Source organism: Rissa tridactyla, chromosome 3 (assembly GCF_028500815.1).
Source record: "Rissa tridactyla isolate bRisTri1 chromosome 3, bRisTri1.patW.cur.20221130, whole genome shotgun sequence".
Lineage (NCBI taxonomy): Eukaryota > Metazoa > Chordata > Aves > Charadriiformes > Laridae > Rissa > Rissa tridactyla.
This window is the reverse complement of record NC_071468.1, coordinates 68,805,536-68,932,758: the sequence shown is the minus strand read 5'-3', so window position 1 is coordinate 68,932,758 and position 127,223 is coordinate 68,805,536. Positions and strand designations below refer to the sequence as shown.

The 127,223-nt window shown below is 42.1% G+C and overlaps 2 protein-coding genes and 1 non-coding gene across 20 annotated transcripts; 2 read left to right on the top strand and 1 right to left on the bottom strand.

Annotated features, from left to right (window-relative positions):
• Positions 1-15,427: 15,427 nt before the first annotated feature.
• On the bottom strand, positions 15,428-15,499 carry TRNAE-CUC (transfer RNA glutamic acid (anticodon CUC)). The gene has a single exon. It is a non-coding gene; the product is annotated as a tRNA-Glu (tRNA).
• A 2,512-nt stretch (positions 15,500-18,011) lies between these two features.
• NCOA7 (nuclear receptor coactivator 7) lies at positions 18,012-116,236 on the top strand. Of its 17 annotated transcripts, XM_054195776.1 has the most exons (18): positions 22,933-23,294; positions 41,587-41,718; positions 53,679-53,805; positions 56,280-56,375; positions 66,555-66,808; positions 88,256-88,335; positions 89,189-89,296; positions 90,689-90,790; positions 91,833-91,958; positions 94,146-94,330; positions 95,719-96,785; positions 98,191-98,359; positions 106,072-106,219; positions 110,634-110,759; positions 111,240-111,392; positions 111,937-112,032; positions 112,578-112,651; positions 113,928-116,236. In XM_054195776.1, exons 3-18 carry the CDS (start codon positions 53,762-53,764, stop codon positions 114,061-114,063), a joined length of 2,964 nt encoding a protein of 987 aa, XP_054051751.1. In that variant the 5' UTR covers positions 22,933-23,294; positions 41,587-41,718; positions 53,679-53,761; the 3' UTR covers positions 114,064-116,236. The 17 variants fall into 17 exon arrangements, with proteins under 17 accessions (XP_054051753.1, XP_054051746.1, XP_054051756.1 ...); XM_054195778.1 differs by lacking the exons at positions 22,933-23,294; positions 53,679-53,805 and adding an exon at positions 18,012-18,202 and having other exon boundaries at positions 95,752-96,785; XM_054195771.1 differs by lacking the exons at positions 22,933-23,294; positions 53,679-53,805 and adding an exon at positions 18,012-18,202.
• Positions 116,237-119,251: 3,015 nt separating this feature from the next.
• On the top strand, positions 119,252-126,370 carry HINT3 (histidine triad nucleotide binding protein 3). Of its 2 annotated transcripts, XM_054195797.1 has the most exons (6): positions 119,252-119,435; positions 120,211-120,328; positions 121,642-121,711; positions 122,536-122,662; positions 124,614-124,690; positions 125,734-126,370. In XM_054195797.1, exons 1-5 carry the CDS (start codon positions 119,301-119,303, stop codon positions 124,659-124,661), a joined length of 498 nt encoding a protein of 165 aa, XP_054051772.1. In that variant the 5' UTR covers positions 119,252-119,300; the 3' UTR covers positions 124,662-124,690; positions 125,734-126,370. The 2 variants fall into 2 exon arrangements, with proteins under 2 accessions (XP_054051772.1, XP_054051771.1); XM_054195796.1 differs by having other exon boundaries at positions 119,253-119,435; positions 124,614-126,370.
• Positions 126,371-127,223: the final 853 nt, after the last annotated feature.

Genomic DNA, 127,223 nt, shown 5'->3' with positions numbered 1-127,223 from the left:
GGGAGAGATTTTTTTAGCCAAAAGATTGCCGAGGAAGAATGTTCAATTTGACAGCCTAGTTCTCACTTCCTTAGTTCACTTTCTTTGTACAGACTTGCCAAATTGTGACATCTAGCATAGCATTGGTAAAAGCAATTATCTTAACAGTGCTGGGATTAATGAACGTTTCAGCCCTGCCTGTGAGCCTTGAGGCACCCTGTTTTTATGGCTTAAGTATGGTGCTAGCTTGTATCTGCACAAACAGTGAATTTGTCATGCACCCAGAAGCAACCACCTATTTAAGGTGTGCTGCACACTTGGATACGGCTGATTCATGCCAATACAAGAGACTCGGTGTTGTGAGAGTTCAAATTAATTTATTTAGCTGTATTTGGACATTTACTTTTATCCGATTCTGTGCAAGATCCCTCTTCTTTTCACTATCAACTACAGGGAGAACGATCACTCTGGGTATGAATGAAGTTACGGTAGGAACAATTTTTAAATTGGCTATTAACACGCCAACATTGTAATGTGGGTTTGATTCCAAACCAAAATGAATGTATTAAAGGGTATGTCAGTAAATTATTTTGTCAATACCCAGACAACTAGTGCTGCATAAAATGGTTTGCTTTCATTTTTTTTATTACAGTGACTTAAAATAACCTAAGTATTTTAATACATCCAGTCAAGAACTAGAGATTTTATGTAAAAAAAAAATAAAAAATAAAAATAAAACACAGCATGTATTATTATGCACTTGATTTCTCTGCTGTGTGGAGAAAGCAATAAGCATTGAGAATGTTAAACATTATGCAAAATATACTTTAAAATATTTGTTTTAAAAATACTGTACCTAGTTGGTCTTTTATGCATTACTTTGTTAACCTTTTTTCTATGCAAAAGTCTTTACATATCACTAATTAAACGAAGTCCTTTTTGACTGCGTTTTATGGATGATTTGTACAGTTTTTCTTCGCTCTCGAGGAATAACTCGTGATTGCAAAGTTAGTTTCTGACACTAGTAAGGACTGCTTTGTCCTCTTCTGCTCCCCTTGCTCAGCCAGGGGGCCCGTCTCATATGGCGTGCTCTGAAATAGGCAGAAAAAAGCAGTCAGTAAAGCAGTATTTGTTTTCAGGCTTGTAAACTGATTCTGCGTTGATGGTACCTTAATGATACAAACCCATCTGTCCACCCTGGAGAGCCCCAAAAGTCCTTGGGATTTCTACGTTCAGTTTTCCTTCAGATCCTGTGTTCAGAAGGGGAAAATTTTAACCCAATGACATCATTAAATATCTGTATTGAGAGATGGTAGTTTTTACCTCCAGTGCTGGCTGCCTAATTTAGCAGTTCTCACAGAGGCAAGGGTTTGTTATGGTTTCAGCTGAGACCGGCAAAGCCCGTCTGTAGAAGGCGGGTAAAGCTCTGTCCGTAACGACAAGCACAAAGTCTTCCATGTCCGAAAGACACCAGAAGGTTATTATGCCCAAGTAACAGCTGACAAGACTGGGGCATGGAAACGGGGTGACCACCCTTCAACCAGGCAGAGACTTCATCCATTGCCGAAATGCAGCTTCAGCTCAGTGGCTTGCTCTCCGTCATCCCTTTCTCCCAAATGTTACACATGTAACCCACCCCCGCCTGCCTCGGCCCATCTCCAGCCCCTCCCCAGCAAGGAGGGATTGTGGTTTGCGTGAACAGTGTGCTGTCCCATGGAGAAAATGGACAAAAGCAGGGGAAGAAGGCTCTCTACCCCTGTGCTGTAAATCATGCTCGATCTTCTTTCAAGTTTTGTTGTTTGGAGGGGGCGGAATTAGACATTTTTTGTTTCAAGACCTAAATGCTGCACTGCTGTACTGGCATGTTTAGCAGCACCCGGTTCAGGTACCGTTCACTTTCCCTATGAGCAGTTTCAAGAATAAAGATGACATTAGTGAACTGGCAAGTAGATAAAAAGTGGACTTTATTTACATGAAAAAGAGCAGGTTGTAACCCTACTTGACTTAAAGCTGTTAACTATTAACCTGCCCTCTAAGAGCCTAGTAGGAGGTCTCCCATACATCTTATCATGTTAAAAATGGGCAGCCACTAACTTGGTTCCACCTAAGGGCTTCAATGTAATTGATGTGCCCCAAAACATTACCATTTGTTGCCCCAAATGCAACATTTTGCCTCATTCTAAAAAAACAGGGAGTTTGAAAAAATATTTCTAAAAGACTGATTAGATGAACGGAAGTTATTTTAGCATCCTGAAACACGGCACCATGGATGGATTTGTGCAGCCTGTGTGTTTGGGTTTATGCAATTTTCACTCTCGCCAAACAGGCCAAATTCACGGGTGCTGAGTTGCTGATGTCTCCTCCCCTTTCTTGTTTTTTGCTTTATTTTGTTGTGTTGTGTTTTGTTTTGTTTTTTAATCTGGATCACCTGAAGGGACCAGCACTTGAGGCAGGAGCTAAACCTTCATGCCTGTTTAATCCTGAGCTTCTGTTGGGAACGTTACCTCTGTGATAGTGGATGAAGATTTCCCAAGTGAGAAAGTAATGGAGAAGAAGCATATTTCACATGCGCTGTTGGAAAGACATCAGAGGGTAATAGCTTCTGATGGCTTTGGTTGTATCTGTGCTAACAGGTCAGAGCTGAAGAAGGCTATGCAATTTCTAAAACAGAGCAAGGGAAAGCTCTTTCCTTGGCATAACTGCAATCCAAAAGGTAGGACTCATGCACACAACCTTACTTCAGCCCTCTTCTGTCTTTATCTGAATTCAATGATGAATGGACCTGGAGGAAGACAAAAGTTTGTAATTGATAGAATTTAGGACTAGTGCATAGTCCTAAGAAAGTGCAAGAAAGCAAATTGGGCTGTTTGCTCAACAGTAAGGAGTTGGCTTTGACTAACTTTTCAATGGGTGGGTTTGCAACCTTAAATTACAGTTATCAAGAGGATCAAAGGAGGTTATGCAATTTCCTAGCATGTTTTTCTTAAGAGGAAAAAGCTAAAAACCAATTCTGTCAGTCAGCATTAGCAGGCTCGAAACCTTAGCCCTCAGCAGTGCAAATAAAAAACACTTAGGCTGCGGGACTAACTGTGCCACGCAGCACCAAGAGAAGATTATTACCCTCGAGAGGAGACAGGCAACTGAGAGGCGGCACTGCCGGTCCTCCCTTTGCTCTGATTGCAAGTGGACGAAATCCAGCATGAGGTATTGTCCCAGAAGAAAAACCGGCTACTGTGGCTGAGGGCTGAATGCATATATTCGAAACAGAATAAACGTATGCTGTGACCACATCTGCCTGAACAGCTGCCAGGAGGTGCCAGTTCATGCTGCTGCCTCCTCAGTGTGAGCCTTCAAAGTGTTTGTTTGCAGCTATTCTGAAAGATGATACTTCAATCAGGATGTCATAAGTAAAGGGCATTTACCCAAGCCTGGGATGTGGATGTTGGCAAATTCTTAGGGCTATTGTAAATGAGAAACAACTTCTCCATAGTAGAAAAGGTCACAAGCGTCTTTTCATCACAAGATACTACATGAGAAAATACTACTGAAGTGTGGACTGTTACCAGCTCTGTAGCCACCAAGCTCATTAGTCATCTGCTTCTATAGGCACAGATAGCCTGAGGGCACAAAATGAGGTCCAACCTCGAGAAAAAATGAAGAAATTGGTATAGCTTTTTTTGCAAGCTTCACATGCCCAGCCTCATTTACTGCCTGAACCTCAGTGTAATTTTACTTGATGCTGAAATTTTTACTTGTGCTCTGTTCATCTGCTTCACCGTTTTACACAGCCAAGACTTGTGCATTGGAAGATAACTCGTAAAGGTGTCGAAAGGGATGACCACAGCAACACATCTGACCATGCTCAGAAATGATAAGCAGGGGAGCACAAGGCAGGTGCTAGAAATGCTGGGATCTCAACTTGAGGGTAAACCCAAGCTTTCCTGATTTACAAATGCAACAAAATTTTGACAGATAATTACCTGAAAAGAGGTGTTTTGTTTGGGGATTTGTTTGTTGCAGGTTTTTTTTGCCTCTAGTAATTGCTATTGGAAGTTGTAATGTGTTATTAATGTGTAAATACGATCACTTAGTCGGCATTCAGTTGCCTAAATATTTGCCTTGTTCTAAGATGAGGTCCAGCTATCACTCTGGAAGGTGCAGGTCTCCCCTGTGTCCTGTGTCACCTCTGCCAGCCCTGTGCAAACACCTGGGAGACCCAAGGTTACTTAAGTGGCACTAAATGCGTACGGCCAGGCAACGGAATTTCTCCTCTATCTTGCATCATCTGTGGAGAGACAGGATTTGAAGCTCAAGAATCTTTTCACATGTGATTTAATTTTTTCAAAGAATCAGCCTCTGTCTCACCTGAAGAAACCACAGACTGTTATCAGAATCATTTGATGATAATGTGTTATCATCCATTGATCTTGTAAAGCTAAGGCCAGTCAACAGCTCATTCAATACTAAGTTCAGAATTTCTCTTAATGGTCTGGCTGCAGCAGTGATCGTGATTATAAAATGACATCAATATAATTTCTTTTTAGGGATTTTTTTCTGTATTCAAGGTTGGAGTGCAAAGCTGGGACACATGAATTAGTGTTGTACCCTAGAAATTCAAAAATCAGAAGCAAAAGGAAATTAATATTGGAAATAAAAGGAAATGTGTCTCTCAATTACTTTCATGGTCTGGAGAGGCAGACTACTCTTTTTACAGCTACAGCTGCTGATACTGCATTCAGGCAAAGCTAAATGTTTTAGATGATGCTTATCTGAACGCTGCTATTACTTATTTTACAGGAAAGTCCTTCTAAGGTGTTGACTTAATTTTGCTTTCTACATAGTCCATATTCAGCATTTTTCTCTTCTACAATGGAAAGTCTTCAGGATGAAAAAATACCTTGATGCAACAATGAAATTGTGATTGCAATCTCCTAACAGCTGGGAAATTTTTAACTCTGCCCATGTCTTCATATATGTTAGACTGTAAGACCTCCTCCTATGGAATCAGCACACTGCTCCTGCAAATAGTATATTACTGGAAGACGTAAACAAAAGTGTTTTACCTGTAAAGAATACCCAAAAAGAGTATTCTGTATTACTGTGTGGTAGGTAACAATCTAATAAATTACTACAAGGTAATCCATAAACCTAACGAGACAAAATTATGATTACTTAAAGGCCTACGCTATTTTTCACCCTTAGTTTTGATTTAACTCCGAGTGCTGTATTGTTTTTTCATGTACCAGAGAGCCAAGTAACCTTATTTTTCTTTAGGACAAGGCAAGGACTCTCCTTTGGGGAGTTTAAAACAAAGTGTTATGCATTTAAGGTACACTTTTGCAACTAGATTAAGAAGATGAGGTCTGTTGTGTGTGGATCGCTCAAATAATTTTTAATGACGCTTCCCAGCACAACACTTGGGTTTAATATACAAGCCTTAAAATAAAATAACATTGTTTCTCTCCCCATCCCCTCTCCCTCTGCTGCTTTCTAGATGTGTTTTGGTGGAGAAGGGAGTTTATTTTGTTTGGGTTTTCCAGGGTTTGTTTTTCTGAAGAGGCACCGGGGTGGCAAGGGGGAGCAGTGCGGGGGGGCACACTGGCTCCTTGGGGGCGAGGAGCATCTCCTTTCCTCTGGACAGGCGAAGACGCTTCCTCGCCTTTTCCCTCCCCTGCCCTCTTTTTGGGCAGCCGTCCCACCAGGCAGCCCCCTCCCCGCTTTCCCGACAGAAAGGAAAGGGAAACGGGTTGCAACCACAGCAAGACTGTGGTTTCACCAGGCTCTCCCTGTCTCTTCCTCCGTGTTCTTTTCTTTTTGTCAATCACAAAGGCCAAAGTGTGTGGTTTTTGATAATTACCTCAGGTCTTCTGTTGTGATCTGCCATCCCATCAGCGGTGTCTGTCTGCTTCCTTCCCTCCCTCCCCTGTTATCACAGGTCTGAACGCCTGCCCAGCTATGACTTTGTCCTTCCAATTTATTATTGCAGTTAGTGGATAAAAATGCTGCAAACAGGAATCTCAAAACAAAACAAATAAAAACGTTTCTCGATACTGCTGAAAACTGACCTTCATGTGCCGCCCCGTCCTCCTTCAAGGCCTGCTAAACCCACAAGAAAGATTCCCATTAGTAAATCACTATTGGATCATTAAACCTTTTTAAGGCAGTATGTGCCTTACCAAGAGAATGAGGATTACGACACAGCAGTGGCTGCTGCCCACTGACAATCATGGGAACCGACCTCAGTAATAAATCCATGAATTATCTTGCTCACTTTGACCGGTTCTCACGCCAGAGCAGCTCCTTTGATGTGACCGTCAAAACCCAAGGATTCCCTATAGCAGTAGCCACCAACAAAACAATAGAGAAGTAATAATTCAATATAAATATGTAAAACCTGCTTGCCTGTATGCCCAGCTTTTGCAGTGGGGTATTTCTGGGCCTGTGGCTGAAATTGGAGGCAAAAAAGAGAAATAAAGACTTTTTTTTTTCCTGTGCATTACCCTTTAAGGGAAGAAATGCTGCACATGTTAGAGAGATATTTTTTGGCTACCATTGATGTGCATGACTTTTTCAGCTATGGGAGGGCTCCCTGTTGCTTTTCAAAAGCAGTCTGATAGTTCAGGAACAATATGCGCTTAAGGACTGCCCTGCAGAGGGACTAAGGATGTCAGGCATAGTCAGAGGAACTATTTCACGTCAGTGGGACTATTCATAAAAATGAAGTTATTCGTGCTTTCAAGCCCCTGCAGGACCAAAACTTCAGAGGATGCATTCTTATCTGCCTGATTCGTAAAAATATTAAGTATCAAGCTCCTTTTGAACATCAGAAACACAACTGTTCACTACTGTGCTTCTTGGCTGCCCACCTGTAAAGTGGGAATAGGGTTATTTAGCTTCTTGATCTTGATCTTGTCTAATTAGACCTCAAATTCCAGTGTAAAGATTGTCTCCAAACTCGTGTTCATCTTGTGAGCATCCCTAACTAGAGATCCCTAACCACAAGTCTCCAATTAACAGAAGATCGTAGTTGTCCTGGAGCCCAGATGCTAGTGAGGGAGGCAAATTTCTGATGGCATAAGGGGTGGCATAAGAAAAACCCCCTTCAAGTTGTATGACCAGAGGAGAAGCAGAATTTATTAAATTACTTTTAACCATTCATTTTTTTTACTCTTAAAGCAAGATCAGCAAACTGATAGACAGTAGGTCCAAAAAATTTAAGATAATACCTGATTTTCAAAAGGGCTGGAGTACCTGTAAGTAGACCAACATGATGGGAATGAATAAGCAGAGGACGCTACTTCTGGATTTTGCTGTGCTGAGCTGTCACAGGGGAACCGCTGCTGTGCTTGGGGTGAGGTGACTCTTGCTCGTGTGTTTCACACTCAGCTTCAGCCTGTTTGCTTAAGGGGAGATGAGTGCGGTATGGCTGGAGGGATGAAAGCCACCCAGCAGGCTACAGCAAGATGCTCCATGTCAATTGCCCCAAGGCCATAGTCCAAACAAATCTGACGCTGAGACTTTCTACCCAGCTTAGGGTAGAGAACGAACAAACTGAAGAGTATACGCCACAAAACTTCATCCTGATAGAATTATACAGGTGGTCTCTTATCTGAAGAGAGGGGAAGACCATTCCTGTTTCTTTCATTTATTTTCTTGCATCTCTTGAGCCGAACTGCGTGTACACAATACCAATTATGCCATTTATGGAATACAGAGTTGTCATTTATGTCAAAATAATGCCTTGCAAAGGATGCGGGGCCAGTTTGAGCGTGTAGCCGCTCGGCAGCAGAGCTGCAGAAGGCTCCCTGCCGTGGCCACGCTCCACCAGCCGCCTTGGTCTCGCCTGGGTCACTGCTATTCCCTGTTACACGCAGCGGGCAGCACCACCAGCCCGAGCATGTGTTGTAATATCAATTTATAGCCTGTTATTATTTTCCTGCTTTTGGGGGAAACTGGCACCTCCCAGCTCCATTTTCCTGCCAGCAAGATTAGGCACAGCATAATAACGTTGTCAATATAGTTTACTAAAATGTGATTAATCAAAAGAGTACATGGGAAACAAAGCATGGAAAAGCAGAAGGTAATGATTGACTGTAGCCACAAGGCAGTAATAAAAGGGGTCTAGAAAACAGATTTTCAGCGTGTAAGTGAAAAAGTTCAGGCATTTAATAGGATCAGAGCTTTCATAATTTCATGATCAGAGCACTCCTTAATAAGACATGGCAATTGCTGCTGTAAAAGGACTCTTTAGAAAATGGTCCTTGGATAGTTTTATCTAGATCTGTGTGTGGTAATTAAATCTGCATTGGACTTTCATTATCATCACCTTAAATAAAATGTCTTGGTTTGGATAAAACAATTTCTCTTTAAACATGATTCAGAGTAAATTTTCCAACTGTAGTTCTGAAGGCACAGTCCTAGCAGGATTTGAAATGAGGCTGTTACGTTTTTTTAGTTTATCTTACTGTCCAGGAGGTGTTCCATATCGAATCTGTACCTAGGAAAAAGATCTACAGTTATCTTTTAAGACAGCAGTGCTTTACAGAAAGGACCTCGGGGAGAGATAATAGGAGGGGGAGGGGAAAGTCTGGAGATGGATTGTGTGCCTGAAAGCATCTTTTTTTTTTTCCTTCCATCTCCAGCAGTTTAATAAACACTTTGCCTTGTTTGTGTCCTTTGACTGCCATGGTGACAACAGCACTAATGTCACAGCACAGACTGCTCCCATGCTCCACCAGCATTGTGAATAAGTGCAGAAAGGAACAAAACCAGACCCTTCCTGTCTCCCCAGCCAGCTGATCATGGTGCCCTGGGATCCTGACCCGGGATGGAGAAATTCCAGTTCCCTCCTTTGCCTTGGCACAGACTTTCTGCTTGATCTTCAGTTCAAAATCTACAGGTGAAAAGCAGAGATGCCGCTGCTCCCCAACAAAGCGTCGGTGAGGATGAACACGCCCAGGGCCACGTGGTTCTTCGTCACTCTGGTAATGGCATGTATCGTCAGTGTATAAATGCCACAGATAGACCGAGGTGTTAAAGAATCCGAGTCATACTCCTGATTATCCTGTGCAACTTCTCTTCCTAAATGCTACATTAAGGCTGTTTCAAAGACAGCTTGTAAAATTTCCATGTGCAGCCTTAGACTCAAAGAAACACGTTGCATATGATTTGGCTTAATAACAGCTTCACCTGTACATGAAGTTGGCTTTATCAGCAAATACAAAGCCTTCATTGCTCTATAGCTCATTGGAATTAAACGGGCACAATGTTAACCCATGGAATTAAACCTGAAACCCTCTAAGCAGGGACCATACTGGCAGGCTTGGGTGTGTGGTGGCAGACACGGGACCGGGCTGCCACCTTGTGGCATGTTCAAATGATGTTTTTATCAGTAAGCAGAGGCTCGTTGCCCTGATAGCATGAAGTCATACCTGTTTATGTCCACAATAAAAAAAAAAAAAAAAAAAAGTGTAAGTGGCCACCAGAACGTCCTGATAACAGAATGAGTCCAATGACAGCATGACTGCATGTCCTTCAGATAGAAGTGAAATATGAGGGCAAGTAGAAAATATGCTTTTAGAAAAAAACTTAACATCTTTGTCAGTGACATGGACAGTGGCATAGAGTGCACCCTCAGCAAGTTTGCCGATGACACCAAGCTATGTGGGGTGGCTGACATGCTGGAGGGAAGGGATGCCATCCAGAGGGACCTTGACAGGCTGGAGAGGTGGGCCCATGCCAACCTCATGAAGTTCAACAAGACCAAGTGTAAGGTCCTCCATCTGGGTCGGGGCAATCCCAAGCACCGATATAGGCTGGGCAGTGACTGGCTTGAGAGCAGCCCTGAAGAAAAGGACTTGGGGGTGCTGGTGGACGAGAGGCTCAACATGAGCCGTCAGTGTGCACTAGCGGCCCAGAAAGCCAATCGTATCCTGGGCTGCATCAGGAGAAGCGTGGCCAGCAGGTCGAGGGAGGTGATTCTCCCCCTCTACTCCACTCTCGTGAGACCCCGCCTGGAGTACTGCGTCTGATTCTGGAACCCCTACTACAAGAAAGATATGGACATGCTGGAACGTGTCCAGAGAAGGGCCACGAGGATGATCAGAGGGCTGGAGCACCTCTCTTATGAAGACAGGCTGAGAGAGTTGGGGTTGTTCAGTCTGGAGAAAAGAAGGCTCTGAGGAGACCTTATAGTGGCCTACCAGTATCTTAAGGGGGCCTACAAGAAAGCTGGTGAGGGACTTTTTAGGATGTCGGGTAATGGTAGGACTAGAGGAATGGTTTAAAACTAGAGATGGGTCGATTCAGACTGGATGTTAGGAAGAAGTTCTTCACCATGAGGGTGGTGAGGCACTGGAACAGGTTGCCCAGAGAGGTGGCGGATGCCCCATCCCTGGAAGTGTTCAAGGCCAGGCTGGATGGGGCTCTGAGCAACCTGATCTAGTGGGAGATGTCCCTGCCCATGGCAGTGGGGGTTGGAACTAGATGATCTTTAAGGTCCCTTCCAATCCTAACAATTCTATGATTCTATGATAAGATTGGAAAAAACTTAAAAAGTGGAATTAATGTAGGGCTGTAACTTATAGGAAGTAGCCAGAAAGAAAAGTTAATGCCAGAGATAAAAGATCAAGTTTGGATGTGAAAGCTCCTGTTCCCAAATTTTCCAATAAAGTATAAAAAGTAAGAGTTAACATTCTTATGCAGAAACTCAGCTGCTGGTTTAAATGGATCTATAGTTAAGCTGTTGTCTTCCTCACTGTCCTTATTTCTACTGCAGTGCACTCCCATCAACCTTTGCTGTGAGATGGAAGCCAATTGGTCAAGCTGTTGAGGAAGAACAGAAATGAAAGTAAAAATACTTGCGATCCAGTATCTCAGAATATATCACATTTAGAAGCAAATTCAGCTATGCAAATAATACAAACAGTAATAATAACAACAATCATCACCATCACCACTATCATCTTGATCTTATATTTGTTTGAAATACATCTGTTCTAGCCTACACAGCCAAGTGTCGGAAGGCTTTTGTAATGATTTTCATTGTACTGCCAGTCCTCTGCAAAATAGCTCACCTTTCTGGGGCTTCAGCACGCCAGTGTCATGAGTTACCTATTATTTAAAGCAAAAATATCAACAAAGATTCTAGGAAAGATGCTTCTTCCACCTGTTATAAACAAGTAACCTGTTCCTTTCCTCCATCATGTTAATATAAGGCCCAGGAAACAGGGAGCCAGAAACTGCTGTAACTCTTCTACCCACGCTGAAGATGAACACTTATCCTGGAGTCTTTTCACCCCAAACCAGGACACCTTTAATCACAGTGGGACCTGAAGTGATAGGACACCAGCAAGAGGACGGGTTCCCACTCCTTGCCAGGTGGGTGTTTTTCCTCTGCATGAGGGCAAGTTTCAGGCCTGGCATTGGACTGAGAAGGGATTGGGAAGGCCATTAGGTAGCCTCTTCAGAGACCATGCTTCCATTCCTAGCAAAATACTGGAAAGTACTCTTTCTTTGTGTGCAAGAGCTATTACAGTGACTTTTTCCAGGTTTCTAAAATCTAACATATGTTTATCCTTTCTCAGATGACTCTAGAGCTGGACTCATGGTGCTAAGAACGTACATACTACTACAAAATGAATTAAAAACAAAGGAAACGCTTCTTTTGTTCCTGTTCTGTAAAACCATACCTATTCCTTTTCTGGGAAACTAGTCAACACCTGAAATTCATTTTATCTGCTTCTAAAATGACCCGTCATTTCCTGATGTGGAAAACAACAACTTTTTCCACCACCGTGGTAAGGCATTTCCCTGAGACCAAAGAGAGAGGGGGGAATTTGAGAACCCTACATGGCCATCCCAGTGCAACTCATGTAAACTGGTAATTACAGGGAAAGTCCAAGACAAATTAATAAAATTAGGATTTCGAGGACCTTAGGAGACCCACTGAGCTACTCCCTTGGTGCAGTGTGGGACTCTTGATGAGATGCTTGCCCAGCTTGCTCTTAACAACCCCCAGCCACAGGAATTAAATAATTTCTTAGGTTACATCCTTTGGTCTTTGTATTTAACTATTATTGGGCACCTTTTCTTAACATCTAAAGGGTGACGACAGCCCTTTTAACAGTTTGGTTTCTGCCCTAAAGCAAAGGTGATCCCATCCCTTTGCACCCGCTTGCACCTTCTTTGTCATAAAAAATATAGTGGATGGACCTTGGGATTTCTCATGAGACATTGCTATCTGCGTTGGCGGGCAGCCCAGACTGCAGTACGCCTCCGGCACACCCTGGGAAAAGCAGCCAAACCCATTATTTCCAGCGGTGCTTTCACATCAGGGCAAAGTACTCCTGATAAAGCATGGCCTGCCAATATTAAGGAGATACACGGGTGATGCAAGGGCTGTGGCTTGCTCCCGGCAGCAAGGAGGATCCCTGCTAAAGCGTAACCCACCAGGTATACTAGCCTCTGTTTTGCAGTCTGTCTAAGCTAAGTGTTATAGTTATTTATTATCAGTATTTCTTGTTTAACCTGCAGCAGTGTACTGGGTCTGGCTGGGATGGAGTTAAGTGTCCCCGCAGCAGCCCTCATAGTGCTGTGCTTTGTACTTGTAGCTAGAAGGGTGTTGATAACACACCAGTGTTTTGGCTACTGCTGAGCAGTGCTCCCACAGCATCAAGGCTCTCTCCCCGATACTCCCCTCTCCCAAGGCCAGTAGGCTTGGGGCAGGGCGGGGGTGTGTGCGCGGAGGGGAGAGTTTGGGAGGGGACCCATCCAGGAGAGCAGACCCAAACTGACCAAAGGGGATATTCCCTATGATATTCTCTATGACATGCTGTGCTCAGCAATAAAAGCTAAGAGAAGGGTGGGGGGAGGGATTAATTTTTAGGGCATTTGTCTTCCAAAGCAACTGCTACCTGTACTGGGGCTCTGTTTCCCAGAAAGTCAATGGGCATCACCTGCTGATGCAAAGTAGAGAATAAATCTTTTTTTTTTGCTTTGCTTCCACATGGGGCCTTTGCTTTCTTTCATTAAACTGCCTTGGGTTAAACCCATGAGTTTTTCATCTTATTTCCTCCCCCTGTCCTGCTGAGGCAGAGTGGTGAGAGAACGACTGGGGAGGCAACTGGTGGCCAGCCAAAGTCATCCCACTACATGCAGGCACTGCTGCAACACAAAAGAGGTCCTCCCACTGCCCTCTCTCTGACCCCACAAATCATGGGCAGGGGTGGGAGGTGGGAGAGCTACAGGCAAAGAAGAGCAGCTCTTGATGGAGGCCCGCATGCGGGTTTGGATGCGCAGCTGATGTGCTCTGCTACAGGACAGAGCTGGGAGGGTCTGGGAGAGCAGGCACCCTGCTGCCACAGGACTGGAAGAGACTTCACCCCATTGTCCTCACCTCTCTCCTCCCCTCCTGCCAGGGCACATGCACCATTTTCAGGAGCTGAGAAGGTGTGGTGAGGGCTTCATTGCAGGAGGGAGCAAGACAGATGCTAATGACAGGGAGGTATTAAAAATCCCTTTGACCTCTCCATTTATTTCTTTCCACCTCCTGAAGAATATCTGGTCTCTCTCTTGCCCCACTAACCATATACCCAAGAACCCTACATAGAATCACAGAATGGTTCGGGTTGGAAGGGACCTTAAAGATCATCTAGTTCCAACCTCCCTGCCATGGGCAGGGACACCTCCCACTAGACCAGGCTGCTCAAAGCCCCATCCAGCCTGGCCTTGAACACTTCCAGGGATGGGGCATCCACAACTTCTCTGGGCAACCTCTTCCAGTGCCTCACCACCTTCAGAGTGAAAAATTTCTTCCTGATATCTAATCTAAATCTCCCCTCTTCCAGTTTAAAACCGTTACCCCTCGTCCTTGTATGGTGCTGCACCTGGGGAGGAATAACCCCATGCACCAGTACAGGTTGGGGGCTGACCTGCTGGAGAGCAGCTCGGTGGAAAGAGACCTGGGAGTCCTGGTGGACAACAGGATGACCATGAGCCAGCAATGTGCCCTTGTGGCCAAGAAGGCCAATGGCATCCTGGGGTGTATCAAGAAGAGTGTGGCCAGCAGGTCGAGGGAGGTCATCCTCCCCCTCTACTCTGCCCTGGTGAGGCCACACCTGGAGCACTGTGTCCAGTTCTGGGCTCCCCGGTTCAAGAAGGACAGGGAACTGCTGGAGAGGGTGCAGCAAAGGGCTACCAAGATGATTAGGGGACTGGAACACCTCTCTTATGAAGAAAGACTGAGGGATTTCAGTCTCTTCAGTCTGGAAAAAAGACGGCTGAGGGGGGAATCTTATCAACACTTATAAATACTTAAAGGGTGGGTGTCAGGAGGATGGGGCCAGGCTCTTTTCAGTGGTGCCCTATGACAGGACAAGAGGTAATGGGCACAAACTTGAGCATAGGAAGTTCCACCTAAACATGAGGAGGAACTTCTTTACCCTGAGGGTGGCAGAGCACTGGAACAGGCTGCCCAGAGAGGTGGTGGAGTCTCCGTCCCTGGAGACATTCAAAACCCGCCTGGACACATTCCTGTGCAACCTGCTCTAGGTGACCCTGCTCTGGCAGGGGGGTTGGACTAGATGATCTCCAGAGGTCCCTTCCAACCCTATGATTGTATGATTCTATCGCTACACTCCCTGATAAAGCGTCCCTCCCTGTCTTTCCTGTAGGCCCCCTTTAGGTACTGGAAGGCTGCTATAAGGTCCCCTTCTCTTCTCCAGGGTGAACAGCCCCAACTCTCTCAGCCTGTCTTCTCAGCATGGTGGGGCCTGTGCAAATACACTGTAAAGAGACAGTCTGTTTGTTCCTTAGGTGAGCAAACACCATGGAGAATTGCAGTCCCCCGCATCCCTTCCTGCCAGGACAAGGGCGCAGGGGACAAACCCTTCCCACCTTCTCTGGGGGGAAACCACACTTGGGCAGAGAGGCACACGGACACCAGTGACAGCTGAGGGGGTCCCCACAATGGCACCAAACCTCCCACCAGTGGAGGGAGATGTGTGGGAACACCCTTTTCTGTCAGAACAGCCAAAAAAAAAAGGAATATATGGCATTTCTAAGGGCTGGCCAACAGCCCTGCCTGTGGCCCTCTAGGCAGACATTGCTCAGCTGTCTCCTAGAAACCCTATGGGTTGGTATGGGGTGCCCATAGGCAGTTTTCTGAAGGCAAGGCTTCTAGACAGGTTCTACACCTGGGCAGGCTTCCCCTGCCTGCCTGCACCTGTACAGGGCGCTGAGACTTTGCACGCTCCCTTCATGGATGACTCCACGCTGCCAAACGCGCCATAAAACTCGCTGCTGGGCAGCAACGCCGACGCCTCGGGCTCGCACAGCAGCTGGCCGGATGCTCCCTGAATTGAAAGAGCAGCAGAAGGCAAGCCAGACAGCATCTAACAGGCAAAAGGGGAAGAAGCGTAAAAAGAAAGGGGGGAAAAGAAAAAATAACTTCCCTGACCGGGAATCGAACCCGGGCCGCGGCGGTGAGAGCGCCGAATCCTAACCACTAGACCACCAGGGATCTCTGTAACCGTACTGTAAGTCCTTCCTGAAGAGCTAAATCGCACAACCACATCCCCTAACCTTAACAGTCTTTCCCCCATCTGGCCACTGCCAAGTCCCGGAGGCAGCTGTGTGTAGGGAGGGACGTTCCATTCCACCCCACGCAACGGGGGGGAGTCGCCGGCGGCGGGGCAGAGAGGAGGGGGCGCCCCTCAGGAGAGGAGAGGGGGGCGCCTCCTGGGCGGGAGGCGGGATGGCGGTGGGAGGCCGGGCGGACAGAGCCTCGGGCCCTGCCCTCAGCCCGGAGGTGCAGGAGCGGGAGCAGCTGCGCCCCACACACCGCGACAGGCAAGAGCTGCGCGGCCGCGACAGAGGGCGGGTCGTTAGGAGGACGGCGACAGAGCGCGGGGTGGGTTGAGCTTCGCCCCTCCCGCCGCCCCCGGCCGCTGGGCGGGTGGCGGCCGCCAGCGGGAGAGGGGTTATTTTTCCTTGTTTCGTGCGGGCCGTTCGCTCTGTGTCGTACAGGACAGTCTTTCCGCGGGGTGTTGCTGTGGGGGCTCCGGGCAGGGCCTCCTCAGCCGAGCGCCCTGCGCCGTGCCTCCCGGCCGGCGGCTCCCGGCAGGAGCCTCTGCCGCGTCTCCATCGCGCTTCGGGCGAGCTGTGGAGAGAAAAACACCGCAGCTTCTCCGGTTTTCGGTATTTGGCCTGCAGGGGAGAGCCGATCCGAGGGCCTACCTCAAGTGGAAGCCCGTGGCTCCACAGAGGGAAGCCAGATTGGCGGTTCGCTTGCCTTGTGCTGCCATGGCCTGCTAACACGATGCGTGTGAGTCCGTGACTTTGCTTTTTTCGGTGAGGTTTCTATGAGAGGAGTGAAAACTCTGCCATCGATGTGGATTACATCTGCATAAGCACTTTTTCCTCTGATGTGTCGATTTCATGAGCCAAGTAGATCTGTGAGCTGTGCTAGCTAAAGTGATTTTCTCTTGTTTAAGCAGCGTAATATAAGAGGGTTTGTTCTACGCAAGCAAACTTCTCTAGTTCTCAAACTCTCTGCCTCTAGAAATGCATCATATAAGAAACCTTTGCCACGTTAAGATAGATAAGCTTCAGACTATATGCTTGCAGGCTTTGCAAATATACACGAGCTTATCTTTAAAAGTTTTAGAGTCTGAAAACAAACTTACAGACACCACTTTCGTCAGGGACATACTCAGGAGGTTGGGGGCTTTGGTTTCTGTCTCACTGGAGTTGCTATTCAGCCAATGGTTTGTTTCATCCCAAACCCTTCACAGTAGCAGGTTTCAACAAAATGCGTGTCTTGGTTGACATGGAACTTTCTTTTGTCCAAACTGAGCCATTTTACTGTGCAGTGAGGTAGATAACATAAAATGTGAGGTTACAATCAGGCCCTATTAGATACAGTCTGATGTCTTATATACTGCAAGAACTGCATTTCACGTGTATATCAATAGCAGCTTCTTTGGCAAGACCAAGGCATTTCAGGCCTTGAGGAGACAAAGCTGTGGAGCACTGGAGGCAGAGCACAGCTCACACTGAGGCACCACCACGGCCTGAGGCCACCTCAAAGAAGGGGATGTGGTTAGGTGAGAGAGGTCACTTCGTCCCAGAAGATAATCTGTGCCCCTTGTTGAAGAGGAAAGCAAAGTGGGGCCTGGTCTCCTGCAACTTAGAACCTGCAAGAAACACCGAGCAAATATTAAGGTGGTTTTATACTGCAGAAACTGAGCTAGCTTTAAATGAATGTGTGTGCTTCACCAGGTTCACAGTTGTGGATAAAAGCGTAGGCTTTCCCACCGTGGGTGCTTCTCAGGTGGGTTTTGGAGGTGTACTTTTTTCTGTGCTTCCATGGCTGTGGTGGTAGCAGCACTTGAGACGCCTAGGTTAAAACTAGGGTAGGTCCACATCAGCTGCATTTGCAGTGTCGAAGACGTGTTACAGAAGGGTTGTTGCCACTGTTTGTTCTTAGAGTGCCTCTGTTGTGCAACATCTCAGAGGAAGGCAGGGGTGAGCCCCCTGATTTTTAAGCTGCCTGAGTGATAGAGACAAAATATTCCCCACGACAATCTCAGAAAAGTAGCTGAACCTATGAAAGATGGGTTCTCATGGATGATGGTAGAGCAGGCAAACGTGTTTTGTCCGTGCTTTAGGAAACTGTTAGATGTAGAAACAAATAATTCTTGCTGTTACACTTGATAATTAGCAAGTTATTTTCAATATGTGTATTATATCATACTAAATTCTGTTGAGCAGTGAAAGGTTTGTTGATTACAGCTGTAACAGTAGTGAAAACTCTAATGTATGCACTAGAGAAATTTTACTGAAATACAAAATCTTTTCCTGGATGCGGACCCAGGCTGTGGGGGGCAGGGGGCTGACCACCAGACCACCAGGAAAGTAGCATTGACAGTCATATGCTGGCTAGTTATTTTTAGAAGTAGCTTTCTTTTCTGTACAAGTCATGTGCACTGACAAAAGATTACGCCTCTTTTCTGGCTTCCTATATCCGATAGAGAAACGCATCAGTGAAACTGTCAGCGATTCAGCCTCCTGCCAGCGCAGAAGCAGCCAGTGCCTGTGCCTGCATCCCTGCGATGCTAGCTGGAGAAGAATGATCTTCCCAAAAGCGCCAGGGAAGGAATGTCGGAGGCCGATGTTTCTTTTCACTTAGCACAACGGAACAGCGCTGTGTCAGTAAAACCAAGTGAGTAGCGTTCAATGTTAGAGGTACTGTACCCCAACTTTTAGAGTTTGGTATGCAAAGCTGAATTTTGGAACCTGAAAAATCAGAGCAATTACTTTAAATGCAAGCTGTAAAGCATCATGCAATTAACTTGTCTGTTCCGTATGAATACATTACATATTATTATTACTTTAATTTGCCATGTTAATTGATGTGGGGCAGCAGGCTTACTATGTAAAAATGAGTAAGAATAACATCAAAGTAATGTGCTAATTCACTGAAAGTATATTATTTGGGTATGTTTACACTATATAATGGTAAGTACAAATTGTCTTTGTGCCTGGAGTACACGCTTCAGTAGTAGTGAAAATGCTTGATTTGCATGGAAGCTGTAAATGATATTTATAACTATATGTGCATTTATCACTCCTCTCTTTCCTCAACCGTGTATTTGATCTGGGAAGTATTGACATCAGCTTTTCTTCTTTAAGGTAGTAGTCTGATTTAAAATGTACATCATCCCAGTTTCAGGGAGGTGGAGAGGAAGGGGAGGGAAAAAAAGATGATGAACAGTCTTTTGCTATTTTATGTTTAATTTCCGTGTACGGTCGGAATGGTTGCTGAACTGTAAGATTATAATGATTTTCTGGGGGAAAAAATACTGTTGTAGTTTATATTTCTTATATTTATCTTCACCATAATAGTGTTTTTATGGAAATAATCTAAGGAAAATCTCAAAAGGCGTTGCCCAAATGTTACAGCAGTTCTGATACTCTTAGCTCCAAGATCATCTTCCAAGCTGTACAGTGACTTGCTCTATCTTCTTGTAGTTTAATTTAAATAGAGCTAGGGGGCAGTCTGTGAGAATTTGCAGTGTCATGTCTTAATTCTGTGCAGACTAGTCATTTATTATTTACACAAAATATTTTAAAGATCCTGAAGAAAAATGGAGGAGTAACTCGGTATTTTTATAAATACCTTTTAAAGTTCTTGTATTGGTTTAATTGGTCTTCTGTTCTTCCCCTGACACCATATTTGATCCAGGAAAACCTGTGTCAGCTTTTTTTCTCTTAGCCTGTGTTAAAATGCACGTGATTATGGTGTTCAGGATAAGATGTGGTGGCAGGGTGCTTCATCCAGTGTCCAGTGAGCTCAAAAAAATAGCTTAGTTGAAACAAATATAACTTTTCCCATCATCTCCTCATGTATCTCAGCTAATTCCTTTTTTTTTTATATAGTCTTTCTTCTGCAAAGCACTTTGGAAGCAACTTCTGGTTTGCTGTACTAGACAGTAGAAATGGGTGCACAGAATCAGTTGTTAGGGGAGAACTTCTTATAGAAGTTTCAAGCTCTGGTTTCTTTCTCATTTTTGTGAAACTTATAGAAATTTTCAATACCTCTGTCAAATTGAGTTACATGCAGACAATCAGTTCAAAGTTACAGGGTTAGTTGGGGACACTCAAAAAATTCATCATTACATAAACCGAAGAAACCAGGCTAAAAATAGCAATGTATTGTTACAGAAGTCAACCCCCAGTGCATGGCAGGATCAAGCAGAGCCTCAATTATGCATAAAAGTCTGCCTGTATGAAACCTATTTTGCGACTACTTCATGGTGAATAATTGTAAGAGTAATTGGGGAAAAGAGGATGACTGAAAATGGAAAAAGAAAAGATTGGTGTCACCTTTATTTTTATACCTTTTAAAAACTGGACTCTTAGGGTGTCCAAGCTCATGAGTGTAATTCCTTATAGCAGGTTATCTGTCTTAAATGAGCTGTAAGCTAACAGTTTCGGATGTTAAAAAAAAATTACATGAACCACACATGAGCAATATGGTATTTTTTTCTAACATCAGCGTAAGCTGATCTGAGTGCAGGCCATAAACATACTGTACCTGTGACAATTTCTTTTGTCTATAATGTAGTGAGCAGCTCTATTAACATACACTGAAGTGTGTATTGTGGAAGATCAAAACCCATCCAAACATTGTACTTTATCCCATGTCTGTTCTGCCTTCCGTGTGTTATTATGCATGGGAGTTTGTTTGAGAAATCTTTTTCTCGAGTGAAAATTCACAATTTGGAAGTGATCAAAATAGCAAATTTGCATTTTACCTCCATCAAAATAGTGCAATTGGTGATAAAACAAATTTGCCCAATTCTGAAATGAATGAGCGACATGAATTTTAAGATTTTCTCAGTAAAGATATTCTAACCATTGATATCACAAAAGCAATGAGTTGAACTATGTTAGATCATTTGTATTTAAATGAATTGCCATGTGAAGGAGCAAACCATTCAGACTGTCTTCTATCCTCTATGCTGTAGAGAGGCCGAAACTAAATTTTATTTCAAAGGTTTTATTTCAAAGGTGATGTGTGTGTGTGCGTCTGTCCGTCTGTCTATTCATCTGTCTCATGTTCATCACTGTAACAGATGGTCAGGCATTACCTCTTAGTTCCAGGCTCAGTAAAATAAAATGGTATATTACATCCCACTCATGCAGTTTCTGACAACGGCATAAACTCTGTGGGCTGAGCTCCAGGCGATAACCCACAGTGCCGTAACCAGAACTTGTATGATGCTCCTGTTCCAAGTCCTAGCCTGCTTACTCTGCTGCTCTGACAGGAGTTTGAGTGATTTCTTCCCTATGCCAGTAGGCTAGAATATGTATTTGAAATGTTTGGGGCAATGTAAGTACTGTAGAAACATGTAGTTTCTTTGCTGCATGGAATCTATGCATTGTCCTCATAGAGCTTTCTACACGATACAATAGAGGTGATCATTCTTGGAATGATGATAGACAGTGAACTGGTACCTTAGGACAGGGATAACTTTTCCTGGAGCTAAATAAAGTGTTAGTCAGTGTCATTCTTGCGCAAGTTCAGCTAAGACATAAGTAGGGTTTACATCGCTTTGATGGACAGGGCTGCATATCTTATGCAATTAGGCAAAAGAAATCAAGTAAATGGTACTATTTGAGGTCTGCAGTTTTCTTTCTCTTTTTCCCCCAATTTTATTATCTAAGCAGTGCCAGAGGAGTAACTGAGAGCAGAGGCCCGTTCTTCTGTGCCATGCTAGAGAACCCTTGTGCCGGTGAGGTCTTTGAGATTTTAACCAATGTAACTTTGGGTTTGCCCAACTTGTACCTGGGTAATAATATAGATACAAGATGTAGTAACTGCAGTATGCTATCAAAACATATTAAAGCAGGAGACTTGTGTCTTGTGAAATAAACTGTTTGGGAAAAAATAAATCAGATGCAGACTTCAGTTTTAGCTGGAAATACAGCAGCAAATTTAGTGAAGGAGTCAGGAAAGTCATTGTCCTGGTACTGACACTGAGTGGTAGAAAGCAAATGCCACGAGCAGGGTGAGGGTAGTGGTGGGAGCTGCGTGTCCACATTGGAGTTGCATTCGGTCCTGAAATCGACACATATGATTTGGAAATGGATCTTTAAGCAGCTGTTAGGTTAAAAAATAGGCCTCTGACAAGTACCTCTCTTACTTGAAATTAAAACTTGTTGGATTTGTTGTATTATGAATATTAAAAAATAATTATTTTTATCTTGGGACATCTGTGCACCACTTGCTATTTTATTTCGCACAGTCTCTTAGAATGTGTACATATATGTGCATGTATACACTTTGTGTTACTTTTAAGTTTTTATTTATGTGGGTATCTGTCTATCTTCAGGCTTTTGCCTTGCAGAATTTGGGATTTAAGGATGTTACAATACCGTAGTCTGTCAGAGCTGGAAACTGACTGAAGGAGGGAATAGGAAGCCAGATCTCGCTTAGACTAGCCACAAACGGCTGGAACGGTTACCTGGAGTTATCTCCGGTAAGGCAATGGCCTTTCTGGTAACTGTAGTGGGTTTAGGGGCATTGGGTGAAGAAGCCGGCAATGTGGAAACGGCAGATAAAGTTTGCAGGCTGATCGGTTTCCCATGGATCTAAAGGCTTTGGTTAACCTCAGTTTGCAAAACTGGTTGGTTTTGTACAGCCTGGTGAAATCTCCTCTCCAGATGCACAGCCCGGCGCTTGGGTTTTATGAAGAAATACGCCATACCTGGCTTCTTTTTGCCCCTCCAGACAGACAGACCGACCGACCCCTTTCCCCAGGACGGGGCTCGCCGGCACCGCGGCGGGGGGTGCCGGGCCCCGTGAAGCGGCTGAGGCGAAGCACGCCCTGCGCTCCCCTCCCTACCCAGCGCTCCGCTACGGGCTCATCCCGGAGCCGTGAAGCCCACCGCAGCCCCCAGGGCCGGGCGGGGCAGAGCGGGGAGGCGGGATCGCCGGGGCGGGGAGGCGGGATCGCCGGGGCGGAGCGGCGAGCTGGGCTGGGCTGGGCTGGGCCGGGCCCGGCCCGGGGGAGGGGGGAGAAGCGGCGGGGCTGGGGCTGCTCCAGCCGAGCGGGGAGCGCTGCAGCAGGCGCTCCCGCAGCCACTGCCCGGCCGCGGGGCCGCCATGCCGCCCTCTCGCCCGCCCTGCAGGTGCGCGCCGTCGGGAAGGGGTGGGGGGACCGGGTCGTTTTCCTGTTTACGCTCTGCCGAGGGGCGGTGGGTGAGCAGGCCGGCCCGGGCGGGGGGCGGCGGGGCCGGGCCGGGCCGGGAGCTGAGCCCCGGCGGTGTGGGGTTGCCGGAGGAGCCGTTTGCCTGCCCGCTTGTTGTCAGAGCCAGCCGGGAGGTGAGGGGCGGCCCCGTCGCTGTCGCGATGTGTCTCTCCCTGTCGCCGGGAGGCGCGGGGCGGCCGCCGGGACCTGGCCGCCGGCGGCTCGGCTGGGCGCGGGGCGGGCCCGGTGCCTGCTAGCCCCAGCTTTTGCCTCCGCGGTGGCGTTTAACCAGCCGTTACAGCCGAACGGGTTGCTTTGTTGGCTTTCACGGCTTCAAGCCTCATTTATTTCCTCCCTCCCCAGATCTTGGGTGATTTACTGGAACGTTCCAGGCGCTCTATATATTAATTTACAGTCTCAGGTTATTATGATTGAGAAGTGCTGCCGAGTGCCAAATGTGCGTTAGTAACTAATTTTTGTCTCTTCATCTGTGCAATGGACTTTCCTCTCTGTACCTCATCGTACACTACTTCAAAGTTGTTTTTTTGGCTGGAGGCGGTAAGCTGTGTGTTGACGATGCGTTTGCAATATTATGGTGCTAAAGGATGCAGTAACTGTTTGTCCTCTAGGTGATGAAATAAGATGATGAACGCTTAGACTCAATAACAGGCTTTTACCGTGTGTTTACTTTACACACCACAATTATTGTTCTCCCATTAAGTAGTGGTACATTTCTTGTATTAACACATAACGATGGACTTCTGAGATGGGTAGGTGCCCATTAATCGATTATGGATTGCCTCGAATGTTATCACCCAGACTAAGGGCCTGTGTTTGGATGATACTTAAAATGCATATTGATGAACCCTGCCAGCATATTGTATCAGCATGTATTTACATAGCGTGGAAATCGTATTTTGCTAATATAGTTTTTGAATGTGAATGTAAACACATGCAGACTTCACAAGATTAACAGAGAAGGCATTAGAAAATACCAAGAAAAGTATGTGTGCACATATACTTTCTGAATGAAAATTACTTTATCAGGAATATATGTCTTTAAGTCATGATTAAGAATATATAAGTCCTTGTGCATTTTACACTGCTTTCTCTTTCTCTCTTTCATCTTTTTACCTGGTAAATGTTCATAAATATACACTAAATATTTTAAGGGTCTAAACAAGCAAGTAATGTTGGTCCTGTGAAGAGTTTATTGAAGCTGATGGGACTGTTTGTGGACAAAATGCTATGTGATGCAAACCCCCCCCCTTTTTTTTTTTTTTTTTTAAATAATGGATCAGAATCTTGGGCTTCGAAGGGAATTCTGTACTTCAGTTAAATTCCTTACCTTTTTATCTTGTTGTGTATTATGTTATGAAAAAGGAATACTTTTAGAAAAACTGATTTGTCTAAGTCAGTTGTGAGGCACAATGTCTGACTCTCACTCCTTGCCTTTGCCCAGTGTCCTGTTTTCACTGCACCAGTGGCCACACTTCTCTGGATTTGGTAGGTCTACTGCCAAAATGATAAGTGATTCCACATGGAGTTGAAGTGACTTAGAATTGATTGGAACAGTCCTTGTCTTGTTTGTATAGGAATACACCTTTGTTGCTTTCTGTATCCAGGATTTTCAAAGAGAAGAGTAAAATTGGTTGGGATTGTTTGTAGTAAATATTTGGCTAGCTTATGGTCCTGACTTCAGTGGACAGCTTGCAAATCCCTTACAGTATTAGGGAGTAAGTCCCTCTATTCAAATAGAGATGAATTCATTAGAGAGTGATTTGGGTTGGAGAAACATTTCTTCAAAAAGGTTATTAACAAAATTGTGAGAATCCCATAGATGGGTACTGCAGCCAGAGAGGCTCCCTGCAGTCACCCATCTGGGCAAGTGTTTCAAAGGTGGGATCTTAGTGTGAGCTTCTGCAGCATGATGTGACACAAGAAATTGCTGATCCAGGCAGCTGGAGATGTTCACAAACTATAATTATGACGGAAACGAGGGACGAAGGGACTCAATTTCCCTTTGCTTTCCAGTATGCAGTGAAGGAAAGCTGGAACATAACCCATGTTGAGAAAAGTGGTAAAACTCCCTGTCTGGCCCATGGCTTGTGCCCTCTTGTATCTCAGCAGGTGCCTGATGCAGCAGCAGGTGGTCGTGGTCCTCACCTCTGCTGGTGAGGTGAATCTAGCGTCATCGCCCAAGAAGCAGCAGACTGACAAATCTCTTCCTCCTCGTGATCAATAAGCGAAAAAAGTCTATAAGGCTTTACGGGCACAGCTCTTGTTTTAGTGAGGTATCCACTCAACTGGTATAGCTATTGGCGGTGGGGATGGCTGCCTGCCATGGAGTTGGTGGTTTCTCGCTCCCTGCTGCAAGGGAGCTGGACCTCGGGATCTGCGCCCTCGTGGAGGAAAATGCACGAGTCATGCTGCTGCAGCTGCTGTGGGTTTGTCCTGTGGGTTAAGATTGCTTTCCCAAAAAGAGGAAACTTAACGCTACAGTTGAGGCGTGAAGTCAGCACTAAGAGCACTCAATTAGGCGGCATCCTTTGACTAGGAAGAAAAGCAGGGTAGGGGAAACAAATTTTCAGATCTCTCTCTCTTGTGTGTGTTTGTTTGTTTTAAATCTGACTGGTTTCCTTATTCCCATGTCATTTGTCCCTGGCCTGATTTGTGAAACAGTGAGGCAGTGACAAAATTCACAGCAAGCTAGAGGATTTATATTCCACATCACCCCCCCTCCCCCCAACATAATGTTTCATATTGATACATTAAACACATACACGGGGGAATCCTTTTTTTTCCCCTTTTCCTTGCAAACCCTTCTGATTGAAGGCGGAAAGCTATACTTGATCAAAATGTCAGGCGGGCATGAGTGGCTATGCTGCTGCTGGAAGGTGTCTGTTATGAACTGTTTCTTCGGTTTTGGGGTGGGCAGCACACTGCCGGGGGCTGTGGTTGTGTCTGTCCTCTGTTTGCCTGCAAGGACAGGGTGCAGGCAGGCTTCATGGGGTCTCTGGGTACTTCCCGATGGGTTGCAATGCAGAAGGTAATAGTAAGTGCTAAGAAGGATGAGGTACTCCAGGTGCGATGCTTTGTTCTTACACCTGTGCTGCTCCCAGTCTCTGGCCAAGCTTGAAGAAACAGTACCAGTATTTCAGCTCGGTACTGTATAGCACCGTAATGACATGCCTGCACTTACTTAGGCTTAATGACTTGTCATGGAACCACAGCTTATGCTTTAGGAAGACTTCTGGCTTATATTTGGAGCTTTCAATATATACAGTACTCGTCATAATCCTAATAAGCCTTCTGATTGTTATTTATCTTGTTTTTAAGGTGCGAGCTGTGCTTTCAGTTGCATGCCTCAAATTCCATGTGTTGTGCGGTCCTATGGCCTTGACAGCTAGATGAAACTGTTCCCTGCTCTCAGTTATTCTGTTCCCTGTAATTCTCACGTGTTGTAGTTAATCATTAGGCCCCCTCTTTGGTATTCTACATGTAGATCCCACTGAGGTGCCACTGTTTTTCTTCTGTTGCCTTTGTTATGACTAGTATGTATGTTTTACAGGTTGGGTTTTGTTTTTTTCAACATCCTTTTTGAAATGCAGACTCTATGACTACCCATCATATCGAAGTAATGACAATATCAACCTCGTTTACAAGAACAGAAAACAGTCAAGCCGATCAGGGAAGTTATACTTGTTTATACAGGCAAGATTTGCATTTACCTTTTGGTTACAGTGTCAGATTAGGATTGTTTATGTTTCATTCTGTGTTCACTTAGTAGGATTTAAAAGTCTATTAACAGCTACCAATTTCTAGAAAGGAAATTTTCTTAGAGTAGTCTCACCCGTTAGTGACTGATTTTGGGATCTTCCCATAGTGTTTCTGTAGATATCTGAGAGTCGTTTTCCCCAAAATCCAAGATTCCGTCCAGACAAATAGCTGTCCCAGTACACCAGTTAGAGGAAATCACAGATTTGTTTTACAGAAGTTCACAGTCAGAGCTACTGCTTCCTTGAACTCAGCCTTATCTTAAGAAAAGGTAATTTATTCACTGACTCATTTTTCAAGTAAATTTAACCTTTTCTAGCAGTGCTCTCTCTATCTGCTGCTACTCCTGTCTGTTTTTTTTTTTTGCTTTCTGTCCCACATGCCATCTGTCTTATTTTCTGGTTTGTTTTCTTTTTAAATACTCCTAGCTAAGGCAGCAGATAGAAAAGAAGTATGAATATTTATTAACCATCACTGCCACCTTCGTTTTGAGGGGAAGAGGTGTGTATGGCTTCCTGCCAGGTCAGGTGATGCTGCGATTGCAGAAACTAACTGGCATCTGCCTAGGTTGTTATCTGGGGGGGATGCTACAAGGAACAACTTGATACTGTCAGTGGCTCAGCAGTGCTTGCATGCAGCATCAGTAGTCACTGTGCACAAATAACATAGTAGGTAGTGCTAGTCTGTTGTTAACTGTCTTGTGGTCAAGTAATGCCCCAGTGTGGTGGCAACGGCATTATTTTACTGTCAACTTGCACAGCATTTCTATAATGCTTTTTAAGTAGTTATACGTAACCCAAAAACCTGGACATTTTTGATAAAACTGGATATAATATTGTATGCAGGTTTTGGTAGCTGTTACAAGCTTGGCAAAGCTTTGTAGGCCAGAGAGTGGCTTGAGTTCTTCCTTCATACTTTCTCACAAAGGTTTAGGTAATTCAGAGAAGCATTGAAGAGTATAAAAAAAGTAATTTTACCCATTAATATTATTTGTATGATATTTAAAATAGATATTAAGAAGAAATTCTTCACTTGTAATACATAAGTAATGTTAGACTTTCTGTACTCCCTTTTTTTTCATACTGGTTGCCGATCAAACCTTTTGCAGTGAAGCTGCTGAAGACTGATGGCAAAAGGTGGCAGCTGTGATAACTCATGACATAAAACCCAGGCAGTGCCATCTGTCCCAGCTCTGAAAGCTTCTAAAATGCAGTTGTTGTCTGGTAGATGCGTGGTGTGAGTGGTGACATCCTGGTGACAATGAGTGGAGAATCAAGGAGATAAAACTTTGATTCTTACTTTGCTACGGAACAGACTGCTGAAATGTGTCCAGGTGTGTGGTGAAAGATTGAATTTGCCTGCTGTAAGCCAGTCACTTGTGTAGATATGGGCCAAATGATTGACAGCTATGCATCAGCTGATGAACATGAAAGCCCCCTTGCCACCCAGATGTGCCGGGTCAAGTGGCAAGCAGTCTGAGTAGTCATCAGAGCAGTTAGGAGATGAATTGAGAACCACAAAGGAATGACAAGGGTGGCTTTCTGCCAACGCGGTGAGTTGTTCTCCAGCCCTTATGCTTAGCTGGAGAAATTTAATTTAATAAAACAATTTGGGGTTTTCTGGTTTTTGGGGTTGTTTGTTTGTTTTCCTTTCTGTGTATGATGCTGAGCTGTGTTGGTTAGATACGCCTTCTTATTAGGGGTGAGTAGATGGTGGGAGGTGGCTGGCATCATCACATCACTGTACAGAGGCTAGGCAGGAACTTGTGGTGACATCTACATTTGTGTCCTGCTACAGTCATTCTTAGAGGATGAAAAGTAAAATCTCCTGTGTTGAGCTAGTGCCCATGTAATTACTCACTGGGACGCATTTGTCTCCTTATGTACGGGAATTCTGCATTTCTTAAAATTGAGCCCTGCGGCTAACTGATTGCTCACTGGATAAATTTTCAAGTGTGTTATTTGTTTTGAAAATTGGATTTCCTGTTGTAATGTGTGATTTATGTTGGTACAAGTAACACATTGGTTGTCATCAAAAGAGATTAAGGAGCTGGAAATTAGTTTTCTTTTCTCCTGTTCTGTTGACACTGTGCACTTGATGCTATTGTGTGAGTAGTAAGTTTCAGTGTTTTGTCAACTAGTTGTGTCCTTTCCTGAGCCCTGCTCTGGTAGTTTCCAGTCCCAGGCTGAGCCTGGCAGGTAACAGGCAGGTTTTATGGGAAGGGGACAAGAGACTGATCTTGAGACCAAAATTATACAGCAAGTACAATAAATCCAGAATCTTCTACAGGCAGGGTGGGAAGAGCAAGTAACATGAACCCCAGGAAAAAAACAGACCTTATGCAGTTGCGCGTGTTGGTGACTTCTGGGCTCCACGAACGTCAAGATGTGGAAAAAATGCTGCCACCCAGGAAAGTGGTTCCTAGCCTTTCTGCTCAGTTCTGCTCACGCTTTGGATTAAGGTGGTGAGAAGAGCAAGGAAGGTGCGTTCCCTTCCTTGTTTTCCTCCTGGGAAGGAAATGGGCACACTGCTTCTCTCAGAAATGGGGCCCTGCTCCACTATGAGCAAGCCACGATTGCAGAATGCCGTGGGCAGTCTGCGCAAATGCCAGTGGAAAACCGAGGAGGTTTGCAAAAGGAAAGCTGACTGAGCTGAAGGGGCCACCTGTAGCACCAAACCCAATTTTAAGGTGCTTCTGAGGAAACGTGTATTTCTTTGTATTTGGTAACTGTAATGTCTTTACTTTGTCATGTGGGCAAAATTATTGTCATCCCTCAGTAAATGGTAACAAGCTTTTAAAAGCCTCTCTTCTGGTTGTGTTTTTTCATTTTGGTTGTGTTTTGTTTTTTTTTTTTTTTCCAAGTATCTGGTAACTTTGTAAACAATCAAACTTCCCATGGATGTCACTGAAATCATGACTTTATGGCAGTTCTGAGTACAGTTTTCAACTCTTAATTGCTTTGCAGTCAGCATTACATTGCATTTAAAATAAAAGTTTTACTTGGTACTGTGTTTTGTAATTGTTGTTTAAGTTTTGACTTCTTCATGCCACGTAGTATTTGTTGTGAATTCTGTGATGAAAGAGCTGTGGATGTTTAATTTCTCGCTGAAAGGCTCCAGGATGACAGCGTACTGTGTTATAAATCGGAATTTACTTTATCTGGTTGTATCTTTCTTTCTGCTTCTCTTCACTTTTTTTTTTTTTAACTTCACCGAGTCCAGCAAGCAGATAGTACAGAAAACCAATTTTGACCTGTGGAAGCTAGTGCCAGGTATTACCTGTTCATTAGGTTAGCTCAGCCATGTGTTACAGGTTGGAAGTGTGCATTTTAATCCTAGGTCTTGTAATAGTTATTGATAAGAACATGAACCTAGCTCTAGTAATATACTTCCTACAGGTAATGCATCAGTCCTACAAATCACTGATGTACCCAGATGGGGTAGATGTAAGCTGCTTTTCCTATTCTTTTCAAAGATGTAGGTCTCTACCTAGTTTGGACGGCTTTTCAGAGCAACTGTGAAAAGGTCTGAATTATTGCCTGCCAAATTTTAACACCAAAAGTGGAAGCACTACGGCCCCTCAAAAAAAGAGGCTTTAACATGGACCTAAAAAACCCTTGAAACTCTTTAATATATTAACTATTCTGTCTGGCTTTAACTTGAGGAAGGGCAAGCAATTACTTCGATGTAGCTGTAAACAAGTGAAGACAAGGTGTTGTTTGAAACATGTTGGGCAGTCTGAAACACTCTCCACTACCAGCTATGTCAGGCAGAACTTGTGGGAAAGTTAGCAGATTTCATCTTAGGGCCCCAATTCTGCAAATGTGTGCTTAGGTATTACAAGCATAACTCATGTAAGCGAGTGGTCCCTCTCAATGCACTTGGTAGGTGAGTAGAGAGCTCAGCAACGTCGCGGTGCCTGGTGATGGGGCTGAGATGGCTTCTATGAAAATGCAGCAGTGGAGGAATTGAAGCTATTTGTAAAATTAGGTCAAATTTTGTGAAGTGGTTCTTCCCCCTCTCCCCCCAGCCCCGCCCCAGCAAAAAGAAATACCTATCTTCAGAAATGCTGAGTTTCTTTGTCGATACTGTCAGTGTAAGATGTTTGAATTTTAATTTCAAAATCAGCCTGTTTTGTTCAACAAGAGCACCTCAGTTCAATAATAATATTTAAAACACTTGAGTAATCTGAAAGTAAAATACTTACTGCTATTGTTTTACCAGAAAATGTCTACACTTCTGGTTTTTTATGCAACAGTACTCAAACTTAATTCAAGCATATTTTTAACTTTTTGTTGGTTTTGGGTTTTTGTTTTGTTGTGTGTTTTTTTTTTTTTTTTTTTTTTTTAACTAAGCCCTGAACCATCTCAGACTGAACCTATCCAGAGTTAAGCAAATAAAGTCCAGATTAGGTACGGTGAAAAAAAGAATAGCGTATAGCTGTTTTGTATGGACCATTCTGTTCTGTCTTTTCTGTGCACATAGAAATAGGCTGCTAGCTTGATTTACCAGAATAATTTCGAGCAGGCACTTAGCCACGCACAAATGGTTAGAACACAGAAAAGTAGAGAAAACTTATTTTTCTGTTTCTGGAAAGAAGCAAGCAACTACTCAGAGAGACTCTCTAATTAGGTAGGTAAATGTAACTGCGCTATGACATATAGCAAGGGGAATTCAGTTTGAGAGGGGAGTTTTTGCTTTGTATATAGCGCAAGGTGACTCTCAGTACAAGACCAGAAACTGTGTGTAATGTTGTACAGGAATCTGGAGATAGAGGAAGGAAAAATGGTAATAAAGGTTTTAAGGATGTTTCAGAAGAGCAAGAAAACTAAATCATTCTCACTTCCACAATACCTAACGGAATTTTGCAAAGAGAGCAGAAATAATTAGAAACATTGCTGCTTTTAAAACAGCTTTCAGGCTATGCACTGGGTAGAGGGTACGATTTACTGTTGATCACTGTAATTTTAAGGCACCTAATGCTGCCAGTATCTGAACACCTGCAAAGCTGGTGTAATATAAGGTCACACTCAACAGACTGTAACACAATAAATGTTGCAGATTAAGGAATTGAAAAATAAACAATAAAGGTTTCCAGTGTTAATTTTGTACATTACAAATGTACAGGATTTTCTGTTACAATTAAACTGTTCAATATGTTACTTAATGTAGAGCGTATGCAGTGTGACACAGTTAAGGTTGCTATGGAAACCTGGCATTTTGGTTCTGTTAACGGTGTTTCAGATAGGAAAACATTTGCATTGCATTACTGTGAGACTCCTTTCTACCCCCACTCCTAAGCTCCTTTGCTTTTCAGTTGGGAGGTAGGTGACAGAAAAAACCATGGCCTGGAATTTGCATGAGTCAGGGTCGATTGAAAAAAGGGATGTTGAGCTGAAATTTGAAATTACCTTCAAGTAGCTCTTGTGTCTTGAGTTGCTTTTTGAAGTGAGGAAGTGTTCAAATGTCAGTCTTTCACAGCGTAGTGTCAGTGGGCTGTTAATTTGAGGGTCTTTTTCTAAAAACTTGAAGATGATGGGTACTTTTCTAAAGAAAAGTTTCCAGTAATTTTCATAGTGTGATTATGGATATTGTTGGAAAGGTACTTGACCTAAAAAGCAGTGACCATCTCTCATACTTCCTGTTAAATTGATGGGTTTATTCATATTTTAACACTTTCTTGTTGCGTGGCCTTATTCTGTAAAGCATTGAGAACATGTTAACCAAGTTTCTTTGAGTACAAAGGTAATATTTACAAATATAAACCTAACTTTATGCTTAAGCATTTTGGGACCTAAACTAATTGTAAGTAGAAGGCGATTTGTGGTACCTGGGATTTATGGTACGGGTGTTTGTGCCAAGCATCAAGCCACATCGTTGAGTTTTAAGTGACTCTTCAGACACCTGTCTCTTTCTGCTCTGTCTCTACTTTATTTACCGTTGGTATAAATGCCTTTATTGGGTTCGTGAGAAAAGAGCTGAGAAGCAAGAGAGCAAGTTTGCCATGAAGCTGAGAACGTGCATTTGTCTTCTGTAGTCTGTTTCTCATCTCATGAATGCTGGCCTTAGGTCTCAGCGGTACTCATCCTTCAAAGCATGCGGTTGCTGAGACCCACGGAATGAGGTGGCTGCTCAAGGAGTTAGGTCCGTGGTTTTCTGCCTTCTGTGGCAGTAGTAAGGATGTGCTTGCAGTTCAGCTGTGTGCAGCAAAGCCTGCTGGAAGTGGGTGTGAGCCAGCATGGGAACTGCAGGTATGGAGCTGCTTCTGCTGATTGCCGCAGGTAATTTATGCGATAATTTTGGGTGGAGGAGTGGTAGCAAACAGCTGAAGTAGGTAAATGGGAGGAAGGCGAAGGGCAGTAATACTTCAGACTGGCAGCTGCTTGCTGCCTGCATGTATTTTAACAGCCTGAGAGGCATGCGTGAAAGCCCAGTTTCTTTCACTTGGCACTTTGGCTGGCCAAGGTCCCCTTGACCACCAAAGGACGTTTGCTGCGCATCTCTCTGTAGTGATGCTGCTGTTTCGGCAGTGCAAATCTCCCTCAAGCCCTGTGTAAGCTAATTCGTAGAAGCAACTCTGATGTATGGCCAAGCCTATGATACGTGACGCTGTGGATCCAGTGGCCCTTAACAGCGTTCTGTGTATGGAACATAGAACAGTTATTCTGGTTGCTCACCTGGCATGAAGGTGGCACCAGACAGTCGGCTGATTACGTTTGCTACCTGACTTGCTCTCGTAACACACTGCTGCATAGAAGTGGTGAGGATGGAGTGACTTTCTGTTTGCTGCTTCTGTCCCTTTGCTTGGTTCAGAGAGGGGAATCTAAGAAGTACTTGGTCATGTCCCGTAAAAACCTAGTAAGAGATCCATAACTCATTGGCTCTGGGAGTGATGTGGTTATCTGTATGCATATGTTTTGACTTTGTCAAAACAGATGTACAGGCTTTCTTTGAAATGTTTCTAAACAGGTCATGAAACTAGCACTTATTATGAGTGAGGAAACTGCTGCTGTCAGCTGCCAAAACAGCAAGGTGGTGCGAAGGGGATTGCTTAAATGCTAGTTGATGTGTTGAATGTTCATCAATTTTTATTTTTTAAAAATTGCAAGTACTTGGTGTTTTAGTTGAATGCTGCTGAGCGTATACATAGAAGTCTTTTGTGTGTATGCCTACGTGCTCCAGGGAGAGGTAAGGAAACAGTGACATCTGTCTTATTCTCTCTGGATATGGTAAACTGCATCCTCCTTGTGTTCTGTAGTAGTGGTGCTCTGATGGTGTACATCAGTTTAGGATCTGACTCAGAAACGCAACATAAGCTGTGACAGAAATGCCTTAGTATGTGGTGTAAGCACAGACTTTATTTAATTCAGCAGGTGTCCCAGGAAAGAAAGGCACAGGGGTAAGCCATTTGCTTGCAGTTACAAGATCTGTGGTTTTGTAGTAACTTTCCAGAGTGACCACAAGGTCCTTCTGGATCTCAGTCTCTCACCTGTAAAATGAAAGCAATATTCTTGACGAGGAATGTTTGAAAGGCTTAGCTTTTTAAATAAAAGTAGCTAAAATTAACTGTAATCTCAATTAACTGGAACCAGCACCCTGCAAATTCTTGGGTGTTTCTGTTGTTTACATGTATGAGGTTTTCTGTATTTCAGTGGCTACAGAATTCATTCTGTTTATCCAAATGCTGATGTTTTTCTGCTGCCTTGTACCTTTTGTTACAGTATTTGGTAGGCAGTGACCACTGTTTTTTGTCAACAGTCCATGAAGATGCAGGATTTGGCATTTAAACTCTGCATACTGTGTATACCTGTACAATGTGAGCGTGAAAGGCTGTGGGGTTCAGAAGGCTTCAGCTTGATGCTTACTTGATCCAGGGTGGGTTGAAACAGGGGATACAAGAAAATGAAGGTGTTAATTATTTTTAAACTCCTGCGGCAGTGTTCTTGTTCACTTAAAAATGAAAATCTTCCCAAGTGGCCTGGTTTCAAACAGCATTGCACTTCTATATTTGGTATGGCGTAACGCTCTACCTGTTAATAGTTTACACTGTGTTTTGTAACCAGTTTCTGTCTAGCAACTGCAGCCGATTTACACAGTAAAATACATTGTTCCTTATAGAAAACACATCTGGTATGTTCATCTGCCAATGAGGGAAGATTAAATCTGGATGTTTTTCTTTCTTGACAACCCTTACTGGTGATGTGGAATTTCTGATAGCTCTTTTGCTTCCCCTTCCGTGTGAAACATGACAGCCTGGGTTAGTGGGTAAAAGCCTCCTCCCAAGCCAGGTAGGAATAATTCGCCTGGGGAATCCATTGGAATTGAATCGCGTTTTGTTGTTATTGTTTGGTTTCTGAATCAGAAATGTTTCGATTACATTGATTCTCATTTATTTTATTTGAACTTTGTTCATGTGGACAGGCTGTTGGAGATCCAGTTGGTGAGTTGAAGGTGATCTAAGCTTAGCCTGTTCTTACTGTATTAGTAGGAAATGGAAAATACTTGGACTGTTAGCTTAATATACCTCTGTAGTGGGGATAGCAATCTCCTAAACATTGCACCCAGTTCCTGTGGGTTTGTTCCCTTTGCCTGTCTTATCTCCCGATCTTATTTTCTCTGTCCTTGACATTCCATAGGGTACAGTAGCCGCATTGAATCTCTCTCTCCATTTGGAGATAGAGAACTTGTGATACGTGTCTGTGTTTAATCTGAACAAGAAGTCCAGAAATCACTTCTGCATACCAATTTATTTTCAGTCTCTTAATTTTTGCATTTCAATTATTTGGGGATTTTAAGAGTGCACCCTTGTTACAAGAAACATGACAGACTTAATACTTTAAAGGTCAGTGGAGTTGTGTGCATAAATAAAGGGTTATTCACCTAAGTAAGAGTTGAGTCATTAGCCCCAGCTTCACTGAGGTGGAGAACCTCTCTTAGGTTAGTTTAGCACGCTTCAGTTATGTATAATGGACTTCTTTATAGAGCTTATTAATATTTTAGAAATAACATTACACTTTACATGGTAATTATAATGTGACTGTATAATTATATTAAGGTAATTCCATATATATCTTAAGATAGCTCTAGAATAAACAATTTTTTGTCCATTCTACTTAATATAACTTACTGTAATTAGTCTGTGCTGTGTTTTCTTGGCTTGTGCTAGTGCTTTCTTCAAAGCTTCTAATCTCACTTTTAGCTAGGTCATTCTGCCTGAAGAAAAGACTAAAAAAGTTGTAGCTTACTCTCCTCTTTGCTGGCTGTGCATTTCTGTTGCCTTTCATCTTGAGATGCTGTAGTGTTTATTCTGAAACTTTTATCTTTACTATTACATCGAATGAAATTCACTAGCAGAATATAAAAGCAGTAAAACTCAACCCAGTTAGTCCAGTCATTGAGGCACTAATGAAATACTACGAAGTTCAGCATTTCTCAGTAGAAAACTTTAACATCTCCTGTTCTGTTGCCTTATGCTTTAAGGTGTTGTGCGTGACCCTATCCTGCAACCTTGTTGGTGTGTGTTTGTGTCTATTTGCATTTGCACAACGCCCTGGAAACTGCTTTGGGCTCTCCAGAGGCACAGATATCAGACCCTTGGGAGTTGCTACACTGAAAATGCTTCCCTTCTGTCTGTGATTTGTTCTATAATTTCTTATTCTGCTAGCTTGATAGACGTTTTTAATATTGCTCTTGAAGTACCACGTACATATCTTTCGTTTTTTTGGTCTTAATATTGACTGGTTGGTGTAATCCTTGTCATCTCTCATGGTGCGGTTTTTTTAGTGGTCAGAATTGGCCGCTAAAGTGTACCCAGAACACTTCTTGTTCGTAAGAAGACACTCTGCTGCAGATCTAAGCAGAATCGTTAGTAATGTTTCATGTCTGAAAATGACTGGTGGTAACATTTGAATGTTCGTATTACAGCAGATGAGAGTAAGGAAGCATGCAGTGGTGTGAGCAGACGTGTGCAGTGTTTGTCTGTAGTCTCAGGGGCAGAGTTAAAATAGAGAAGCAAAAATAAAAAACTAATGTTGTAACCACACGAGAGAGCAGGTGAGAACTACATGGTGTGTCTGGGCAGCATCCTGTTCCCTCGGCACCGTGGGGTCTCCCTGTGACATCCTTGGCATGACCATGTCCGCTTGGCTGTCTCACTGGGAGTCTTCTGCCTTAATCTGTTCCGTTGCTTAGACCTCTCACCTTCCCTGCTTGTTTTTCACAGTATGATTGCTGCCACTGTTGCTTGCCTTGTGGGGACCCTGCTAAGGTACAGGATACTACCCTTGACTTGATTTCCTTAAAGCTTTTTTACATATTTCCTGAAGGAGCCGACAGCGCCATTTAAACCTAGATCCTCAGAGGAGTTAGGCTTCTTATTTCCTTTTGTGGATCTCAACTTCAATTTCTATGCATGTTCCCGCAAAGCCAAATAAAGGTAAGACTGTGCTATCGGTCTCCAAAGTTTGTCAGTTTAAATTTTACACAGAAAATAATGACTGGCTCCTTGTCAAGGTAGTCTCCTTCCTTGTTCTCATTGTTGCTGGTTATTGAGGCTGGTTAGATTAAAGCTAGTGGGGCGATACTTGCACACATTGCTCTTCTCTCGTTTGAGCGTGTGGAGGTACTTCATGTAGTTCAGTTTCCCATTTGCAAAAAGTAGGGAATTACAGCATTTTCCTACCTCGTGAAAGGTTGAGAGATACTGACTCTACAGAGTCATGAAAATATATCTAGCGAATTGTGTTATTTTGAACATTTATTTTTTATCTGTATGTCTTTCCAGGACTTGCAGTGGGCACAGATGGCCAGAGACAAGCTATCGAGTCCATTGAATGTTCTAAAAATAATCAGACATTTCATTGGCTTCTTCATTGCTAGTGCTGTTGGATATGCTGTTGTTCCATGTGCACAGTTTTGGAAAGTAATGCTCACAATTGGAGGACTGATCGTTGATGCTTTAGAGCCAGTGAACAGGATTTCTGGGTGCTTACCCCTGAGTGCAGCAAGCAGGTCCTTTTGTTGTCTCATGAAAATGTTAACTACTTAAACTGCAAGTAGAAAGGTTTATTATTATTCATGCCTGAGAAGGGAGGGAAAAGAGAGGAAAAATAATTGAATTTGATAAATGTATAAAAGTCTTTAGAGGAATTAGGATGCTCTGTTCACATATTATTTTTTTTTAAATTTTCCTCTCAAAAATACCGTTCCTCCCCCCTTTGCTTATTCTCACACTCAGAGCATGTTCCTCTTCTGCTGCTTTTAATGTACCGTGACAGGAGGCTGCTGTCCTGCAGTGCCAGGTAGCAGAGCGGGAAGCAGGAGCTGGAAGCAGCATTTCTGGCCATCTTGGGAGAGTGGTGGAAGTTGCAGAGGTGTGGGTATCCAGAATCAGGAGTTCAGTCTGTTCCTGTGGTTCTTTTTTTTTTTAAACTTTTTTTTTTTGTAGCCTTGCTGGAGCATTCCCGCCCTCATTACAAACTCCCAGTGGCATCCCCAAAGCTCCCTGGCAGCAAGCCTAAACAGACAAAGCAATTATGCAAAAATATGCTAATATAAATGAAAAAAATCAAGAGCAGTAGCACTAACAGCAAAAAGTCCTGTATATTTTAATGTATTTTGTTCTTTTTCTCACATAATTATTAGGTGCTGGCGTTGGCTGAATTTGGAGAGTGGCAAATTTTTAACAGGATCGTTACTTAAATGCATTTTTTGTCCATCAGGAATAACTTTCCTCTTGAAATTACCCAATAAAAGAATTAACATTGTTGTAGACACGTAATATAAGCTTTTCACTGTCTATTTCTGTTTCAGTGTAGAAAGGATTAAACTGAGCCTGAAACTTCTGTAAAATCAGTTTTGTCGTCATTTGAGTTTAGACTGTACTCATGACATGCCAGATGTCTGTCTCTCAGCGTATAAAAATCCCCCAAATATGTACATTTTTAATAGTCTGCCTGATTCAGTCTTTGTCTCTAGCAGGAAACCAAGATTCATTTTAATTATATATCCTTACTAATATTTTAAGCAGTTAATAAAGAATATCTGGGATTTCTTTCTTGGGAGATATCGAAGGACAGGTTGAGGGGAAGTGCGGAGTAGGCTTGGTTTTTTTGATGTAACTTTAAAATGGCAATGACAATTTATTAAGTAAACATGGCTTGTGTACTGTTACTGCTTAAAGAACTAAAAATTGAAAAGGACCTTTCAGAAATACTAGCTTTCAGTAGCAGTTACTGCAGGTTACACTGTGATCATCCTAGCTTTCAGGCCTTTTTTTTCCTTTCCCTTAGAGCCAACTCTTACATGAAAAATCCCCAACAAAAAAATAAACTCAGAGGTGGTGACATCAGACTTCTAATCAGTTTGCTTTTCCTAGTACTAGATTTTCAAAGTATAATTTTCAGCCTTAAATATTCCTTCCAAGAACATCACCTTTATTTCTTCTAAGAAGGTAAGCTAAATTAGTTTTAAGTCGTCAGAGTGAGACCTGATGTTAAATAATCTGGTTGTGAAATTTTTCATTAATTGGTGACTGGATATGAGATCCCTGCATATTTTTATTAGCAAAAGAAAAAAAAAATCACCCAAATGTCTTTGTTACTTTTGGTCTATGGATAACATTCCAATTTTCTGAGTGCCCATCTGTTCTAAATAATTTTTTAATTGTTTTTTTTTAAGTTCTTTATTTATTCGCCCTCACCGTTTGAAAGGACTTGGAGTTGTATTTAGTTGATGTGGGAAGAAGAGGCTCCATACCTGCATTGTCATTGCTAACTTTGTTTAGAGTTGATGAAAGCAAACAGCAAACCTTACACTTGGAGAGCTCAGCAATGCCACACTGGTCCGGTGCTGGCACCTCCTGTGGCATCTGTGGCTAGGTCTAGGCTTAAGTACTACTTCTTCTCCCTTTGTGCCCCTCTTTGCCAAAGCAGGGGATGGCTGCTCCAGCACTGGGACAGACAGGGCTGTGGGCAGGCGGGGTTTTCTCCTCCTAGCCCCCTGGGAAGTGGTGTTCCCTTCATCTGCCTGCAGGGTGCTGGGTGGGGTTGGTAGATCATGGGAGAGGAAGACAATGAATGGAAGGAGCGTGCCACCAACTCTTGAACAAGGTGAGGCCCTGAGGACAGCTCTCACTTCCCTCCATTCGTCCCAGCTGATTATGTTTCAGTGAGGTAAGAGGGGCTCTCTCCACTTCCCTCTTCTCATTCCCATGGGTCCCACTGTCCTCGTGAGTTTACTATTATCTTGGTGCTCCATGGTTATTTGGTAGTTCTTGGTGTCAAGGTTAAATGCAGCTCTGGCCCATCAGTGCCCTTGCACATGCATCTCAGTGTAGTGAAGGGAAAGCAGGCAAAGGGGAAAGAGTGGTTCCTCTTTCTTTGAACTCTTTGTAGTTTGCTGTAGAGGTTGTAGTTGTATGCTTTGAAAGGTTTACTGTAACTCTAAATGCAGTGCTAACAAAGCCATGGGTTTTGATCTTCTGAAGATCTGAGGACTTGGCCCAACAGGGAAGATAAAGATGCATTGAAATTCTCAGAAAGTGTGTGTTACAGACTGGACATCAGAGCAGGACAATTTGTTTTGATGCTACTGTTATGCTACTATCATGTAGGTTTCTGTGTCAGGCTGAAGACTGTGACACGCACTAATTTGCGGAGATAAAATAGTGTTCTCTTTATAAAGCCAAAGATGTCATAGTCAAATTTGCCATTTAAAGAGTGACCATTACTGTAAGACTCTACCTGATACATGAAGAACAGAGAGACTAGATTCTTTTTGATGCACTGGATGTATTCAAAATTAATGAGTAAGAAAAAGTGTATTTTGATGGAATGGACTTTAATTGCTGTGGACTGATGCTCCATAAATATGGAGAGAAAATTATGGCAAGTGTTTCTGATAGAATCTAGTGTGATATGTTCTTGGACTTTTCAAGTAGCTTAGTCTATTTTTGCTACACTATCTCTTGTGTTGACATTTGGCAGTTTGTAGCTTAAGATCCTTTAATGCAGGGGAAAATAGTAGGAACCAATTAGGTCTTCTTTTGCTACAAAACATAATTCATGCGTCTTCCTTTTGTTTGTTATACAGCCCATTAGACTAAAATGTTTAGTAGTAACTTCTGGTTTGAACTTTAATCTGGAATACTGATAAAGGACTCTTAAGAAGTTTACTTATTTTGTACATGTGCACAAGCCATTGAGGTAGATGGTGTGTGTTGGGGAGGGGAAGAGGATGAAACATCTTGGTGGGATTCTTGGAAAGCAATTGTTGTGGCATATTGTTAATTGCAGTAATTGCCAAGCAGTTCTGAAACTGCCAACTTCTGGCTTTCGGGGGCCTCAGTATAGCATTCTGCAAAGAGGTGATGCATTCCATGTCATAAGCCGGTGTTACTGGTCTTCCTTTTTTTTTTGTTTTTTTTTTGTTTTTTTTGTTTGTTTTTTAACTTTTTAGGAAACCTTCCGTAGTCCTGTCTATCTCAAGGTGACTGCAATTCATCTGGCGAGCAGTAGATGCATCGTGTTTCACCCTGTATACTTGTTCGAACTTGTGTGTTGTTCACAACAGTCAAACCTGTGTAAAGAATGTAGATCGCTCTTTTTTTTTCTTTACATTATTTTAAAACTTTCTTATTTCTCACTATTTTATAGAACTTCTATAAAGTGAAAATTATGGCTCTTTCTGGTTATGCTCTTTGTACTGGGTGTTTCCAAAGCTTCTCTTGGTCTTCCTGTCTATAAAACACATGAAACCGGGAAGATGTTTCGGTATAAACTATTTAACAGCTTGCAAAAGATTTTAATCCTCCCAGGGTTTTAAAACTTGCTGCTGCTCTTTGCATTACTTGCTTTGCAGTATCTCTCTTCTCCTGCTGGAGAAACTGGCCTGAGTGCGTTTATTGGTTTGTCTCATTGTATACTAAATGCATATCACGTGGCAAGCGTTGACTGGTTAAAATTTTACTTTGCTTTGTCACCGGGTCAGTTGCATTTCCACAACTCTGTTGGTTTTTATAGGTGTTGTTGACATGTTGATTTATGAACATCCTGTTTTTAAATGTTATATACAGGAGACTCTGCCTGGATATGAGGTACTGAGGCAAAAAAGAGCATCACGCTTGGCCACTCACCTTGTCCATTTGACTGTACATAATGGAGACCAAGGAAGATAAAAAGGAACGAAGACAAGGCTATTTTGCTCGGTAAGGTTACAGGGTTTATTTCAATATTGATTAAAATGTAGAACTCCTCATTCTGCCTTTTTCACAAGGCTTTAAAATTTTTCAAGTACATATATAAACAAAACGCATGCTGCATTATATATCCAGAAAGTGTTTTCCTTGCTGTGTCTGTGATGTTGGGGTGGTGATTTTTTTTCTTTTGGATAGTGGAGATAAACTTAAATCAATAATTGTTGTTTGTAACATAAAGCTGTTCTTGGGTACTCAATTGCAAATTGCACTGCATTTGAGCTTCCGCTATCCAGTTCCTGAGGAGTCTTTATAAAAACAAGCACATCTAAGACATAAACATGTCTAAACGTAAAGTTTATCTCATTTCAAATAAAGCACAGACTAAGTTGTGTTATCTCGTAGGATAAGGTCAGCTAAGAAGGGGTAAGCTGCCTAGACTTTATCGTCTTTATAAATAAAAGCAATGGTTTTTTGTTCAATCATTTTTATAGTTTGTAATTCATGATTGGTGAGTTTTAAGAAATAAGTGACGTTGATTTCCTAATAACTTGTCTTTGTTAATTTAGCAAGTCTGTAATCCTCTCTGAGCTCTGATGTACAAAAAGAACCAAACCTCACTTACTCTTGAGGGCATAGGAGGGGGAGGAAATCAGTATGAAAAACATCTTTGACTCAAAGGTACTTTCTGCACCATTGAAGAGGAAAAGTGTATACTCTTTCTACTCTGTACTAAATAACTGTTATTGAAACTGGGCTAAAACACTAGCCTTAGTGCATTATAGCCATCTAGAGACATGCCTGTCGTGCCACTTAGAAGTAGTAGTGTGAGGAAAAGTTGCAGCACTTCTTTATTGCTGTTCAGGCGGTATGTAGTGGTGGCTAAAGACTTTAGGAAGTTTTGTGGTGAAGGACATCTCTTAGGAAAGCAAGTTTCTTGGCACTTTTGGAGAAATGCAATTATGTTGATGTTGACATGAAGGAATGTTGCAGTTTTAGATTTGAGAAGGGGAAATAAACAATGGGAACCTATAGCAGAGGAGGTAGCTAAAGAGATTGGACGAAGGCATAAGTAATTTCTTGTTATGGAAGGCTCAGGCTTTGAGAGATGTCTGAGTTAGATGCTTTAGAATTGAAGAGAATGTCTTGAGTCCTTTCTGAATGCTGTCTGCTAAACAAAATGGAAAATCCACAAGAGGCTTTCAGCAAAGTCCTTGATGTTTTATTTAATCTGGTTTGCAGCTTTCCTGTGTTATCTGTGGCTATTCCCTTTTAAAAATTCACGGGGGCAGTGTGTCTTGTATGGGCACAAGGCATTAGGTGGGGGTCAAAAAGTCCTGAAATCAATTCCCAGTTCTAGCACTTAACTTGCTGTGTAACTCTGGGGACATCATATGTGTCTTTCCCTCCTGGATTGCATCTTTTTTACTTATGTAGGTTGCAGGCCCTTAAATTAAGTTCCCATTCTAAGCAAATCCATGCATGATTTCTACAAGAATGTTCTTGCAGATCCTTAAGTCATGTTTTAATAGAAGCTAAAGTAGGTCAGAAGGTGATATGCCCAACTTACCTTCACGTACATTGTCTGTGTGCAGTCAGGGACAGAAGCAGAACTGAATTTACATGTCCTTGATTTTAGTCTAGCATCTTAAGTCTAGCGTGCTTCCTCTAGTAGACAGGTGTCCCAGCATCTTGCAAGTGAATGCTTTGAATACTTTACATGATGACCCATGTAAATGTCATCCGAGTACCTGAAAATAATAGGCAGTTTATATTCCCTTTGGTACAAAGGCAGTTCTAACAATGCCCCTACCTGTTTTTTTTAAACTTTTTAAAATTTGGCTTTTGACTTGATGTGGACAGAAGTTCCCAGCTTAGGTGCCTGATATTGGGACACTGAGATAATTTAATCAGGTGCATGGTTTGATATCGCTGTCATTTTTGGTTGTTTTGTATCTTAGGATCTGTGGATACGTGTTCTGGCCTCAAATTTAAGCACCCAAGTTTAATAGTGTTTTGGCTCTCATACTATTTTGTGTGCTTATTCAAACACCCTGCTTTTCCTGCCAGCTTGGGCTTCTATTTATTAAGCCGAGAGCAACCTCAGCTGATCCCCTAACACATGCACCCCTCTGCTTCCATTACTGTTCGTTTTGGTTTTTTCCCCTTACCTCTTACTACTGTTATGTTTTGTGAGTCTGAGATAATAATAGTATTTATAAAATCTAAATTTGTGTATAGTAAACATTCTTATGAAACAAGGACTCTTGCCCCTACCTTTACATGAGTCTTGTTACTTTTGCCTATGGTCAGATGTTCATGGGAGAAGACTCTACTGCTTACCAAGGAAGAGAATGGGGAAACAGCTTAGACTTTTTGCCAGCAAGAGGGAAAGCTGTGCTCTGTGTCAGGAGGGTGGAGAAAAGGGCTCTGCTCCACCCAGGGCTGAGAAGAATTATTCTGCTTATATCCTGGTTAGAAAGGAGAAAACGTATATATTCAATGCTGATGAAATAAAATGTTTTTTTAACTACCTTGCAGACTATATTAATGAAAACACACAGATTTTAATAGAAAACCTCACTCTTTAATGTGAGGGGAAAGGTTATTTTGGTATTAACAAGGACAAAGGCATTAACTGAAAAATGGGACGTGATATCTCTTTCTCTTAAGTTCCTGCTAACAGAAACCCAAGTTCTCTGTTGGCAGAGTAAGGCAGTGTGTGGATACGAGCAGCGGCCACGCTGCCCTGCCAGCATCCCAAAGTGTGTGACTTCCCATCAGAAGGTGGCTTTTAGCCTTCGGGCTAATGTAGTCTTGGCTCTCCTGGGTAGCTTTTGGTAGGGGTGGCGCTCAGTGTCTGACTGGTTACACTAGCAATCGTTGGAAAGGTTAGCTTGAGAACTTCAAAATATTTGAAGTGGTTAGCATGGTGATAGTTATGTGCTGCCAAACCAGCTCCTGAACTGCTACAGAGTAAGCAAGATTAACATGAAATAACTGTCTGCATCTCTGTCCCCCAAATTTAGTGTTGTAAATAAGTTGTTTTAAACATTTGTCCTTTAAAATATTTGAAATTTCTCTATAGAAGAGAGCAACCCAGCCCAGCCATCACATCTTTCCACTACAGGTCTTCATGGTCCGAGTGCCTCAGTTTTCTGGGGTCTCTTCCCCTCCCTATGGCAAGCGAAGCTGAAATAAAACCCTCACCATCCATTTTTGCTTCTTAACAAATGCTCCTTTACTCGCTGCATTTTTTGGTAAAGGGCTTATTTTTTGACTTGGTTGGCAAGAAATGAAATAATTAACTTTTCAAACAGAATTGAAATCTCTACAAAACTTTTTAAAGACCAATTTAGATTCCTTATGCAGATAAGATGTTACAGCTCGTGGGAGTGTAACAGGCAAGAGGTAAAAGTGAGAGAGTAACATGCAGGCATAAATTTATCTTATGCAATAGGTCCTTATTTAAGACTGCTACTCCTACTTAAAGACTATTCTGTGTAGTTAAGTTTTCTTGCCTAATTTTTCAAACCTTGTTTTTAGGCTCTTGACTTCTGTGTCATTAGTTCCCAAATGGACCAATATTACTCCAGCTGTTGCAGAGAACTGTCTCCTCTTGCTGTGAAGTCTGTCCTGATATCCAGCAAGTCAAAAAATAAATGGTACAGTGTAATATAGATGTACAATGGCACATCTATGTGTATTGGGTCCTTCATGCTACTGTGACGTTTGGTGTTTTTTATTGTGATTATGTGCCCTTGAACCCTGGTACAACTTCCCATTTCCCTCTGTCTGTTCTTCCTTTATCTTCCCTCTCTCCTCTTGGTTTTCCCCTGCCTATTGCGTAGTGTCAAGTTCAGAGGTATTTCACTCATGAAATGAATAGCTATTAAAATTTTATTTTGGTAATTTATTTTTAAATTAAGTGACGTGTCACATGGAAAGAATTGCCTTGGCTATAAATTGGTTGTCTGGAATGGTGAATGTACAGCTTGAAACTGGAATTACTTTGCACGTGCTATTGGGTGATATTGGATACATTTGGACAAGAAGTTCTAGGAGATGAGAAATCATAAGGAAAGAGTTTGAGTAATTTACTGAAAGAATAACAGAAGGGTCTCTCTTAGTTTCAAGTTTTCTGTGTCTTTTAACCTTCCTCACTTGGCATTTTCCATGCTTTGTATGATCTATCTATGATCTATGTCAAGTAGCTCCCTGCTACTTTCTTAGCTGAGAACAGCAAATAAGTAGTGTGTTATTGGAAAAAATACTACTTTTCAACAAGTCGCCTGAGATGCTTACATTAATTTTATTAATAGTTATGTCTCCAATTTGTGGTGACCTTAATCTGAAGAATGCTGCGTAGAGATGAACTGTAAAACTGATACTTACATTGAATAATTTTTTTAATAGTTTCCCGGGGAATTCCAAATTTTAGTTCTCAGTCTCTTTTTTTGGTCACCACTGAGAGCCAGATTTCTGAGGTCAAAGGTGAAGTGCTGTATTAGGGGAAAATATTCTCACTGGGATTTGGTGCTTTTGTGTTTATTGAATTTACATTGGTCTTGTCACCATCGTTCTTCTGACAAAACTACATAAATGTCTGGGACATGCTCCAAAGCCCATCTGAGTAGGCAGAGACTCTCTTTAGCTCCAGATTGCTAATACTCTGTCAGAAACTGAAGCCAGTTGTACAAGCTGATGTTCACCTTATGTTGCCTTATGATAGGAATATTTAAGGGAAATAAAGGAGTTCACAGCATATTTTAATTTAATTTAGATTCTTGTCTCAGATACCTAAATTTACATTCACACAGATTAAGATTTGTACATTAAACCCAAGATTTACAAACATACATAAGTGTTTAGTACACTTATCATTTACTAGTTACAAGGCTGTAATTTACAGCTTTTTTTCTTCTCCTAATTATTTTTTAATACCTAAAAATAAATTAAACTGTACAACAAATGGTATACAGCATTCCGATTGCATTAGTTGTTTACAACCTAGCCTTAGATTTCCTTGTAAACATTCACAACCCATTACAGTAGGAATCATTAATATATAGTTGCGGAGCTGTAAACAGCTAGAGTCCGGAAAGCTTAGCTGGAGAAGGAGTCGTGTATATACTTGTCGTATTGTTATGGTCTTTCCCTGGTCCTTGCTCATGGCTGCTGTTGGAGGCGGGTTGTTGGCTTGCATGGACCCTTGGTCTGATGCACTATGGTCACTCTTTTGGTCAGTCTTTTGCATATTACAAACTAACAGGTTTATAAGCATCTCATTTGGAATTTTTCTGGTTTTACTCTGTTTTACTGCCATATTCAGTATTTATACGCTTCATATTTTTTTATTTCTGTGGCTATTAAGACATAGGAAGATGATGAAATGAGAAAAATGCAGTGAGCACAGGGGGAATGTGTGGAAAGAGAGGAAGTCAGTGGTGGCTAGGAAGGTGGGAAACCCAGATAAGGAATATGTGTGCAAATGTACTTTCTTGAGGGCATCTCCCATACGTGAGACTTTGTCATAGGTTTTTGTGTTAAGTGCTTTTCTTGTTGGCCAGACTCCTTGTATCCTGGCAACAGGCTTCAACTGTTGGGTGCTCCTCAGATCATTACTTCTCCAGCAGTCGTCTCCTTGCTATTGTTCTTGCTCTGCTGAGCCAAAGTGTTGATGTTTATTCAGGTTTCCTGTAGCGCTCATAATTTATTTTTTGCTTTTAGAAGGAAAAGTTTCCACACATTCTTTTTAAAACAAACCATTGCTGAGGTTTATCTTGGGTGTGAAGAATAGTCAAGCCAAGATCCTGGAGATGCTTATATTTTTTTTAAATGACTCTAGGAAATAATACATCATTTCAGCTCATCTGTATAATGGAAGTTTCTAAGTCTGCTTCCAGACATATAAACATTACCTCATAATCCTGTTACTGAAAGTAAAAAACAGTATTGCATTTTACTCACATTGTTTCTACCAGTAACACGTATTGCCTGAGGCATTTTATTTTCTAAGAAAAAGCTGAAGATATCCTTCTGATTTATGGGGTGCAATGGATATTATTTGCTCTGTTATTTAGGGGTGTATGTGCAGGATAGTTGATTTGCTATGTTAGGTGCTGAGAGAAGCCATAAAATATTTTCTGAAACATACAGTATTGAGATTTGCCTTCCAGTTACTTAAAATGGAGAGGTTTCAATGTTTTTAGCAGAGTTTCTGCCCGCTGCTGTGTAGGTTAGTATTTCAGCTGTCCTTTGCAACCGTTGTAGTTTTCAGACATTGAAGAATGTCTAGAATTTTGCAGACAGCAGCATGAAAAGCTTTTGAGTAGAGCTTTAGGAGGGTGGTCGGGTCCTTCAGATGCTTGAGAGACACTTGCTGTTCATTGCTCATAAACTTACTGTTGTATATATAAAAAATATGAAAGTTTTCTTTTATCATAGATGCAAACCTGGAGAATGAGAGTTGGAGGAAAAATGGAACCTGCTTTTTCTGAAGTGTTGCAGTGCAGGGGAAAAGTACGTTGAACAGCTGCTTATCTTGGGCACTGTCTCCTCATCTCACGCTGCTGTTACTTTCTGACTATGAGGTTTTTATATTAGCTGTCTTGTAATTCTGTGATGCAGGATGAGAGTCAGCAGAAGAGCGTGAACTGCTGTCCTCTACTTAGCCTGTGAATAACAGAATTATTCCCAACATGAATTCCTGCCTCTGGAAAGCATAAACAAGGCAGTGGTTTCAGCAGCCTTGGTTCTTTCCAGTGCTTTCATCCTCAAGAGTAGTGAAATCATTTAGGATTGAAGAAGAATTTTGTTATTGGATAACAGACTTAGTGAAAGTAACTAGTGGGGCCCTGAGACTTTCTTTGGAGTTTTTCAAAATTTTCCAGTACCAGAAATGCTGTTTATGGAGTTAGAGAGCTTGCATAAGACGGGAAGCATGGTTAATCCTCTCACCCGTTCACTTCCCTCTGCATGTGAAGTGAGACTGGGTAAGAGTGTGGGTTCTGTATAAAGAGGCTTTTTTTAGGAAAGAGAAGAAAGGCAGAGTTTCATGATGTTCTTGATTTCTTTGAGGGCTGTATCACAGAACACACAGAGAAAAGAGTTTCTGTTTATTTAATCTTCAAACATGCTGTCTCACACCAGCAATTTCAGAATTTTCACTAATCACCTTGCAAGATACGTATAAGCCTGGCTTGTTAGGCAGTAAACATACAATGACCTTATATTTGCTTTTCCCAAAGGGACCTTTGGGTGTCTCTTATCAGCCTTTAAAAAGAAACTGCAAAAAAAAAAAAAAAAGAAACTGACTTAGCCTCCTTTTTAGAACGTAAATAGTTACACCATAGGCCTTTTCATGTAGGAGTCTGTGCAGTTTTGATAAGAGTTGCCATTAACACAGTTGTAATGTATTTTGTCTTCCTCTCCTTCCCTTCCCCCATGGCATATGCCGAGCACGAGGGGTGTGCTGGAGGCTGCTGGTGGGCCATGCTATTTAGCTTTTCGCTCTTGGAGGGATTTAAAAATATTGTATCTTAAAGCTATAAAACTTAGAGGCTTCAAAAGATGGCTTTCTGGATAGACGAGTTACAGACCTTTTACTGTTGTCTGTAGGAAACTGATATAATCACCTTTTTAAATTACGCTGTGTTTTGGTAGTGTCTGCAGGTATGGTCTTGTCCCTTCAGCCTTCAGCCAGACGTATCCTCTCTTCTGCTCTTAGGACCTACTGCATAAAATTCTGCCCAATCCCAGTGAACAGTTTTAAAATTAAGCCAAGCTTGAATGCTGGTGGAAATTTAGCGTTAATACTTGGCAGACGTGTGGTTCCATGGTCAATTTAAAAGCAATGCTGTGTAACGTGCTAGTGAATGAGGTGGTCTCACTCAGCCTTCTGGTTTTGCCACATCTCTTACAGATGGCAGAGCTGCCATCAAAGAGCTGCTATGGCATGAAGGCCCCTTCCAGAAGGAGCCACAGGTTTGTTTAAGTGACATAGAGGCACACACCTAAAGAGATGCCTAATTGTACTGACTCTTTGATGGTGCTGTTAATCATCTCTTGCTCATTCTCTGAAAAATCCCAGCTGTTCTACCACCTTGCGGCAGCAGTCCTGGTCAGATCTCTACTACCATGCAGCTTTGTACTGCATGATAGTAGAGAGTGGGATGTACAGTATTTTGAAAAGAAGGGGAGTCAAATATGTTAGTGTGCGCTGAACTGAAGAGAACCTGGGTTGATAAGAAGCTAGACATACCCCTTCAGGGAAGGTTGCTGTTGTTTCTGTCCCACAGATGAAGTTGTCTGCCTTCTATCTGCTGCTGTGACTCAAGACTTTTGCCTGCTTGTTTCTGGCATGTGCTGTGCTACATTGGATTGTTGGTTTGGCTGGTGGGATGGTCTATTTCTGGTAATGGTGCTGCACGTTTAAAGGGAAAGATAGGAATGATACCTGCAGGAATGTGCTCTTGGAGAGAGGTAGTTTTTTCCCCTGTGTTGGGGGATTGGAAAGCATTATATAGGTAATGAAGGGAATTCTGTCAGTAAAGAAGAAATGCTGTGGATCCTACATGTGGATGCTGGATGACTGTCTGTTTGCCCTGTATTTGAACTATTAGTTGTATGTTGTGCCGTTTCTGCTGTGTGCCTGTGAGCATTGGGCTCCCCACTCTTGCCTCCCCAAGGAAATGAAGCTTTTTCCGTCTTCCCTGGGGCTGTGTGGATATTCCTGATGGCATTAGGTTCCCCGTGGTGCCAGGCTGGTAAACTCTCATACCCTCAGCGTTAATCCAGCTTCCAGCCTGGGTTTGGAAGGGATTTCTCCCCACCCCGTCCTATTCCTGACAATCTGATTATGGGGAGGTGGGTTGTAAGTGTCGGTTTGTGGTGTTTTTTTTTTTTTTTTTTTTGTCCTACTCTGTAGGCTGGGTAGGGAGCATTTCCTAGGATCATCTGAAATTTAAGCATGTATGTTAGCTATGCTCCAAGGCTCTCCTGCTATTCCACTGAAGTCTGTGGGATTCGTCCTGTTGATTTGTGTGAGAAGAAATCCCAAGGAGAGCGGCAGAACTAGTTAGGAATTTGGGGAGGAGGGGGAGAATGGTCCTTATGCTGGAAAACCTTTGTAGTGTAAATGAGCCATAAATCAGTTCTCTGGGTTTCTTAATGCACTGAGTATTTTCCTGTCAGGCAGCAGTCTCTGGCACAGAGAACTTGTCATGTATAGCACTTAATATATTGATAATAACTCCAGGTTTCTACCACTGTTTTTCTGGAGTGGCTGTTTTTATTTCAGTAGGCGTAAACTTAACATCTAGCCAATCGCAGGTAGACTTAGTTCAAATTATATTTTATGGTTTTGACATAACAGTGCGTTTCCGTCGGCTGCTGGATTTTTGCTTTCAGTAATGCTTCTATAAATACATGGCTTCAAGGTGTTAATCACATGCTTCAATCAGTCTTTAAAAATCAAATCTCCTTAAGCAGAAAATTTAGCTGTATGTTCAGAATCTGTGTTAAAAAGATGATGTTCTTCTTTCCACCTGGACAACAGCAGGTGCTGCATGTAGCAGTTCTGCTTGCCTGAGAAGGGTTTTTTGTTATTATAGAAGTGTTTTGTGTTACCAATGCTGTCAAAACCCCCTTAGTTTGTTTTTGGGTTGTTTTTTTTTTCTTTTTGTGTGCAATCCCACAGCATATGACTCTGGTCTCGTGAACATGATGAATTATACTGTTTGGGCTTAACAGAATGGTGAAAGTTGCTTGTAGGAACGTAGCTGTAGGGAGGGTGGTGGGAGCAGGTCTAGGGCACTGCTGCTGCAGGGTGAAATGCCAGGGCAGCAGAGAGGAGGGGAGGGCAGCAGCTCCCCAGCCACCTGCCTTAGAAAGGGTAGAACTTGCCAAGAAGCTTTCCTTCACAGACCAGAAAGGAATGGGCAAGGGAGGACAGTGGCAGGCGGCAGGACAGGGTGTTGCAGAACACCTGCCTTATCTGGCTCTGGCCAGCCAGGTTTGCTAGGAGGCCCTTGTCCTTGAACACAGCAGGGGACTGAAGGTAGCTGGCCTGCTTCTCCTTGCCACCCTCCTGCTCTGCTTCTGCAGGGAGGAGGTGGCACTTAACCTCCCGAACGTGCTGCAGTCTGGGTGTGTGTGATTGCTGCCAGGAGCAAGGCCACTTTGTGTTAAGTAGAGGGGCTGCCTTATAAAGATCAAATTTAAGAGCACTGTAAATTTCTGGTTTCCTCAGCTTGTTATTCTAGTTCAGTATCTGCCTGAAGTGCAGTGAGACCTTCAGGATTTGCAGAGTCCAGAGAACATGGAGATGGAGCAGAACCTCTTGTGTCTTCCTGTTGCCCCTTCTTCAATTGTGTTGATAGGGGGCAAGATTTACTTTTTGCCTATGTTTTTCCTGGGCAGTAATTGTTCTTCCCCTTCCAACTGTAAACATTTTGATTGCATGTTAAAAGTTTCAGCTGAAGAGTAAATGAAAAAATCCAAACTATTTTTCAGTCAAAAATAAAACCATAAATAATATAATATTTGAATAAAAAACACCGAGAAATTTTAAGACTTGGTAATTAACACACACTTTCTCTCTTACAAGTGGGAACATAACGGAGGACCTAATACAGTAGTATAATGTAGTACAATGGTATGGCTACCGAAAAATACCAGACCATGTCAAATATTCATTTTAGCATAAGGTATATGCATATGAGAACTTGCATTGGTGCATGCCTGGCATGTGACTGTCTCGTCTAGACAAGCCCTATGCTGTCTTGTCATCTTTATACTTACGGTTAATGATCTTTTGACCATAGTATTAGAAAAGTAGTGCCATACTATTTTGTATAGAAGCACTGATGCAAACACCTCCTCTGGTGGAGGGGGGTTATCATTCTTACTTATGAAATACCCATTGTATGAGACAATATTGGTCATTATTCCAAACGCTGAAGTTACAGATTCCTCTTTTTCCTACCCATTATCAGCATTGCTGGGTGTTTTTTAGAACTCTAATCTATGTAACAGGATCTTCGTACGCTTGGGCATTTCCTCTTCTGTGCTGAGTGAGGGTCAGTTAATGGGAACTCTATTCAGGAAGCCCATTAAACTGTCAAACATGCCAAATAGGTTACAAGTTGTTTGGGGACAATGAACGCAAACATAGAACTGAGACATGTGGTGGGTTGGTTGAGATTTGTTTTTAAAAATTACTCTGAAATACTTTAAATAGAACCTTTTTCCACTTTTGTCACCATGCTGCTTGCAGTAAATTTGTTCCTGAACAGATGCATTTGCAACCTGTTTGTAAGTATGTGCACAGCATCTCTTATGCTATGAGCTCCAGCTGTGATTAACAGAATCCCTGAGAAACATATGGTGACGTTTGGATGATTCTGTCGTCATTATGAAAGTAGCATTTAGCATTTAAAAAAAACAGATTGGCTTCCTTTTTAGTGCTTTTTTTTTTTTTTAAATCCTGGTCTTCTCTATTAAGAAAAGAAGAAGTTGTATGGTTTTTTCTGTTTTTTGTTTTAAACAATTTTTGTTTACAGCTGTATTAAATCTCTGGTTTCGTACCATACAGAATGGTGCAATGATGCAGAGAGCCCTGACATTTAAACATTAATTTTCAAAGTAATTTTTGAAATAAAAGCAAAAGCTAATGCAGAGGCAGGTGCTTTACATCTCAGTCTCTTCCCTCTCTAAGATATCCCGTTTAGTGGTCATTTAAATAACGAAATAATTGAATTCTTAACTCATTTTGATCACTGACTTCTTGAGCGTGATTACTTTTGGATCCCCCTGACTTTGCCTGTCAGCAAAGTCAGACAGGTGACTTCACTTACCAAGTTGAGTCAACTTATTCAACATTAAGATCCTCTTTATGAAGAAAACAGCGATTTCTACTCTTCCCTGCTGCTGTTGGAGAAGCAGAGTCACTGTTTCCTTACTTTTTGCAGCAGGGGAAGCTGCCCTTCTCCCAGCCCTCGCAGCACAAACCTTCATGAAAATTTCCCATCGTCAGAGCACCTTTTCTGGATAAATGGGAAGAAGCTGCCACAATTGCTTCAGTGATCCTGTCCAGAGGTCTGTTGCGCATGGCGTGACCTGTGTCTGGTTTGGCTTTCTGGCTTTCTCTTTTTGCTGATCTCAGCCTAACATTACAGAGAACAAGGAAGGCTGTAGCTTGACAAGCCCTTCAGTCTGGGTAAAATGCCTTTGAACTGTCACTGCTGCTTGGAGGAGCAGTCTTGTCTCGTCTTTTGGCCTTCTCTTTTGTGTTGATACAAGTGGTAGCACAGCCAAGTGGGATTAAATGAGGGGGTGATCCGATTTTGAAAAGTTAATCTCTATATTGGCAGTTTTGCTGGATTATCTTTAGCATAGATAATTTCCCAGATCTGCTCCCTATGAAGTTGCAGCAAGCACTTGTCTGCGGTAATGGGGCCAACTCCTGGGGACAGGATCAATGGTAAGGAGAGAGAGAGGCACGTTCTTTTGCTGACAAAAGTGGCTTAAAATGCTTCTTTGAGCTACAAGCTTTGAGCCGAGTCTCCTTTTCCTTGAATAGTACCGTGCTCCTGAATCCTAGGGGTTTGCTGTGCTTTTTGCCCCATTACTGCTTGTCGTGGTTTCAGTTAGGATAGAGTTAACTTTTTTACTAGCAGCTGGTATAGTGCTATGTTTTGGATTTGTGATGAGAAATACTTTTGATGGCGTACGGGTGTTTCCAGTTGTTGCTAGGCAGTCAAGGCCTTTTCTGCTCCTCATATTTCCCAGCCAGTGAGTAGGCTGGGAGGGGACAAGAAGTTGGGAGGCGGGACAGCTGACACCTGCTGACCAAAGGGATGTTCCATGCCATATGACATCATGTTCAGTGTCCCGCCGAAAGATGGGGGAAGAAGAAGGAAGGGGTGGACGTTTGGAGTGATGCTGTTTGTTTTCCCAAGCAACCATTACATGTGACAGAGCCCTGCTTTCCTGGAGATGGCTGAACACCTGCCTGCTGATGGGATGCAGTGAATAATTCCTTGTTTTGCTTTGCTTCTGTGCATGCCTTTTACCCTACCTGTTAAACTATTCCATGATTTTCTTTCTCACTTCTACTGTTTGGTTCTCTCCCCCATCCAAACTGGGGGAGTGAGTGAGCAGCTGCATGGTTCGAGTTGCCGGCTGGGGTTAAACCACAACACTGCTGTGCTCACCATGCTTTATCTCTGATAGGAGCCAGTCAAGGATGCTTAAGAATTGGGGCGGGGGGGGGAATGAGTGCATGCAGGGATCCTTCACGAGTGTGGCCACAGAGGTACAGGTTTCTAGCAGTTTGCAGTGTAGGTACCTGCTGAGCAAAAATCAAAAAAGGTCATATCCCTGTGACTGTGTCCTCCATAGGTCCTCATATGCCCTGCCATGTTGAATTTTCATAGTTGCTTTTTGTACCTGTTTACATATTTGGCAAACACAGCATGCCTAAGCTATTTGCTTTTAGCTGCTTTTCACCTTCTCTAAAAGTATTTCTTGAAAGAATTTCATGTGGTGCCCTTGGTACTTCTCATGTAAGAAATACTAAAATACCATTCCCTGAGATCTTTTCCTGGAGGTGGGTTCCAGCTGTGTCATTGCTGCACCAGGTATGGCACATTTCCCATGGATTTTGCTTTAAATGACCGTGGATTTTCGTCTACTGTTTTGTTGCTTCGTTGTAAATATTTATTGTTGTTTGAGTCACTGAGCACTAAACTTCCTTCCAACTGCTTTCAGTTGGTTTAATCAATACTAAAACTGGCTCTTGTAATATCAGGGAAGTTTGGTAGCAGCCTTCCAGTAGCTGAAGGGGGCCTACAGGAAAGATGGGGAGGGACTTTTTATCAGGGAGTGTAGTGACAGGACGAGGGGTAATGGTTTTAAACTGAAAGAAGGTAGATTTAGATTAGGTATTAGGAAGAAAGTCTTTACTGTGAGGGTGGTGAGACACTGGAACAGGTTGCCCAGGGAGGTTGTGGATGCCCCATTCCTGGAGGCGTTCAAGGCCAGGCTGGATGGGCCTTCGAGCAGCCTGGTCTAGTGGGAGGTGTCCCTCCCATGGCAGGGGGGTTGGAACTAGATGATCTTTAAGTTCCCCTCCAACCCAAATCATTCTGTGATTCTATGATTACCTGATCTGAGAAAGTGGGTGTGCAGCGATGACTGTATAGAGGAGCACACGTCCACCACAGCTCTCCATGCACCCTGTCTTCTTCATTCTTCTTTTGGGTCTTTATCAATTCTTGCATTTTGTTTCCCTATGCTAATCAATTACTAATTTAAAAGGGCCTTCCTCTTTGTTTCATGGAAGTTGAGTTTTTCAAGAGTGTTCAACTGAGGCAGGGAGGGAGGAGTTTTATCAAAGTTTTGGGGAGAAGCTGAGATGTGTTCCAGACAGCCTGGTTACCATGTGCTTATTGCCCTCGTCAAATAATCTTAATAGTTTTAATATGGTGTGACTCTCCTGTGCAGAATCCGTGCAACTTCCCTGCAACTTCCCTCTTTGCCGTGTAACTGCAGTTCCCTTTTTCTTACAGTTTCAGCCAGCTGATGTCAAGGGGAGTGGTGGCTCGGGGACCTGACACTGAGCGTGGGAGAGCAGCTGGAGCCCAGCACCAGCTGGAGATGACACGGCAAGGCTGTTCCTCCCTGTCCAGGGCTTCGATGCAGCGAGAGTGTCTTGCTGAGTCACTTTGGGAAAAATTTGTTGCATGTGTAGGAGCAGTTTGGGATGATTAATGAACACCACAGTAGGAGAAAGTGTCTGGCATTGTTAGCAGAGGAGAAGAGGAGGAGCAGGATGGGAGTGTGGTAAGAGTCCAGCTGGTATTTATGACAAGATAGGTCTGTGGTGCGGGTTTAACTGACCAAGCCTGTTAAATGAGCTTCAGGCAAAGTTAAAAGAGTCATCTGAAGGGAGGGATTTCTTCATTTTGCCTTCTGCCTAAAGCTGTTATTTGAGTTACTGCAGTTACCTGTAGTAACTGAGGTTATAAAAGAAGGAATTAAATAGATCTCTTAAATCAAACAAAAGAGCTTTCTAAAATCCTTTCCCTATGGGAAAGATTTTATTAAATTGTTGTCATGGTAATGGAGTGTTGAATACATCATAATCTCTTTTGCTAAGTAAACAGAAAAGATGAGGATACTTTTTGCCTTTGAAAATAGGAGGTTTATTGAGCTGTGTGGGAACACTATTCTTAAATTTAAGAAAATAAAAACTATGACAGCTGAAAACTCTCAAGTTTTACCCTGGGAAATGGTGATTTTTATTTTTTTTCCCTAAAATAAACACAAGAGAGCTTAAGTGGGATATTTAAAATTCCCTGATATCAATCAGAAGACTGGGGGAAACAATAACATACTTCCATTTAATCAAAAACTTTTTTCTATCAGAAGATTACAATGTCTTTAAAATTCCAGAACCGCTTCACTACAAATCCTTCCCTCCACATCACAGATGATGAAACAGAGGTAGTGACTTGTTTTTGTAAGCTAATGGTAGTATCAAGAAGTAAACAGACATCCCCTGATTATCAGTACAGCACTTTACTCTTTGAATCATGCCAATTCTTGAGCGTTGCTGAAGACTGACCATGTGTGAAACCTGGTGCTGGTATTTGTTGTAAATTAGTAACAGGAGTTCCAATAAGAGTAGAAATTTCCAGTCTTGACCTGTGCTACTAATACCAGAGCTTTCTGTAGTTGCTGTTTGTCATTTGAAATGACCAGAGTATGGACACTTTTCAGTGTCTGCAACCACGTTGTTGTCCTTGATAACTATTTCAGAGGTTTTTTTTCCCTCTGCAGTTATTTTTTTAAATCTGTCATAAAAAAAAAAAAATCTGTTCCATCCCTTATTTTTGCCTTAATAGTTTGATTTAATAGTAAACATACAGCCTTGTGGCTTGCGCATTTCCAAAACAGGGTTCATACCAGCCTGAGACGGCTTGTGTTTCGTGGAGCGTGCTTTCTTGTGGGGTGGATGCCATTTAGTTTTAGGAAGTTTTCTCACTGAGGATGAACGGTTTTGTATTCATTTCTGTTGCGAAGTGAAAGTAGCCACACTAAGGAAGTCAGGAGTGAAGTCCTACAGTCTGGCAAGCACTCTCACTTCCTTTGGCTTTGCAAACAGTAATGATTTATTTTGTCTGAGATTACTTATTTGCCAGGTTTCATCAAGTGGGGTGAGAGCACAGCCGTGCCAGGAGTTGGCCGAGTAGTGCTGGCACGGAGCTGGGCAAAGGGGAGATGGATGATCTGTGTGGGCCGGAATAGAATAGCTGGCTAGGATCAGACCAGTGGGTGCCTGGCGGGGATTTTTACTCTAAGGCTTCTGTAAATAGTTTTGGGTTTTTTTAATGTCATGAATTTGATTTATTTAGCGGTTCTGGATGTATGGGTGGAGAAAGGCATGTAGCGTACAAAGAAATTAGTACATATTGTATTGAGTGCAGAGACTTAAATTAAGATGAAAATGGTTAATTCTGAATGAAATAATTGGTGTGTGTGTCATTTTGTATACAAAGTAAATTAACAGGGATGGGAACAAAACAGATTAAGGTGTTTGAAGTGTTAATCTTATTGCATATATGCATAAATGGATTTAAAAAAACATCATTTGTAAAACATGATCTGTTTGTACTGTGCAGGATGTTAAGCTGACTGTATGCCAGATATCAAGGCACATTTTAGAGGATGCACATTGTGAAAAATTTCCCCAAAGGAAAACTGTGTCAGCTTCAAGATAAAATGAAGATTTCTTCTCCCTTCCCCCTTCTTTTTTTTTTTATATTTTTGGAGGGACACGTTGTTAGATGCTTTTGTTTCTAAAGCAAGTATGATTCTAAAGCTGTATGATTTTTATTAATCTAATATGTCATAAAAATCATCCCTTATTATCCTATGAACTGTTTAGAACATCCTATGATACAGACCAAGCACTCTGTGATTAATTATTCTGTATCAAATGAGGTCCTATTCAATTGTTTGTTAGGCATTTCTGTTGAATAAGTGTTAACCAAAAACCAAATGGAATTTCTAGAAAAAAGTTATTGTCAGATTTTCATTTCTTTATTTTCTCAGTGTAAGAGTTGCACAGCTTTACTGGTTGCTTGTAGTCTTCTAGTGAAAGTTGTGCAGATAACATCACTCTTCTCTGACCAGTTTTCTTCTTACACTAGACACCTACCTTGTTAGTGTGATGGGAAATTCAGACTTTTATTCTGAAAATGCAGATTTATTTCGCTTTTGTAGGCAGTCAGATACACTTGGGTCTGGAAGATGAAGTAGGCCATTTCTTGAAATCTTTCCTAGCTCTTTTCCTTGGTCAGTGCCTAAGCTATTAAGCAATCAGTTGCAAATTAAATTAAGTAATCACTGCTGACCGTGTATTTTTACCTGCCTGCTCTGAAATTATGTCCATTTCAGATCGTTAGTCTTTATTAAGTGGTAAGAGAATGGTCATTGTGTTGTAGAAAGTTTCTGTTCCCTGTTCTCTGTAGGGTAGATGCCCTTCAGATCTCTGCAGCCAGGTCACAGTGCCCATTAAGAGCCAGTTCCTCTGATCCTCATGGAACTCAGTGGAAGAACCCCCATGCCATCTGTTGTGCACAGTAACAGACCGAAAGCTTTTACTAGAAAACTCTGTTTTTGGACACACTTGGAAAATGGCTTATCAGTTGTTGCTCAGAAAACATTTTGAGGAGCTGTAAAAGGATGCCTCTGTATAAATTCAGAAGAAATGTTTTGCCTGTCAGAACCAATTAGCTTAAAAAACGTTATCTGGCATCTAAATGAAATTACAGATGTGTAAGACACTTTCCTCAGAAACTGGAGTGTTTTTGCAGATAAGCTGTTTGTTTCTCCTGCCCACCCATTTTCTCTCTCCCGCTTCCTTCCCCCAGCAACTTTCCTAGTGAAGAGCAACATATCCATTGACTCTGGTACTGAAAAATAAGTGTGTTCTGCAGAAGCACCTTATCCATTCACTGGAAAAGATGCGTAGTGTTTTGTCTGAAAGGCTGATATAGTTGCAAAACCTGACACAGAATCACAGAATCTTAGTGGTTGGAAGGGACCTTTGAGATCATTGAGTCCAACCACATTAAAAAAAAAAAAAAAAAACCCACAAAAAAAAAAGCACCCACCAACTAAACTCCACACCCACAACCCCACCACAAACCAATAATCTTGGGCACTAGAGCATGCCCTGAAGAGCCATGTCTACGCGTTTCTTAAATACCTCCAGGGATGGTGACTCCACCACCTCCCTGGGCAGGTTGTTCCAGTGCCTGAGCACTCTTTCAGTAAAGTAATTCTTCCTAATATCTAATCTAAATCTCCCTTGCCGCAGCTTCGTAACATTTCCTCTGGTCCTGTCATTATTCCCTTGGGAGAAGAGGCCAACCCCTGCCTCTCTACAGTTTCCTTTCAGGTAGTTGTAGAGGGCAATGAGGTCTCCCCTCAGCCTCCTCTTCTCCAAACTAAACATGCCCAGTTCCCTCAGCCTCTCCTCATAGGACTTGTTCTCCAGACCCCTCACCAGCTTGGTGGCTCTCCTCTGGACACGCTCCAGCACTTCAATGTCTTTCCTGTAGTGAGGGGCCCAAAACTGAACACAGTACTCGAGGTGAGGCCTCACCAGTGCCGAGTACAGAGGCACGATCACTTCCCTACTCCTGCTGGCCACGCTGTTCCTGATACAAGCCAGGATGCTGTTGGCCTTCTTGGCCACCTGGGCACACTGCTGGCTCATGTTAAGCCGGCTGTCCACTAACACTCCCAGGTCCTTTTCTGCCGCGCAGCTTTCCAGCCACTCTTCCCCAAGCCTGTAGCGTTGCTTGGGGTTATTGTGACCAAAATGCAGGACCCGGCACTTGGCCTTATTAAACCTCATCCCATTGGCCTTGGCCCATTGATCCAACCTGTCTAGATCCCTCTGTAAAGCCTTCCGACCCTCAAGCAGATCAACACTCCCACCTAGTTTGGTGTCATCCGCAAACTTACTGAGGGTGCATTCAATCCCCTTGTCTAGATCATCAATAAAGGTATTGAACAAGACTGGCCCCAAAACTGAGCCCTGAGGGACACCACTGATGACCGGCCGCCAACTAAATTTTGCTCCATTAATCACAACTCTCTGGGCATGGCCATCTGGCCAGTTTTTATCCAGCAGAGGGTACACTTGTCTATGCCATGATTCTCCAGTTTCTCCAGGAGAATGCCGTGGGGGCGGTGTCGAAGGCCTTACCAAAGTCCAGGTAGACAACATCCACAGCCTTCCCCTCATCGAGAAAGCGGGTCACATGGTCATAGAAAGAGATCAAGTTGGTCAGGCAGGACCTCCCTTTCCTAAACCCATGCTGGCTGGCCCTGATCCCTTGGCTGCCCTTCCCTTGCCTTGAGAGCTCACTCAGGATGATCCTCTCCATGATCTTTCCTGATACCGAGGTCAGGCTGACAGGCCTGTAGTTTCCGGGATCCTCCTTCCGGCCCTTCTTGTAGATGGGCGTCACATTGGCCACCCTCCAGTCATCTGGCACCTGCCCTGTTGACCAGGATTGTTGATAGATAATGGAGAGAGGCTTGGTGAGCTCTCCTGCCAGCTCCCTGAGAACCTTTGGGTGAATCCCATCCGGCCCCATAGACTTAATGTGTGTCCAGGTGCATAAGTAAATCATTAACTACTTCCTCCTGGATTACAGGGGAGCTGTTCTGTTCTCCATTCTTACCTTCCAGCCCAAGAAGCTGAACACCCTGGAGGTAGCTGGTCTGACTATTAAAGACAGAGGCAAAGAAGGCATTAAGTATCTCAGCCTTCTCCTCGTCCTTGGTTGCAAGGTTTCCCCCCGCATCCAGTAAGGGATGGACATTCTCTGTCACTCTCTTTTTGTTGATGTATTTATAGAAACTTTTTTTGTTGTCCCTTATATTAATTGCCAGGTTGAGTTCCAGCTGGGCTTTTGCCTTCCTGATTTTTTCTCTGTATGACCTAACACGATCTCTGTACTCCTCCTGAGTTGCCTGTCCCCTCTTCCAAAGGTGGTAAACCTTCCTTTTTTCCTTAAGTCCCATCAAGAGCTCTTTGTTCATCCAGGCCGGCCATTTTCCCCGCCCTTTAATTGTGCGCCTCATGGGGACAGCCTGATCCTGGGCCTTTAGGATTTCCCTCTTGAAGAGTGTCCAACCTTCCTGGGCTCCTTTGTCTCTCCGGACTACCTCCCACGGGATTCTCCCAACCAGGGTTCTGAGCAGGCTAAAGTCTGTCCACCGGAAGTCCAAGATGGAGGTTTTGTTAACCCCCTTCCTTACCTCACTATGAATGGAAAACTTAACCATTTCATGGTCACTAAGCCCAAGATGTCCTCCGACCTCCACGTCCCCCACTAGCCCTTCTTTGTTTGTGAACAGTAGGTCTAGCAAGGCACCTCCCCTGGTAGGCTCACCTACCATTTGTGTCAGGAAGTTATCCTCCATACACTCGAGGAACCTCCTAGCCTGCCTGCTCTCTGCTGGTTATGTTTCCAGTAGATGTCTGGTAAGTTGAAGTCCCCAACTAGAACAAGGGCTGGCGTTTGCGAGACTGCAGCCAGCCGCTTATAGAATACCTCATCAACCTGCTCATCCTGGTTGGGTGGTCTATAGCAGACTCCCAGCACAAAATCACCTCTGTTAGCCTTCCCTTTCACCCTTACCCATAAACACTCGACTTCATCACTGGAGTCTATCTCTATAGAGTCAAACAATTCCCTAATGTACAGAGCCACACACCCCCCCCCTCCTTCCTTGCCTATTCCTTCTGAAGAGCTTATAGCCACTCATTGCAGCATTCCAGTCATGACCATCATCCCACCACGTTTCCGTGATGGCGACTATGTCGTAGTTGTCCTGCCGCACAATGGCTTCTAGCTCATCCTGTTTGTTGCCCATGCTACGTGCATTAGCGTAGATGCACTTGACCTGGGCTACTGATTTCACCCCCATCTTTGGCCCTTGACACTCAGGTTCATTACCAGCGGGCCTGGTTTTATTCCCTTCCCCCTTAACTTTCGGCTTAAAGCTCTGTCCATGAGCTTTGTTAACTCTTAGCCTAGTACCCTTTTCCCCTTCTAGGAAAGGGTTTTCCCATTGTTCTCTAGCAGTAATTTCTAAACGTCTATCACCTTTCTCTGATGAAATGTCAGAGTGGGAGTCCTCACTAATGTGGTCTCCTTCAAACCGTGGCATGCTTTCCTCAGGGGTTTCATTCATTCATTTATTTATTTGGCCCTTTTGACACTGAGGGGTTTCATTCATTTATTTATTTATTTGTCCCTTTTGCTCTCATAACCATTAGGACAAGACTGAATGTTGGTTTTATTCAGATAAATCCTCTTTAAAACTGAACAAAACAACTCAAAATCTTCCGAAGTAGTTGAAAAAGGAAATAATCTGACAAATGGTGTTCTTAAGTCCATCTTCCGTGGCAAATCTTGGCATGGAAAGTAGCAAATACCTGAGAGCTGGGAGAAGAGCCGATAAAACCTTCAGCCTCCAACTTCTTCAGGAGGTGATGGGTTTGAAATCTGAGCAGGAGAAGGGCTGGCAGCTTGTGTGTGTGCCCAGTCTGCCTTGCTTGGATGTGCAGGTCAGTGTGAAAGGAGGGCAAGTGGAGGCTGAAGGGGGTCTCTCAAGGGTCTGGAATTTTGTTTGAGATGCAGTAAACCCTCCAGCTGTGCCCTTCACAGCCCAATCTCTGCTGCACAAAACCAGTGTGTGTTGATAATGAATTGCCTCGTGTATACAGGACTCTGTATTTGCTTTACTAAGAGGGCGCACATAATGTTAAAAAGCATAGTAGATTTGTGGTTGCTGTTATGGTTTTAAATGCTGTTTAAGGTTTGTTTTGGTTCCTTGGGATATTATAGTTGAGGTTTTTCAAGAGTGAGTAAAGTGGTGGGTTTGGGATAGTTTTGGCCAGGCTTTAGAAACTTCTAAAAGTAGCATTTTCCGAGCAGAGATCCCAGGCAGAGTTGCAGTGACTCTGAGTCCTGTTATGAATGTCATGTACTCAGTCCTCATCTGATATTTTCTTCTAGCGCCAAGGTTGCTGCTCTGAGAATTGGATGGTCATTGCCTTGAAACGGAGCAGCGGGCAGGAGGAGTAGGTTTGGCACTGTCTGGAAATCTGATGCATGCTATGAGGACGGCATAGAAATTATGAAGTGCCCAGATTCTTTATAACTCTTACCAAAAAGTGCCTGTGGCACTGTTGATTAGCAGCAGCACAGTGTGCTGGGGATGCTGTAGGTTCTCGGTGGGCTGTAGTATATGGGAATCAGGAAAGATTAAATGCTGTGGGGAGAGGCATCAGTCAGTTATGTTGGGGTCAGTCAGTTCAGATGGTTGTTTCTGCTTTCCTCTTTTCTGTCACTAAAGGATCGGTTCTGTTTTAGCTCTTTATTTTTAAAGTTGCCTAGGGCAACTTTGAGACTTTAGTTGAAATGAGCATGTTTTAAGGAAAATACTGACAGAAGCTGTGAGCATTGTGACGAGGACTGTTGACCTCTAGAGAGGTTTTCCTCTTTAATCTTTTTTTTTTCCACTCCAAAAAGAGGTTCTATGTTTCTATTAGCAGCTTTTTTTTGTTGTGTTGAGATACTGCATTTATACTACAGAAAGCTTACTTAACAGAGTTTGTGATCAAAAAAAATGGACTAGGAATCCGAGGACAGAAGTCTCTGATGCACCATGAGGAGAAACGGGGCTGCCAGTGGATACTTCCCTATTCTTGTCTACTGAAGGAGATGGTTTGGGTACCCTGTGATACACACACGTACAGGAAGACCATTGAGTCACTAGAGTAAAAATTCAGGAATGCATCTCATGTACAAGTTTGGAATCAAGTACAATCATAGTTAAGGGTATGCCATTTCAGTGTAGAGGGCTGCTTTGCAAAGACTTCCAGCAGGGCTAAATATAGACATTGTGTATGTAATGTGACTGTAATATTTTGCGGTTGCTACAGCAGCCTTCGATCAGGACTGTGGTTTATTAGTAAAAAATAAGCTTCCTTTGCATATGCAAATTCTCATTAGTCTAAACAAAACACTTGATTTGTTATATAGATGTAGTCACTTTTATAAATCCCCATGGGTTGTTTTCATATGTAGTCAGGACCTGATCTGTAAAGTTTCACACACAAATCTCTTTTGCTGTGTAGAGCATGAACTACTACTAGCTGTCTTACAAATCAGTTGGTTTGAGTGAATGGGTAACCACAGGATCCTCACTGAGTTGGCTGCAGAATGTGAATCTCCCACTGTCATATTTTGGGAAGCATTTAAGAAATATGTATACATACGTGTGTGGTAGACACAGCTTTTGCAAAACAATCTTTTGAAATGTTGCACTGGAAAGTGTTGGTCACACGTGGTCTCAGAAACTGACCCTTCTCAGAGGTCTCAAGCTGGATATTCTGGATTTGGGAACGGGTTTTAATGTTTTATTTGGGGGGGTGGGCGGGATGCGTAGGGTGAAATGTCTTACTGTAATTCTCAAATGCTCTGTGTATTTATTTTTGTATTGTAGCCTGATAAAATATATTGATAGCATATAGATATAAAATGTGGAAGGAAGAATCTCTGAAATTCCTGGATTACATTAATAACTTAATGTATTAAGTTTTCCCTTAAGTAAATTACTGCTGTGAGATCACGTAACCTTTTCCCATTTGTAGTGACTCATTGATTGTCTGTGTTTTCTATGCATAATTCTTTCTATGCACGTAACAAAGTTTTTAGCATCAACAAGACTAATATACTACTTCCTCCCTTAGGTACCTTTTAACTAAGAACTTAGTGTACTAGAGAGAAGGATCATTAGATAGATTAGTTTTTCGTTTTGTGTGGTGTTTGTCAGTGATTCTTAACTGAGGACTATTTTAGTGACGCTGACCCTCAGCCTGTAAAGTCAGCCTTTGCTCTCACTAAGCAAAGTCGGTGCTAACGGTGGTGATTTAGCAGAAAATTCTGTGTTAGGATTCCTGAAGCATCTTTCTCACTTGAGCTGTGCTTTAAGGAGTCTTCTAAAATGAAAATACTCTTGTTGCTATAGTGATAAGTTGGAATATTTATAGGCAGCTCGTTAAGATTTCTCTCAGAAGAGCTACAGCAGCTGGGAAACATTCCCGCACAAGCAGTTCGCGGCCACATCGGTCACACTGGGGAAGGAGCTGCTGGGTGACACTTGGAGTGCCAGGTGGTGTGGGTTGTGCGAGAACAGACCTGGAGTGGCATGTGTGGCCCCTGGGAGATAACCTTGGACAAAATGGAAAGAAATAACAAGTTTATGTCAAAACAAGTAGCTTTATAAAGCAGGAGCAGTTGACTGTGAAACTGTTATGTTAGGTGTTGCATTATAATACATTATGATCTGGGGCTTTATTTTATCCTAAGCTTCATCTTGAAAACATGGTTCAGTACCTTGTTTCTACATTTAGATGTATGATGGTTTAAAAAAAACACAGCTTTTTGATGTTTTTTTGTTTCTTTTTCCCTGTTTCTCCTCCTCAGTAAACAACAGTAAAAATTTTATTACCTTTTTTGTTACTCTGGAGAAGATATCCTTGAGGTGGTGATATGATGATTGAAGAGTATGCTGTAAGATAATCTTAGTTACTAAGTTAATGATGCAAAGTGTGTGGTTTTTACTGAGTTGTAGGAAATCCTTATATTAAATTCATTTTTAAAAAAATAAAGTTAGCAAGTGAGTTAACTTGTCTGTGGAGGTTGGCTGCATCTTAATGTTGTGGGTTTTTTCTTTATGCGTAGTTTGAAAAAGAAAAGGCAAGCCAAACAAAGCACCGAGACTGTCTCTGCCAATTCCCCTGGATCTCCTGTTTCCAAAACACCTTCTGAGAAAGATGATGAAAGTAAAGTTATTTTGGAGCAAATCAGTTCCTCTGAAGACGGCTGTAAATTTGCTGGGGAAAAGGAAACTGCTCCAGACAAAGAAAAGAAAAAGAAAAAATACAATCAACTGAAAGACATCAGACGCACAGAACTTAAAAGATACTATAGTACTGGTGAGTTATGTTGATGCTATAGTATTTTGAAATATGTTTGTTTTGATAGCTTGTTAATGTACTTTTCTCATATTCTGTAGGCCTTTCTTAAGAGGATAATTGGCTTTGGATATCCTTCCCCTAACATCAAACAAAATTATGTAGTTCTGCGTATCATCTGCTTCTAACTTTAACCTTGCAATTCTTAAAAAAAAAAAAAATAAAAAAAAATACACGTTTCTTGTTTCTCAGTTCTAAAACTCAGTGTCGTTATAGGCAACAGTTAAGTTTATTGCATTTTATTTTAATATGTTTTTAAGATTTGTCTTCAGTGTTTTATGGCATTGGGGTTCAGGTTTTTTTTGGTGGGGTTGTTTCATAAATTGTTGTATATAAGACTTTGGTCTTAATTCATGTTCATTTTGTCTGTTGAAGTATGAACAAGTAAGTAAATTAACTATGTATTTTTAAACAAAGGGCATGTGTGCTGGAACGCTTGTTCCCCCCAACTATATCAGTACCTCAGTTAATCATAAATATCTTTTTTAGATGTATTCTTGCAAGTAATTCAGAAAAAAATCAGTTTGTGCATAAATATGAGATGAGTCATATACACATCTGTTTGCAGTTGTGTATTGTAATTTGTTAGATACTCGTAAGTAATTTTAGATATGATTTATGAAGTACTTCTCCAGTTTTTCTCTTGGTATTTTGTAGGAATGATCTTTTAGATTGAGAGAACTCTTGTTCTATCTTAGAAGGAATCCTCTTTTAAAGAGAAGGCAGGCAGCAAAAGATTGTAGATATCCTAGAAGCAGACGACTTTGCTGCTCACACAGTGTCATGAATGGCTGGCTCCTAAGAAGGAGTTCTCATTAGGATAAGGAAATGAATCGGCAGTAAAAATGTTAGATGTTGACTGGGGCATACAGACTAGTCCACACCTGGAGCTTCTTTTTTTGGTAAGGCCTGTGTTGCCTCATAAAAGAAGATAAACCTTGGAGTAACATTTCCTGACAAGCTCAAGAGTTTACAGTGATTTATTGACCAGTCTGTAATTTTTGGGAGGCTTAAATCTGATGAGATCAATAATCTGGGAACTAAGTGAAAACTTGCAGGTCTTTGTTTGACGTTCTCACCACACTGTTCTTGAAATAAAATCCGTAGAATGAAAACTGGAGAATTGTTAATGAATGAACCTGTGAACTCTTTCTGTTTTGTTAGTATGCTAGTTTAAAAAAAAAAACAAAAACAACAACACACCAAAATATAAACTTTTGTTGCATTCCTTGTGAAGTGCATCTGCTAAAAGCAGCAATTTATTGTTGGTTTGTACCTAAAGGAATTGGAAGGGGGGGGGTAGGGTTAGGTAGCTGAATTTTTGTTTCTCTAGTGTTTCAGTAGTTTTGTGAAAAATGCTGCAACAGCTGGGACTTGCGGTGGAAAGATGGGGGAGAAGGGGGATCATGGTACCTCTCTCTCTCACTGAAAAGTGCTGCAGGGCTGATGAAGGAGAACATAAAGCTCTCCAGGTCGTCTTCGACTTGTGATCCAACAGTCAATACAAACTCAGGTTTTACGGGTGTTTGTTTCGTAAGCGTTCCCATGTTTCATGTGGACTGGCATCATTACAGGGGTGACTTGAAATGCTGTCATATGGGTGTGCAAAGCCTCTGTGTTCTGCAGAAACACAGAAGTCCTGTTGAGAAATACAAGAATTTAATGCTGCTGCTGAGCTGAGCACAGACCCAGCTGACGAAATCCCTAGAGAGAGAATTCCCTTTGTTATTTAAATGCTTGCTTTTGTTTGTTCCTAAATAAGGACTTCTGCCCAGCTGGAGCATGAAAATTGTGGAAGTGAAAGTTTGAAGAGAGACGGAAAATAGTTGATTGTGAAACAAGTGCAATAGCTCCACGTTCCTTATGCAACTCTCAAAATTAAGTAATTTTAGTGGAATTGTTAGTTGTTGTAGTATTAGTCTGCATGTCTTACATCTGCCTTCATCCACAGCAGCTATAGCTGGCAGTGGTTACCTGCCTGGCTGTTTGTTACTGCTGCTCTTCTGAAAGCTGCTGCCTTCATGAAGATCCCGAGCAGTTTCCAAGAGTTCTCCCTACACCCATAGCAGCCTGTACAAATGGGACTTGTTTAAATAGTTAGCCTTCACATGCAGTAGAGGACAAAACTATCCATCTTGCTGAGCTGAGTTCTGCCAGAAGATGTGAATTCAGCAGTTCCCTGCTGGAAGACACAGTGGTGGGAAGGTACTGCCAAATCTATAAAGACTTTTATTTTTTAATAGCTGATACACTTTCATATGAAACTGGCTGATGGGGTTTATCCATACATACACATCTGTTTTCATTATTTAACATTATAGTTGTATGTACCTCTTTTTTTTTTTTTCTTCAATGTGATATTTTTTTTCCCTGCTCTGAGTTGTCCCTTTATTGATGTTTCTGAGGTGCTCTGGCTGAAATAGTCTCTCTCTCTCTCTCTTATGGTTTGGGTGTTTTGGTGGTTGGTTTTTTCTGATTACCCAGCTTTGACTTAATGTCTAGAACTTTAAGAAAATCTGATAAAGGAATTACTAATTCTTTTTCTAAATACTTTCTTCACTTTGACAAAATGCTTGGTTTTCCTACTCAAAAGAAAAATGCATTAAATCTAGCAACAGTCTTGCACATTGTCTCATCTGCATGTTGATATGGTGATGCACACAAACTTTATTTTGTGGCTTAATGCAGGTCCTGTCATAAGCTGCTTTGAGCCTGGAAGGGTCGTGTCTGTCGGTCTCACAGAATGAAGACCCCTGCCTCTGAATAATCTCCCTTTCATGCTTCACAGGACCATAAATCCTTCTTTATTTATTGTTCTAAGAGAAACGAGGAAGGAACATCACATCTCACTGTAATTTTTTCCTCGCATACCGCGTCCCTTCTTTAGAAGCTTGTGAATGTATTTGCCTTTATGAATTCATAAATGCTGACAGTAACATCCTTAGTCTTTCACTTTGAATGTCATTCCTTTTAATAGATTTATGCAAGGGCTGATAAGTCTTGTCAGAAGGATTTTGTTGACTCAGTAAATCCCTCTTCTCTGGTAGAAAGACTGCCACACAGTTGCTGAAGGCTGTGGAGAACTAGGGGTGGTGGTGCTCCCTGACACACTTTATAGAAAAGAGGGTGGTTAAAAGACTTCTTATTCTTTGAAGAAGATGGAAGCGCAGCGATGGAGCGAGGAGCTCCTCGCCGGGTACCCACCAAGTGCTATGTTGCCTTGATGCCTGTAGCCGGTGGGTGGCATCACCGAGCCGAGGAGGAGGGGTTGCTGCTCCTGCACCCTGTAGAAAGGGATCCTCCAGCATCCCTCTCCCCAGCCGGGATTGCTCCGTACAGCACACCTGCTAGCACTCCGGTGGCACCGTTACAAATAACCTAATGGTATGAGGTATTGATCGTTTATCTTGAGGCACTGCTAAATGGCTGAGCAGATCCCACTGCCAGAAGGTTTCTCCTGTGTAAGCTCATATTTTCCTTTTCTCTTAGCACTCGTGTGGTTCTTCAATGGCTCTGTAATTCTGGAATATATTTGTACCATTCAATCTCCAAATCTCTAAGACAAGAGCAGATACAGCACTTGTTTTCTTGTCTGAAAACAACAGAGGCTCCAACATTGCTTGTTTTTCTTTCCTGAGGACCAATGGAAGTCACGCTCCTTTCTTCTTATTTTTGCCTCATCTCTTGGCTTATGTGACAATCAGCTTCTTGACTTTGTCGTCTTACCCTTTCTGCTGTTGTTGCTGCAGTAATCTTCTTTCAGACTTCTAAGGATTTGTCTGTCTGGCACAGTGCAGTGGTTGCGTAGGCACCCTGGCTGCTACGCTCAGTGCCCAGGATGCTCTCCCCTTCTTCTTGGGATAACCTAGTTGACCTACTTCTGCAGCTTGGCTGCGAGGTTCAGATGCGCTTTCTGTAGGAAGCCTGTTTTGTTGGAAGATGTTGACTTGGTAAGTTTCAAATTCTTTTTTCTCTTATTTTCTTCTTGTTTTCCTTTTTTTCGCCCCACATATCACGGGCTGTAAAACATTTCCACAAACACGAGGCAAGTTGCAGGAACCCAGTGCTGTAACTATAACAGCCTGGAAGCACCAGTTTATTGGCCCTAGGGCAGGATGCACATCTCTGGGACAGACTTGTTAGATGGATTCCTGCGAGACTAGGAAACCAGGATTCCTGCCAGGAATTGCTAACCTGGATGAAGTTTTGACACTGAAGATACAGAAACAGGAAAAAAGGTGACCTTATGAAAGCAGGCAGTCTAACAGTGGTGTGAATTAGAGCTGAGCACAACCCTCTGAATTTTGTCCATATATTTATTCCAGCATGATATAATGCGTCTTTCTTCCAGATGTGCAGAATATTCCCAGATTGCACTGCTTTTGCTTGAGATCATGAGCAGCATGTTAAAAATGCATCTCTGTTAAAAAATGCATCATAAAGAAAAGTTTGGTTTACATGACTTGTCCTACATCACACAATTACTTTTATCAGTAAAATAAAATCCAGTTAACTAGCTTATCATTATTCTCTGTGATCATAAAGCCATCCTTTCTCATTCACTGTACAGTGTTCAGTTTCCACAGCAAGCAAGTGGGAAGTGATTCTAACAAAACCTCCTCTTACTGTAGCTCTGACTTCTGTCCAAAACAAGCAGGAGTCCTAAACACTGAGACAAGAGTCCTGAAAGGGAAAAATGGTATGTGCCCATTTAATGAGACAGTATATTGTACGTTGAACAGGAATTGCCAGAGTATCTCCCCAGTGTCAGAAAACTGATGCCTTTTTGAGTTGTCCTCCCTGCCACCGTTCGGGCAGGGGGCGATAGGAGAGCAGCATGGCACCTGTGCAGTTACCAAGCCTCTGAATGTTCTGCGTAGCTGGCCAAGAATAAATGTTAGTAAATAAAACAGAGAGAGCACAGCAATTTTGACCACCCGTAATGCGGTGGGATTTGCCCTGACTGGCACAGAATCAGCAGGGGCAGCTCCCGTAATACCAGCATACTTACTCTGTTTCAAAGTTGAAAGTTGCTTGTAATGCTGTGAAAATTTATAGAGAATTTAAATGTAATAAAAAGGTGGGGCACTTACTGAACACACTTTGCATAATAGTTTCTAATAAGTCATTTGCTAAATAGTCTTAATCTGAAATGGACTTTTCAGTATATGTTGAGTTGAAAATTCTGTTGATGAGTCCTGGTTTTGTCTTTACTACCTGGGACAGTTATTCAAAAGTAGGATGCAGTTGAGTACTTAATTTAAGGTGCTAGTCATAAAAATGTGGACTGCATTTTATAAAATAAGAAAATCCATATAAGTTCTTGCTGGTAATTAGGTAACTAATCAGCCCTAATCTCTGGGGGCTTGATTTGGTCAGCCCTACTCCTGTAGCAAAGTACTTTGTATTCTGAGTAATCCAAGTGATTTACAAACTGAACTACTCAGTGTTACGTTGCTTAATACAACAGTAAGAGGAACAGGATCTGAATTTTGTCTACTGAGTCTGTGCTTTAGCCTTTGTGTTTCAGGTTGGCTTCAGAGAGCAAAAATTAGAGTAGATGTTAGGCAGGGTGAAAAGGGAAATAATTTTTCTTCCAAAATCAAAACCTCAAATAAAATTAAAGCAGCGTAGGAAGAATTTTATTTGCTTGTAATTGTCTCCATAGAATAACAAGGGGTTTGCAGTAAACTTACATGTAAGTGTAAACTGCATGTAGTTGGCAGTGGCTGGTTGGGAAGCTTCAGGCGCTTGTTACATTAGCATCAGTTGCTGAAACCACATGGAATGAATGACTGAAAGGCATACAGTTTCAGATCACTTGTTTTGGAATAAGAACAAATGATCTCAAATCCCAGCGGATCGGTATCAAGGCCACCAGGTTATATTCGAGCTGAGTTAATTGGTGTTTACTACAAACCGTTGCATGAAGAAGGGATGTCTTGTCCGCAGGCAGGAGAATTTGATCTGAGCAGTAAGTGCCGGAAATAATGCTGCTGGCACTTAACTTCTGAAAATTTGGATGGAAACATCTTGATGCTGTTTGAGGTCTCCATATGTGGAATCCACTTCTCATCTTGATGGATAAGCTCCTGTTTGTAAAACTAAGTAAAAGACACAAATAAGCAAAACTTGGTGTTTTGTATGTAATCCGTAGCTGTTGTCTGTCAATGGACCAGGGTCCATTTAGTGCAGCATTTGTTCTCCCACAAAGGCCGCACCTGGATGTCTGGGGAACATTAAGAACACAGTGAATTTTGTAAAATTATTTGCTTTAATGTTCTCTCATCCTATGACAATTCTCAGCTGTTGGGGAACTTCTGAGCTGCTTGTAGGTTGTGGATTTAGGGATTGTTCTTCCATATACTTAGCTTGTCTCTTCCTGGGCCTGTGCAGGTTTCTAAAATATCTTTTGGTAAAGATTGCACAGGTTTGCCACCATTTGCATGAAGAGCAGTCTCGCTCCTGCTGGCTTTGTTTGGTGGCCATTGGTCTTGTAGAAGAAACTGAACAGTCAATCCCTACTCACCATCTCAAGCCTCCTATGATTTTTTATTATTTTTTTTATAATCTTCTCTCTGTAAAATACGCCTTTTCCATCAGGACGAAGAACTTGGCATTCCTTACATTTAAGCTGTTTCATGGCTTTGCTTGTACTTGTTATTCTTCTCTGAACCTCTAGGACCCAGGATGCTGGGACAGGGGATGTTTTTGCTCTTAACTCAAGTTCTCTGACTTGATTTACTGTGAACTCTGTTTAGTGCAGCTCAGGGAGGAGGCAAATTTCGTGGGACTGGAGGGAGTTGTGAGAGACTCCTTCAGTTATAACTGTTCGGGGCGGGGGGAACCAGAGCCTTATCCTAAATTACTTGTGAAAGTAATTGAAATATCATAGCACAGAGTTTTGGCAGGCTGAGCAGGCTAGGAGATGGAGAGAAACAAGTGGAAATTAGAAACCAGGGATACCTTTTTAACAGTGGCAGTAATTATTGAGGCAGAAAATTAAGAAGGGTGGAATTTCTGACTCTCGGGAAAAAATACCAGGATTTGATATTTTCTAAAAGTTAAGTTCTGCTATAGCAGTTATTCAAAATAAGATTTAAGATAGTGATGTCTTGTGATCTCTTCCGCAAAGGTCAGGCTAGGGCATGACATGACTGGTGTTCGATCAGTTAAAACTGGTCTCGCTGCTGAAAGAACCAGATGTGGTTCCCAGGGCTGTCTGTTTTCCCAGGGCCTGCATTTTCAGGAGAAGTGAGCGCTTACATTCTTAATTATGTTTAAATGCAGATGCACTTCACATGTCTGAAAAGCAGCCCCTGGAGGAAGGGAGGAAAGCTGTGGAGCAATTGGTCAGATCGCACACAGTGAGGCTGTGGCAGGTGTACGTGTGCAGGAGGGGAAAGGCAAGTGCATTGGGAGAATTAATAGAGAGAGTTGTCGTATTTCTGCCAGGGATAATGAAGTGAAATATGTCTGCATGGTTAGCGAGTCCTTCGCTTACAGAATCTACAGGCTCCTCATGTTTGGGGTAGTCTGAACTTTTCCAGGTCGTGCCAGCTGCCTGTTGGGTCTTGTGCTTGCTGAGCACGGGTGCCCTGTGAAGTTACTCCAAGTGCCTGCAGGGGATGTGCAGCTCGTTGGAGGTGATTTTAGTTGCGTTTCTTGTCCTGGAGGAAAGGGTTGGACTCTCTTACAGCTTCTCCCCTTCAACATTTCCTGGGAGGGCCATCGACCAGGCAGACTGGATCCTTTGCCTCTTTCCCACGCAGGTTTCCAGGACCCGTGCTCTGGGTGCCTGCGGAGCAGTCCTCTGCAGCACCCAGGTTTATCAGTGCCATAGTCTCTTTCCCCTGCCCAGTGACTCCCTGTAGCTCTCTGGGGATCTCTGCCCCCAGGGAAGAGGCAGAATATCCTCTTTGTAGTTTCAGACATGAGGTTTACATTTGTAAGATTTTTATCTCTTTAAGGCAGGAATATTCATAGGCGGAATGCATAAGGAGCACGGGATAGCGCATTTGATGAAATCATATTGCAAATCGTTTGATCTCCAAGCAGAGGCATGAGGGAGTCATTCTCAGGGTGTCTGCATAACTCAAGCCTGGTATCCTCAAGGCAGGCTTTTAATTTCTCCAACAAGTTCCCGTGTAGTGCTTGAAATACACTGTTGGAAGCGAACCTAAATGCTCTGAAAGGCAGAACTTCTTTCACCTGCATTTAAATAGTAATAAAAAGTTATGCCAGATCTTTTTCAATTTGTAACACTGTTGCTGACAGCTTTCTACACTGATGCTTCCTCATGTCTCGTCAGTCTGTCGTGGTGTCTGTGATGCGACTCATCAGGTCGCGCTTGGGATCAGTAGCGTGTATAAACTGAGTTGCTCTTTTCTATGGCTCCTGAGGATCTGTGTGATGAAGTGCTGGCATTCAGAAACACCTCAGATGCCGATGTTGTCTCCATACACAAGAACAGGGCATGTGTCCCATATCTTTAGAGTCTTTGTGATTTTCACCTATATTTTTAACCTGTGACCTTGTAATCACCAACCGATAGACAAGGCAGTGCAGCATGTTGATCTGAAGAGATGTTACATGGCATAGCTTTCCCAGGCAAGCTGCTGTGTGTTCAAGCAGCGAAATGAATGAAGGAAAACAGCATGTGTAGCGTTAAAATGTGCATGTCTTCTTTTGTGATGCCAAAGTGTTCCTTCCCTCAGCCCTGCTCTGTTGACAGGCTGCTTTTTCTCACTCTGTATTGTCTTTGATCCCTGATGCAGTGGATAGTCAGAAATTTTACGGTCGCACTTCATGATAAATTCACAGGCAATGCTGTCTGTCAGTCCACAGAAAGACCAGTGGGCAGCTTCTTGTCCAAAATGCTTCTGAGTTTACTTACGCCCAAAGTGAGTAAAAAATCACTGAACTTTCTTTTTCTGCATCCCCTCACATCTTGAAGTAATCATGGGCCCTTTTTACCTCCACCTTTGTATAAGAAGCCTGGAACTAGCTCTGGTTGTCACCATATCCCTCCCAGGGTATACCTTCATAAACACGTCAAGCCAATCTAAGATGTCCATGCTGCTGCTAAATGCAGCTGGATGTGCTGCCCATCCTCCTCTTGAGCCCAGATGAGTGGTCCCGGTGCCGGCCTTCAGCCGTCACCAGCCCAGACAGTCAGGAGCTGCTTTCCTTAGACTGGTATATAGTGACCTTGTCCAGTTCAGGGCTGGTGGCAGGAACACATGGAGGAAGAAGGTCGGTGTATTTACCTGTTTTGACAACAGCGTCATCGTAGGTTGGTTTAAGCTGCTCGTAGAGCTGTGCTCAAATCCAGGGACTGCTCCAGAGCGACTAATATTGGGTCGGTTTTCAGGGGGAGCTGTACAGTCACATGCATTAAGCCTTTGTCACTGTCAAGGTAAATTTGTTGAAGAAATTAAAGTTAGATGTGTGAAAGTGTTGATTTTTTTTTTTTTAAAGCATTGCTTAATATGAAAAGTGTATTTGGTGTTTTTTTCCGGGGGGGGGGGAACAAACAAACAAAACCAATGTGCAGTTTAAATTATATGTTGGGGATTTTTAGTGTTTCCTAATGGAAGTCTTTGCTTTTTCTCATTCCCACCATTTTGCTTCTTAACTTCACCTGAATGAACTCCCGTCCAGCAGAGGCCTGACAAAGGTAGTGTGAAAGCTTTGCTGCCGGTACCTGGATTTTCTTTAGTAACTGAAAACAGGATATAGAATTTGCATAAGAATTGTCCTCCTAACCACACAGTTAGATGCCAAATGTCTGAAAAGCTTGTCCGGGCAAGTGACAGAAAATAAGAACGACCTTCTCTGTCTGATCTAAGGAGACGTGTGGCTTTCTTCTTGCAGTTCCCAGTAATGCAGCATATTTCTGTAGTGTGTTCAAAGACTGACGTACTTCAGCTATGTTGTGCTCCGGTTTATGAGTTGATAGCACAAACACCTGCATGGAGTATATATCTGCAGGTGACCAACTTGGCCAGAAAAGTTCTTTCACCTGCAGTGGATAAAGGGGGGGAAATGCTATCCAAGGGAGCACTTACCAGATACTTTATTACTTTCTTTATCAAAATGAAAATGTGGAGGGTTTTCCCCCTGATTTTAAAGAAAACCAGGGAAAGTAATTTGTTCTGGTTTTTTTCATTGTAATTCTTCTTGCTATTTTTTGGTGTGTAGACTACTTCTTAGTCTGTGGTCACTATTGCAATGTGGTAGGACGGCTAAGACCACATCAGCTGATAAAACTGGCAAAGCACAAAATTCATTTTGTCTTGTAGTTCCACCTGTCTTTATCAGTGCACCCAAGAGAGCCTTTCTACCTCCACAAATGTACAAGGAGAGCAGGATATTTTAGAGGTAGACTGTCAAACACGGGGATCTTGGGGTAGGTTGAATGGTCTTGAACTAGAAACTGGAAGGAGTGACAACAGATAGTATGAGCAGCTTCTAATCTTGAGTCTGTGCATTTCTTTTACATAAATAAAGCCGAAACCTGGATGGGGAGGACGTTTCTGTATGCCGAGGCTGTGAATTGTCTTATTCAAACTGGTATTTCTGAGGAAGGTTGACTTAACATTGTGTATTTGTGTAATGCTGATTATGCTAGTGGGGAGCTAGATCATACTGTTGCCAAACAGTCTGGAGGATATAATAATGCAGTTCTGGCGTTCCTGTTGTGTACTTACTCAGCAAGTTGGTAGCAGCCCATGCTGAAGTTTCTATTGCTGCATCTTTGCTTTGGCTGTTATTCACACTTCTTGGGTTGAAGATAGCATGTGTTACCTGTATGTTGTGTAATTACTTCCGTGATAGCTGTAGACCTCATGGATGGTAGCTATTTAATCTGCCCTTAGGCAGTAGACATCCATTGCTTGTAGGAATTCTTTTGTGGGGCTGATAAATGTGGTTCATAAACTTTAGCTCTGAAGGAGGATAGAACACTTAACTGAATATGCAGTGTTTGGCTGCTGACAATGGTTTATCTAAGGTGGTGTTGATGTGAAGTAGGACTTTGGTCTGTTTTGTGGATAACCCGGGTGAACAACATGCTGCCAAGTCTATCTTACATAGGCTGCTGGAGATGGTGAAATAGCAGTGGGGAGAAACCGTTACTAGTGGTAAATGGAAAGTAGGTCAGGAAGAGTCCATAGTTTTGATGACACCACAAAGTAGTTATCTAGAGCATGTGAGAACAAGCTCACAGAAATGATCATTTCCTATTGTTACAGGCATGTCACTGCGACTATCCAGGGCCAGAATAAATATATGGTTACAAGTACTTCTACAGTAAGTATAGTTAGATCACGTGTGCAAAATGCAGGAAAGCACTTGCAAATATTTTCCCATCTGGAGTTTTCCTAATCTGAAGTGGATTTCCTTTTGAATGTCACGCTTAAAGTTCTGTGTAACAAGACCTCCTTTTGTTTCACCACTGCTTTGTCTATAAGCAGGAGCATGCAGAAGGACACCTGGCTGTGGAAGGGAAGGATAAACCTCACAAATTAATGTGATTCATGGTAAAGAGCACTCTATAAAATGTATGAAAAGGTAATAGGAGCAAGATTAACTCTGTTGTTAGGACATATAACTTGTAATTCCATGATGCTTATATTACCAGTTTATTCATGGTACTAGAGGACCTGCTTGTATCTTGGATCTTGTTCTCTGCTATAGCAACAGTCATCTAATTTCTTAGAGATAATAATTGGGTATAATTCCTTATAGAGACTGAATTGCTCAAACTTCATTTGAAAACTATTGAGGCCTCCCTTCCCTCTTACATGTTACCTTCTCCTTGCTGCTCTCTTGTCAACCATCTTATTTGTTGCTAAAACTTACTGATGTTATCTGAATCTTTCTGGTTGTCCCTCACAATCTTTAATAAATAAGTTTCATACGTCTAAAATGGTTTTCTCTTTAAAATTTCTTCCTTAAAGTGGTCCGGGCTAGATTTAAACTACATCCATACATCTGGTGACTATAGTTTTCCTAGGCACTAGTTTCAAAGTACAGCTGAGTGCTATGAGAGCTTGATGTTCCACAATGTGAATTAAAACCTTGCTGCTGCTGAACGGGGGAGGTCCTGTGCTTCCTCCCCTTGCGCAAAACTACTTTTTTTTTTTTTTTCCCCTCTCTCTCTCTCTGAACTGGTACTGGCGTTTATCTGACCACAAAGTAAGATGAGTCAATTCACTAGACCAACAAAGAACAAAAATTGAGATAATTGATTATTTTAATCAGTTGAGTAATCTCTCTGTGGGATCAGATGAGAACCAGAGTTCATGGTGGAAAGAGATGTGAGGAGAGACCAGCTCCTCTCCTCTTAGGAGCTATTAATTTGGCTTTTGAAACCATACCTCTGTGTTTGCCCTGAAGAAGAACTGGGTGTCAGTGTCACTGCTGAATAATATGAGATTGAAGGAATCCAGAGCACAGAAGCTCTACACTTTTTTTGTGGTCTCACTTTATAAATCTTTTGAAACTTCAATCCTGGATATCTTTGTACAATTGTACTGCATTACACAAAATTTTTTTCTGCACTTTTGTACAATTAACAACTATTAGTTTTTTTGCTCAGTCTCAATATGTATTTCACCCTTGTGGTAAGGGGTGTTCAGTTGTGTCTGCAAGAACTTTGCTTACAGAAGCATTCCAGTTGCATCATGGGGAGTTGGTTTAAAAATTGTATGAACGGTTCCCCAAAATCCAAAATGTGACTACTTCTTCTTACCTGTTTTCCTCTTGCGTCTTGAAACATGAACCATCTTCTCCTTTGGGAGAGATGCTCAGGATAATTACATTTCTGTACACTACATTCCCTAGGGATGTACAAAATTATTTCTTGGAATCTAACCAGCTGTTTAAAAACAGTCTCAGTGTGTGTTACGGTTCTGCCTCAAATGCAAATGGGAATGTGATGTTTGTTTTGATCCACAGACAGCTGAAGATGATGTTTGTTCATGCAGCTAGTCTATCTCAGGGAGGCTTAAGACACAAAGCATTTTCCTCATGTAGGACGTTTTCCCCAGCACAAAAGAAAAGCATGTGTAACTAGTTTGCTTAAGGGTAAAGAGAGATAGATAGGATCATTGCAGCTGGGAGCTTTTCTCCTGTCCAGCTGACAGATATCTTAACTTGTTCCTAATGTATATTTAGCAGCAAAGCCCGATCCGAAAAGTGTGTTCGTGGTCTCAAAGACTTCTCTGATTTTTCCACTTATATTCATGCTCTATCAGAAACCTGTTACCTCTCACAATAGCCTTGTCTTGCCTGTTTTTGGCTACAAGGACACCCCCACCCCCTGTCTTCATGTTCTCTCCTTCCTTCTTCCCCATGACTCTGAATATTCACATTTCAGGTAGGCTGCTTTGGACCTGGAGAAAGGTGGGAGGGAGCTCCCTGAGAGTAACTCATCTCCCTTTTCCCAGGATAAGTTTCACAGGAGCTGGAGGCAGATGCTGTCCTGTCCATCAGCATCCCTTTTTAGTGGAGGATTGATTGTGCAACCTCCATCAACAAGGCACATGCATCTAGAGTGGCCTTCTTTACAGGCTTGCTGTGCCTCGGGAAACATTATCGTGACCTATTTCTTAAGTACTGGTCTCTAGCCGCAGAAGTGTGTCTGTTTTCTGTCTGATACAAGGTTATCGGTTGATCTGAATCCTTCCTGTGTCTTCAGACAGCACCCAGAATGAATGCCAGGAACCCCCTGCCTCTGCCTTTACTGGACATCCTGTGCACGTCTCCCTGCTCACAACACTTTGCATCCTCTCTTTTAAACTGCCCTTCTGACCATAGCATTAAATATAAAGAGTCTTCTAGTCACCCCTCTTCAGTGTTTCTTTCTGGGTGCCCAACAACATGTTGCTTCAGCAATACTCTAGTTCCAGTACATTTCAGCTGCTGCCATATTGTTTTCTAGCTGAGATTTAGACTTAAAGCACTGGACTGTTGGCTACATCTCACTATTTCTTTACAATAATGTGTCAAATTTTCCTCTTGACACGTGGAGTGCGTGAACGACCTCCCTCTCAAATTGAGTGGTTGTGGTTTGGTTTGGGTTTTTTCCCCCTCCTTTTCCTAAACCTCAGCAACCTTTTAAGCTAGATCTTTCCTCCTCTCGCTTTTCAAGCAGATCTTCACAAAGGATGCAGCAGCATTTGAATGCAGCAGCACATGTCTTGCCCTCTTAAACACGAGAGCTGTGCAGCTGCCTGGAGCTTGGCACTCTTGGTGAGCGCTGATCCCCCCTGCGCTGTCCCTGCAGGGCTTGTGTCTCCTGCTCACCTCGTTCAAGAGCCAGCAAAAAAGTGGCAATGATACTGCCCTAGACAATGTCTCCTTGCAAGGCTCCTGGTGGGAGGAACCCTGCTGCAGGGAGGCCCTTTGCCCTTGCTCAGCTGGAGGGCTTTCTGGGTGTGCAGGTCCCTATACGTGTCCCATTGCCCAAAAATGCCCCACTGCCCGAGTGCAGGTGCTGTCTGTCCTCCAGCCCTGCGCACGGCTGGGGGGAAGGATGGCAGTGGGTCCTCTGTTGCTTTGGCTGTGGTGGGAAAGGGTCACTTCACATTTTAGTGCAGCGTATTTAGGTGGTAATAAGCTGTTAAACATGTAACATGTAGCATTGCTTTGTGCCTCTGAAAAGGAGCTAAAGGCATGTTTTGGGGAGGAAGGAGTAAATAAAGAGGGAATTTAAGTTCTCTGAAAATATTTGTGGTTTTTCATGTAGAAGCTGCAGTATATGAATATTGCATAAGTATCAATAGCCAAATTCATATTTAAAAGTGCCTTAAAATACCTTCTCCATTTATAGCAGAAGGAGTTACTACCTTTTTTATATCAGTTCTTTGAACTGCTTGTCATTTTTGTTGGGGCCCTGTGTTTTCTGGTGATCTCTTTATACTTTTGAAAGAGTTGCTTGGAAAATAACCAGTGGAGAGTCACAATTTTTATTGAGAACAGAGAACAGTTGTTCAAAGCATAGATATTTCAGCATCATGTGCCTGGATTTGTTTTGATGAGGGAATTGCTATTCTTCTGTGGCAGAAGTTTCACTAATGAAGGAGCGCAAGTGTGGTCATGATAGGCGACAGCTGCCTTTTTGTTTCAAGTGACTTCAGCAGTAGGGAAGGAGGGAGCCAAATGATAATATGATTCAGTAGAGAAAAAGTAATGCAGATGTAAAGGTGAGGGCTTGGCAGAAGGCTGTGGGAAAAGTCTGAAGCACAACAGAAAAACACACCTGAGATGGTCGGATGTTGTGGTGTTCTTTTGTTTGGTTATGTGTTTGGGTTTTTTTTCTTCTCTTTTAACATGGTAGCAGTCCACTGCCCAAATCTGAGCAGGGAATGTTTCTGTCTAACTTGCTGCCTTTTCCTCAGGGAGATAGGTCTGATCAGATGGCCAAAAAACCTTTCTGTGCACCCCAGCTGCTGCAGCTGGCTAAAGGAGAGAATGGGGCTGGAATAATGTCTCTTCCTTAGAAGGCTGCTGCGGCCTCTGGGAAGTGTTGGAATGTCAGAGTGCGTGGAGGATGTCCCAAAACACAGATCCGGACCCTGTGGTGATGGGGTTCACCCACACTTGACAGGAACTGAAAGAAGGACTTATCTAAAAGTAATAATTTTAATGTGAACGCTGTTCAGTTCGCTTTGAGAGCCATGAGAAGAACCAGAAAGGTGCTTGTGGAGACACAATTAAATCATCCTTACACAACTCTGCACATAACAGTATTGCTGAAAATTATAAAAATGTCAGTCTAGAAAGTAGCAATGGAAAAAATTGTTCAGATAAACTGATTTGTCTTCGTCCTTCCTCCACTACTAGGTGAAGCAGGACTTTCATATTCCTGAGGTCTCCGTGACTGTTTAGAATGGCTTAAGTGATACTTATTGTACTTCATCTCTGTCAAGATAGTTGGTATCAGGCCTCATTCACTGATAAGGGAACTATCCCAGGAAGCCTTGTTTGCCTAATTTCTTATCAGTACTCTGATTAGGTTACTCCAAGTGATAACTGTTCTCCCCTGAATTTATTGCATTTCAGATTCTTGTAAGCTGTCTTCAGGTTTTCACTCCTTGGTCCTTGTGCTTGGCTAGACTGTAATAATACAGGTTGTTGTTTTTTTTTTTTTCTTCTAACAAATCTGTCATAGAGACGTAGGACTGGAATGTTCTAAAACAGCAGTGATGTACTCAGTGATGTGGGAAAATATGACTAGTATCTTACAGTTTTAAGGAAGCCCTCTTTATGTCATTGCACAAATTAATGGGATATTTTGCATCTTAGAATCTGCATTTGGTTTTCCTTCCTCCATCTCAAAAAGGATATAGTAGGAGAAGAAAAACTAATGAGGAGGACAGCCTGTGTGATCAGAGAAATAGGAAAGAGTCTAAAGTATACTAGTATTAGTCAACCTAAAAAAGTGAAATAACTCACAGAAGATGTTGGAAATCTGTGACAACATGAATGGTATGCAGAAGGTAAATAATGACTATTTATTTATTCATCCTTAAAATAGCATTAACTAGGATGCTCAGTGAAATTAATGAAGTAAACAGTGCAGGAAAGGAAGCACTACTTTATATGCCCCGTCATGGTACTGTGGGGTTCCTTGGCATAGGACCGGTGTAGAGGTCTTGAAGGCACTGGGCAGTTTAGTGGATGCTGCTCCTCTACCCTGGGAAACACATGATCTCTAGAAGCCAAGGGGGCTAGTCAGGGGAAAGATTTCTGTATTTACTTGCTGCCTAAGTGTTTGGTAAGACAAATTAATTAGTAAAATGGACTTTTGGTCCAAGTGTGCCATTGCCTCTATTCTCTCAGGCTGAGTTTGTTTACCTGGTGTGGGAAGTGGTCAGTCCTTTGGCCCCTTGTTTATATCAGCATTCCTGCCAACGTTACCAGACGTCAGCCTAACTGATGGCTTGGGAACTGCTGGGCAGGTTCAGCTGCCACTGCCAGCACTGCGAAACCTTGCACTGATTTCCACTATCAGCAGGTTAGGCTTGTAGCATTAGTGGTGATGGTATCGTCTTGCAGTGGCACATCATATGTCAGTGTGAGCGACCCAGGATTCGGTTAATGCTTCTTGACCTATTCTATCTACTTACACAGCCATTTACATAGAGGTGCAATTCTCCTATCGTGCGTCGAGGTCTTCTGGATGATAAACTGATTGTCCTCTTTGTCGTACTCCTTCAGTAGTTGCTTTCCAAATTATTCCTAGGTAAGGAATTCCAAATTATTCCTTTTTTTTAAGGTTTCCCATAGCATTGCAAAATAAAATATGAACAGTGTACTAGGGAAGTGAGGTAGGTATAAATATATCAATAAGGGCAGAAAAATGTCCATTCTAGACTTAACTGTTTTTAATAGGCCTGTATTTTGTTGCCTGTTCTCACTTGGCATTCTTCTCATTGCTCATTAATTTTACTATACTTATGTAATTCTTATTTTACATGTTTCTTGAAATCATAGAGAGGTTCAGTCCACCCACTCTGCCCTTTTCCTAAAAATGCAGTGTGATCAAATTTGCATTAACACCTAGTCAGTTCTCATGGTTGTACGATCCCATCTACAGTGCACATGCAGTGCAGGAAAACTTGGGAGGCAGAACTGTCAGTTGTTTCATCACTAAGCACGTGTCCAAGTTCAAAAAGTAGCCAGGGGCATTTATTTTAAAGCCTGTGGAGAGGTGCAGCTCTTCCATCTAGTTCTGTCTGAAAGATACGCGGTTACTGGGGACTCCATCACGCCTGCATGTGCTCTTGGGTGCCTTTGGACTACTGCTAGAGCTAGCTGCCTTCAGATCGTGTCAGAAAATGTTTGGCTTCCTGAAATAGAAACAAGAGAGGATAAGGTAACTGGAGAAATGGTATATTGTGATGTTTTCCTTGCTTTGCCAGGTTTTCCACCCCTTCTGCTGTAACCAGTCATGTAGAGCGTAATTTGTGACCTTGGCCTCATTTACATGTACAATAAGTGGCCTCAGCAGTACCTGTCAGATTGAATGGATTCATTGGAATTTTTTCCTCTGAAGGTCTGATTTTTTTTTTTAAATTTATTATTTTAAATCTTTATATGCACAATTAAAAACATAGACTAGTTAAGACTTTCCACTATGCAAAGTGATGCAATGTGGTTTGGAATTGCCAAAGCCTGCCAAGTAATTAGGCTCAGTGTAAGGACGGTGTCCAAAACGCCTTGTTGATAGGATTTTTCTTTTTTTTTTTTTTTTTTTTTAAAAAAAAAGAAAAGGGGGTTGGGGGGGTGATGGAAAAACTATTCAAACAAGAAGTGTCAGATTTTGGTTTCAGAAGACAAGTAAGTTTACAGACTTTGACTGTTTCTTTTAGCCTGTAGGTAAACAGGCTATACAACATTTATTCTTGCATATAGATGTGAAAGAAAAGCAAGCCGTCTAATTGGGCTTATTTAGGATTTATTAACCTTTATTGGCAAGAGAAGGACTATATTATGGTTAGTCTAAATTCAGCTTGTCTTTTTAATTTTTCTCTTTTACTTGTTTTTACAAGTTTGGTGTTTCCACTATGTGTGATTATCTGTCTCATTCTTCTGTGTTGCACCACAGTTGTGTTGAGGACCCTACTAAACAACCAGACCCATGGTCCTGTCAGCCAAGAACTAGAGCATATTATGTCTCTCCTTACAACACAGTATTTCAGGTTATAACTTTTCACTGGGTAGTGTTTTTTAATCTCCAAACCTTGCAGCCAATGCAAATAGGAGGACCTGAAAAATACTTTAAAGGGGGAGAGAGAGGTGGGAGAGAGAGGAACATCCCCTCCCAGGCAGGAAGCTGTAGAGAAGGAAGTTGTCTGTATCGCTAAGAGTATTTTGTGGTCTTCATGTGTCACAGTGGCATAGTGGTTGCTGTCACGGTCGGCTCTCAGTCACCATTTCACATTCCAAAGACAGTGCTTTGGAATGAAAATGTTTAGCTAATACCAAACATCTTAAGCTCTGCAGAGAAACTGCTTTTATGGCATATTTCTCCCATCCGCACACAGATGTAAACTTTTTCACATTCAGGGGGCGCAAAATCTCTCTCTCTTTCTCTCCATCTCTCTGGGCTACTTTATTTTTATTCCCCCCACCCCAGGGTCTTACCAATGCATGTCTAGTTAGTATGAAATAATTGTTCTTAACTGTTTCCTGCTTTGTGTGCTGCTTCAGAGCTAAGCAAGTGTTAGTATATCTGGAAACTCATCTACTTTTTCCAGCTATACCAAATGATTTACTAGAAGATGAAGTCTACCTATAAACCTTTCTTGTCTCTCTCCAGTGAGAGGTTGCAGGCAGCTTAGGTAGTGTGCCCTGCATGGTGTGTGATACATAGTTCTAGTTATCCTGGAGTAATTGAAGTGGTATCTTCTGAGTAGCACAAAATAGCGTGAACTCACTCATTGTCAGTTGGGGGAGTTTCTTCAGGCAGGATTGTGTCCCTATCAGCAGTTGTACATAAATAGTGGATTAGGGAAATATCCACTAGTTGCCACTTCTTTGTCATATTGGCATTGTGTTTCTGATGGTTTAATGCTGTGCCCTGCTAATGTTGTCATTACCTGTTTTTCCATCCATCACTATAGACTGCTTTGACTTTGATCAGAGGAACATGGTGTGACAATGGTGAAGATACAAATGGTCAGAAAAAGGCAACAAGAATGCTAATTTTAAGTTTTACTGTAGGTCTCCAGTCTCAGAGATGAAATGTCTGAGATCACTGAGTGACGCTTTGTTCCAAAATGCTATCAGGAAAAAGGCAGCGTCATCCTCATCTTCCTCTTCCCACCTCTGTCCTTCATGCCTTGTGTGCTACCCACATGGATTTAAATTGTATGTGTTTAGTCCCTGCATGCTTCTTGCCTCTATTACGCTGTGGTAAAAACGTCTTTGCTATCTGTTACCTGGCTAACCTTGGCACTTCTCATGACTGCATCCCCGGCAGGTCATTGTGGGGTACCCCTGCAGGAATGCTTGGATGTATGTTCAGCTGCCTGCACCAGGCTGGGCTCTTGTGAGTCTCTGTTGACTGGAGGAGACAGTCTCTGACCGTGTAGCCTGCGGAAGACGCTGAGGCAGCCCCTAGCATTAATCTCGCTGTGGAAATGGGCCGTCAGAAGGGTCAGGTGCAGCAATGCTTCTGAGCCCCTCCTTTCTTCCTGTGTACATTACAGTGGGGCAGGTGCCCCACACCCTTCTTTTTACTGTCTGCCTCTTGCTCTCTGGAAATAGCAAAGGTTGCAGCAAAGCCTGAGTGCAAGCCAGAAGCTCTGCACTGCCATCCCCCATCCTTTCTGCCCTGATCTCCTTCTGGAGCTGCCAGTTTGGACCCTGGGAAGAGTCCCCCCAAGGAGGGCAGCGTCTCCCTGCTCCTGGCCCTGGATGCCGGTTTTGACAGTCCCAGCCCTGCCTTGCCTTCTTGCCTCTCCCTGTCTCAGCCGGGCTGCAGCACCCTGCCGGAGGCAGCAGGACCTTTCTGAGGGGCCGGGGACGAGCAGGCTGGGCGAGCAGAGCGGCCATGCACGGCCTCTCCACGCCCCAGCCCCGCTCCTGGAGCTGGGGCTGCGCACCGCCCTCGTACCCCCCAGGTATGCAGGCCTGGGCTCAGGGTGCGGAGGGTGAGCCCTCGGGGCTGCCATCACTTTCAGGGAGCGGGGGTTGGCTGGGCAGCAGGCGTCTTCCCTGATCCTCGGCTTCGCTCAGCCTCTGCTGTGGTAAGAATTGGAAATAGCTAACCTGCTCACGTGTGCCTTTTGCATCTTGGAAGGATTTCTGCAGGTGCGATGAGTTTTGTGTACTGTAGCTGATGCAAAATGTCTTCTGAAAGAGCTTTATGCTTTCTGATACTTGACTGTATACTGTATGCATGTACGCTTTGCAGGACTCTTAGCATACTCTTACCTTCGCAGTTTAAAATAGAATTTAAATATGATGTACTAGAGGTGCAGTGGTGATTAACCAGTATTTGTTGTGGTTGTACTGATGCAGTTATCAGTGCCTCCATTCATCTACTTCTTTGTTCCTCAGCGTTGATAGCAGCTCATCACAAAAAGTGCTTGTATCCAACAGCTGAATTGTGTAGCAATCACGGAGAAAAACATGGGGGCAGTTCTGTATTGATATGGTATCACATATACGTTATTCTTGCAGAGTTCCTGAATGATTAATAAACTTGCTGCACTTGAAGAAGTTTTGCTTGCCTTGCAATGCAATTTCAGGCTTAATTGATATTTTTGATGTGCCCTCTTGTTCCTGTTCACAGCTGCAATTTGTACATCCTGTAGATGTCTTTCAAAACATGTTGATAAGCAAACATCTTGAAAGTCAATTACTTGAATCATTTTTTTTTCTCTTTAGATGACAATCAAAACAAAACCAATGAAAAGAAAGAGAAAAAAATGGTTTCTCAGAAACCCCACGGTACCATAGAATACACTGTAAGTATTGGTGTGTGCTTTGTTCATGTCTGCGTTTTGAAAGTGGAGTTGTTGAGGTTGAGAGGGAGCCAGTGGCACAAAACTAAAAGCACTAAGTGAATACTGGTTGCAACTTGTACTTATCTCAATAGGGATTGCGCCTGATATCATTATGTGGGAAGAGTGAGGCTCATGTCCTGAACTAGTGTTCAGCCCAGGTCCTCTGCCTCTTCTCACAGCTGCCAGTCCTATTTTTACTTTGGCACCATGACTCTTTAGTAATCAGTTCTGTTATTTTGAAAAATACTTCCATTCCACAGTGTTGCTTAAGTCATCAAGTGTTTGGCCTGTGCTTGCTCTTGAGATGATGTGAGACCTCTTCAAGCTGGAGCAGGGTGGCAGTGTGCTGCTGTGGCAGCTCAGAGAACTGGCTCTGCCCAGAAGGTCTCTGTGTGAGCTGGCCAGGTCCCTGAACCCTGCCCTCCATCGCACAGAGCAACTGTGGGAGGCGAGTGTCCCAGCTGGGAACAGCACAAACGCCTGACGTGCCGCAACTGCTGACTGTGTAATAAACTTTCCAGTGCGTGTGCTTTCACCACTTGCCAGACCAGTTGTAAATAAGGTGGTGCTGCTTTGAAGTTTTATGAGAAAAGGAGAGGGACATCTATAACACCTCTCCGTTTTATCTACTTTATAGTACGAGAGAATAGTTTTTTCTTTTTATTAATACTGGCTTATCATGTAAGCTATTAAACAGAGGGTGTGTTGAGATCTTCAAATCTATTCCCTGCAAACAGTTTGTTAGATGGCTTTAGTTCAGCTGGTGTGCTGAATGTGTTCACTATGGTATCTTAAGCTTCAACTTTTTCTTCAGGCTGGAAACCAGGACACCATAAACAGCATAGCATTAAAGTTTAACATCACCCCAAACAAGCTTGTGGAGCTCAATAAGCTTTTCACGCAGACGATTGTGCCAGGCCAGGTAAATCTTTTATGTTTTTTTTTTTATACCCGAAACCTGATTATTTGCTATGTATTTAAAAGCTTTTTACTACTTTCATGTGTCTTTTAAGTATTTGTATACAAGGATAATGGACAGTAGTTTAAATCCCTCAAAGGGGAACTCGCTAGATTGTTACCTGGAGTTGTAGGGTGAGCTTTGTAATTGCCGTATCTGACTTCTGTTATTTATTTGCTGTCATTAAAGCCTAAAGATAACTCTGAAGCTCAAGAGGGTAATGTAGCTGTTGCAAGAGAGTAGAATTCTTGGGAAGCCTAGATACATGCTATATATAATACATTAAAGAATTAGAGAGTTAGATACAGTAATTGGAATGGCTCTTTGCCATTACATTGGGGATGAATCAGTCTCCTGTAAGATGAGAAATAAATGGAGATAGACTGTTTTTGGGAGAGTCATGTAATGGAAATGCAAATGTGAAGGCTAACACCTGGTTCATGAAGAGCAGATCTCTACTTCTGCTTCACAGACATGAACAGATTGAAGTGTCATGATTTGCAGATGGGGCAACTGAGGCAGAAAGAGGTGGCAAGACTTGCATAAGCATACCCAGCAGACAACAGCTGGGATAAGCAAAAGGCTTTTATTTTTCTGAACGTTTTTAGTTTAAAACTATACTGTGAACATTTTTTTTTAACTTTAGAAGTATCTTTGCTCTGACACTTGTGACAAATGGCTCTCTGTTTTTATTTGGGGTGGAGGTCCAAAGCTGTACTGCAGTTTTAGTACTGCTGTACTAAAAATCTGGGATGTTCACTGTGAGTGTGAAAATTCAAACAAAGCGTTATATTTTTATATACGTGTGTATTAGCGTATTACACTTTTAAATGTAGTACATGATGGTACAATGCTGGTTCAGGTAAGGAATATTCTCTTAAATTTCTAGATGCAAGTATGTTTTTGGAAACAGACAACCTCTAGCAAACTTCTACCACTAAAAATCCCCCATCTTCAACACTGGCCTTCTCTTTGGACCAGAGGTTGCTGTTACGAGTTAATGACTGTTAATAGTCATTTTACAGTTACTTTGTAGTTGTGATAGTTGCAAGGCAACCTGGGATTGTAACTTTGGGGGAAAAAAAGAGGAGGTCCTCATTCTGTGGGAAATGTTTTATTTTCTTGCCTGTGCTGCAAAACAAAATGTAGAGCTAGATCCTGTAATTCATTAGACCTGCATGTGCTCCGCCATCACCACCTATGAAGAAGGACTCCAGAATAAGAAGTTGTTAAGGAGTGCATTGCAATTGCAAGTGATCAATATTGGGTTGTCTTTCTAGTAGAATGTAGTGTTTATAGTGAGTAACTTTCTAAAGCTTGTGTCTTACCGTTTTGATGTATGTGTTTTGTATTTAGATTCTCTTTGTGCCAGAAGCAAGTGCTGCAAAACTGTCTTCTTTCAGTCCCGGTGCTCCCGTTTCTCCTTCATCGTCAGATGCTGAATATGATAAACTCCCTGTAAGTCAAACGTTGGTTGACTGGTCTTTTGCTCATGAAATTTCTGACTCTGAAGCTGAGATTCAGGGCTATGTAAATAGCAGGTTTTTGAGGTTACAGTTCAGACCCTATGTGTGGTGTTGTTAATATTGAGTAACATCAGTCTTAATTTGCTATACTGCAAAATTTGCCATCTCTTTAAAATAGGCCAAATGAAGGGAATTCAGTCTGAGTGTAGAAACCCAGTACAAGTTCAGTTGGGCCCACAGTCTGTCAAAGCAATGGAAAATGGTGTAGTCTATAGTTTTTAAAGAATAGAAAGTTAAATATGAAGAATTATTTAGTGTTTCACTCTGGAGATTTCTATGCTGCTCTGCAGTCCAGAGCCTTGATCCTGCATTGGGATCCTGGAACATGGAGGCTGTTAGCTTAGTCTGAGCAGTCAGTTTCTTTCTAGTTAAGTGTGTTACGGTGGTACCCATATATAGACTTGTCTTATATACACAAGACTGCTGGATTTAATCTTTGTGAAAGGCCTTGGCATAGCTGATACTTCATTTTCCTTAGAAAGGTGATTGACCATGATGATTTTAGATAGTAGTTTTAGGAGTTTGGCTGTTCATCTGCTGATGTTAAAACAATTAGACATTTCAAATCCATAACTGTCAAAAAGTGGAGAGAATGCTGGAGTGAATAACTGTTTAACCTTGGTCTTACACCTCTGTGCCACGTGCCTGGGGAATCACACTAGTGCACTGTGTGCAGAGGTCTTTGGTGTGGATGAGGTGGTAGGACTGGCCCTCTCTTAATGAGAATATCTCATTGAAATTCCATTAGCTGACTTGCCTTGGCATTTTTTAATTTCTTGCCTGGTATTTGTATTGAGGTTTTTCTTCCATTGAGGATACTGTGTAAAGCATACATACATACATACGTGACCACCACTTTTTATTCCTTAAGCAAAAGGAAAATAGTTGGTTGAAGCTGGTCTTACAGTTCCCCAAAATCTAAAAGTATACGATTCTGGTCCTGCTGCTCTGCACTGAACTTTTCTTTTTTTAAGGATGCTGATTTGGCAAGAAAAGCCTTCAAACCAGTTGAGAGAGTCCTGTCCTCTACTTCAGAAGAGGATGAGCCTGTGGTTGTCAAATTTTTAAAAATGAATTGTCGTTACTTCACAGATGGTAAGGTAGGTGAAACCTGGCTTTTGGGCATTGTATGGGATTCTTTAAAAGCAAAATCTCTTTGGATAAGTGAGAGGTGAATACTGGGAGAGTCAAACGTGCTCTGTGTTTGTAAAGAATGTAATTGTTATGGTAACTTTATCTATAGCTGCTGTGTGCATTGGTACCGTGGTAATATGCGGTATCATTTTGTTCTTTTAATTATTTCATCTGTTATGATAATTACTTTATGAAAGAATAGCTCTTCTATCCTACCCATCTTCATTCCCTTACCACGTCTTCCCAGAATTATCTGTTTAAGAGTATATCGCTAGATACACAGAGAAAATTGCGCTTCAGAGTTATGACGTGTCAGGATTAGTTGTCCAGTTCCATCAAATTGTGCAACAGCTTTATAAAACGAGCACATGCCTACCTGTTTCATTTATGACTTTAAGCTAAATTTTAACTTTAGTGTTTCCAAATACGTCCACGTTGCTTGCACTTGCTAATGAATGTTATGAAAACCCTAATGAAAAGATAAATATTGCATGATACAACCTTTCTTTCCTTTCTTTTTCTAGCAAGCATTCTTGTAACATGTGTTCCCACTGGGACTGCAACCCTAAATTTTACAGCATCTGTTTTAGAAGCAAATGCACAAAGCTTGGGCAGTATTTTAAGCCTCTCTTCTTCTCAAGCTTGCAGGACACTGTTGTCTTGAACTGTCTACTTTGATATATCTTGTTGACTCTGGTTTCAGTTAGATGTCTGCATTTTGGGGTTTTCAAGTTCTCTGGAATTTATAACACTGAGATGCTAACCATTGTAGTTTAAACCTATTTTTCCCGTAGTCCTGACTTTTGTAAGATGGATGTGTTTACACCTGCAGTTCTTGTCTGCTTTTCGCATTGAGTGGATGTAGACTGTATTTAACTGCTCTGCAATTTTTTAGTCTGCTATTGTGTAGAAAGTAACAGAGGGCTACTTGATGTCTTGAATGTAAATTAGAGCAATCCTGTTGCTTTGTTATGTGATGCTTGCTAGGTGCAGAGGATAGGGATCGCCAATTTTATGGCTGTAGGACTGAAAAATTTGCAGTCAGAAAATGAAAAGTGGGACGGCTTCTTTGCCAGTGTAGCTAAAAATCCCTTGTTGCCTTGCTTCCTGCAGTGGCTGGGTAGGAAGTACAGCCTACTGATGTATTGCTCTTCTGGCTAAATAGAGTTACATACCTTTGGGAGAAGCCTCTGCGCTTGGTTTTGATTCTTTCATCCAAACACAAACCAGGCATGCGTACGTGAGTCATACGAGAGAAGCAAATGGGAAATACATACGGACTTTGCTTTACAAAGGAGCAGGCACACATGTACTAACTTGCCACTGCCAAGCCATCAGCTTGGCATCTCCCAGTTTAAAAAACAAAACAAAACAAAAACAACAAACCAAGCTTGTGGTCCTTTACCTGCCATTTGTTAGCCTTCCTTGGCTTGCCTTGCAGATGACCGTGGCTAATTAATAGTATCTACAGTGTAGATCATTCCTGTTGATCTGTGGCCCCTATTTGTCAGATGTCATGATTTACATGCAGCTTCTGAGTTGGTCTGTTGAATTTTGTAGCTCATCTGGAAGAGAGGGTATAAGAGCACGACATGGGAAATCTGCTTTGTAAACCTTGAAGAGTGGTGGGTTGCTTCTAGATTGGGGAGAAGCTGTTTCATATCAGGTCCCTATATATACAAGTTTTCTGCATGTATCTCTGTGAGAGTAGATTAAGGAAATTTATAATGTAGCTTAGCATAGTAACCTTGACATTTCCATGAGCAAGACTGCCTTCAGGTGTAATGGTTGCATATGAATTCATGTATCAAGTGAAGGTGCCTGTATCTAGAATAAATCCACTAATCTATTTTGTCTGAGATTGTTTAACAATCTGCAGTTTCAGCTTGTAGCAGCTAGCACTGAAAGCTGAATAGTTCAGATGTTCTTTCTTATCAGCCAGGAACTTGGGTGTTACCAAGTAGTTTTTTCTTTGCTCGCCTTACAATGTCATGACTTGATGTGATGGAAAACAAAATGTTTTGTTAGCAGACATTGCATGACAGGGTATAAAGATGCAGGAGAGGTTTTTCTTTTTAGGATTGTAGCCTAAAATTCAATACCAAATAAGTGAATTACATGTGATGTGCTAACTCTTATTTCTCCTCTTTTAGGGTGTAGTTGGAGGAGTCATGATAGTAACTCCAAACAATATCATGTTTGACCCACATAAATCTGATCCTCTGGTAATTGAGAATGGCTGTGAAGAGTATGGGCTCATCTGCCCCATGGAGGAGGTTGTCTCAATAGCTCTCTACAATGACATCTCTCACATGAAGATTAAAGACGCGTTGCCATCGTAAGGAGTGTTCTTCCCTGAAATTATGTTTACAGATTTTCAGTAAGGGTCATGGAGAAGGTGGGGAAGGTGGAATGGAGGGAAGGAGCTTTAATTCAGCAGAATAAAACAAACCAGGGGAGGAAAGTGCCAGCAAAGGAATGATTTGCATGTGTTGTTCTTCTGCTTTCCTTTTAGAACACTTCAGTGGCACTAAAGAGAAATGGGTCATAAATATGAGAACCAAAGTGCAAAGGAGTAATTAAAAGCACTGGTGGCATGCCATGGTTGGGATCTTGCACTAACTTGTCTGTAGAGTTATTTCCGTGAAGAGGGTTAGATTTGGAACGTTTTTTGTGTTACCAGGATTGTTCTAAGAGGAGTACTTAAAATTTTGGAAGATAACAGCACCTTAACTGCCGTCTTCACAACTTACAGAAATACCAGTCTGTGGAATACTTCCACTTCAGAACCAGAAATGCTTGATAGTTATCATATATAATACATAATAGACTTTGTGAGGTGGAATACTTTGGGGTAGTCTAGGCACCACTTATATATTTGTTCTAAGCAAGGTTTTGCCCTGATAGGTAACACCTGTTTGATAAGTGAAATTTGTCTACTTCCCTCCATTTTCTCATTTCAAGAAAAACTTCCCAGATACTTGTTATGCTCATTATTAGAGCATTTAGTAACTTCTAAGTGATGAGAATCTTGTATTCTCATTTACCTCAGACTTCTTAGCAGCAATTAAGAGCTCAAGTTGTATGCTGTTAAGTTTTTAAGAATTTCCTATTTTGAAATATTTTATGGTTGTCCTGATTTAAAAAGAAATCTTTGGGGAAGTCTACATTCAAACAGTACATTTAATTAATGGAGGAAAAAAATAAAAGGAAAAAGAAAGCTCTGTCGCCTGTTACTGTTGTGCAGTAAACATGTTCAAACAGGATATGGCTTATCTCTGACTTGCATTCTTCTCAAAAATACATCTGTACTGACTAAAGAAGAATGGATGGTGTTAGAGGTTGACTCATTGTCAGGTGTGGGAAATAACAATACTAATATGGTATGAATGAAATTCCAACAGCTAAATACATGTCCTGTGGTTTTTTGGTTACAGAACCTCTGATGACTTGCACATTGTTATTACGTGTGTACCATTTCTTCACCCATGTGGCATATTCTGCCAGGTGGTTTACTCATTTTATTTCGGTATTATCCTTTCCACATTTTTCTCCATTTTCTTTAAAGTCACTTACTTCCACTGATATATGTTTATTTTGGAGAAGGTAATTTTTCATTGAGTTTCAGAGCTTAAGTTGGTATATGATTTATTTTTTCTTTCCATTTTTTTTCTGTTTCCATTTTGCTTTTAACATCCTATATACATCCATCATTTTCCCTGACAGTGACATACCAAAGGATCTTTGTCCTCTGTACAGGCCAGGAGAATGGGAAGACCTATCCTCTGAGAAAGATATCAATCCTTTCAGCAAATTCAAATCCCTTAGCAAGGAAAAGAGGCAGCAGAATGGGGATCCCTCCATAGCTCTGGATGCCAAACAGATAAAACCTTCAGATAAGGAAAAGTCTGCTGATTTTGAAGTTCTTCAGTCGTCTGAGAGTACAGGCTCAATCAAGCCAAAGTCACTGGAGTTTCCCAACAACATCACTGCCACTGAATGTTTGGAAAAGTCTTCTGTGGATCCATGTGCAAAGGAGCCTTCTGGGGAAAAAAATGCTTCAGACATTAAAACCAAAGAAAAATCCCTTTTGGGAGAAGGAGAGGGTGACTTCATTGAACTGGAAAAGACGTCATCTCGTATGGATAAAGGGTTGGACAGGAAAATCTCAGTAATGGAAGGCTTGCTGGCTGACCCCAGGGAGTTGGGGAGAACTAAGCAGCAGGTAACCAAACCCACTACAGAAGTCCAGGAGCACTTGACAGTTGATTCCTTGGAAAAAAAGGACAGTGTTGAACCTAAAGCTGACTTAGACTTAGAGCTGTGTGAAAAGCAAGATGTTATTCCAGAAGTAAACAAATGTATCAGTTCCCCGACAGGTAAGGTGGAGACTGCATTGGACACTAAGAAAGAGCTAGAGAAAGATAAACTTATTGAATTTTACCTCAATAAAGATGGGAATGGGTCTCAGTCATCTGAAGACTTACACAAGGCTGAAATCCAGAAAGGTGAAAACAATAAAGCAATTGGTATAGACCTTACACTTAGCTGTTCAAAGTCCCAAGCTAATGAAGTCCATACAGTTAAAAGTATGGAGCTTGATTCCTGCTGTGTTGAAAGGAAAGCACCTTCATTAGAAATCAGCTCAGCAGCAGCAGAGGAAAAGGATCTGAAAGAGTCTGTGGACTCTTCATTAGTACCAGCTGTAGACAAGACCTGTCAAGAAACGCAGTTAGACAATCAATCAGAAATCAGACTGTGGCTGCTGCAGAAAATTCAAGTGCCAATTGAAGGTAGGTCTCTGGTTATCCTTGTTGCCTCTGAGACTCGGACAGCGTTATGACGGTAACCTTTGAATTGACAGACGGCTGCTCTAAATTTCCTCTTTCTATAATACCTAGTCTTTTCTTTTTTAACTCTCCAATATTATATTTTCATATTATCTGCTATTTAGAAGAAAAAAAAACCTTCAAATTCACTAAGGTTCTAGTTTGATAATGTAGCTTTTGTGCTCTTTCCGTGTTCAGTGATCACTGTTTATATAATCTTCACCTCTGTTTACTGGCTTTAAGAAGGTTAGTTGCAGTATTGACAGGGACACCTCATGGCCTAGGAATTGTCACTCCGTATTGGTAACTTCTGTTGCTTCAGTGAAGTCTGTCAGTGTATTTCTGATAGTACGCAAAGTAGTAGTGCATTGCGGTAAAGGGGGTACCAAAGTATTCTTGGCACTACTTGCATCTGTGTAGTGTCTTTCATACTATGGAAACCCTTAAAGAAGTGATAAAGAGGAGTATAGGTAGAGTCTTATTGACCGATCATTTTGTCCTGATTGGTCATTGGGTTATCATAAATAAAATTCAGGCTGTTGCTGGAAAGCGTGTACAAAATGAAATCTCAGTTTAAATAGCATGTACATGTATTACTACTTCTACTACAGCCCAGTGCCTCTAAGCACTCGTCCATCCTGAAGCACTCCTTTCTTGGTAGTTTAATGAACCAGTGGACATACCCGTGATTGGTATTGGGTGGTGGGGGATGATTAGAGTGGAAGTCTTGATTTTAAAAATTGTTTTCTTAAAATGACTTTTCCTTCTTTTGGAAGGGTTTATATCTCACTAGTTGTATTTACTGATCGTTCTTACTGGGAGAGAAAAAAAGTAAATGGCTGTATGTGTACTAAAATGAATAAGGCAACTTCAGTGTGATTAAGGCTATAGTTTAATACATAATATTTTTTTTTGTCGCACTAGCATTGACTGTCTTGTGCAGGCAAGAGGTGTTTGTATGGCTGTCTGACTATCAGAGTTGAGGAACTGATTGGGTTGTGTGTGTGTGCGCACGTGCGCAGATTGGTTTCCTGGACCCACTCAAATGCAGCCGCCCCCTTTACTTGCCTGCTTCATGTTGCAGTTTGCACCCAGCCTGATCACCTTACTGATTTGCTTTACAGGGTTATGCTGTACTGCTGAGGGGGAATGCAGGCTGTGATGAAATGGGAATAAATAGCCACAGTTTAGGATGAAATAAGGATTTATTAAACCAGTTTTGTTATTGAATGACATGTCAGGTTTAATTCTGTGTAGGTGCCTCTGAGTATTCCTTTGCACAAGGTTATTAATCTTTGTGACAATGTTTTACCAGCTGCAGTATTTGTACTTTCCTGTAAGCAGCCCCTTTCTTTTGTCTCTCATTCAGATATGCTTCCTTCAAAAGAGGAGAAGAGCAAGACTCCTCCAATGTTTCTGTGCATTAAAGTAGGCAAGCCCATGAGAAAGTCCTTTGCGTCTCAGAGCACCACCATGTCTCAACAGTACAGTAAAAAGATAAAGCAACCAGAGTACTGGTTTGCTGTTCCTCGGGAAAGGTAAGATGCAGTGCATAGTACAAAAAAATTTTTTTTTCTTAATGTGTGGTGCTTTCTAGAGTTGAATCTGACTTTCCCTACGTGGTCCAAGGTGTGAAATGCAGCAAGGATGCTGAGATGAAAGGAGTACCCTCGTTTCATTGTATGCCAGAGAGATAAAGCAGTGCTTGTTGCTGTCTAATATGGTTCCCAGTGGGAAGGAAAAAGGAATCACATGCTACTTGGAAGATAAAAAAAGGGATAACATACAATAAAAGCACTGGGGGATGACCTGGGTTTTGGCCATAGCCTAGGAAGTGAGGGAAAGGGGAGCACTGTCAGGAGAGGCAAGGAACCCACTAAGGTGCCAGTGTAAAAAAAACCAGGGTTTCACATGAGCAAAGGGCACGATGTGGGAAAGGGAGAGACTCCAAACTGAACGGGTGTGTCTGTCAGCCTTCAGGCCCATAAAAAAACCTTCGTGATAAAACCTGTTAAATGTTTTATGTGCCTATAAATGTGTATGTATGCATAAATACTACTACAGCAAAAAGAAAAAAAAAAAAAAGTGAAGGCCTGTAATTTTCCACATAAATCACCCGAGAATTTTCACTGGCTGTGAGGAATCAAATCCCTGGTCCTTCTTTTGCTAGATGGCAGCTAGAGCAACTCTCCAGTCTTTTGATGAACCAAAATAGGGAAATCAGTGATCACACTTCCGGTGAATTAGATACCAGGAGTGAAGACTGGTATTAACTGGTGATTAATCTCAGAGATTGCTCTTTAAGATGCAGTCACGTTTTTTTCTTTTTTAAAATAATTTTTCAGTATGTTTTATTTTCAAATTTGTAGCATGTGTGTTCATTTAAGTGCTTATTTCTTGTATTTTAGAAATGAGTGTTTTGAGAAGACCAGTAGTGTGGAAGTTGCTGACCCAGGGGAGGAGGGGGAGAGGTTTAATCCAGCTGGAATGTGGCCATCGGGAGTGTAGCTGGAGATAGCAAGTAAACCAAAAGCTATCTGCTGAACCGAGTCCTTGGCTCTTCAGGGATTGCAAAAGGGCAGGTTCAGAAAATTCTAGGTTGAAGCGTGAGTAAATACTTCAAGGAGTTGGGGTGATGCTGTAATATAACACAAGGTCAGTTTTGGGGATAGCGTATCTAATGTTGAATAAAGCTGCTGAGCTGAAGTGAGGTCGCCTCTGATCATTGCTTTGTGCAACAGGTAAATCTATTAAGCTTCTTACTACAAACTTGCAAAACAGCTTCTCTATTTGTCATTTTCTCAATCGTGAGGGGACCTAACCCATATATAAACTGAAGTGTTGACATCTGGTTTATACTTCAGTTTTTAGAATGAGGAAAAAGTAATTTCTGCAGTGAGCTGTTGCCACAGCACCTGGCTGTGCTGGCTGACAGGCCAGATCTTTGCTGTCAGGGCTGCTGTTCAGATCTTGATCAAATTAGTGGTGAACGTGGTATAAGATTGGGTTGTTTTGGCGCTATTCACGCATACCTGTTTTAACACTGCAGGGGTGCATAAAAGATCATGTAGAACTTGGGGCAAAAATTAGATGTGAGACCCACTCCTTTGTATTGGTGCAAGACATGTCTTTTCCTAAAAAGTCACTGTTTTCTCTAAACTCTCAGATGCCTTTCCAAAGCAAATTGCATTGCTTCCTACCTGCTGGTGATATTCTTGCACCAGTGTTGTATAGTAAGTATATAATTATCAGTGTTGTATCTTGGAAGTGCCATGGACAGTAGGTCATTTGGGATATCTTTGCAATGTATTTTTGATACAACGTATCAAAATAATTTACTAAACTTAAAAACATTTGGAATGCAATTTATATTCAGGTATGAAAATATCAAGAATACCACTCTTATCTCATTGGCCAAAAAAGCAGCATAAATAAAACACTTTTCTGTTCAGTGCAGTCACAGTAGCCTGTGCAGCATCTTAATGTTTCGTAGTAATTAAAAAAACCAAAACACAAACCCAACACTAAGCCAAACAAACTAAACCTGGATTGAGATTGTGAAGAAATTAGCATGCATGTTTATAATCACTGTGTAAGTTAAATCTTCCTCTCATTTGCATTTAATTACACTTTCCCGTGATCTCTTAATGTTTTCTGTTACAGCAGCTTCTGACATCAGTTGTGAAAATGGCTCCATTTTCAGCCTGGGCCCTGTAGCCCTCCGCTCTTCCATCAGTGCAGACTGCTGCTGCTTTCCTGCCCTTGGCAGGCTGCAGGAAAACCACACTAGGGGGGAGACATACTTACCTTTTAAAATTGTAATGGTGGTGGTTTTTTTTTTTTTTAATGGAAACCTCTGGAAACATTATTAATACAGAGAGAAGACCGTTAGGCTGATAGTCTTTATAAAGGCTGTCAAGAAGTTTTATGTGTCATTTGCCTTTTGCAGCCGTTGTGGGTTTTCTCTCTTCCTACATGGCTTTGTGGGTGCTCAGAGTGTCTCGGCGTGAGTTGCCCCATAACACACACAGCACGGCTGAGTTAATCAATGACTATAGGGCTGCATTGCACAGCCTGCTTGATCACAGTGGTGCTCGCCTTGACACGTAAGAGGGGAGATGGACATCTCAAGTTGCCTTATATACAGATTACTAGAGATTACTCAGTCTAGGGCAGCTTCTTGTTGGGTTCAGCTGAGCAGAGAGGCGCCCGTGGGTTTGGACACCAATAGAGAGATTGATTTATTTTTTTTTGCTGAGAAGTCTTGCAATGGGTATAGTTTACAGTATTAGAGGGTAAGTCTGTGTGTGCTCTACATGGATTTATGTTTAAAAGGTATGTAGATTTTCCACCCTAATGAATTTTGAGTAGTAGTAGGTCAGTAATTATGTCACAGATTTCCTCAAGATTTTGCAGAGGAAAATGCTTTGCACTGGGACAGAGATAGTAATACAGAATTTCTTTGTTTATGTGTCCTAACAAATAATTTCCTCATTTTAGCATTGACTAGTTCTTCAGTCAAGAAGTAAATCTGACTGATTATCTATAATATAAATTTGGCAGACAGGTTTGGTTTGTGAATGTGTAATTTGCATTGATGTTGATGGAAAAGGCGTTGCACTGAGATCACGCTGCTGAGAGGGCATCTCTTTTTTGGAAGTTCCTTTTTTGAGAGCAGGCAGATTTTCAAGGAGGAAAAGTAACAGGGGTTGAGCCTTGCTTCTCTTTTTCAGTCTTAGCTTCCTGTCCCATTGATTTTTTTGTTTTGTTTGGTTTGGGGAGTTGGGTGAGTTCTGGTTTGGTTTTTGTTACTGTTTCTATGGGATTTCCTTTTGTGGAACAAGATGTTGCTTGGTCGTGACTCATGTTAGTATCTGTTAGTATCTAGAGCATAATACCCTGTAGTTAATGTGGCTGAAGCTGAGATCTGGAAGAACTTGCAACACAACTGGCTGGAGTCAATACCTATGTGATGCTTCCGTGCCCTTACACAGGGCTTGCATAAAGGGGTGATGATTAGGATGGTCCTGATGCTGAAGGATCACTCTCCCATGCTTCTGTTAATGGATTGGATTTGTGTCATGGCTGACTTGTGCCCAGTTTACTAAGCAATGTGGTAGCGTAAATACTCCACAAAGCTTTTGTCCTTACACTGGTTTTATCTCTTTGGTGTCATGATCTTTGTGTTATGTTTTATACTCTCCAAAATTAGTTTTCTACTGAATTTATATCCTTTACTATAAACTTTTCTTTTTACATTTGTGCCCTCTGTGTGTGTCTTACTGTGAACACATTTGTAAGCATATTCACTTTCCTTTTAATCTGGCTACAGCTGGGGGGGAGTCCCCTCTTTAATCAGTATTTAATCTTTCTTTTTTGATTTGTGTCTCCTAGATTTATTAAAAAAAAGAAGTTTCCTGTTATCATGTTTTCCTTTTGAACTATTTCTTTCTGGAGTGATTAACTTCAGGTTTCTGAAGTCATTCCTTTCCAAGTATTTTATGTTGTATTGATATTTCCGTGTTAGTGCATGACATGCTCATAAGCATGTGATCACCAAAACAGCTATTGAGTTCTAGGACAAATTTCCTCACAGCTGTCAAGTTGGCTGTAAAAGTGTTCCTCAAACAGTGTTTTTTCAATTTAAAAATGGTCTCCAGTTTTTTCAGTTTGGTAGCTTGGAAATAACCACCAATAATTTTATTAACAGAGGAGCGATGCTCTGCATCCCCTTTCAGAATGACCTCATTTCTGCAGTCATCTGTTTCTCGTTTTATGCTGCTGCTTCTTAAATTTGGCGTGTCTGGATTTATTTAGCATCTGTCCATGGTAGAGGAAAACTTAGTTATGGACTACTTAAATAAACTGAGCATATACAGGTCTGTGGGGCCTGACAGGAAATATTCTGAGTGTACTGAGGAAGTTGGTTGATGTTATTGCAAGGCTGCTTTCTATCATCCTTTGAAAGGTTATGATCACTTGGAGAGGTCCTTAATAATTGGAAAAACAAGTACTGCAGCCATCTCTAGAAAAATCGAGGAGGATCTGTGGGAGCACTGGGCAGTCAGCTTCACCTCAGTACCTGGAAAAAATTAGGAAGTGCATCCTTACAGATGCTGTTCCCAAGCACATGGAGGGCAAGAAGTGATCAGGAACAGCTATCTTAGATTTACCAAGGGCAAATTGGTTTTCTACCAACCATCTCTGAGATGGCTAGCTCTGCGAACAAGGGGAGAGCAAAGGATTGTTGTTTTACCGTGACCTTAGTAAGGCTTCCAACACAATCTCCCATAGTATCCTCATAGCCAAACTGTAGAGAGGTGACCTGGACAGCTAGACTACCAGGTGGGTGAAAAACTGACTGGACCATTGGGCTCAAAGGGTTCACAGATAGTCTGAGTGGCAGCCAGGTGCAAGTGGTGTTCCTTGGGGATTGATACTGTTTAATGCCTTCATCAGCGACATTGGGACAGAATACAACTTTGTCGTTTCGGGGCACGATGCCAAATCTGGGGAGTGTTCATACATTGGTGGGGAGGGCTGCTGTTCAGAGGGACCTCAACACAGAGGAATGGGCTGACAGAAACATCAGGAAGGTCAGAAAAGGCAAAGGAAAAGTTGTGCACCTGGGGTGGAACAGTACCTGCAGTGGTACAGTCTGGGGATAGGTGGCCTGGGGAGCAGCCCTGCAGAAAAGGAGATGGAGAAGTTGAGACCAAACTCAACATAAGTCAGCAGTGTGTCTTTGCAATAATGAAGGCTTCATGTCTTGTTGGCCCACCTAAGGAAGAGCATAGCTAACAGCTTGGGTGGTGGTTACTCCCCTCTTCTTTTTGGACACGTGGTGAAAAAAAGGATGTCAGGCAAGAAAAAAGTAGGATGGCACCTTCTCGGATCACATGCTCTTGCACTGGAGGAAATTGTGATTAGGTAGAAGGAAAAAAAAATTGAACTGGTTATGCATGGAACAGGTTGCTTGGAGAGATTGTGGAATCTCTGTTGGAGATTTTCACAACTGCAAATGGACAAGACTCTGCAGCCTTCTCTGTCTTGGACGTTGACTCTACTGTAAACAGAAGTTGGCCTAGATGATCTCCAGAGGTGCCTTACAACCTAAATATGTTCTGTGATTCAGAGATGAGAGTATGCTGCTCTCATCCACTCACCTGCATGAATGTGCTTTCAAACCGATCTTAGCCAGACAGCAGCAACCGTGAGTTTTATTATTCTTTAATAGGGATTTGTAGGAATTTAGTTAGCTTTCCAGACTAGTACTACTGTACATGAAATACGCAGTGCTCAATTTAAATGTCTCTTTCAGTTAAAACTCACATTAGTTAGTAAAGAGATGATCATACTGCTCTTTCCGAAGCCTCTATGAGCAAGTCAAAAGAGGAATGGGGCATGCTGAGTGGGACCTATTGATGTTGGAAAACTTCTGCAGTTAGAAGAAAAAGGTCTTGACTAAAATGAGATGATAAGGCTTTTAGAAGTGCCTTCCATAGGTCACTGTGTTTAGATCTATGCAAACTTGCAAGCAATCATGTGGCTTCTCACAAAGAAGGGGAGAACCCATGGCAATAGGAGTGTGACCCTCTTTTAGTCTCTTCCAGGCAATTATTGGCAAGAACTGTCCCAAAGACTGATTGTTTGCACAGTACTACCTTGATCTCTCGTGTGTCTGTTGCTGCAGAGGAATGAACAGCAGCTAAAATTTTTACTTTGATATCAACGTTAGCTACCTTAGTTGTTCTTCATGAAGTGGTGCTGCTGAGGCCTCAGGAACTAATGTTGGGTGTTCACAAATTCAGGACAATTGTACTAAAACCGTATTTGGTTGTATATGTTAAAAATGTTTCACAGGGATAGTTCTTACTTGATAACAAAAATTTAAGCTCTGCTAGAACATCTGTTAGCCATGCACCACAGAAGCATTTGTGAATGTGCAAAGGAGAAGGTAAAAAATCTGATGGCAATGCTAATTTATTCCTTTTTCATGGTTAAGAGGACATTTCCATGATGAAGCAAAGTCAATCCTTTATTTTTTCTGAGGGTAGTGGAAATTGGATGTAAATTTCTTGAGGCCAAAGTGAGTCAAGCCCTTTCACTTTGACTGTGAATTAGTGTAGCTGTCATGAGCGGGAAACAATTTCAGGGCTGTCAGTTTATGCAGTTAGAATTGACATCAGACTCTGGCCCTCACTGGTAGGAGTGTAGAACAAAAAATGTAGACTTGATTGGTAAGATCGCTGGAATTATACTAGTGGCCCTAAACAGAATCCAACAGTGCTGAAATGGTGTTTTAAGACTATTTGTGCATATATATAGATCCAATTAACTGGAAATAATACAGGGAAATTTTCATAATTTCTCTACAATTTTTCTTGGTTAGTAGGGATCGAGGAATTGCCAGGCAAAACTTTCTGGTAAATAGCTGGAGAAAGATCCTGTGTCATAAGTACTTACTATCTTGCTATCTGCCCTCTTTAATTAGGGTTTGATTTTCTTTTTGCTGGCAGTTCAGCTTCTTGTACAGTAGATCCACTATCGTATTCCTGTTTGAAATTGCATGTGTTCATTTTAATTTTAATACACTACATAAATTCCTTCTTTAGAAATGGCTTCACTGTTTGTTATGGTTGTTGCCAAAGAACAACTCTTTAAAGACAGTGATTGAGAGCTGACTACATTTATGGAAGCGCATACACTGCTGGTACTATATCATTAGCGAAGCTGTCCGTAACTGCTTGTTTTCATTATTCTAACAGAATGAAGAATTGTTTTGTTGTTGGCCTCTATAACTTTTAGAGGGCAGCTAGAAATGTGGTGCAGACTTTACTGATGGTATCTTACGGCTTGGTTTATGCAGGAGGTCAAACTAAATAATTAAAGTGAGGTTTTCTTATGGACTTAATTTTTGTGAGCATGCTCTAATACCAAACAATTTGTCCTCTTAATACGAATTGTGTGGGAGTGGATGAGCAACTTAGTTTTTCCATGATGCTTTGGCTGCAGGTATAGCAAAGGGAGAAAAAAAAAATGTGGTGGGGATGGGAAGCAGAGAGACCTTGAAATGCTTCAGGCTGCCAGGTGGAAGGAGCTGTTACCTTGTGTGGTACGGGAGGGTGGAAGTACACGGGTATCCTACTTGCATCCCTTCTTTGTCATTGGGCAGAACCTCAGCACTACATGGCAGTGCTGTGTTCATGGACCACTGCACAACCGTTGTCTCTTCCTCTTCTGTTTACAGGGTGGATCACTTGTACACATTTTTTGTTCAGTGGTCACCAGAAATATATGGGAAAGATGCCAAAGAGCAAGGTTTTGTTGTGGTAGAAAAAGAGGAGCTTGACATGATAGACAACTTCTTCAGTGAGCCCACTACTAAAAGCTGGGAGGTGAGTGCTTTCTGTCATTGTATGAAGCATGTGCATAGCAAGTGTGCATCCCCTGTTAAGAATCTCAGCAGCTACTCTTTTGATGGTTTTTATGGTATTTCTTTATAATGCTTTCTGCTTCATAGAGAAGTCTCCTCAAGGCTTGTATCTGTCTTCACGAATGTACTCATATTTCTTCTGTGCTCCTTTCTTCCCTACCTAGAAAGAGCAGGCTGGGAGCTCTGTGGTGTGCAACCAGCAGAAGTTGTGTAAATGTTTTGATTATGTGATGTTAGCCTTTTGCAAAACTCTACAGGTGTATGTAGTCAGCATTGCTAAATTTGTATTGTATTTATATGCTACGAATAAAACCTCCAAAATGCATGTAGACACATGAACACCAACAGAGACTCCTGTGTGCTGGTTGAAATGGATTGGTATGTCATGTTGTGCCATACCTTTGTTTCTCAGGTGCACACAGCAATACTGTTTGAATATTGGATAGGTTTTAGACTGGGACTTTAACTTTTTCAATGCACAGGCTTTTGGAATCTGTTTTAACTTCCTGGCGTGCCTGTGTTTGTTATCTGCCTGTCTCTTGTGTATACAAAGACTATTTTCTAAGGGAAATAAGCTCTCACACGTTTTCTGATGATATTTCTGAATGCTGAAGGACTTGCTGTGCTAAGGATATGGGTTAAATTAAAAAACAGAGAAATCCCTAAGTGGGAAATAATCTTGATGGTGATTTAAAAAGTGATCTGATTCTTTGTCTTAAACATAAACTTATCTTTAAAGTTCTACTGCCCTCTTTTTTTTTTTTTTTTAACCATTTCTATCTTCAAAGTATGTTGTTCTATTCAAAAGCAGAGCTCAGGGGTGGCGCTTGTCATTTGAAATGTAGCAACATCACCTCTAATCCCACATAGATTTTGTTTCTACGGTTTTGTAGTTTCTTAACGTTGGTACTTTGTGAACTGCAAGTGGGGGGGAAAAAAAGTGTCTACATTCCTTGTTTTGCTCAGAGCTGGGTGCAGTCATATATTGCACTAGATTTCACTGTTCAGTTGTTATTTGCATGCCATTTTCATAAAACCAAAATGAAGGAGGAGGGCCAGTGATCTGAAAAACAGAGGTGGGAGAGACATCTGGCCACACCGGGAGCTTTGTATCTCATTGTTTTATTTAAATATGTATTGAGAGAAGAATTAGCTGGAATCAGCTTCTTAAAGGTATGTCTCTTTTATTTGTAATATATTCAAGCTTTACAAATTTAAAGTAGGTCTGCCAGGAAATCTCAATTGAAAGTCCAAATTTGGGCATGATTACTGTGAAAGTTTCACTCTCCCTTGTGGGGAAACAGAAAGTATGATTGTAGGGAAGTATATAAGCAATTTTATCACAGCGTGCCGTGGTCAGTAGCCATCTGTCCTGTTTTTGGGCGAGAGCTCTTGCCACTAGAGCAGGGAATTGTAGTGGATACTGCAGAATAAACTCATAGATGATGAAAGGGAAACAAATGCCTTTGAATATTCGAATTCTTTACTACGCCAGATCTGACCAGGAGGAACCTTTTGTGGAGGTATGTTGAACTGTGTCCCTGTTTGAATAGCGTGGATCTGATACAGCACTTCTGTCCTAGTAAAACATGTGCTCCAAACTCAGATAAATTTTAACAGGGTATTTCCATCACAGGCGGCTTGCTTTCTCAGTAAAAAAATCTTAAAAAGATTTTGTATATCCACTTTCTGTAGTCGTTGATTCTTTTCATCTGTTTCTGCCTTTGTGTGGTCTGTAAATACCTGATCTTTGTGTGGTCTGTAAATACCTTTTTTTGCAAGTATTGACTCAGAACTTCATTCAAATGTGCACTTCAGTTACAGACTGAATAGATACCTATGCAGTGAAGAGGGAGGCTTGTCTGTCTTTGCAGTCGATTTGCAATTTACAGCTGTGTTAATAGCTTTTCTGTGGTTGCCTGTGTCTGAGTTTTTTGTCTGTGTTGCATTTTGCTACAAATACCTGTTGCCGGTTGATTTACTGTGATACCTTGCCTCCTGCTCCTGGGAGGAGACTAGTCCTAGAAAACAGCCTTTGAAAGAGGAATTGGATACTTTTAATAGAAGATGAAAAAGGTGTTCATTTAAAAAAAAAAAAAAAAGTAAAATAAAATTATGACCTGGGAGATGCGGAGGGAAGGAAAACCATTCAGGAGGTGGAAAAGGAACAAGGATAAAAGCAGGACTATTCTCCTTTAGAGTTTGGTGGGCTTTTTTAAATTGATCTTAACTTTGCAGTGCAAACTTTCCCTGAAATTGGCCATATCAAAAAATTTCCAGCACAGGATTCCCTCCAGTCTCAGAAGACCCAGGACTAGACCCTACTGAGCCTGGGCTGGAGGGGCAGGGTGCAGCTGTACGGCTCTTGCACTATCATCAGCAGAAATACCTGTATTGTCTGGGTGCGCGGAGGTACGTGACGAGCTTCATTCTGCAGGCTGGATTTTGCCTTGTGGTGGTCCTTCCAGCCTTTTCCTCACCCCGCTGTGTGTGTTGGGGCACCAGTGCCCGGGTGCCCTGCTTAGGGTGGCTCAGCTCCAGGCGGCTGCAGGTGAGTGCGTGCAGCGGATGTTGTTGTTCACTTCCCAGGGGAGATGCTAGGTGTGACTGACGTTGTTAGGGCTTTGTCTTGCCCACAGTGAACTCCTCACCAGTTCTGGTCTTCATGAAAAGCTGCTTCTGTGCTTTGTGGTGTGGTTAAATCCGCACCTGGAGTCAGTCCAGAGTATTTGCGTTCTCGCCTGTAGGGCAGGTGTGTGTAGGACCTCCAGGCACTTCTTGGCAATTGTCTCGGCTGTTGACAGCTTCTGCAAGTTCAAGCAGTGATCCTGAAGGCGCAGAGGAGTTATGCAAAACTTTATCCATGTGTAACGTGAAAGTTGTTTGGAACCCATATTTGCAGGGAGATGTGTGGCAGCGGTGCAGCATGCTCTGCAGCCACATCTTTAAGGTTCCTACTCCTAAGACCTCTGTGGTGGCATGCTCATGGAAGGAAGGCGGTTTAAGATTTCCTGGTTGTTTTGTAGCTCGGCCTCCTTGCTTCCCCTTTTCTTTCTCATCAGTCTGAGCTCTTGCTGCTGCTTTCTGTTGGCTATTGTGGCACCCAACCCCAGCTAAATCCCTGCTGCCGGGCATGCTGTGCTTCATCTCACCTCCTGCTGCTGTGCAGAGCCAAGGCTCCTGTTGCTTGCTAAGCACCCTGAGCCATACTGAAGGATTAGCAGCTTTCCAGCTGTGCTAGATGATGTTCTCTGCCAGCCAGGAGGCCGAGCACCCCAGCAGCAGCTCAGTGGGAGTCAGGACACCCAGGCCACTACCACTGAGGGGTGAGGCAGTGTCCCCCTCTGTGGTGAGCTCCGGGCACCGTGGGTGCTGCCAGCCTGGAAGCTCCTGCCCTGCGCCACGTTTGGGCTCCTCTTTGCTGCCTGTGCCACGTGGGGTTCAGAGTTTGTCCCCTGTCTCTCTCAGCACCTTGTGGGCTGCTGAGTCCTTTTATAGATAAGTATTAAGTGTATGGGCTTGAATTCTCATTTGTTTCCAGCTTTATGGGAAAAGGTAGTGTGGCTTATCTGTAGTTTTATAAGTATTTAAATTCAAACCTGATGTTAGTAATACTTATATGGACTCACCTTTTAAAATATTACAATGTGCTCTCTTTATAAAGTCTTAAGCAAAGGAATATATAGAAGTTTCCAAACAGCTGTTTGATTGTTTTCAACTAAGAATGTATTTTATAAAGACCTTGACTCTTAGAATTAGTATTTTCAAGAACTTACGTAAACTGTATGGTCAAAACCTTACTTGGTACATTCCCTACAAGACAGAACTTTGACGTATCTGTCAAGTTGATTTACATTTTTATGTCTTTGCTTTATTCATTCTGTTTCAGTTTGTACACACAAAACCATGTCTGTCAGTAAAGAAAACCAGGGGAAAGCTGCTGTTTTATTAAAAGGAGAAGTGAAATTTTAAACGTCTTCATATTCTTATGCATTAGCACCTGAGAAAATAATTCATGTCCTCAACTAGCTGCATAAGAGAAAACAAAGAAGCTTCTGTGTCCTCCTCATTTAGACTCCCACAGGACATCTAGTTCAGATGCGTGTAGTGTGCTTTCTGCCTTGGGACCAAGTATGCCTGAGACCGACCACATTATGTCACCTGGTTACCTCAATGTTTCAAAAGACACCTTGCCGGTTAAGATTTTCTCCATTTGGTTAAGGCTGCCTGTGCTTGATAGAAGCATCCCATACAGTGGTTTTGCTCTGTGCAGTGTGACAGATGAGGAGTATGTTGTTTTAAATTAATTTGCTTCAACAGAGGATTGTCAGTGTAAGAGCTATGCTTCAGGTTGAACACTTGTTCTCTTGCCTCAGATCATTACTGTAGAAGAAGCAAAACGACGAAAGAGCATTTGCAGTTACTGTGAAGAAGACGATGATGATACTTTGCCTGTGTTAAAGCATCACAGCGCTCTCCTGGAAAACATGCACATAGAGCAGGTACAGCTAGAAAAACCTCAAGTTTCCTTGTTAGCTGTGGTGCTGTTTTTGCCAAGTGTGGGACATTCTGCCTTCTGGAGGCAATACCAATGCTTTTGAAAAGTTTGGAAAGTAGTTAGTATGTTAGAGTGTCCTTGTGCAAGGTCCTCTTTGCTGCATCACTGGCTCACCTGGAAAGCTTATTGTTGTGTTTTGCAACTCTGGAGTTTGATTTGTGATATTGAGGGCTGGCAACTCTTTCAGTGCTTGGAGAGGAGGTGCCAGTTTTGAAATATCTTTCACAGGTGATGTGAACGCAGACAGTTGGGCTCAGTACAAGGCCACATGCATGTAGCGGAAATGTTAAGCTGCTGGCATCAGCTGCTCCTTTGAAAGTCACTTTTTGGCTCAGAAGTCCCTGCCACAAGGGAATAATCTGGGGCACTACCTGTGGCCCAGCCTGTTGAATGTGTAACCATTTCCCCTCTGTCTGTTGCCCAGCTTGCCCGGCACTTGCCTGCACGGGTGCAGGGATATCCATGGCGGCTCGCATACAGCACACTGGAGCATGGGACTAGCCTGAAGACTCTGTACCGTAAATCAGCATCTCTTGACAGTCCGGTTCTCCTTGTTATCAAGGATATGGACAACCAGGTAAGGAGTGCTTGTTCTGTGGGGGTTAGACTGAAAGGGCAACATTATAAAAAGTGATGACTATGAAGCGGTAGTCATACTGTGAAGTGACATCATACCGAAATAAGATATTAGTGTTTTCTTTTATATTTTCTACTGCTTAAAATAAACTTACAGGCAGGGAAGTACATCAACACTAATAGAAATACCCCTCCCAAGCTTCCTAATTGCAATGAGTGCTCCTTTTAATAGTGCCCATGGAAGTATCTTCCTTAAGTTTCTCAGTTAACAAGCTGTCACAAATAATGCTTCTGTAGAGGTCTAGTACTTCAGTAGCTCTTGGAGTCAGCATTCTTGTTGCCATTGTTGTCATCTGGCTTTTAACTTGTAGGATACAAAAGATTTGCAGGAGTCCTTGCTCATCTGATGTCCTTTACTGGTTGGTTCTTCTAACGTGAAACACCAGTTCAGTTGTTCTTTAGAAAGTATTTTGAAATGTTTGTGGGGGTTTTTTTTCTTGAATTTTGTTGTCCTCAAAAGTCGTTTAATTATTTTATTCTGACAGATATTTGGAGCGTATGCTACACATCCCTTCAGGTTTAGTGACCATTACTATGGTACTGGAGAAACATTCCTCTACACATTCAGTCCAAATTTCAAGGTAAGCAGGTGTTCACTTTCTCAAATAAGGGATTCCACTCCTGAAACATTTATCAGATTTTTATGAAGACAGCATATTTGTGTTTAGAAGATGTGCTGCCTGTTGATGAATGCAGTTAATCACTTATTGCTTTGATGCAATGTTTTTAGCAGAAGTGGCTGTAATTATCTGAAGTGCTGAGAGGACGGTCTGTAAGGGTGAGGAGAGAGTTTTAAGTGGTTTGAAGGGGGAAGCAGGGAGGAGTAAGAATACCCCTTAATGTTCATGGCTTATGCATTTTTCAGTATTGAACTCATTGTTCCTTTTTAACAGAATGCCTGTTGATTTAGAGATGCAAGCAGAATTTTTAAAAGGATTGAGGTGCCTTGTTCATAATTTTAAATATGTATTGTTCCTTTACTTTCTACCTATTTCCTCTGCCTCTTCCCCCTTCAAGAAAAAAATAAAATAAAATACGACCACACCAAAAAGTACCTGCCTAAGAGTCAGTCTCCAGTAGTTATACGAGAATCGTCACAGTCCAAATATATTTGGTTACCCCCCAGGTATTCAAATGGAGTGGAGAGAACACCTACTTCATCAACGGAGACACCAGCTCTCTGGAGCTCGGAGGTGGAGGGTGAGTGACTGGTTTTCAAATCATGTAGCTAACTTTTTTTTTTTTTAGTGAGAATAGGGACGATAGTAGTTGCAAGAAAAACTAATCAGTAAAATGGCTGAACTTTTAGTAAACTGTTTAGGGCAGATAGCACAGCAATCTGATTTCTGTTATAGACTCAGAGCAATTTCCATTGCTTAAAGAGAGTGAATGATGTTGGGCAAGTAAGTGTATTTTTTTTTTTTTTTTTGAGATCGGAAAAAAACCAGATGTTTTGGGTAGATACATGTCTCATTGCTGAATAGGTTTGTCACTGGAAGATAATCTCTAGTGGCAGTTCTGCCATTAGCTTCTAAGGTTTCTCATGTGATCCTTATTAAATTGTCATTATTCTGATGCTACACAGAGCAAGGATACAGACAGTGCTTAATCAGGTCCTAAATTTCAGAGGTCAGTGGGTATGAAATCAAGGGCTAAGGTGATACGACTAACTAAAGCTGACTGTAGGCTGCACCACAGGATGTCTGGGCATGGTTTGCATCGGGAGTGTACAAACACTGCTCCTCTTCCTCCCACACCACAAGGGGCCATGTCCACACCTGAACAGCCAGGGAAGGGACCCTGACATCCACACCCCGGTGTCAGCCACAGCCGCTGGTGCAAACCGCTGAATGGCACGGGGGCATGCAGGTGTGTGCTCAGTCCTGCGCTCTGCCCTGCTTGCTAGTGTGAACAAAAGCAGGGGAACTGCTCTGTGAGATTCTTGGCAAGCGCTTTGCCAGGGTCAAGCTTGTCACTATTGCCGTGGTTTAGCCTCAGATGGCAACAAAGAACCACGTGTTGCTCGCTCGTGCCTTCCAAACACAGGAAGAATCGTAAGAAAAGGCAAGACTCTTGGGTTGAGACAAAGGCAGTTTAACAGAACAGCAAAGGGAACAGGCAAACAACAACAACAACAACAAAAACAACACGGATAGGGGAATATACAAACGCGATTACGGAACCGCCGCTCCCCCCGCCGCTCGCCGCTCGCCGGCCGGACCGGGGCCGCCCCAGCCCGCTTTTAAGCAGCAACTTCCTGCCCCCTCCCCCGGCAGCTCAGGGTGGGCGTGGCTCACATGGCATGGAATACCAGGAAAAGTTAACCCTATCCCCACCGGAACCAGGACACTATTCAGTCTACGAGGTCCTCAGAATTACCTAGATTCCTCCATATCGCTTCTCTGGTTGTTTCTGCAGCTTCTGGTATTTTTACTATCATATATAACCTGAAATTTGTCATGTATTTCCTTTTCAGTGGCCGGTTTGGCTTATGGTTAGATGCAGATTTGTATCATGGGCGAAGCAACTCCTGCAGCACCTTCAATAATGACATCTTATCTAAGAAAGAAGATTTCATAATACAAGATGTAGAAGTATGGACATTTGAATGAAATATTGACTGCCTTAAGGACTGGATCCATTAGGCACTTAAAAGCTAACTAGAAGGTGCAGGCTGCCTCACAGTGTTACACGCTTTCTCCTCAAGTTTGTACCAGAGCATGACTACGCAAAAAAAAAAACCCCAACCAACTCAAGAAAAAACAGAGCTGGTTTTGAGAGGCAGTAAGAGACAGAACAGTAAGAGATCGGGCTGAAGTGTTTTTTACTTCCTCCTCCCAACACTCTTCCATCGAAGATACAATGCTTATGGAAACATTCATGGTGTGTAAGTTGAAAACTCTTTCTGTAACTGTGAAAAAGATCCTGTGGGAAAACTAGTAACTGTCTAGTACATTCCATGTGTATTTATGTTCAACGTACAAATGCTAACCAAAAATAAAAGGTTACTTTACCAAAATCTACAGCATATTGTTTGCCATGGAAAAGAATCACAAATAGGTGTACACAGCACTTAAGGGAACATGTTTTTAAAATCTTTTTATTTATTATTATTGTATAGCAGATTTCTTTTTTGTAAATGTATTAGCTATGAGTTTTTTCTTTTAATGTTTCAAATCTCAATTTGATAAATAATTACTATTCAGGTAGGTTTCTTATGCATTGGCATTTATTCTGAATCAATTGATTTGATTTCTGAAGTTAATTTTTATATTTTTATTTTGTAAATGAGATTTGGTTTTCATTTTACCCTAATTAGAGGGTTTGTTTTCTGGCAGAAACATTTGAGTGCATAATTCTGTTTTGTTTTGCTTTTTTTCTGAGATGAGGGAGAAGGTGGATAGTGCTTCTTATTAACTCTGCTGCCACATTCCTGTTAACAGGTTATTATTTTGGCAGTGTATGGAGAGATTGGGCAAACTGCCACGTGGTGTAGACCGTATCAGCTCTGTTGCAGCCAACAGAATTGGGACAGCATGCTCTGAGCATCTGCCCTAGTATTATTTGACTGTTTACGAAGGACATTTCTGAGAGGATTGTTTTTTCTGTATCATCACCAAATGATTCAAAATAAGCCACCCACTGTGCTTTTACAAGCACTTCTCTACAAATTGAAAAATAACTGCTTTGTTAAGGAGAAAATATAATTGAGATTTAAAGAATGCTATTTCCCTAACAGGCCAGGTCATGTCAGTGACTTGTTTGCTTAGTAATTACATATATATATATATATATATGATTTCCTTCCCGAAAAGGACTTGAAGCAACAGGCTGGCTTAGGATTTGACAGGCAACTAAATATTCTTCTTTGTGTTTCATTAAATATTCAGATACGTTTTGCCCTCCGCCCTCAATGCTGAACAGAAAAGACTATGTTACAAAACGAAAATTTCAGTAAATAGGGAGAATGTGGCAGAGGACTGGCACCCTCCACTGTTTGCTAAAGAATTCTGCTTTCGCATGAAGCTGTGGTTTTGTTTACACAATTCAGACCCAAATAACGTTAGGACGCTGTTCTGCCCTTAGATTTGAATGTGTCATGGTCCTGAGAAAGGCAGATTTTAGAAACGGTAGTGTGCTTCCATGCATTAAACAGTACAGTTTAGTATTGGAATATTATTAACTGAGTAATACAACTGAATTTAGTTACTGTTCTTCCCTTTTTGAATCAATTTAAAAAAAAAAAAAAGAAAGGCAGCCAAGTGTTTTGTTTTTTTTTTTTTTTCAAAAACATTACTAAATCGTAATCCTGCACAGAAATTTCACAGTCTAAAAACCAATGCTATAAAAGTAAGCCTGTAACACGCTGCACGTGAGCTTTTCACACTTCCCTTCTACGTGGTCTGCTACAGCCATAAGTAAAGTTCTTATTGGTAATGCTGTAAAATATTTTGGAAGTTGCTAACAGAATAATGCTTTGAAAATACCGGGAATATCTAATAGTGTTTGCTCTTTTAAATGGTGGCAGACCACTTAAAAAAAAAAAAAAAAAAAAAAACCAACAACAAAAAAAATCCACACCAACCAAGTTCAACATTTCACTATTGCTACCTACAACTTACTCCATTATATTATCCTTGTCAGAGCATATCTAAATGCTGTGGTCTATATTCAAAACAGTGTTGTTCAACCAAAATTCTGTGACCCTTGAAACCATGAATATTGAATATATGTAATGCAGTGCTATCACAATATTTTCAATAAAGGAATTTATGCATTCAGAAACTTTTTACAGATCTTTTCTCTTTTATTCACAGATTTTACTACATTTTAAGGATGAAAAGATGCAGCTTAAGTTACAGGTTATGCTGACAAATACCTACGCCTCCCCTTCAAAAGAGAATTCCAGCACTATCATATTTTAGAAACATGGCTAAGGAGACGGGAGCTTTTGGTTGGGTTCACAGAATCACAGAATGGTAGGGGTTGGAAGGGACTTCTGGAGATCATCTAGTCCAACCCCCCTGCCAGAGCAGGGTCACCTAGAGCAGGTTGCACAGGAATGTGTCCAGGTGGGTTTTGAATGTCTCCAGGGACGGAGACTCCACCACCTCTCTGGGCAGCCTGTTCCAGTGCTCTGCCACCCTCAGGGTAAAGAAGTTCCTCCTCATGTTTAGGTGGAACTTCCTCTGCTCAAGTTTGTGCCCATTACCTCTTGTCCTATTGCTGGGCACCACTGAAAAGAGCCTGGCCCCATCCTCCTGACACCCACCCTTTAAGTATTTATAAGTGTTGATAAGGTCCCCCCTCAGCCGTCTTTTTTCCAGACTGAAGAGACTGAAATCCCTCAGTCTTTCTTCATAAGAGAGGTGTTCCAGTCCCCTAGTCATCTTGGTAGCCCTTTGCTGCACCTTCTCCAGCAGTTCCCTGTCCTTCTTGAACCGGGGAGCCCAGAGCTGGACACAGTACTCCAGGTGCGGCCTCACCAAGGCAGAGTAGAGGGGGAGGATGACCTCCATTGACCTGCTGGCCACACTCTTCTTGATGCACCCCAGGATGCCATTGGCCTTCTTGGCCACAACGCACATCGCTGGCTCATGGTCATCCTGTTGTCCACCAGGACTCCCAGGTCTCTTTCCACCGAGCTGCTCTCCAGCAGGTCAGTCCCCAACCTGTACTGGTGCATGGGGTTATTCCTCCCCAGGTGCAGCACCCTACACTTGCCCTTATTGAATTTCATAAGGTTTCTCTCTGCCCAAGTCTCCAGCCTGTCCAGGTCTCTCTGTATGGCGGTACAGCCTTCCGGTGTGTCAGCCAACCCCCCCAGCTTTGTGTCATCAGCAAACTTGCTGAGGGTGCATTCTTTTTTGTGTGGTATTGCATCTCCTAAAAGAGAGCTGTGTTCTGTGTTGTCTCAAAGACAGACTGTGACAAAGGGCTAAAAAATACCAGTAAACAGTTAAAACAGTTGACCTAGTAGTTTTCCTTGCTTCTTTCAGCTGTAGTGAATGACAGGTATTCACTCTTTTTTGACCAACCTGTTCCCAGAAGTCAAAAGTCCATGTACGTCCTTTTTGTATGCACCCTTTTTATATTGCTAAAGCGTTCATGTATTTTTCTTTCTGTACAAGCAAGACACAATGTTTTAAAAGTACTTTGTTCTTGGCTTTTATTGGTTTTATGGTATCCAGAGGTGGTATTAAGAAAAAACAAACTATTACGCACAAAAAGGAGCAAATATGCTATCTGTGAACTTTGCTTTGGGTGAAACAGCGCTAAGAATTTTCTTAACTAATGTCAAGCAATAGGAAAATTACAATCACTAGTAATTTTTCTCTCGGAGATCAAAAGCTTGTTCTTGCAACATGAAGCATATGTACTTTTGCGGTACTCGGATAAAGATTTTTGATTCCGGACAGTGTTGTGCTGATTCACAATAAGGCTTTAGGTCCCCAGGTAAGTGCAGATGTTCAGTTTGGTGCTGGTTTCAGTGCAGTTTTTGCACCAGATGTTTTGTGCAAAACTGGCTTTAGAGCAAAGTAAAACCCAGTTACTTTCAGAATAATCCTCGTGTGCAAAACTTTCAAGGTTTCGCTTGCCTGTTTGTAGCGGAGCAAAGGAGCAGGTTAGCTCGTTGCAAAGGGATCGCATCGCGCTCTGCAGGTCAGAGATCGCTGACAAATCTTCCATGTCCTGTTTCTGCAAGCACAGCTTACTTGGTCTCAAAGAAATGCATTTTTGGAAAATCTCATTCTGAATTTTGCGGCTTGTTACCTCTGTAAACACTATGGCCTGTCGTCTGTGGGACAAATACTTTGTGCCATTTGGGCTGCACGAAGAACAAAAACATTGAAATTCTGTGGTCAGGGATTCTGCAGCTTTCTGCACCTCTGGTCTTAATGAACTGGGCAAGCCATTTAAAATACAAATTATTAAGAAAGCATTTTTAGAAATTGAAGGTTAGGCACCACTTAAAAATACCCTCTATTAGCTTTGGAAGCAGTTTATTCAAATAAGCTCAGAATGTGTTCATTTTATTCCCAGTTATACCTTTTTTTAGTGAAAACTTCAGGTGAGCAGACTTCACGTATTTTTTATTGATGCTTCAGGGCTGTAATTCAATGTGTGGCTAGAGCTTTGCTTTGAAACGTCAAGGGAATTCAGTGTTTACCTGCCTGGAGGAACCTGCCCATCTGAGGGGTGAATCTGAGAATGCATACAGTCCTGCTCGAGCTGTGTCAAATAAAATAATTGGGGTTTATGTTGGAGTTCATTTGGAGCAGAGGAGCCAGAGCGGGGCCGTGGCCCGGAGGGCTCTGCCATGGCCCGCAGTCTCTCTGCAGCCACACGCTCTTACAGCTACCTGAAAGGAGGTTGTAGCTGGGGGGGGGTCGGTCTCTTCTCCAGACTAACAGGCAATAAGACACGAGGAAACGGCCTCAAGTTGTGCCACGGGAGGTTTAGGCTGGATATTAGGAAAAATTTCTACAGTGAAAGGGTTGTCGAGCACTGGAACAGGCTGCCCAGGGAAGAAGGCTGAGTTCACCGTCCCTGGAGGTGTTTAATAGAGGAGTAGGTGCGGTGCTTTAGTGGTGTTTTTGTCAGTGTTAGGGTGAGGGTTAGACTCAATGATCTGAAACGTCCCTTCCACCCCCCGTTCCATAGCTCCGGCCGCAGCCCCCGCCATGGCCGCAGTCTCCTGGCTACCCCTGCCGGCGGAGGCGGCGCCGCTGCCAGTTCCCCGCCCCGCCGCCCCGCCATTGGTGCTCGCGGCGAGCGCGTGAGGGCGCCGCCCCGCGCCGGCAGGGGGCGCGCGCGGTGCCGGCGGAGAGCGAGCGAGGCCGGGGCCATGGCGGGGGAGGAGGCCGCGGCCGCTGCTGAGGGGAGAGGAGCCGGGAACAGCGGCGGCAGCTACGACGGCAAGTGCGTGTTCTGCAGGATCGCCCGCCGGGAGGAGCCGGGCACGGCGCTGCTACCCTGCCAGGTGGGTGAGGGGCGCCCGGGCAGCGGCGGCGGCCTCTCCCGGTGTCCCGCCGGCCGAGCTGCCGCCCTTCGCCGCCGCCCCTTGTCCTCGGACACTGGTGCGGGTGCCAGCTCCCCGCTGGCAGCGGAGGGGCCGTCGTGGGCCTGGGCGGCTGCTTGTTTGTTGTTGTTCGTTGCCGGTTTTTAATGAAGAGCCGGATTGCGGCTGTCGCCGCGCTCGTGTGAGGACTCTCCTGCCCATCCCGGCGGCCCAGCCGCTCGGCACCGGGGCCTGCGGGCCGGGCAGGGCTCCAGGAGAGCGGGGAAGGGCCGAGGGGGTTAGTTTGAGAACGGAAGATCAGACCCTGAAGCCGTGAGCGTCTCGGTCGCCTGGCGCCAGTCCTCCCCCGGGGGAGGCGGTGTCCGGGCGGCCGGCTCGGCCAGGGTGTCCCTTTGAAGGGCTCGGCGGGTCTGGGGTGGTCTTACGGGTCCTCGGCTCCTTTGTGGAGATAAGAGCGATCAGAGAGGAACTATCTTGTTATCCTTAAGTGTTGTCACAACAGCTAGAAACCGTAAAGCAGACGCCAAGGGATCCCGATTGCGGACGGTCAGCTGAAGGCACAAATCATGCTTACAAGCCTTTCTGTAGGCTGGCTCAGAAAATCTTAAAGATTTTTGCTAGTTACTTCAAACACGACATTAAGTATCACATTGATGGGGTGAAGATGAACTTTATCACCAAATCTTTGCTAATATCCTCGTCCTAATCAATTTAATATGTTTGCATGCTTTTTCAGTATGAAGACCTTGTTTGCTTTAGAGATATCAGACCTAGTGCCCCCCACCACTATCTGGTGGTGCCGGTGGAGCACATGGGAAACTGCAAAACACTGAAGGGAGAACACATACCTTTAGGTAAGTCTGTAAGTATGTGTTTAACCTAAAGGATAATAATTTTGCACAGTCTTAAGTAGTGTGCTGTCAAGTAAATTACACCTTTGAGCACCATTTGGTTGAGGATGTAAACATGGAAATAGATGGTGTGAGTGTGTGTAAGTAGGGATTTACCCTTCCTGAGAACTTCCATGTGCTATTCTAGAATAGCACTTTTTTTTGTGCAATTCTATAAAAACATCATACTAGTGCATGAAATCTTTTTTGTTTGCGTGGTGTATAGATGATGCTGCACTTTGCTGGAACTGCAGCTTTATTTTTCAAGTGTTTATGTGTTGCTTCGTTGCTTTTTCTTAGATATTTATGCAATTTTAAATTATATGAAAAGTTATAGAAGAATTTTATAAAATGTATATTTTAAAATACTTGCTACACTTTTTCAGGAAAAAAGTGAGAGAAAAAAAAGGGAAATGGTGTTCTAGTAAATTTCAGTAGTTTTGGAAAAGATAAGATTCTAAAATATTGAAGCCATGATTTATTATTCTTAGGCTTTTTTTTTTTTCTAAAGAAAACATTGTCCTTGAATTTGTTTCACAGGAAATGCCTAACTAAGTGTGTTGAGTAACAGAAGAAACTACAGCTGTACATGCATGAAGAGATTCCACCTTAGGGCAATTTACAGGTGATGCAAGAAAAGAGTTATAGTTGCACGTTGCAAATCTTGCATCACTGATGTCTCTCTTAAATGTAGGGTAGTTTTCTTTAGAAACAATTTCTATTTGTGTTTGTCTTCAAGACAATTCCTTAGATTTTTGCCTTGAGTTTTTGTATTAGGGTTGCTTTTTTCTCAGTGATACATAATGAAACTTTGTCCTAGTAGTAAGTAGGATTGAGAGTTTTATTTTATTTTAATTTAAATTTGTGTATCATCTCTGAAACTTCCAAACTTATACCAGCCTGAGATCAAAGTCCTGTAGCTGTGTAGAGATATAACACTGGAATTAGTGTAAACATCGTCATTCTGACCAGTCATTATTTGTTGTGGGTTTTCTTATACAGGTGTGGTGATACCATACCTTTGGCCAAAGTTATTAGAATAATACCACACTTTGAAGTGTTGTTAGTGTGGAAGTTGGTAACAGTTGCAATTTTCATGTCAATCATTGTATAACACTATCCTGACAATCTTTGATTATGAGTAGTGACAGTATTTATATTTTGAAAAACACACATTTGTGATCCTAGTGTAATCAGTTTGTTGAAGTTAAATTACTTGATGACATATATGTAAAATATTAGTTAAATGTTAAATTAAATTTATTTGTGTTTAATAGTGAAGAGAATGATGGAAGTTGGAAAAGCTGTCCTCCAGAAAAATAATTTTAGTGACTTGAATGATATAAGGTATGTAGTGGAAACCTTCTGTGTTTATTGAGTATGTTTTTTACTTTTCAGAATGCCATTTTAGAGATGGTGGCAACAACTGCAGCATGATTTATTAAGAAATCGGGTCTGCATTCACTTATTGCATGACTTTTTAAGTAGAATATGCTGACATTGAATATAAACCCTTTTTTCTGATGAATTGCCAGTGCAGATTGCGTTCCAACTCTGAGATTTTTTTCTTGACAACATCTTGGGATAGGGAGGGCAATTCAAACAACTTATCTAAAAGGCTGCTCTTTAATTACGTGCTGAAAATATGCTGGGTTCCTGGGTTCCACAGGTAAGGTAAACTTTGTCCTGTTCAAGCATTGTGTTTGAGTCATGCCTGCGTTCATTTGATTTCAGTGCTGCACCCTTTAGTTTAAGCCAGTGCCCTTGGTAGCCAAAGTGAATTGTACCATAATTTAAACAGTGTAGAGTATAGGAAACTGAGCTTTCATGATTAAAATAGGTAGAAACTACATTGATCTAGTGACAGTTGGCTTTCCAGCTGAAAATTAGATATGATACATTTAAGATATATTTTATTTTTTAAACCCTCCTTTTTAACAAAATATATCTTAAATACGGAGATGTGAAGGAGGAGGCTAATGGTCTTCTGAAAATGTTTCCTGAGAGTATAATGAAATTAAAGGGCATATTTTTGTTCTTGTCTTGGTGTGCAAGGAAAATGTGATGAGTTGATTTCTTAATTCAGGGGATCATGTTAACTAAGTTGTGGTGTTCCAATTCTTCCTGAATTAACATCACTGGTATTTTTTACTTGTTTTCCTTTTCTGAAGAATGGGTTTTCACTGGCCTCCGTTCTGCTCAATATCCCACTTGCATCTTCATGTCCTGGCGCCAGCCAGTCAGCTAGGATTCTTATCCAGACTCATGTACAGAATCAATTCCTACTGGTTTATCACGGTAAGTGTAATGCAGATGAGCTTTTTCAATAGGTTTTCAGTTGCAAGCTGAAAATCTGACATCTTTCTAACATTTAATCATGTCCAAAAGGTCTTTGAGCAATTATTTTTGTTGTTACTATTAATTATTTATATTTTGCATTAAGTATTTGAGAAAATATAATACATAATATTTATGTTTTCTCAAATAATCAGAAGTTAATGTGTATGCTTACTAAGGGAAATGGGGTGACAATAACATTCACAGTAGTTCTGGATCTCTTAACATGTGGCTTAGGTTAATGTGATGTGCTTGGTAAGTATTTGTTCTTTAATGTGAAAGGATGTATTCAAGTGTTGTACGTACCCTGGTTCATTCAATTTAGGTGAAAAACACAGCCATCTAATGCTTGCTTTTATCATTTCACATGTTTTTTCTCATTTTGTCATCTTTAGACTGAAACAAGTGTCTGCTTTACAAAAAACATTGTTTGTACTGATTTATGTCAGTAGAGACAAGCAGTGAGACTGAACTGGCACTGCCTAAATAGCTATTTGAAAATCTCTCCCTCAAGGACTAAAGCTTACTCTCACTGCTTTGATGCAGCAAAGAACCTGTCCTTGCAGTGTAGCTACAGCATCCTGGTGTCCTGCACAGCCCCAAAACAAAGATACTGAAAAAGGTCTGTCTCTTCTAAAGGGTACAGACAGTCTCTTACTTAAAGAGAAAAAACTCAACTTCTTTGCAGTGGTACCTCGCTGGTGATCTCACCCAGCTCGATCAAAGCAGATGTGCCTCTGCTGTATTGTAGAGCATCACATAGATACTTGGCCCTCAAATAAGTTGTGTGGTTTTACTGCCTGCTATCTTGGATTAGCTCAGGGAGATCTGTACCAAGTTTGGCTATACAATATGGATGTACTTCAAAAGATACTTTACCTTGTTGTGAAGTTGGGAAATGTTCTTGAATTAGTTTTGGATGTTTTTTTTTTTAAATTGGAATGGCTTGAAATGTGATACTTGTTTAAGAATGCAAAACCAAGGTTCAGATAGATAGCTTCATTTTCAGTTCCTTCATGCTTTACCTAGCTTTATTTGCAAATAAACTGCAAGAGCTGTTTAGCTCCTGTTAAGTTGTTCCTACCTTAAGTAGCCGAGTACATTTTTACTGTATTTAAAACATGCCAAACTTAAACTTTTCACAGATTAACATGGTTGCTTTAGAGATCTTAATAAAACCTCAAGCACTAGTTCAAAATAAAAGATTAATTCATAGGACTGGCAAAAAAAGGCTGATAGTAAATTGATTTATTTCAGAAGTGCCCATGTTAGTCTCTGTGTGCCCAATTTGGCCTGCTAGAACAATGTTGGCAGATTTCCTGCTGCCCTGAGCCTTTCTGAGGGCTCTGTGGGCTGATGTCATTACATATACAAAATACAGCTCCCTCAGTTATGCGCTAGATGCATAAATAGTCATATGATGAGAAAAGTATGTGTGAGCACAGTGACATAACCAAATGGATGTATATCTCATGACATGAACCACATAGGTGAATGCACTCCATCCCTCAGCAATGTATGTGTCTGCTGTGCAGCTTGTTGGGTGATGAGAGGCCACAACACACCATCTGGAGCATCTCCCAAAGAATTCCAGGTCTCAAAACTTGGTTGTTCTGAGCACTGCTGTCTTCTGAAGTCTTTAGAACCACACTGCTTTATCGGCTATTTATCTGCTCAAACATCCTCTGACTTTCATAGGTTCTGTTTCCTTTTCTGATCACCTAATGGGAGTTGTAAACTGTGAAAAGGAGCCTGCTGTTCAACACAATCATTGTATTCTGCTTCTGTTGTATGCTTTTTCATGTAAAAATGAAACGTAAATGCTCTGTCGGTGTCACTATCTTTAAAATGGAATTTTCAGTAAACTGAAGGTCCACAGTGTAGTTAATACATTGCTTTCTCTCTTTCATAGGCTGAACAACTGATTGAGCGACTGCAAACTGAAAAGGCTGGCAGTTGAAAGCACTCTTAGCCTTGTGTCGCTAGCCGGTTCGTTCTTTGTCTTTGAACTCTCATTTAAGGTTGCACAGTTTCATGTTGCCAATAATATACCATGATAAAAAAAGCTTTAGTTCCTTATGAGGAAATACACACAGAATTTGTAGCTGCCAACCTAATTCTTCCATTTGGATACCTCAGTCTATATATTTCTCTCACAATAAGGCAATTTATTTTAATTATAATGTTATATTTGTATATATATACATACATAATATATATGCTTACATGCAGAGAACTTTTCCTATCAAAAGGCAGGATATAGCAGCAGAACATGTGGCATCTAAGGCAACAAGTTACTACTAACATCGTGTATGTGATACCAAAGGGAATATTTGTTGCAGAATCAAGCTTTTATTTTAAGCATGCATTGTTCTGGGATTACAAGTAATGTTTAAAACATTTAGGTTTCCATCTGTATTTGTATGATATGTTACTTATGCCTAGTTATTAGTAGGTACATTGCTGAAAATACACTCCTAACTTTCTGGATCTAAACCACTTTAATATATTACCTGTCTTACTTGCATGACAGTGACATAGTAAATGTTAATGCAATACGTGCCCAAGATGTGATAATGCTATATAACATAGAATATAGTTTAAATGTATGTGTAAGTGGTTGTGTGTTGGACTTAAAGATTGTTTCTGTCTTATGTACACAATATTTTAAATTACTGTATGCTTACAAAAAATGTGAAGAGTTCAGAGGAACTGATTTAATATATCGCCCTTCTGCATGATGATAGAAAAAAACACCCAAATTTTTAGATGGTTCTGATACTGTTCTCACTGGAAGTCCCTTGGAGATTGCTAGTGCCTTGGCTAAATTTGATTTCTAAATGAAGTCTTAATAGAAACAGGCAGTATGTGGCAGGCTTGCGTAATAGCAATCTGAGTTGAATTTGGGATAGCAGGGACTCAGCCCAAAACTGGAACATGTCGGGTTGTTTAAGGAACCTGATGAACATTTGCCTTTGCTGTATGACTTAATCAGTAATGCTGGCGCTCTTGTTTTTCAATACCATATTTAGGCAGACTGTTTGGAAAGTTAAGAGTCCAGAAAACATGGAGTGGATTTTCTTCATTCACATTCTTGGTGCCTAACTAATCAAGTGTCCTTGGCTGATGGCATTTAGATGAGGTGATGATGGTCTGTTGCACCTGCAAGCTTCCCTGAACGTAATCTTCTCAGCATTTTCCACCGATCCAGCAACTGTTGCCTTAGTGGTACAATGAATTGTAATATTCTTACAGTAAACTGTACGTAGTACTTCAGAAAGTTCACACCCTTCTGAAGAACAACATTTTCTACCCAGAAACACCTCTCTTTTCTCTATTACCTTGCGCGCAGTGTCTTGTTATTCTTATTAATGGGCGCTCACGTGTCATTTGCAGTCCTTTGGGGTTTTAATTTATAACATTAGGTAGGAAGAGTGTGAATTAAAGCCAATGAACTTTGACTACTTCTGTGCAATAGATTCAGAGGTTTGAGCTGGCTCCTAGCTTTGTGAAACATCTGAACATTAAGATCTTTCAAGAGTTAATACTGTGTATGTGTTCTGATTTGTAATTAATTTATGTAACTGTACTTAACCGTGACATGTAATATTTAAAGTACCAACATGAACTGTTGTCAAAAAGGATTAATAAACAGAATTACAGAATAAATGCTAATCTTGGAATGATTTTCCAATGCAATGGAACAGTTAACTGTGGGGTTTGACCCCCAACAGCACTTTGCTCGCTCCTCACCCCTGACCTGGTGGGATTGGGGAAGGAGTAGGAAGAGCAAAAGTGAGAAAACTCACGGGTCAATATAAAGACAGTTTAATAAGTGAAGGGAAGAGGAAGAAAAAAACCCCAAGGCACGTGCTGTGAAGGCAATCACTCATGACTTCCCACAAGCAGGTGCCCTCTCGCCCCCCATTCCCCCCAAACCTCTCTCAGCGCTTGTTGCTGAGCCTGACATCGTCTGGTATGGAATGTGCAGTCTGTGTCCCCTCACAGCTTTTTTGCCTGCCGGAGGGATGGAGCAGTAAAAAGAGCAGGCCTTGCCGCTCAGCAATCGCCATGCCACCGGTGTGTTATCAACGCTGTTTTAGTCACAGAATGCGGCACCTTAAGGACTGCTCTGGAGAAAATCATCTCCATCCCAGCCAGAGCCAGTACGTTGTCAAATGTATGCAGAAGCACGAAGGCCAACTTTTTGCATCTTACATTTGGGAAGGATCCCACTAGTGACAGTAAGACTGGAAAGGTAAAAATCGGGATATAACCTAGCTTCCAAACTTTTGCTGATGAGCAAGATGGGGAATTCAACTTGTCTCTGACACAAGCAGACGGGCCTCAAACTGGCTCAAACACAGTGTTAAACAGAGCCATCTTAATTACTGAGATGAATGCTCAGTATCTCGTTAGTGTTTTTCAGCATAGAACCGTGTTCCATTTTCCTTCTGTATTGACAAGCATTCTTGGACTCGGGAGATAATTTTTTTAATTAGGCTAAGAAATATTTTCTGAA

Excerpts from the sequence above, each read along its gene's own strand:
- HINT3 (XM_054195797.1), top strand. The coding sequence starts at position 119,301 with ATGGCGGGGGAGGAGGCCGCGGCCGCTGCTGAGGGGAGAGGAGCCGGG. Across the intron at positions 120,329-121,641 it reads GGGAGAACACATACCTTTAG|TGAAGAGAATGATGGAAGTT; the intron begins GTAAGTCTGTAA and ends TGTGTTTAATAG. Across the intron at positions 122,663-124,613 it reads ATTCCTACTGGTTTATCACG|GCTGAACAACTGATTGAGCG; the intron begins GTAAGTGTAATG and ends TCTCTTTCATAG.
- NCOA7 (XM_054195771.1), top strand. The coding sequence starts at position 41,669 with ATGGAGACCAAGGAAGATAAAAAGGAACGAAGACAAGGCTATTTTGCT. Across the intron at positions 89,297-90,688 it reads AGACGATTGTGCCAGGCCAG|ATTCTCTTTGTGCCAGAAGC; the intron begins GTAAATCTTTTA and ends TTTTGTATTTAG. Across the intron at positions 112,033-112,577 it reads CATTCAGTCCAAATTTCAAG|GTATTCAAATGGAGTGGAGA; the intron begins GTAAGCAGGTGT and ends GTTACCCCCCAG.